The sequence below is a fragment of the Streptopelia decaocto genome (genome assembly GCF_964273445.1).
Source record: "Streptopelia decaocto genome assembly, chromosome: Z".
NCBI classification, from domain to species: Eukaryota; Metazoa; Chordata; class Aves; order Columbiformes; family Columbidae; genus Streptopelia; species Streptopelia decaocto.
Window position 1 is genome coordinate 23626028 of NC_138657.1, and position 121896 is coordinate 23747923.

Genomic DNA, 121896 nt, shown 5'->3' on the forward strand with positions numbered 1-121896 from the left:
GCACTGATAAGTTGGGTCTGCACCCTGGCGACGGTCCTCATTGTGGCAGCATTTGTCTCTGTCATTGGACGGTCTCTTTCTTGGTACACCCATTTCTACGTTTCTGTGTTTCTCTATGGCACTGCGGCTGCAGCTAAGCTCATTCTTGTGCATACTTTGGCCAAGAAGTTACTTTACAAGGTAAGCTTCACTTCATTGTTAATGAGGAAAGCTAATGTACTGTTTAATCTGTGCAAGACTTGATTTTTGCAGTGATTAAAAAGATGCAAAAGGTTTTCTGTGTTGGAGAGAAGTATTTAAAATGTTGCTGTAAAAATTGCGTCGTCTTAGCGTAAGGATTGCTCTACTAAATCAGAGTTGAGAGCTTCGTCAGTTAAGGCTTTCTCCTTGCTAATGACCCGTGTGTCATGAGCTGCTTCAGAAAAGAGACTAAAGCCTAGTGGAAGGCAGTATAAGGTACTATTTCTTTCCCTGTCTGCACCTTCCCTTCCTGGCATTACTTCAGTGATGAGAGCAAGAGCTGAGGAATTCAGGTTTTTTGATACCTTTCAGTGTTCCTGATAATTGCAGAACCTATATGTGTACTCAAATGTTCTTTGAATCTTACCAGATTCCTGCCTCTGAATGTACTTGTATGATGTGTTCACCAAATTTAATAAATTATTTTGATATGCATATTTTAATATTTTTAGTCTTTATCTAATTTATCATTTACATTTTGTTGTGAAGCTTGGAATTCCAGTTATCTCTGGTTTATTCTGTCCTTTTGTTATGTGTATTGTTTTGGTGATGTCATTTGTATTTTAAGCAAATGATATTTTTTTTCTGATGGTTCATATGAGAAATTTTTTTCTTACATCTATCAGAATTTCTAGTTCTGTCATGCCCTCATCTAATACAGCATCTGTGCTGTACAGAGCTTTCTGAAGCTGTTGTAAAAATCTGAGCAGTCACTTTTCCCTGTATGATTATTCTGATTGTTAGTTGCTTTGACCACAGCTGGAGAAGGAACAGAGCTCTTGATAGCCCATGTTCTTTTCTGCAATAGGTGCAGGTCATTTAGGTCCCTGCGAGGCTTGGTGAGGATTTGGTATGTTACCTTTCCATTGCTGTAATTTGTCATGATTACTGTCTATCTACCTTTTTTGTTTAGAGTTCTTTTTTATGGACTAACCAGCATGATTTAACTTGCGTAACCATGTCATAATTTTAGCTGATGAAAATATAAAATGTTTATATGGTAGTTTAGTGGTTTTGTTTTTAAAACAAATATGGCTTTGAGGTGATCCCTTGAGTTATCTGACAGATGACACTCTTCCTGGGCAGAAGTCAACTACTCGAGCCTGTTGGGTTTAGGTATTAGGCACAGTAATATTTAGTTATTCAGCTTGCTGTTACTGATCTTGTGAGCCGTTTGCACAAGCTTTGGGCAAGGGAATTTAGGAAACACAAGTTGTCAGCCAAATCCAGCTTCGTCCAAGTATTTGAACAAGTTCAGGAACTTACTGAAACTTGATTGTATGGAAAGTTCTGGGTGGATCTACCATGCATTATCTGGAAGTGGGATTTTTAATTGTTTGGGGAAGGGGAGTGTTAGCTGGTATATGTGTGTTAAAAATACGTGTGTGTGGTTGTGTCCTTTTGTGGAAAATGTGAGCCACTTATAAAATAGTTGCTATGTTACCATTTTCTAGTCTTTCGGGAGAGCATACTTTCGCTAACTGTTCAGCCATTCCAGGTTCTGGATCCACTTCTTGCCTGCTGATTGTCTGATCAGCAGACCAATCGGTACGTCATGAGTCTCCTGATTTTCTTGCATGCTGCAGCATGCAGTACACCATACAGCTTATGCTGCCTCTGTAACTTAGTTGTATTAAAGAGTTACATCAGTTTTTGGAAGCTCATATCTTACTTGGCTATCATAGGCAGTGCCTACGTGTTTTCTGTTGGTGGCTCAAGATTTTTGTGAATTAATAAACTTTTTGTTTTGAAACAGGTTTGACAACTCATGTTTCTCTCCTGACTCTTTTCTTTTCCTTCTTTCTCCCCCTTTCTTTTCCTTCTTTCTCCCCCTTTCTTTTCCTTCTTTCTCCCCCTTTCTTTTCCTTCTTTCTCCCCCTTTCTTTTCCTTCTTTCTCCCCCTTTCTTTTCCTTCTTTCTCCCCCTTTCTTTTCCTTCTCCCCCAAACTGAACTAGGTGCTTTCACACAAGCAATGCTCCCTGCAAGCAGGATTCACGGTTAAGGATCTTGCACTACAAAGAATGCATCATTGCCCATGTAACTTAAACCAACAAACACCACAAAAACAAAACACATTTTTTATGGTTAAACTTCCTTCTTTTTGAAAATATATCTGGTATTATCTGACTTACGCACGTTTTTTCTTCAAAACAAATAATATACTTCAAAAAGCAGACTTCTGAAGTGACAGTTGTGACACATAAGTAGTACATAGCTTTTTTATATGCTTCACAAATACCAGTGCTTTTTATAAAAAGGCCCTGTTTGACTGTGTACCTGTAACATTAGCCTTCCATCTTCTTAGTGTTGTCATTTGTACATTCCCTTTCTCCCTCCGCCCCAGCCCATGTAATCTCCTTTTGAGGTTATATCAGAGTAGGTTTTAAAAATAATTTAAAAAGTGTACTGTCATGGGTTACTATAAATGGTAAGAGAATGGTAAGATGATGCTCATCAAAATTGTTTTGTCCAAGGAAAACAATTATATACCAGAAGTAAGATTTTTCTAACCTTTCTCGTGAGATGTGATACATGGAATATGCTCAGTAATTAATCAAGTTGTTTTTTTTGTTGCAGAATATGAATGAGCAGTATCCGGGAGATATTTTTTTTGACGCCTCATTGATGATTTGGACTGTAGCATTGGCTGTGATTACTCATCTGGGCCTTTGTTCATCATTCATTTGTACGTTCTGGGTAGCATTTCCTTTGTTCACTAAGCTGATGATCCATAAAGAATTCAGCCAAAAAGGTATGAGTTTTGAAGGGAAGAGGGTTGTATTTTTAAACCTCTGCTCCTGCTATTGTATATTGGGTGTTTTCCTCCACACTCTTATTATTTAAACAAAATAAATTCCAGACATTGTGTTTTGGGTAGCCAGAGTACATATGCGATGTTTCTGTCACAAGAAAAAGTGGTTTTGAACTAAAGACAATTTAAAAGTATGGAGAAGCTTTTAAAAAACACTTCAAAACATCCTGTGTCTCAGGCTAAAACTAATTATACTGTATGAGATTATTAATAAGTGATCAGATACTTTAATGGACAGTAGAGGTTGTTAAAAAATATTGTAATATTTAAACAGTGTTTGGGACAGAACACTTGTCTTTTTTTTTTTTTCCCCGTCCCCCATAGGTGCAACAATGAAGTTTGTCATGATGTACATGCTGGGAATGTTAGTTCCCTATCTGTATACAATGTATCTTAGTTGGACTGTATTTGAAATGTTTACTCCTATCATGGGACGAAGTGGTTCAGAAATTCCACCAGATGCAGTGTTAGCAGGATTAATTGTGGTCACGACTATAATTCTGTCATCCTATTTTGTAAGTAGAATTTCTAAGTGTTTAAAACTTTTAAACCTTTCCTTGAGTTTAAAATCAATGTTTTTCTGAACACTTGAAGTTAATGATACGTTGACAACGCCTTAAATGTTACAGGAAACTTACAGGAAATGTGTCAAAGATTCCATGTTTTAACTTACTCAAAGAAAAGGCATTGAAGCAGGGGCTACAGAAATGTATCTAGTATCTAGTAGTAAAGATTGATGTAAAATGTGCATTTAATGCTGGAATTTGAACAGGCATTCATTTTAGGTGAAGTACAGTATATGGGTAAAAAAATACATAGCCTACACTTAACAAAATTATAGGTTTGTTGTTCACAGATGTTTTAGGAAGGGGAAATTTTTGGAAGCTCCAGGCAGTACTCACTTTATTAGTTCTGGTTTTAAATACTGAAGTTACAAAGAAGTGTCTTGTGTCAGGTACTACTGACAATGCTATCTTCTTAATGTACTTCCAGTTCCATAATTGGATTTTAGAGTTATACAAATAGTGTCTTATTTCTAAATCTTGCCATTTTTTAACTGGGATGTCTTTTTATTCTCTAGATTAACTTCATTTACCTTGTCAAAAGTACAAAAACGACGCTAGTAACTTTAGCTGCTGTGTTTGTAGTCACTCTGATTCTCGTTTGTAGTGGAATCTTCTTTCCTTACAGTTCTGATGAGGCTAATCCAAAGCCTAAGCGAGTCTTTCTCCAGGTAAGAAAAGCCTTGCGTATTGTATTGCCTTTATTTGTTGCAAGAGTGTTTGATTTTTTTCAAAGCTTAATCCCCTCCTCCTCCACCCCCCAAAAAGAGATTAACCTTCCCTTTCTTGCTTGGTCTAATGATTATTCCTGGATTTGAAAGCATTGCGTAGAGTTTCCCATGTTCAAACCCTGTGTTTGGTTCATCCATGTCAGAAGAAGAGATTTTTTTTTTTTAGGGGGTTTTAAGTGGGAGAGTTGAGTAAGCAATGGTAATTTAAAAAGTGAAACTGATGGAAGATGAGCAAATACTTACAGGCACAGTCATCTCCTGAATGTAGGTATTTTGATGGTATGTTTCTTTTACATGCGTAATTCTCTGTGCACTCATACATACTCAGATGCATGTTCTGTGCATACTGAAAATGCAGTAGACTTTAAGGACTGACATGAAGGATATTTCAGAACCACTCCTGATTCTTACAAACTGCACAGGCTCCATTATCTTTCTGTGTACTTTTTTTTTCCTACTTTAGCACACGAGCAGAAGATTTCATGATCTAGATGGAAATGTGGTTAAAAGTGACTCTGGTATATGGATTAATGGATTTGATTACAATGGAATATCTCATATAACTCCCCATGTACCTGAAATCAATGACACCATTAGGACTCCATGCGAGGAGCAGGCTCCTTTCTGTGGCCTTCCTTGGATTCTGCCAGTGCATTTCATGTTCCGGTTGGTGTGAACTCTGCTTCACTTTTGCACTTACTGCCAAAGCACATTGGTTGTTTATGCAATCTTGCTTATGTAAGGGAAGAAAAAGAAAGGCTAATCTTGGTCTAAAAGTAAATAATCCTTCCAGTTTAGAAGACACTTGAACTTCTGTCTAGGTTCAGTGTCTTCAGCCAGAATCTCTGCAAGAGATTGCTGGGTCTGCTGCAGGAGCTGTAGAAGTTGATGTGTGGAAAATCAGTGTCAGCGCTGGTGGAGAAGAAGTGGAGAACTGCCGCCTTCCAAAGGGCAGTTCAGAATGGGAGTATGTATGTCTCTTCCTTTCTTTCCCCCAGCCCCAGCTGACGGCAGAGGAGGTCTAGAATAGCTTGTCTCCACAGAAGAAAACCAGCTGCTGTGACTATTTCTCATACCACAAAAATCTTGTGAGCAAAAGTGTAGCAGTTTTAAGATGCAAATATTCTTTCTTGTGTTATTGTTTTGTAAATTAAGGCAAAGGTAATGAATGAACACACTGACTGTTATTCTGTCAGTATGCCCTTTAAATATTTATCTGGCCAGAAGGTGCTAATTTTACCCACCTTCTGCCAGAAACAGTAGCTTTTGAGTAGTCAGTACAGTGAGAGCACAGGCAGCTGTACTATACAAAAACTTCCTGGCTTCTCATATTTAGTACCTCTGTGTGTTACATTGCAAATTCCTTGTTTCTTTTTGGTCAGGAAAAACTGGTATCTTCCTGCTCCTGAAGTTTTTCCAAGAAGCCCCATTCACTTTAAACTTCTGTCCAAGGAGCTGACGCCCCGGAACTCTCTGAGGCTAAGCTTTGAAGTATCTGGTGAGTGACAGTTACTGAAGCTTCTGGTTTGTGATTTGTGTTTATTTTTATGCCCATAATAAATTAGGTTTTGACTCCAGTGCTGCAAGTTCTACTGCTGTTCCCAAGAGGTTTTTGAGTTTAGCATGAATTAAGTCGGTTTCATAACATGCTAGAAGCTGTGGGTGTTGTGTTGCAGTTGGTATTTGGGGGACTGATAATGCTGTCTATTTCGAGTAAGCCTTGATCTTTTTATAGCCAGTCCTTTCTTAAGGTCCATTTGTAACTCTGTCTCTCTTCTACGTCATCATCTCATTTATCTCACTGCTTACAAATAATTGAAGCTTTTTCTGTAGCGAAGACATTTTGGAAGACACAGATAGTAGCATGTTATCTTTGTATTACTATATAGGAAAGCAGATGGTTATTGTACCTCCACCTGTGGATACATGTTGATAGGTGTCTCTGTCTCTGCAGGTCCCAGTCACATGTCTCTGTATGTTCGACCACATGAAGGGTCGGCTCTGTCCACCTGGTCTCTCGGGGATGGGACACCGGTCGCTAGTGTCGGAGGAGACTACTTTGTGTTTTACTCCCACGGGCTGCAGGCTTCGCCGTGGCACTTTTGGGTGGAACTGACAGTGAGTATCCTGTTGCTGGAAACCCAGCGATCCCTTGGTCTGCTCTGTTGTCACCATTTCTGCATTCTTATGTGAACGATGTTGTAATAACTTTCTTAATCTTTGCCATATTTGATACATCCTAATTTTGCTTCCCTCTTTTAATTTGTCCGCCAACTTTGTATTAATCAGCTCACACATGTTTTTGATGCTTAGTGCACTAGCTCGCCAAACATGAATTTACATGAATTTTGGGTTTGGGAAATTACAGGGAGTCCTTGGCAGGAAACTTATCTGTCTTGAAGCTGAATAGTGTTGTAAAAGCTTTGTTTTCTAAATTTTCTTTTACGTGATTTTCACTTGGAAGCAAGGCTTCCAGTATTGCCTTTCTAGTTGGATTTATAATCCCCCCCCTTGTTAACTTGCCACTGAAGAATCTTTTACTGATTTGTATGTTGTTGTTATTATAGGTTTAACAGTGTATTATTCTTTCAATAAATGTTACAAGAACCTTTGAAAATTCAGAAAGTTGCTTGTTCCTTCCTGGATCAGGCAGTCTAAACACTTTAAATAGAGGGTACTTGATAAAGGCAGACAGGAATCTGGTGTGACAAGCTTTGCAAGGTTGATAGTGGCAAAGCTAGGCAGGGAAGTCTTTTCCTCCTGAGGATTCACAATATAAGGATCAATATAAATACTATGTTGGAGTCCACGTCTTGATTTGTCAGCAAACTGACAGATATAAGCATTGAAGTTAAAGCATGTGCAAGTGAAGGTACCATGTCAGAGGCGCTGTGATCGAAATACCTAGTTGTAAGTTCCGTTCACATCGAGTAATCAGACAGACACATTTGAAGTTGGAAAGTGTTTTAACATAGAGGACCAAGAGCCGCAGGATGAAGTTTGTTGCATAGTTACTAAGAAGTCTGTAGAAAAGTTGATCTGGATTGACCTTACGTTTTAAAGCCATAAACAATCATAAAAGTCTGTGTTTCCCTCTTTTCACTTTCAGGCCCCAGAAAAGCATTCTCATGGAATAGTCTCCCTTGCCATAGCAGCACATTACTTTTTTGGGGAAGATCAAAAGTCACCTCAACTCTATGCCTTACTGGAGAGGCTACCAAACTGGACATTTTCTTCTGGTTGGTCCTGCACTTATGACCTTTTTGTCTTTTAGCACTGACAGTATTTCTCTGATGCAGAATGCTGTTGTAGCAAACATGTTTTAACAAGATGCCAGAGACTTTCACAAGAATTAAAAGTACTTTGGCGACAAATGGTGTCTCTTTGGTAGTCTGGCTGCTTAAAGGCTACTGCTCTCTTGGGGATATTGTGATACTTCGTGTCAATGTGAATACAGTTCACCTTGGTTCTTCCACTGAAATGGCAGAAGTGAAAACTGCATTTGAGGAGGTAACATTAGCATAATATGAGGGCAATTGTAAAGAAGGGCCTCGTGAAATTATTTTGATGTTATTGCAAATGTACTTCGCGCACATGAGGGGGCTATTGCCTAGCAATCCTGTCCGTCCTAAGGTAAGTCCTTCAGCTAAAAGACGCTTGTTTGTATGGTGGGGGAGCAGAGGTGGCGAAGTCCTAAACATTACTTTTGTCACTGGATGAAGCTGCTGAAAGCTATGATGCTTGTGTAGGTTGCATTCCAAGTCACTGGCAAATGCACAATGCTGAAAAATCAATATTTTGATGGAACGTGGTAATTATTTATCTAGATTATTTTTTCAAAATTTGTTTCTCTTAAAAACTTGGTTTCTGCCCTTTTGCCTGTGTTTTCAGTGTTACAACTAGAGTGGGTAAGGTTGACCTGACTAACATCTTGTGTTTTGGTTCCTGTTGGGATCTTTCAGTATCAGCATATAAGCATGTGACTTGCTCTCTTGTATGTAAGAGTGCCAAGTCCCCACTCCTTTACATGAATGTCTTATAATTAATCTACTCTGATTTATTAGAATTGGCTAATTTTTGGTATCTCCTCTGGAGAGACTTTTGGTAATGTGACAGTATAGCACTTTGCTAATACATTTAACTGTTTCTTAAAATACGGTTTGTTTTCCATAAGGGAAAACACCAAGAAGAGTAATTTTTAAAAAGATGTCTAATATCTCTGGATCGCTCTTGTTTTATTTCCACAAAATGGGTTTTATAAATGACTGTGAGTCATGTTGAATACCTTCCAGTTTCAGTTGACAAGCTTTGAGTTCAGAAGCCACTAACCTCTCTGTTTTTCTTATAATCCCATTTCTTTTCATTGCAGTGTAATGGTTAGTTTATAAAATTCAAAGAACTCTGTGTACCTGAAGAAACAACTTCATGCTTTTTTCTAAACTAGTTATAAAACATTCTGTGGCATCAATGCCATGCAGATTTATTGTACAGATTTAGTATTTTGTTCCTCTCATGAGTATTGCCAAATCACATGCAAAGCAGATTTTGTGCATGCATCATCAAGCCAAAACCTGCTAGTACTGGGAAGTTTGCAGGGCATGTGGAAGAAAGTTTTGTGACACTTCCATTTTTGTGAGCTGCGATGGACAGCAGCTCCCTGATCAGGTATTTTTCTTTGAATTGTTCTGTAGTTGTGTACCATAGTGGCAAGAACCAGTTTCATACATTCATGAAGACTGTCAGCTGACTCATAGACTAAGGTAAAAGGTTTAATTACTGTAATCATAAAGAGCTGGCCATCAGTATAATGAATCCAGTGGGTCTTTCTATGTTAACATGTGCATTAATAATAACTCATTTGATTGTATCTGACTTGAAACTACAATCCCTATATTACACATGTATTTTTTTTTTTTAAGTGCTATTAATGAGTTGAAAAACGGAGTTTTAGTTCATAACTCGTGTCTTGAATCTCAACAAATGTTTAGTACTGTACGCTAGCTGATGCACAGCTGGTTAACTAAAGCTGCACTGATATTTACCATCTTCCTCAGTTTTGATTTTTATTTTGTATTTTGCCTCTGATTTAAAACTCTGCGAAAGTGCTCTGTGAAGAACTCATACTGGGAGCCAAAAATACAAAAATGCCTGTTAGCAATTTCTGCAACTTCAGTGAAGCAATAACTTTTGCTAACTCAGGATTTAACCTTTATTACATAATTTGATTATGAGAGATGTCTAGTTTGTTGTACATTTCCATCTTTGTAAATAAAGGCAAAATTTAACCAGTGAAGCTTGATTTCCTTCATGATTAAAGGCCTACTTCATAGAATCATTTCAATTGGAAGAGACCCTCAGGATCATAGAGCTCAAGCATAACCTAACTCTGGCACGAAAGACCATCATCAACACATCTTTTAAACACCTCCAGGGGGTGGTGACTCCACCACTTCCCTGGGCAGCCTGTTCCAATGCCTGACAACCCTTTCCATGAAGAATTTTTTCCTGATATCCAATCCAAACCTCCCCTGGTGCAACTTGAGGCCATTTCTTCTTGTCTTATCACTTGCTACCTGGGAGAAGAGACCAACACCCTCCATGCTACAACCTCCTCTTCTCCAGGCTAAACAGCCCCAGCTCCCTCAGCCACTCCTAAAAAGACTTGTGCTCCAGATAGAATCATTTTGGTTGGAAATGTTTGAATTGTTTTTATTCAATGCACTGATGTTTTATTGAAGCTTGGGTTAGAAATACTTCTAAGCATTGCTGGAGTTGGACAGCTAGAGTTAGAGCTATGTAGAAGATAGGCATGGCTAAGTAATGTAAAAATTACCTGGGAATTGTTAAAATCAGGGCCCTGGCTGGTTGACTGAAGAGTAAGGTTGTTCCTGAAACAAGATATGGTATGAGGAATCACTGGTAGCAAACTAAGTATTGTTTGCAAGACTGTTAGTTGAGAGCAAATTTATTGCTGATCGCATGTAGAAAAACAGGATGGAAACATTTGCTAACTGTTTTAGTGTCCATCTGCTTCCCCATTCAGTACAAGCAGATTAGTCTTCTGCTACTGTGGTTTATTATTTATCATAAAAAGTGTTGTGTGTCTTATTCTGTGAAATATACACAACACAAGCAGCTGGTAATTTTAAGGATAGAAGGGCATGGAAGTAGAAAAAGTCTTTAGTGAGGTCAGAAAGTGCTAGTTGATTGGAATTCCCCAGTGTTCATCTGAAACGATTTACATGCACAACCTTTTCTAAATTGCTTTACACTTCTTTAATGCTAGAGTTCTTCCCTGGTATTCGGTGTTTTTTTGATTCTGTTATATTCTCTGTTAACATACCTAGTACTCTGTTTTGTGTCTTACAGGTAAAAGGGTTTCAGAAGTAAGTATTTTATGAATTTAAGCATGTGATTGTAACGGAGGCCTGTACATGTTTGGTTACACGCCATAATGCAGCTCTAGTACCTTCAGATTGCCTGTCAGGTACAAGCAGGCACTTGCAGAAATAATGTTGGGATAGGTACAATGCACAGGAGAATTTCAGCAGTTATACATGAAGTGACAGATGGTTGAGCTGAGCGGAGCCATTCTGTGTTAGCAAGACCTGTCTTTAACGTCTCTTCCATCTCGGGGGGGTTGCAAGCCTGTTGGAAAAACGCTATCCAAACAGACAAGGTCTAACAAGTTGATGCAGAGCTAACTGTAGCATGTGGGACAGAGCTGCTGAGGAGTTCGCTTGCACGGTAATGGCGTTCATTACTTTTTTCCTGGGAGCTAAGCCAAATCTGGTTCCTGATAATGATCTAAAAGGAGCCTGCAGGATGACCTATCCTAGAACTTGATACACGGTCTTAGTGAAGGATGCTTGAAAAGCCACACAAGAACGGTAACTCTAAGTGCTGTCACAGAACTGTGTGGTTAGACAGTGGGAATTTGCCCAAGCTGTATCTCTTTCAGAATGGTATGGGAAGGCTCCTCCTGTCTCTGAAGCACTGGGACTACTTTTGCCATGCACTATAAACTGGCAATTATCTTGCTGACCACTAGAATATCTCAACAGTCTTCAGCTGTAGGATATGAAATTATGCTCAAACAGTAAGTTGGGTCTCTGACCATTTTTTCTTGGGGTTCCTCCTTCCTTCAGTTGAAGCCAGCTTATCACATTATCACAGAATCACAGAATGTCAGGGATTGGAAGGGACCTTGAAAGATCATCTAGTCCACTCCCCCTGCCAGAGCAGGAACACCTGGATGAGGTTACACAGGAATGTGTCCAGGTGAGTTTTGAATGGGAGACTCCACAATCTCCCTGGGCAGCCTGTTCTGGTGTTCTGTCACCCTCACTGTGAAGAAGTTTCTTCTCATATTTAAGTGGAACCTCCTATGTTCCAGTTTGTACCCATTGGCCCTTGTCCTACAATTGGTTGTCACTGCAAAGAGCCTGGTTTCATCATCCTGACACTCACCCTTTACATATTTATAAGCATTAATGAGGTGACCCCTCAGTCTCCTCCAAGCTAAAGAGCCCCAGCTCCCTCAGCCTTTCCTCATAAGGGAGATGCTCCACTCCCTTCATCAGCGCACCACCTGCGCTGGACTCTCCAAAGCAGTTCCCTGTCCTTCTTGAACTGAGGGGCCCAGAACTGGACACAATATTCCAGATGTGGTCTCACCAGGGCAGAGTAGAGGGGAGGGAGGACCTCTCTCAGTCTACTAACCACCCCCCTTCTAATACACCCCAGGATGCCATTGGCCTTCCTGGCCACAAGGGCACAGTGCTGGCTCATGGTCATCCTGCTGTCCACCAGGGTCCCTTTCCCCTACACTGCTCTCCAACAGCTTGTTCCCCAACTTACACTGTAGACAACTTCTTGCTTCAGCTCATAATTAAAAGAAGGGACCTCTTTTGTACAGTTTCTGGCTAGATTACACGTTCCTGTATTTCTGTTCATGTAGCAATGGACCTCAACCTGTAGTTACAGACACTTCAGCTCAAAAATTGTTTAAATTGGTTGCTTTGGACTAAAACACATTAGTGAAAAATGAGCTTAGGTTGACAAATGTGATGGTGAAAATTATCCTCAGGAATTGGATTTGACTTAAGTACTTTTGCAAGTATACCTCTGTGAGAGGAATTTTTTTTTTTTTTTTTTATGGGTAGCAAATAATCCAGCATTGTTGCTGTTTTTCGGAGGTAATTAAGTTCTATATAAGATGTGAACCAGAACAAGAAAAATTAATGATATGCAAATGCTGGTGGAGGAAATATGTCATCTTTCTGTGCCATTAAGTGCTAAATGATTTGGTAGGCCAGGCTGGCAAGAACCAGGGCAGCCAGTTGTATGTGAGATGGATGAGCAAAGCGAGAGGAGACAGTGAGTTGGAATGCCATAGAAAATGCTGATCCTCGAATGGTTAAATGGCCTGGTTTTCTTGTGTTCATGTTGATGGCCAGTCTCTGCTGCTCCTTCCTTCTCACACTGTTCCCCTGCTCCAGCGTGGGGTCCCTCCTGTGGGATACAGTCTTCCGTGAACTGTTCCAGTCTGGATTCTCCTTTCAATGGGGTGGTCCTTCAGGAACAGGCTGTTCCCACACAGGCTCTCCCACGGCCAGCAGTTCCTGCCAAAAAACCTGCTCCTGCATGGGCTCTCCGTGGGCGCAGCTTCCTTCAGAGCTCTGCTCTGGTGTGGGGTCCTGCACAGGCTACAGCAGGGATACCTGCCCCGATACGCTCCACAACAGGCTGCAGGGGGACAGCCTGCTTCACCACGGTCTGAAAAGATTTAACTGCTTAGCAACCATAGCACAGTGGTAAGATACTAATATTAAGAATGTTAGTACATCAGTTAATGTATGTATTTAATTGCACAGATCCACAGGCTGCGGGGGATCTCTGCTCCAGTACCTGGAGCAGCTCCTCCTGCTCCTCCTTTATGGCCCCAGCTGTCTGCAGGACAGTTCCTCACCTTTTTTTTTCCTCACTCATCTCTCTCACAGCTGCTGCAGAGTCTTTTTTGATCCCTTGTTAAATACATTTTTCTATATTTATATATAAGCCAAGCTTGGCTGATGGGCTCACCTGTGGCCCACGGTGGGTCTGTTGGAGCTGCCTGTCTGACGTGGGCAGCTCCTGGGCTCTGCTCACCAAGGCCACCCCTGCAGCCTCCCCTTGCTACCACACCCTTGCCACCTAAACCCAGCACACCTCTTTTCAAAACACGTGCATGCAACTTCAAAGACGCGCTAATAAGGTAATTTTTAACTTAGAAGCTTGTTACCTTCATCCTGTAAAACAGGACACAGGGGCATGGTGTGGCAAACTAAACCAATCTTCATCAGGTAGTTTCTTTGAGAGCTTCTGTTCTTCTGAGACAACCTACTTGGATTCTGGCAATTTACTGTCTATGGCTTGAAGTCAGAAATAGTTATTCTCCACAGCAGGAACTTCAGTTAAAGTTGAATACATTTGTCTTTTAATTACAGGTATAACAGCAGTGAAATTGAAATACAAAATTAGCACATAAGATTTGCATAGAGATAATTACTACTAGGAAGTACAAACTCCTAAAATTTCACAACTAAAAAGATTTAACTGCTAAACAAGAGTAGCACAGTAGTAAGATACTAATATTGAGAATGTTAGTATATCAGTTAATGTATGTGTTTAATTGCACAGATCCAAAACCTGAACAGCAGAAGCTTATCAGGATGGGCTTGGCTTACATCATTACCACAGAACCACAGAAAAATCGTAACTTGAAGCACAGTTTTTATTTCTTTTAACACGGATTAAGCAGTTTTTTTAATCATAAAAAGCTTAAAGTATCCCCATATAACAATAATGGATTTTGATGTCAAATCACAACGGGCTTGTAGGTATGATAGACATTATCTGCAACCAGTAGCTACAATGCAGACTAAGCTTAATGCTGGGACTCTTGAACCGGATTTCTTTCCTAGAACTCCAGTATTAGTTTCACCTCTTCAAAGGAAATTCAAGTTGCACTCACTAAAATCTCCAGCTTTCCAAGTAATACTTGCACCTATTGCACTTGTACTGGTTGTATTGGCTTAGTAAAGCCGTTCTAAAGCAACAGTTTAATATTTGTACATTTTAAAGCACTTGATCTTATCTACAAAAGAAATAAATGTGATAAAAATCACAATTTATTTCAACTTAATCATGAATATTCTTAATTTTCAAAGTTTAAATGGATGTGCATTTAGTAACTACAACAGAAAAGCAACAGATGCTGTAACTACCCTATGATGACTAGTTTGGTCCATGTCAGTAATCAAGTGATGTTATAAAAAATAAACTACTTTATTCTGTATAAAATGAGTAATGTTGCATTTTTTTTCAGATTGCACAGTACAAACAAGCTAATATCTAAATTAATACTGTTACAGGTAGTTATTACATAGGGACAGCAGCTAGAAAAAATAAGTACCCTCAAAGCAACAGACTTCTGCAGCCAGCTTTCCATAACATTGTATGAAAGTTAAATATGTCTCAGTTACAAGTATGCATATTATAAAATGTTTGAAAAATGTTTAAGTATGAGCTGTTAAACTAATTTCCCATAGCCAGAGTATATGATGAGTATTTACACTTAAAAAAATTCATTTTTTCAGAAAAAGAATTTACAATGAAATAAATAACCTTCAGCAATCCCTTAGACCCAAATACAAGATCTGTAAGTGGCAGTAAAAAACCGCTGAGCCACCTTTTGTCAACGTTAGGTCAGTAAAGTATGCCGCATCCAGAAAGAAGTGCAACTCCGCTTTAACTTTACTAGTAATCTAGAAACATGCACATTACATATTGGTACCTTCAAATATGGTACAACCTTGAGTATTTGTACAAGAGTATTCACAAAAACATACAATATATTTTACAGTCCTTTAATATAAAATATTGGTATCAAACCAATCTGAACTGCATTGATCAGATATTTCTTAGGCAGGCAAGCTGCAAAGGATAAGAGTTTTTAAATTTAATCCCCTCTTCACCTTTAAACTCAAGCAAGACATAAGTAGTTTCTTCAGAACACGTAGGTGTTGTAAAGGTACTGATGAACATTAGCTGAACCTGTCTCCGTATGTATTCACTGTCTCTAAACAATATTAAGTACGAAAACCTAAAGCTGCAGTCTGAAGATTACATAAAAAAAATCTTGCCTCCTTTTGAATTTTTAAGATGAAACTGCTGCTTAGTTATCCCCACTAAAGATTTCAAAGATTGAAATTAAAAAAAAAAAAAGAAAAAAAAAAGTTCAAATCCAAAACAGAGAAGCGTGTCTAAGAGCTGGTTTGTTTCCTTTCACACGTGACGCTTGGCAAGTTTTTCATCTTCTGTTTATGACACAATACAGTCATAACTGCTGTCTTGAAGTGAATCCTCATCCTCTGTCTTAGACTTGTCCTCTTCATGCCTGCTCACACTGCTGCTGCCACCATCGCTCTGAGGATTAGTGCCATGGCCAGATGAAGTCCTGCTTTCCTCAGCTCTGGGGTTCACCTGTTCCGTAACCTTAGAGGGATTCACGGGCTGAAAAGCTTCAGGCTGTACTTGCTCCTCTGCTATCTCACTTAGTTTCTGGATCTGTGGTTTGATGATGTTCAGAAATGGCTTGTACCCAGGGCTAGGAAAATAATGGTATAGAGCACCATGAGCTAATTGAAAAATAGTACTTCTGTCATATGCCTGAAAAGCAGCTTTTCTTAGGAGATCTTTAATATAAATTAGTATCTTCTAGCATGCTTTCAGTACAGAAACTTGTGGTGGTGGTGGTGGTGGTTTTGCGTTGTTGTTGTTTGTTTTAAAATAGAGGGAAAAGGCAACATAATCAAAAAACAGAAGCTGGGGGGTTAGTTGTTTTGGGTTTGGTTTGTTGGTTTTGTTTTGTTTTTTTCCAGTTTGATCACAACTGTATTAAGTGACTGTCCTGAAATTTTCTGCAAGGGGCTTTTAAACAGTTGTGTCAGCTAGGGCTGAGATAACTCTCAGTTATTTTTTAGGTAACTAATCAGCTACAACAGGAATGAAAATAAAGGTGGGAAAGATCACTTACCAATCTGTAGAAGCCCATTTGTCAACAGCATATAGGCCAGTCTTGATATTCTGACAGATTTCTCCATCAATATCAGAGGATTGCATTATACTGAAAACCTGGTTGATTACTGAAGATTCTCTGAGGATAAGGCCTATGATAATACACCAATCCAGACATCCTGCTTCCATGAAGATATGTAGCAAGTACCTATATGGGAAAAAGGTATTCTTATTTCTTTTTTCACTGAAGACAAAATCCCAGTGTGATTCAGTAGACCGTGTCTCTTTCTCCTAACGCTGCCTACTAGTCATTTTAACTTTCCAATCTATCGATGACGTCACTTACCGCAGCTGGACCTGTGACTTGTGTGGCCCTTTACTGGCCAGTTCTAGAGAGATGTGTTCAAGCTCTGACTGAGTTAGACTGGAGAAGTTTTCATCCACCATGGTCCAGTCACCATCCACCATAGAACTCGTTTCAGTCAGGTCCGTTGCTGAACCAATGCTGCATTCATCACCTATCAAAAACATCCAGAAACATAAGGGATAAAGAAACCACTTACTTCAGTAAGACTCAGAATTTCTGAGCTACTTCCTCTAGAAACTGACCAATTACACAACAATGCTTTGCTGTGTATTGCAGTGCTAAGAAATTACTTCAGGCATGCTGTCCGTTCCTCTTCAGCATTATTCTTGTTGCACTATATATGGTAGAATTATTACTGCAGGAATGCAGTAGTTTTCCTATCAAATAAAAATAATTCTGCAGAATAATATCAATAAGGGATCTTGAAGATGGGTTGGCAATCATTGTAAGAGCACAGTGATAGCTGCTTACACTCTATAATCCTAGAATTAAGTGTGTAGGAAGGGTTGCAGTCTGTCTAAAGATGCTGCCTTATATAACCTTTGTTAAAAATGAAGATGCAATAGCAAGTTCTTTTTGTTGTACAAAACCCTGAAGATTCTGAATGCTTGGTAATGTGAATATTTACTTGCACTAATTACAAAAAGAAATAAGTGTTTCTAATAAAAACATTAAAAGTAGGTGTAGCCACAGAATTTTCACAGGACAGTAACAGCAAAACCAAAACCATTATAGTGGTGAGTCAAGAAGGCACCCACCCTCCAGAACAGTTTCCATACTAAAGTAAATGCATCTTTTCTGTGGAAAATGTTTAGAAAGTCAGAAAGTTATTTTATTAGCTTCTTGCCCATAAATACCACTGTTGGATTAGTTATTTGTGAAATTATTATTATTATTCAGCTTGCAACATTTTAAAGACTATTAATTTAGTTTCACTTAGGAAAGACCTGTTTCAAAATGCATACCAAAGTCCATTGAACTCAAAGGTCTTCATCCAGCTCAGAAAAAAAAGGAGATGCTTATTTATAGAAACAGAGGTAGTGGCAGAACGCAGTACAAGATAGTGCAATGAAAAGAGAAATAAATTTTGCCCATTTAAATTACGCCTTTTTAGAGAGTTCTATAACAAACTTACTTAAACCGAATGCATTCTTGCAGTCTCCAGAAGTAATAAACAAGAGAAAGCAGTGTGAAAATAGAATGAGGCCATGGCCAAGCAGAGGGAGAGAACCTCACTCTTTCTTCATTTTTTAAAGCCTGTTAGCTTGTTAAATAGCAGCTCCAAATGCTCTGACTCTCACAGGAGGCCTTAGCATCTTGGGGAGGTGTAGCTGACACTTAGGTACTTAGGTCTTTCCCCTAATAAAGTGGAAATCACATGACACAGACACTGTTGAATATGTTGCTCTATGCTTGAGGACAAGAGGGAGTTAAAAAAAAGAGATGAATGGTCAGACAAACATTTCCTGTCTCTGATTGTGGTCAAAAAGATGCACAGGGAATGAAATTCCCCTTTGTATTTTCATAAGCTGGTCACACATTTGAGCTTTTAGAAAAGTGATTTAAACAAAGCCACAGGAAAGAAGAAAACTATGGGACTATAAATTCCTCAACTTCATCAATAAAGAATGTATTAATATCTTTCTAAAGAAATCAAAAAGCACAAAGTTCATGCATTAGAACAGCCCCAAACTGTGAAAGAGGCTGACCCATGCAAGAGACAAAGATAAAAAACTTAGAACACTCTTCTCAGCCAGACTGTAAGAATGAACTCGAAGTTAACATGACAGATGGAACTTCAACAGATACCAATTTCGTATTCTACTTCAGGTACTTAAAGATGTATGACATGGGTGTTAACTTTCTGTTGTAAAAATTCCAGTTCATTTTTCAAAGTCCTCTTTTATTTTTTTTCCTGAATTATGGTTATCAGCAGTTGAGAAGCAACAATGCAGCAGTGGCATGCCAACATCAAAACATAAGCACGTACTTCCAGGTGCATTTTTCCAATGAGCAGACAGAAGGAAGAGTGACTAACCTTTACTTAGCAAAGGAGAAAGGAACGCATCTTGCATGTGTGGTCCATGGGATGAAACTGTGTCAACCTCTCTCTGAGACGAGCTGATAGTGCCAAGCCAGCTGCGACTCCGAGGTGTGTTTGATACTCCTGTGTCCATTTCCATGTTTACAAAGGTGTCTGCAGACTGAGATTTTAGCAGCTGCTCCCCCACAGCTAAAAAACAGAACAGAGCCCACCAAAGGAAAATCATGTAACGATCAAAAGGGAAATTTGGCAAGTTCTCTCCAGGCATTTCAGAAAGCTAAAACTTGTCTCTAAGTCAATATTCAATTTGTTTACTGAGGGATCACCACAAAAGGGAATGCAGTGCAAGTTTAGGTATTTCAGGATTTTCTGATCAGCTTTTTATGTCAAAGGAATAAAAAAAATATCAGCTGATGAAATGTTGGCATCAATAGAACTAAACAATGGTGCTGCTACTACCGAAACGAGGAAGACTTGGCAGCTGGTATCAACTTCGGCCTAAGAAGATAAACTATTGAAGTGGGAGATTAATAATACAATAGATGTTTACAGCAAGCCTTCAAAATTCTTACACTTTATCATAAAGCAAATTTCTAATATTGTGAACATTACTTTTTTATAAAAAAGTTACTCAAAACCTCAGCTAACGACTTATATAAGAATAGTGTTGACTTTAGCAATTTTCTGTAGCAGAATTCACATCAAGGAGCAATATCCACGTTCAACTCAACATCTGCTACAAGTGATGTCCAGTTCAATGCACCTGAGAAAGCAAGAAACCTCAACAGAAACAGTAGTGTGTTCAGACTACACAAGAGATGTCATTTGCATTAAATGGAATCCCTTCAAAAAACACACCCTGTATGAGAAAGTTCTGCAGGTGCCAAGCTTCAGCCTGTTGTTTGCTAGGCTGAACTGAGGAAGGACAGATTCAGACTGATGGCTGCAGGACTGCAGGAAAAAAACCTGGTCCAAATCAACTCAGATGTTACGGCACCTGTTTTGTACTTTCCATTCTTGAAAGGTGAATTAATGGACGAGGCTGGTATGACTGGAAATGGCCAGTGGAAATCCTCATGTAGCCTTTTCAAAGCAAACACAAAATCCTCCACATGCGCAGCTCTTGCTCGCTCCTTGCACAACCAGCCAATGAGCTCAAAACCCAACTGCGCAGCAAAGCAGCCAAGGTCTTTCAACTTGATTTCTTCTAACAGACGCCGAGCATGCCGCCAGAGCATCATGTCAATGTACATGTTCTCAGCACAGTCACTGTCTTTACTCCACCTATAGACAGACCAGAGAACAGTGAGTGACATTAAGACTGATAAAATGGAGTTGCAAAGGCTGTTGGCCACAACCATAGTACATCAAGGTACCAGTGGGACTTTCTATATATTAACAAAAGCAGTTTCCACCATTCCTTGCTATTTATATTCTCTAAAAGATTCTACTGCCTCAAAAGGTAAGTGAAATAAGGGAAGAAGATACAACAGCAGCAGTGTCCATAGAGTATTAAAATACTAGCAATGCAGAAAAAAAGTGAAGAAGAGGAGATAAAAGGAAGATGCCACTGTAAAGTGACTTCTGAGAAACAGGTTTTGAGAAAAACTCAAGTATTAGTCTAGGACCCTTCCTATCAAAACTCTTAAGATAGTACTCTCTATGGAAAATTACAAAATAAAAGCATTTGAATTAGTACTAAGTTGCTCTGAAGGTCTTATGTGGGAAAAGAAGCCGAAACCAAGATAATAATGAATTTCAGTTCAGAGCCACTTCTGAATATTAACACCTATCACTATGAATTCTGCATCTTTCAGCAAAACAGACCATTCAAAGATAAGGCTTAAGGTCTCCCTAACTATTTAAATCACTATGTATGCATTCAGTGGAATCAGAGGCTTTTGGTTAGTAATATCCACGTAAGCATGTCTGCCCATATATACACACACACATATATATTTACATGTCTGAGAATATATTCTTCCAAGAACATACGAGAGGCACACACATTAGGAGAGTCAGAAAAAGACAAATGCAGAAGGATGTGGAAGGAGACTATCACAAATCTGACTCTATCATACAATGTATTTCCACAACTTTAATTGTAAGACGGTTAGTATGGTACCTAACAAAGTGAGGAAGGAAAAGACATTACTACCAATTACCTTTTTCCAGACGGGCCAGAGGGCATACTCAGTGTTTTTGTCAAGTTAAATTTGCTATGGAGATTCTCTGCTGATTGGGATAAACTAATGCTGCGATGCCTGAAGAACTCAAAGCCACTACTTGAACTAGGTTCCTAAAATCAAGAAAACCCAAACATACAGTCAAAGGAGCAAACGTGCTATACAGCAGCAAGGTTAATCATACAAGGCTCGATGCACAGTATTTACTATTTTCACCACAAACCTGAGTTGTTGGTGTAGCTGGAGGTGTCTCTGTTTCTCCAGAGCCAATGGCTTTAAGAAATCTGATCATATGACGACAAAGATCCCACTTTCCCTGCTCTAAGGCAGTATTAAATAGGAGAGTAGCATGTTGTCTGCTAACTGCTGGAACTTCCATATTCTGCAAGCAACAAAGCAAATTAAGTAATTTGCTTCTGCCATCAAGCAACAAAAGTCCTATTAAGTCAAGTCACATTATGTCACATTCAAGTATACCAGAGGTGAGAAGAAGCAAATTTCATGCCATTATTTATTTTTTATAACAGTAAACTAACTACTTGCATCATATGATATCCCCCCCTTCATAGAGGGACATAATCTCAACAGAAAACTGTTAAATTAAAAATCTGTTTAACATGCGTAACTTTGATATGACAATATTTTGGAATAGTAAACAGTAAATATCACCTCTCTTAGAATTTATGAGGTACCATTACCTGTAGGATAATAAGGTAAGAGGCAGCTGTGTCCAAGTCCTGGGCCATTAAGCACTCTTCAAATAAGTCCTTTGGGTTCCCAACAGCAGCAAAAAGGTAATTCCACAGGGCATATTCTGTCTTCCTAGCACAATGAACAACTGTCTGCAGGAAGAGGGGGAACTCTGTAATGAACTTCGCCACAGTGGGAAGCAGAGGGTCGGGAATGGGTTCCCGCGAGGTAGCTTCTTCTTCCAGCACTTCATGAAGCATCAGTTCTAGTACGTGAGGAAAGTATGGTAATGTGGCACAGGAGTGGGCCAAAAGCAAGGCTTGTTCACCGAGGTTCCTAACCAAAAGCTGGCGTAAAATGTGATGGAGGTAGATCTGAGAGGTTCTCTCAACAATGCAGAAAGGAAAGAGAACCTCCAAGTGTTCTCTAGCACTGGTCTGAGTGTATAAACAGTCATAGAGCACAGTGTCATTAACAGCACCAAGAACCAAGGCATCTTCAAACAAAACAGCCAACGGGTATATGTTGATGTGGAAAGGCAGCATGATTCGTCTTGACAGAAACGAATGCGGTTTTCGATGATCTCTGGGAAACAGGGGAAGCCAGACTTTCATACCTGCCCCACCACAGCTGAGCCACAGAGCCTCCAGTAAGTGGCGTTTCTGTTTGTTGACCCTGCAAGTAGTCCATACATTTTCAACAGACTGGGCTAGGACAACTGGAGCACAAAAAGGCAGCTATTAAAAAAAAAAAAAAAAAAATCAGAATTCATTATTCCTTTTCTTTTTTTTTTTTAACCCTCAGCACAGAAAAATTGAAAAATTCAGTCACTGATTTCTCTTCTTGTTGTTTTTAAGAACTTTGTAATCATACTCTGCAAAAAAATGTAATGTTCCATAAACATACAGAATAGTTTTAGATAGACTAGAGATTTTCTGTCACTAGAGCACACCAAAATTTGCACAGGACCTTTATGCTTAAAATCTGTATCTTTCACTGCAATACAAGTATTAAAGTCAAGTAGTAAATAATTTAGTTAGACATTCACACAATTAAGTACCAACGTTTCACAGGTTCTTAGAGAAAAAAAATAAAAATCACAGGAGTGGTGATTTACTTCCAGCTAACAATTCAGCCTGTACATGTAGAAACTGCCTTGCATTATAGACCTTTTTTCCTCATGCCTGCACCACTCTCTTACATAACTTCTTCAGTCTTTCACAACATCTTTGAACCTATATACAATATTCCACATATATTTACTCACATGCTTCTTTTGATTAGGATTGTTATCCTTATCTCGTATCTGGGGTCCAGATCGATCCCTCTGCAACATGATGAGTTGTCCTGCTAAGTTTAGCATTATACTTTCAGCCTCACAAGCCTAAGGATAAAAGAGTATAATGCAAATTATTCAAGCTTTTTGAATGCATCATTTTGCCTATAACCACAATACAAACCCAGAATAAAAAGAATAAATTAACTGCACTGCAATACAGAGATGACAACAACCAAACTCAATTCAGGACTCAGAAAAATCAAGCAGAACTGAGTACCTACAGATAGATTCATTTATGTAGTTCTTGTGCAAAGGAGTAAATACTGGAAGATTTCTCTTCACTAGACTCATTCCATATGTTTATTTGATTTGGGCTTTTTCCAACTATGCCTCTTGGCATGAGTAAGCTACCAGTATTTTAAGAAGAATAAACCTCTGTATTCTTATCAATACTGCCATGATATGATTGCCAGTATCTGACTGCAAAGACTAACACTGGTACTCAAGCCAAGAGTTTAGCCACACTTGTACAGCATCTTGAACTTTTAAAAGCTGCAGTAAGAGAAAAATCTTCCTAGTTAGGTATATCAAGAAAGCAAAGTATTCTTTCTAAATATTTACTTCAGAACTGAAATTTCATTTTCATTTTAACCCAAGTCACTGCAGCCAATACCATGCTGTGCATGAAGTTCAGTTTTAAGATGCATGGGCAGAGGGCCTGTATAGTAAGTTCACAGCATCTGGAGTTAAGGTCACCAACAGATAGCAGCACTGAAAAGGCTGACACACTCCACTGCATCAGACACATTGTTTTGTCTACAGTGCAGTGTCATACTCGGTGCCAACATTAATACTTTTCCTCTGATCAGAAGGATCAAACAAGTTTGAAGTTATGGGCTCTCAGAAAGAAAAGGGGTAACGTTTGTTCCATCTGAAGCTACATTTAAAATATGATTAGTGCTCTAAAAGTTTCCATAGTTTTTTCTCAGAATTAGGAAACACTGTAGGTCAGGTAGTTCAGTAATAAGGACACTGTCTCACAGCAAGCTGGACTAGAAAACTAAAAGCATGTTGCCTTTTATGCCTTTGTCTAACATCATATCAAAGTCTCAGGACACACATTCAGCACTGCGAGCCACTAAATGAGAACAAACTGAAGGTAGCAAGTGCAAACCTCCAGATTTTACATCTGTGCCATTACTTTCATATTTGCCAGTGGTACGTGGAGAGACATAAGCACTTTCACATGACTATGTGCCTGTGTCACAGACAATGCAACTTCCAAACTATATTAAGGTAACTGCTCTGATGAGAAAATATGCTGCATACTACAGCTACTCAAATAGTTAAGTTTAATTTGTTTACACCACAGACAACGAAAATGTAAGCACAGTGCTTTCAGTGGCCCGAATAATTTCCGGGAGTTAAAACAGGGCTTTGCCTTCACACCATAGTCATTGTTTGGCTGTTGGTCTATCTCCCAATGTAACAAGTGGGAGAGATTATTTTAATTTATTTTAATGTAGTAGGAAATTGGCTAGAAGTAACCTTATACGGTCATATGCCATCTTCTCTTTTTTCCATTTATTCTTTGAGTAATGCACTCGTTGCAGCAAGAAAGGCACTTCTAATGTCATGAATTGCCCTGGTGTCCAACTTTTAATACACAACAGAGAAACAGACACTTGACATAAGGTTAAGTTTAATTCGTCCTCCAAGATTCAGCTCCAAGCTTCAAAAGATGACAAGAGAAGATCAGAAATAGAAGTAAGACTTTAGAATTTATTTTCACTGTCCCCTCAATTCACACATACAGTGTCTACATAACAGGCATCAGAAAAAAAACAAGTTTGCATTTTACCATATAGAAGTACCACTGATTTATGATTCATTTATCAGCCAGACAACCTTTGAGGACTTGGCTAACAAATTCAGGCACTGATTCTTGTAAATTTTGAGCACTATAGACCTGTTACCTGCTGAGGCATCTTCAAGGTGATGCCAGTCTCTGTCCTCACCGATGTCAACGTAACAGACACTACAAGAAAAGGATGAGGAATGTACCGAGACATGGACACTTCTTGAAGAATTTGGATACTGGCAGTAGGGTTAAGACTGAAAGGAAAGATTACTACATTTAGCAATTTTTAAATAGTACTTAACATAAAATTAATATATTGAAGTAAACCTAATGAAAATAAACAACTTAAGTTTAGCTAATAGTTTACTGTACAGACCAAAATGACCTTCCTTTAACCAGGAATCCCACAGGCCCTCTACATAGAGTTACCAAATAAACCTAGGCTGGGCTACTTCATCTTGATAGTTTTGGGGAATACAGCTATGAGTGGATAGAAGATATCACTAGATACCTCAGAATAATACTCTAGTCACTGTTCAATGCGACAAGTCTAGGGTTTGGATTTTGTTGGAATTTTTTTTTGAAAAAACGTTGAAAATATTTCCTCTGAAGTGGATCGACAGCTTGCTTTCTGCTACAGAAAGTTCCCTTCTTGCTGAAACCAAGATACCGTAACAGTAAGAAAAAATCACCTGCTTAGGCACTTCAAAAACTATCCGGGAACTTTTCTCTCCTCCTTAGGTTCACTTATCTTAGCAGTCTGATAGTATTGGGCTCTTATGTTGCTACTTCTTTTGCACCAAAATAGGTCCCCACAACCATACCACAGACCCAACTTTTCTCTCTTGAACTTTGCTACCCTGCTGCCCCTCCCACCAATTCCTACTTCTAATGTTAGAAACATTCAAATATGTGGGTGCCTTTTAGTACCTTTTTCTTCTATTTACATTCATTTTTCAAGTTTCTATCAGCTAGAACATGTTCATACAGACAGCTGGAAACACGCCTATGTCAGTCACCACTTCCATACCTAACGTGCCTACTTGCATGTGCACAAGTGACAACACTCATGAACTACCACTTGTGCACACAGATAACACTCACCCCTCTGTATTTTAAAAATCTGACTCTAAACTTTATATTATTTTAAGTATTTACTCAGCCTGAGAACAGATCTACAAGCATTAATACTGCAAAAGCATTTAAACAGTGACACTCACCCTTCAGGCCTTCTCTCAATACTGTAAAGGCAAATGGAACAATCTGCTCTGAACAATATTACGATGTCCCGGAAGACACTCAGTAGTAACGTGTCTGCTTGCACTTTGGTGATGTGTGCAAATGCATTGTCGAGATTAGACGTTCGCAGGTAGATTCTCAGCTACAAAGAAAAGACGTAGTTTGAATACAGGTTCTGTTTACCAACAAACTCATAGTAATTCCACATTCGATCATTTTATTTTTTGTGGAATGGCTGTCCAATATATCTGGCAAGACACATTACTGGGTTTTTGTTTCATCAAATGTTTTACTCGTTGCATTACATTACTGCATCTGAAGTGGTTAAAGAACAGTACAGCCAAACCTCCAGTACTGAACAACAAACGTAAGGAATGAGTTTTATTCCTTAGTTTTAAACAGCAAACAGTAAGCAATGCTGTTCTGCCCATCCAATTTAAAACCTGACAGAAGTGTGCCAAAATACCACAAAACAGGTTTAATGCCAACATGCAAAAATGTCATGAAGTTTTCAGAGGAACGAGTAGATTCATGGTAGTCAGCAGAAAATCATTTTTAGTAACAATAATAAATTTCTCTGCAAATAATTACTTACATATTAATAAAGAAGTTCTGATACTTATGTAGCAAGCTTTTCAGATTTACAATACTACTATAGATCAGATATTCTAAGTGTGATTTATTTACTTTGAGGAAAAATACCTCACCTCTTCCTGATGATCATTTAAATTATAACATGCAAGAACAATAAAGTCATTCCACCATGCTAAGCCACCTGTTACCACCATATTTTGCTCCTGAAAAGAAAAATACAAGCAAATGACATATATATGTCTGGGTTTTTTTTAATATACATATACACTCACGTACATTCTATGGGTGTCTTCTGAAAACCATACTCGATCTCTATAAGCTTTATTGATAGTGGCAAGACAAACTATGTATATGAAGTTTCTGTTGTTTAAAAAAACCCAAAGTACCAAACTTTGTGAAGGACGAACACCATCCGACAAAACACAGCTACACAGTTCCTTATGCTACTGGCGTCCCTGAACTCTCTCAAATTAGCTTTCCACTTCTGCCCAGAATTTACAAGCTTGGCATCCAAAGCTATGTTTCAGACAAACTCTCAGATAAGACACATGGGACTAAGTGTCTGACTATGCACACTCAGATTTGGAAACCTTTTAATAATCAGACACAAATTATTGTGCCAAAGCCACAAGATAAGCGCTTCAGCCATTTTATGAAAAACACATGCAAAACCAGCACCCTTATTCCCAAGTGTGTCTGCAGGTTGTTTACTTGGAAAACATACTTTTTTATTTCCTCCAAGAATCTCATATCGACAAATATGACCTCAATACAGTACCATAACCTCTCACCTGTGTAATGTTTCCAAATAGCTTCCATTTTTTGGTAAGCAAAGAATAATGTGCAAAACCAAACTTGCCAACAACAGCTACATTCTGTCCAAGCTTGTCAATAGCTGAAAACTGTTCAAAGAGAAAAAAAAAACAGAACCTCAGGAGGGAACTTATTTAAATAATATATCCTATCCAAGTACGTCACTACAAGGCAATATGCCAGAGTCAAAACTTGTAAAGTATCTTCATGTTATCTACTTTACTGCCAAACGCATATTCTTCTTTCTGCAATTTAAAAAGTGATTTAATCTTCCACAGCTCATCTAAACCTAAGGGACAGTTATAAAAACCCAATACTTTTAAAGAGACAAGAACATACTCTTAAAACAACTCACCCTTATAGGCCAGTTGCTCTCTAGATACGTACTATGAATCTAAAAAAAAAACAGAAAACCGACACCACGTAACTATACCAAGCACCCTTAGTGATTAACTATAACGTTCTAAAGAAACATGTACGACATCCTTGTTTTTCCAAAACGCTAGCTTAAAGGTTTTTAATGTTGGGATTTCTTTTTTAAAGACAATTACTTTCCCTGCCTCTCCCCCCCACCCCTGAAAGTTACTGAAGCCTAAACGTTAGCTTGTTTTTAATACAAGAAATACAGAAATGCATTAACAACATAAAACAACTAATACCATGTTAGAGATTAATAGTTAAAATTTGCTCTTTTCCCCCTTACATACTTCTCCTCCATCAGAACCTTTCCTGGGAACATACAAGTTTTGACAAACACAAATTCAGGAAGGACTTTGAGTGGTAGGATGAAATTTCTAATCCCATCGGAAATACAAACCAGCACATCCAAAAGCCATGTTATGAAAGCACTTGACTGGGATATGTCAAATTAAATCTTGATCCTGCATTCTTCATGTCACGTGGAATGATACAAATCCAGGTTGAAATGCTGTTCAAACACCCGTCCTTGGTCTGATACAAGGCAATAAGTGCTCTCATTACCCAGCTACTGGCTGTTCTCATGGGAATGTTGCTCTCCACAGTAATTTCAATTGTGTTATACTCCTACACAGAATTCTCCCTACTGTGCCAGTTCCAGAAGACAGAACAGCTACCTGGCCAGTTAAAGTGGAAATTCAACAGTATCTAGAACCTGACATACATGCCAAGAGTCAAATGCTGTTTACTAATACCAATTCATGTGCTATTTGAAAAACAAAATCTTGGAGGCCTTTTAAAAACCATTATTTAGAAAAATATCTACCGATTCAAGTGTGGAAGAAGACACGTTAGAATTACAGATTGTAAGGGAACAGACCACAGATTAAAATTTACTGAATTTTTCCTCTATATTACAGCTAAAATGGAATCTGCCCCATTACTAGCCCTGGAAATAATTTCTTCTTTGCAAGCTTGATGCTGTGAAGTTTTAATTACATGTTTAAATAGATGCCATCTAAGACTGCTTGAAAATACAGCCAAAGTACAAATGCTGTATTCATCTGTTGAATATTTTTAAAGCAATTTGCATAAAATAACAGAACAATTTTCTAAAGGATTTCTTGCATGTCACACTTATTCTCCCTTTCGAAGCACAGGAAGCTAATTTAACTATTCCTTCCAGAAGTTAAAAAGATATTCAGCTTTTTTTTTTGAGCTAGGATGCAAACTCATAGCCACAAGACTAAGACAGCCAACATTCCTTTATCATTTGGCAATCAGAAAAAGCTGTATCAGGGGAAACCCAAGAGACAATAAATAGGCAATGACCTCATACTAGAGGAAAAGAGTATGGCAGAGAGTGAGAAGAACAGCTACAGATTCCAGTCCTACAAACTCTCACAAGCACAGATCACATATGGGCAACCCACAACAATTACCTGTACAACATGCCAATGCCTGTGTCCTAGTAAAGTGCTTAAACCCTGAGAATCTAAACTGCCATCTGAAAATGGGCCTCTTTCCCTGCTAGGCTTATGTTCAGAGTGCACTGATGTATTTCTGGGACTCTGAGCCTGTGTTGCATCTCCACAGTTCAAATACAAGCGATCTTCTCCTTGAAGGAGGACTTGTTCCTGGTTACTCTATATTAAAAACAAAACAAAAAGCAACTTTGAACTACCTGTACAGAAAACAAAAGAAAACATATAATCAATATCTTAATGAGTTCTACGTAAACAATACGAAAACTAAGCGTTAAAGCAGTTTTCAGTTTTTGTACCACGATGTACTAGTAGGTTTTATGTTACGGTATTGCTAGTAGGTTTTATGTTACAGTATTGCATAACAGTATTTCCAAAGGACCATTTTAAAGGCCCTATGATAAAAATAGGAGACCAATCTAATGGCTGCAAAACAGACTTAAAACCTGTTAAGAGAATAACTCAGAGGTCACCTGAAAACTGGAAATATGCTCTAAAATAAGGATATTTATCAACACAAAACTTACCATACAAGGATTAACAGTGAGTGCACTCTTGATGAAATGAAACTGCAGAATACCAAACTGGTGAGCTTCATTATTTGCATCTCTTTCAGGTTTAATGTTTGAAGAATTCCCATCAATAACCCAGAGATGATACCCTTCTGATCCCCATGTCTGAATGTAAAATAATAATAATAATAAAAACCTAAACCCAACACTATGTAGTCTCAGAAAACAAGAATTACAGAAACTTACTGTAACTGATCTTACGATAGACATGAGCTTAGTGTTTGGTGTTCTAAGATGTATCATTATAGGAATTGTAAGTAACCCATAGCAGTAAAATCCACAAGGAACAGTAAGAATCTAGCTTGAATTCTTTTCTTCATTTAAAAATGTTGATTAAATGAAAACTAACTATGCAAGACATGCACGTAAGATTGTTTAGTTTGCAGCTTAAAGCAACTAACAAAAAAGATGCAAGGAGAATCAAGTATGAAAAAATACTGATCCTCAAAATTACATTAGTTGTTGTTCATTAAGTTCAACACTATAAGAATTTCAATCTGTGTGCTTTTATAAAAGATCCATTGTACTGTCCTCACAAATATGTACATCCACCTGGGATGCACGTTTAAATTTGTCAATCTTCATAGCAACTAGGCTATCAATAAATAAAATCATGGTTTAGAAGTATTGTACACAATTCATCATGGTTTGTAAAAGAGGCCTTGATTGTGTTTGATATTTGTCAACAAGTGATTAGACAGACTAGCAGGATTTAATGTTAATGAGTTTGTATTAAAACAGCAGCAATTAAGTTTCTCTTGAGTTCATATTCATATTAAGTTAAGCTGCCTCAACAGCCAAAGATACGACAGTAATTTTAGGGAAGTATGTAAGTTTACAAATAGTGGTGTTTTGTGTCTCATTGTACTCTGAAATACAGCAGCAGTTTAAAAAAAAAAAAAAAAAGATATGAGGATAAGGAAAACGAAAACTGTTCATTCTTAACATTAAAAGCAATGCCCAGAAAAGGCATGTCATGCACACTTAATGAATAGGACTATACATAAAAAAAAAAAAACAAACCACAACCCATCAGTTCTCCCCTTTTCCCTCAATATAATTTTGGTGTTAGAAAGTTTAATAAAGAGATCTTATTCTTTGAAAGTAATAAAACTAAAGAAAGTCAGTTTGAAATTTTTAAAATCTGTTTTACTAAAAATAATTTTTAAAATTAACAACCTATTACAATATTTTTACATTCATATTACATCATATTTACCATAGAACTGATCTTTAGAGGGTCCTTTTTGGCACCATCAGACTGATACCTTAAAAACAGAACAAAACAAGCTTGAGTTTGGAAATAACTTCATCAAAATAAGAAATTATCTTCATATCTTTGTACTGTCATATAGTACCATATTGAACCTCATCTCAAATTACAAAGCCTGTTTGATCCATGACACTGCCTAAAAGGAAAAGCAATTATCAGTTGTCTGGCATAAACTGATTGAATTGTGATTTCTGGATGTTAGCACATTTTCAGCAAGAATGTACTGGCACTGAGGGAATTTTAATATTTATCTGCTAAAAACTGCCTTTAGAGTAATTTGCTTTTATGGCTAAAAAGACCACTACAAAAGGAGAATAACACATTTTCATTTATATTCAAATGATTCTCTCCTAAATTTTACTCAATTACTCCAACATATAAGGAATTATAACAGAGAAAGGATTTTTAAAAGCTAATTAATTTATTTATTTTCCAATTAAATGTTTTTAATTAGAAAAATAAAAGTTTCTAGTAAAACATTTTACAACTTCATTAAAGATACTCACGCAAAATCACCTCCTAAAGTACAGATAAGCTGAGCACCAAAAACGCTCCATAAGGACAAGCCTCCACATTCCCAGGTCACCATCACAACACAGCTATCAGGTGACCATCTGATTAGTTTAACAGGTCCTGTTTTATTCCAAATATCTGTTTAAAAACAGACAATTAAAAAAACATGTGAAAAACATCAAATATGCTTCAACTCCTTTCACCGTAAGAGAACCAGCAAAAATATATGAAAATAAACAATTGATTTTTCAATTAAACTCGCCACCTCAAAATTAATAAGCAACAAATGAAGAACTCACAATTCCTTTCCAGTACATGTCTGGTTTCATGGTAAATTAAGAATACAAAGAAGCAGGCCAGAAAGATATCATGCTAGGATGCAACCATAAAATTGTAATTCTGGTAAAGTTATTTTAGGATAAAAGATTTTTATAGTCACCCTTGAAATTTCTTTCTTTGGAACTTAGCACAACTGTAAAACTCTGTTATTTACATATTTGATTTTTTTTGTTGAGACGTAATAGGTGCAAACATTTTCAGCTGAAGATGCAATTTATCCACTCTGTATGTTCCTCACTCTAACCCACAAAGCTCATATGAAAAACTCCACTGAGCTTTTGTTCACTGCAGTTCAGGCAGAGTGCTGGATTACTCAATTTTTTTCTATACCCTACCTGTCAGTTGTTTCAAGTTAACTCACACTTCTATGATATTCATGATCAGTTTTCTCACATTTTCTCAGGTGGGTAATGAAAAAGTAACGCCAAGGCTACATGTGGGAACTCCTAAGATCTACAGCACTTAAAAAGGAACAATCGTAAACAGCACTGCCTATAAACTACCTCAGATTCAGATTTAGTAAAAAAAAAAGCCTAAACAACTTCAGACACTCACATGTGAAACATATCCAAAAGTTAGTTACAAGCAAGCAGCTAAAGAATAAATGCATGATAGTGAATTACTACAAACATGCAAGATTAAGTAGGAATCCCATCAGTGATAATGCAAACCACAAATAATTGTTTACTAGTCAAGGATAAAAATATTTTTTAATTCCCTAAAAACAGCTGGAAAATTCTAGTAATAAAAGTAGCTCACCAGGATATTGTTTCGGTGTCAGCTCCAATTTGTGAGAAAACTGCATGGCACCAGTGGTGGTATCTATCGTATAAACCTGCACAGAGCCGCTGGAAGAGATTACACATGCTTTAGGCCACAGACCATTTACATTTCTCATCAGTTTCAAGAGGTTAATACAAAGCTGGTTTTTTCTCACTAATACCAAACTTTTCAAGAACAGAAACATTATGTCAAGTAACACTCAAAGAACTTTATGACACAAATGTGTAAGATACTTTCCAGAAGGCAGCAGGGGACCCAAACCAGAAATACTGTAATAACCAATGCACTAGGACTACTTAGTACTCTGAAAATATGCAATCCACATATTTATGACTTCCAAATGCAATACAATCCATGAGGGAAGTCAGTATTCAATTGGTGCTCAAATTTCTCATCAGGAGTGTACTAATGCATACAAAAACGAATGAATTATAGTAACCATTCCTGTTTCAGGGGCAAACTACCAGCATGCTGCATTATTACTACAACCGAGAACACTATTTCTTAAGAAGATAGTTGAAGACTAAACCACCCAGATCTGTTGAAATGCTCTAAAACGCAAATTAAAAACAATCAAACCAAACACAAAACAAAATGAAAATGCAAACAAACAAACAAAAAAACAAAATAAACAAAAACTGAAACCCCAATTAATTAATTAATTAATTGAAACACCAAACCTGCGCTCTAGACCAGCTAAAGCAACATTATACAGAACGAACTCTCTGGAAGGAGAAGTAAGCATAAAACCACACACAAAAAAGCACTTTTGCAACATTTAATTTTTAAATATTCACAGTTACTCAAACAGGCAACATCTTCCCTGAATAAATCAACACTTCACAGAGCATTTTCTCAGTTGGGTGTGAAGTACTGATTCTTGTCAATATTAATAAAATTAACTGCTTAAAACTGGCTTTGAGATTAACTTTGAGATTAACTGGGAAAACAGCACTTTCCAATCCTTGCAACTGGTCCAGTCACCTTTTTATTTTTTTCCAGAGCTGAAGAGCAAGCATCAATTTCACTTGCAGTTCAAGCAGGCAATAATTTCTCTTCTTCCCTCCTACCTTCTTGACAGACTGATTATTCTCATCTTTACATGTCTTGCAACACAACTTGGTAAGAAGAAACTAGTGCTTACACCCCAAAGTTTTTCAGTGAAATCTAACCCCCCCCCCCCCCCGCCTTGAACTAGCCTTACAAAACTTACTTGCCACATCCAAATGCCATTAGCCTGTATTTGTTATTCACTGCCACACAAGTTCCATCAATCACATCTTGTGCCCAGACACCATGGAGCTGCTGCAAAGAAAGGAATCCACAGAATTTTTGGTTAAACAGGTCTTTTATTCATGATAGTCAGCTTCTACCCATGTGCTACCCATCTAATCCATATTACAGATATGCCAGTTGACCTTCAACACCTCAGGAAATTTCTATTGCAAATGTCAATATTAACTGACAGGACTCAGGTAAACAAAATACAGTATGTAAAACTGGTTTCACTGTTCTTAATGAAAATTACAGGAAGATGCCAGTATGTAAGTAAACTGTTTATCAGAGTTCTGAATAACCAAAGTAAGTCAATACCCTGTAATGCAAGAACATACTTGATACAGCATAAGTAGATAGTACTAAGGATGAAGACAAAATGCAAAGCAAGAAAATAAATTCCCATCTGCAACAGTAGATATTGTTAAGTATGTGAAGGAGTTTGGGACAGGTTAGGCAAATCTTTTTGGGTTTTTTGTAATTAAAATAAAGAGACCTAATGACAAAATGTAGTATAGTTTGTAGGCTGAATTACAGGTAAAGAAAACACCTAAGTTGGAAAGGATTCCTTTAGAACAAATGCTGAAGTACACTGTCACTATGAGAACTGTTAGACTCGATTACAGCTAAAAGACAGAAATAGCACCTATGATACTTTGCCATAGGAGAAACTACCTCCTATAACCCCCTTATAACCAGCAACAGGAAGTCTGTTGCAAAGACAGTAAGAAGACCTCAGAACCATAGTGACATTTTGAAAAAATAAGCAAAAATTAAAGCTACTATCAATTATGCTCAAAGTAGTTCAAATAATGGTATGAAACACAGTCTTGTTCTTATATTATCTCTTAAGCAGTTGCTAAATTTCGATTTCTTTGCTGAACAGAAATTAAAGTAGAAAGCTAACTGAAATGAAGAGACCAAGGAAAACACACGTATTGTAGAGTGCATGTTAGAAATGCTAAAGCAAAAATACCTCAGCAGTGAATCTACTTGACATTGGTGTAATGAAACCAACTCTGCCATCATTAAAAACAACAGCAAAACCATCAAGTGTGGCACAGTATTCCATATCTCTGATGTAAACATCTTCAAAGCCCAAAAACGAACCTGCTGAGAAAATAGCAGTAATTTAAAAATGTGTGAACACAGTGGTATTGCAAGCCAACAGACATTTCGGTTGTCTACTTATTACTTCACAGAAAAAAAATAATTTCAACAGGTTATTTTTTCACATTTATGAAATGCACATTTTCCCCATCTCTGCTTGAGAACAGAGGTAATATTTTATAGTAGATGGTATTTTGCCAATAGTTAACAATCATAAGCAATACAAACCCCCAAAACCTACCTCGAGAAGACTGCAGGTCCACAGAAAATGGAACTGTGCATAGGTTGATGGCCTTCCTTCCGTTGGTCACACCATCCCAGTGAATAAGATGGAGAAATCCATCAGCAGTAGCAACAAGCAGATCCTCTAACATGGACTGCAAACTAATAAAGGTATTTGTCATTCTCTAAAAAACTACATATCAAATCAATGCAATAGAAAAATCAATTAATTCACAAATTTCACTTTGTTACTTTTCCACCCCACGCCAGTGCTATACTGTTCCACCAACTTCTCACACACACACACTTAGCATGTTCAAAGCTTATTTAAAGGGAAGGCAATCACCAGAAAAAAAAAAAAGGAGAGGTAAACAAAAAGTTTTTCCAGGACAAATAGGGACTCTCTGTGGTCAGCTCAAGAAATGTTGAAATGCTATGTATCATTTTGCTCTTATATATCCTATGTCTCCACAAAATCTCTAATCCATACTTTAAGCCCAAGCACAAACACATTTACAGTAACATAATGTAATACTGAACATATATGTGCTATACACTTCTATTTGACAAAAATATCAGTATAGCCAAGCACAGAAAGAATTCTTAAACAGCAATCTACTTTTTCATCTCCTTAGAGTTAGTATTAGTAACTATTAGTCCTTAACAAGCTTTTTTTCCATCCAGTTTCCCCTTCATTTTTTTAACAAGTAATGGCTATATGCAGAAAAATTCTTAAGACATGATTAGTGAACATACCTTGTGATAGAGGCTTGCAAGTCCAGCACTTTCTTCATTTCTAGATTTAATGAAGGAGCACACTGTTCTTCCTTATAATGTGGGGTTCCCTTCAGATGTGGGCTTCCTCTAAAATAAGAGATACACTATAATTGAAACAAATGTCCCTCAAAAGAGAAAAGTTACTGACTTACATTCCTGTGGCTTCCTTTCCCCTTACATATATTAATATATACACCAGACAGGTGCAACCTGCCACAAGCAGCGCTCACGTATCAAGGACATCATTTCAGAGCAAAATGTTTAGTCAGTCATATCATCCCATATGCCTATAAAGAGTATGTAAGCAAAATTAGACAATGAACAGAGAATGAACACTACAATAGCTGTGTAGCCTGTCTTATAGTAATCCTAAAATAAATGATACATATTAAGGCAAATTCTGATTCAATAAAATGGTATTCAACAATTTCAATTAATTGTGTTGAATTTTTAAGTATCTCCAATTCATTCTTTGCCAAGATGCATTAGAGATATTATAGACAGTAAAATGTTAATGTTTCTTCAGTTCCTTTTTTCAGATCAATGTTTATACTATTTATTCAACATGCATAACCCAACAGGTAGCCACTTCTTAGAGTAATTCATATAAATCTATCTCCCTATTGCAAATAAATAAACCTAAGAACTACTAAGAAAAGTGATGAATAAGCACTGATTCTCTTCCTTTAAACAGACCATTACGTAGTATGAACTTCCAGATGTAGAAAGTTTCCAATTTTTATTTTATTCATTTTAAATTTCACATTTCATTCTCTAACAAAATGGAGTGACTTTAAAGCTCAATACAGCATCATTAACATATGTCTTATTTGTCTGGGCTATCAGATGTGTCATGTGCTTCATTAACTTTTTTTTTTTTTTAATGAAAACTGACCTACAATCTTAAGTCTTGCAACATGTCATCCAGCTCATCCATGTCATGAGCATTATAGAATCATAGAACAGTTTGTGTTGGAAGGGAGCTTCAAAGGTGATCTAGTCCAACCCCCTGCAATGAGCAGCGACATCTTCAACCAGATCAGGTTGCTCAGAGCCCCGTCCAGCCTGGCCTGGAATGTCTCCAGCGATGGGGCATCTACCACCCCTCCGGACAACCTGTGCCAGTGTTTCACCACCCTCATTGTAAAAAGTTCCTTCCTCATGTCTGGGCTGAATCTCCCCTCCTTTAGTTTAAAACTATTAACCCTTGTCCTGTTGTAACAGGCCCTGCTAAAAAATCTGTCCTCATCTTTCTTACAGGCCCTTTTTAAGTAGTGAAAGGCCGCAATAAGGTCCCCCCCAGAGGCTCCTGTTCTCCAGGATGAACAACCCCAACTGCTAGCCTGTCCTCACAGCAGAGCTGTTCCAGCCCTCTGATCATTTTTGTGGCCTCCTCTGGCCCCTCTCCAACAGGTCCATGTCTGTCCTGTACTGAGGGCTCCAGAGCTAGAGTTTACTGGCTATTATGGTAGTAAACAAAGCAAGCTATGCATGAAAAAGGCATTGTAGAAAATTTAGAGTTTAGTCTAACTTCCTTAGTCTGAAACGATAGGTACACAAATCTATATGATTTTTCCCTGGATTTTAACTGACAAAACACTTATTTTACACCAGGGTAGCCAATGCAGCTGCCTAAGACATGGCAGAAATCAAAGGAGCTGCAGTTTTAGGTAAGCTTGACACTGCAAGGATACCTCTACCTCTTTCCTGCCTTGGTTATCTCAGTGTATATCTAGTGCTTTAATTCCATTACCATTTCACAGCAAAACACAAAAGTTGTATCTGTTATTCTTTGATGGATACTACACCTTTTCTTATGCAGCAAGGACAAAGATACATGCTAGCTAAGGTAAGACCAAAGGCAACCTTTCACATTCTGGAGGTAGCAGATGAAGCAGCAACACCTTTCCAGAACAAAACCATGGTGACCATGAAGGATTATAGCAAAAAATGAGTAAAATTACTGTAAAGTTAATTAATCTACCACCCACAGATAATAATTTGGATTAACATTAAATTATTAAAATGTTCATTTTGCATTTCAAAAGAAAATTAATTACAAAATACAGCTGTCTTGGGAAAGAACAGCCCTTCTTGTAAGCTAGCTATTATGGACACACAGGAGGCCAGAAATAATAACAATAACAAAAACAACAACAACAACAACAATAATAATAGACTAGTTAATACTAGCATCATGAGGTGGTTGTGAGCACTTTTTAAACAGTACATGAGAGTGCATTTCTCTGCGTTCATGATGTCAAATTCACCTGATGCGGTCTGGTATCTTTCAGAGTGAAGGAATTCACAGATAAAAAAATACATGATATAGGATTAATTCCTCCAAATCTCTATGTCACTATCTGCACTGCAGCACCCTGGGGGCTGAAGAAACACTTACAGAACCCCAGGTGTTTGGAGAGATGCCTTTCAACACATGTGGACATAACAGTCCAGATAGTATACCCCTAAGCAAGAGCAAATAACTCTGGCTTATCAAGAATCTTCCAAGCAAACAACTAAAATTGAGAGAAAAGGGTTGTGTAATGCATAAATGTTACTGTTATGTCCATGTAACGCACCATATAACATGCCTGTTGTAACCGACTGAGGTACATAACCAAGTACAAACACTGTGTTTCTGCACAGCACAAACTGTAGTCAGAATGGGAACAGCATAGTTTAAAACAAAACACATCCTTTGCTGGAAGAGAAATTTCAAGTCTCCATGTGGTCAGGCTTCTCTTCCCTTAAACATATCAGATAAAAATAGTTTGCAAGAATATTTGAATATTTTCAGTTTCATGAGCTAGTTTAAGCAAATCTGTTACCATCTGCAGAGTGTATCTTTTTCCCCTGAGGGAACTATTATCATGACCGAAACTCAAAATGTCAGTATTTTAATTCATTGCCTGCAGTTACATTGAATTCATTGATTAAAACAGAAACCCTTACTATGGGTGCAAAGGGAGCGCAATCAAAAGTGCACTGCGTTCATGCAGTTCACATCTGCATGAGTCAGCCTTACCAGTTTAGTTACTTTGACCTTTAAACAAAGAATGTGTACTGCTGACGGAAGCAGGAAAGAATGTTTAGTCTGGGTTGCCACATCAGCATCTGCAATCATTGTAGCCAAACTTCAAGTAACTCACTTTTGCATAAGAATTGAGAGAAATGGACATGTTCCAGTGACCGACCAACTGCATGTCAAAACAAATACTATAACTTCACTTCTATTTGCACGGTATCTGTTAACATAACTAAACCTGTGAATAAAATCTCTTAACACTCAGAACTGAGAAAAATCTCCCACTACATCTGCAATTCAAGAAAACCCCCAAACACAGGAAGATGCAGGCTGCTTTTTTAAAAGTAGATTAGAAGGTCTGTGGGGAAGTTTCAGATCTTGAAGATCAAGATATTTTTAACATCACCAGGTTCATTATCTGTTCCCTATTTTGCGTGTCATCAGTGATAGGCTTGTTCACAGAAAACAGAGCACTATATGGTGTAACAAAATGTCTTTCTGATGTTGAAAGACTAAGTAACCGTATGTCATGAATCACCTTTTAAGTAAAGAACAATAGTAAATGTAAGTCTACCTTAAGGGCTTGTCCTCTTTCTCCAGTCCTCAATTCTCTAAATTTTCCCATTAACCCTCTCTTGCTGTTCAGTTCTAACCTGACATGCCCAAAATGAAAGAGAAGCCCATAAATAGGTGAATGGCTAAAGTTCTTAGCATGAAGTCATAACACTTTCTATTCATTTGATTTCCTCACAGGGGAAGAACTGGCTCTGGAAGTAACACTGGTCCTGTTAGAACAAAAAACTGTAAGCTCAGACTCTGATGCAAGATGCAACAATGAGCAAATGGAGAAGTTTATTTAAACCCTTGCCATCCCCCCACCATCTCCTGCCTCCCCCCAAAAAAGACAACAAACCTTAGGCATGGCAGCACCATGCAAAAGTACAGTCAGCTAGCCTCCCCCAAACTGGGAAGACCTTCCTTGGGGTTTATACCTGGGGCAGGGGTGAGGTTCAGGGAGGTAACAGAACCCATCCAGCACACAATACTGCTCTTATGTCCTTCACTACATGAACAATGGTTAAATGATACAGCATCATCCATGGATAAAACTCACTCAGAAATATAATTACCAGACTTAGTTGCTGCTAGCAGAAGCAACTAAGACATACTTTGGAAATAATTTACAGTACTATCTGAAAAGATGTACCTATGGACTTCTTTATTATTTGCAATTAAGGTATAACACATTATCTTCTTTAGTCTAAGTCTCCGGGTTTTCACAATAATGGTCGCCATTTTCTGCTTATTACTGGAGAATTCTATTCCAGAGGTAGAAATAGCATTACATTAGGATTTAAGTTTTCACCTTACTATCTAGGCTAATCATAGTAATATAGGCAGCTGTTATGGCTGGATAATAACTCAGAAAAGTTCAGAGAGACTCTCACAATCAACAAATATTAAGCTTCCAGAAAAAGCCCAAATAGTGGGGCTAATGGCAGGTAGCACAGTAATAAAAAATAAAAAACAAATAATCCAGTCTCTCTAATCAAATTGCAGCTGATTCAGAAGTAATGGTGACATTTCACTGAAAAAAATATTGAAGATTCCAGACCTGATCATCAGTAAGTATCTTTAAAACAAGTAATTGATACAAACAAGGTAAAATATTTTCATACTACTTTGGGGATACGGTATTTCTAATTCTTAGTGCTAAAATAGTTTATTCAATAGTACTTTCGGGGGGTAAAAAAAAAAAAAAAAGAAAAAACCCAAACGCCTTGACATTTCAACTACTAATATTAAGAGCATTAGGCCTGCAAGACAAACAGGGCAAACAATGTTTCTAAATGAATTAACACCACCAAGAACTTGATCTTCTTGAAGGCACAAAAGCAAAAAACTGACAACAACTATTATTGTTGCATTAGGACAATTGCATAATGTTTATTAATTTTCAAAATGGCTCATGTGAAGACATCAGTCAGCGAATTGTCTGTACAGCCGAAGACTTGATTTTGTTAATACCTGATTCAAAGAGCCTGCATCATCACCTCTAAACATGTGATTCTTCATTAGTAATTCACTGCCCACCATGCTTTTTAGGAATGGTTCTCAAACAAGTAAAACAAGTTACATCTTGAGCTTTGATACCCATACAACTAGCATCTTCTCACCCCTAAACCTGCATCTCTCCACTGTACACTGCAGGCAGCCACCAGCGAAGACTAAATGTCTGGCTGGATCCAGAACTATACATACACAGATCAGGAAGAGCTGGACAAACAAAAATTTAAAAGACAGTCTATAGAAACAACTATAAAGAATGAATAAGGGTTTAGAAAAGCAGTTCTTAGTACAGCCTTTTCTACACAATCAATAACAGGTTTCTGTGGTTTGAGAAATAACTAGCTAGTATATTAACTATTTGTGTAAAAAAGCTAAATAGTTTACTGAACTATTATTCCAGTTGCAAAGATTTCTTGATGACATTTTAAACCTCTCAAACCACAGCAAAGGCTAGCAAGTGCCATAATGATTAATAAAAATTCTACAACTAATCCAGTTTTAAAAATACATTTTCCAACCAATGCCAAAAACAATTTAGAGGGAAAACCACACTGTTAAAGTTGAGCACAAACTTAATTCCAAACAAAAATTATTTAGTAAGTTAATTAACTGTACACCTCATCAGTTACCTTTGCAGAGTTTGAAGTTCAAAACTTTTGTACACACTAATCTTAAGTCCACTGAATCAGGAAAAACTCCCCACTGATGAGGTAATTTATGGCACCTATAAACCATCTTGCTATAGAAAAGTAAAAAGCTTTGAAAACTGCCAGAAAGAGTAGGACTCAAATACAGTAACCAGACGTATAAGTAACAATACAGCATTATAAGCCAGGATATAAACACTAGCCTGTATTGATTATAAAACAATTTCCATTTTTAAAGCATTTTCAGATATTTAAAAATCTACAGCACTGAGGTCTCAGTCTAAATTTACACATTCATTTCATTTCACCCCACAACCTGCCCCTGAAATACAGGGTTCACATGAGGATATGAAAAACCTGGGGCAAAAGAATCTCCAGTTACCAGGTTTAGTTTATTAGCCACGTGAAGTTTTTTAGGTTTTGCCTTTCTTACAGGCAAAAATATCCTCAGCATTAAGTCACCACATGCTGTCTCTTCAAGAGACCAATCCTCAAGTCACCCTCCTTGCCAAAACTCTAAACTCAAACAACTAACCTCCACTGCTAAACAAAGGAATATCTATACAATTTCCTTTGGGAACTCCTCAAGAAACTATTGCCATACCTTGCCACAGCTTACAAAGCTACAAATTTTCTTGTATGCACTGCCACTTTTCTGAAGTGTATCAGAGGTGGAGATTAATTTTATTTTACTCTTCCATTGTATGGCCATAGATATGTTTTCTTCATGTTTTATCTAGGTGTCCTGTTTTTGCCTGGGAAGAGTTAATGTTTTTCCTAGGAGCTGGCATACTCCTGTGTTTTCCATTTAGAATGAGAATGATGTTGATAATACACTGATATTTCAGTTGTTGCTAAGCAAAGACTTTTCAGCCATGCCAGGCACACAAGAAGTCGGGAGGGGACACAGCCAGGACAGCCAACCCCAGCTGATCAAAGGGATATTCCACACCATATGACATTATGCTCAGCATATATTTGGGGGGATGAAGAAGGAAGGGGGCGGAGGGGACGTTTGGGGTGATGGTGTTTGTCTTCCCAAGCAACCATTACACGTGATGGAGCCCTGCTGTCCTGGGGATGGGTGAACACCTGCCTGCCCATGGGAAGTATTGAAAGAATTCCATGTTTTGCTTCCTTGTGTGCACAGTAGCTTTTGCTTTACCTATTAAATGGACTGTGTCTCAACACATGAGTTTTCTCACTTTTACTCTTCCTGTTTTCTCTCATACCCCACTGGGGAAGAGCGAGCAAGCAGTTGTGTAATGCTTAGTTGCTGTCTGGGGTTAAACGACATCAGTCCTTTTTGGCACTTAACATGGGGCTTGAAGGGTTCAAGACAACTACCGGTTTGATTGGAATGTGCTAGATCAAATTTATAGGTGTTATTGCTGCTTAGCTATTAATCAGCTGGCTTCTGTGCTTGCCACGGGGCTTGCTTACCTTACTATATATTAGAGTCTAGTGCTTATTAGTGGCTACTCGCTCTACTGCTTACGATCTTACTCTGCTGTTCCTGGGAACATTTTGATAACAGCAATGGCGATGCGCCTGGGCTGGCAGATGGCCAGGGCATCGCTGCTGTTTCTGTGCTGCTGTACTGGGCAGGCTGGAACTCCAGTGTGAACCTGAGCTGTAACAGCTCTGCAGGAACCAAGGCCAGTGAAGAAGGAGGGGGAGGAGGCCCTTCAGATGTTGGAGCACAAACTTTCCCACAGCCTTTGGTGCAGACCATGGTGAGGCCAGCTGTCACCCTGCAGCCCACAGAGGTCCACAGTGGAGCAGAGATCCACCATCAGCCTGTGGAGGACCATGCCAGATAAGGTCAATGTGCTTGAAGGACTGTACCCCTGGAAGGGACTCATGCTGGAGCAGTTAATGATGAATTGCAGCCAATGGGAAGGGCTTCTCCATGTTGGAGAAGTTTGTGAAGAACTGTGTCCTGTAGGAGAGACCCCACACTCGAACAGTGGAAGAGCATGAGGAATCCTCCCCTTGAAGAGGAAGGACCAGCAGAAACAATGTGTGATGAACTGACTACAACCCCAATTCCCCTCTGTCACCCAGGGTGGGGGGAAGAAGGTAGAGATATTAGGAATAATGTTAAACCCAGCATTTGAGTTGTATATTAAGGGAGTAACTATAGCGGGACCCCTTGTTACTAGCCAGGCTAGTGGTTCATTGCAATGTTAAACGCAATAAGCCAGACTAAACAGAATGGAAATGCCTTTAAATTGTTGTAATCCATGATCTGATTTGCATATAATAGGAATCACTATAGCAAGAACCACATGAAGCAACAGAGGACAAGCCTTACAAGAAGCAGTAAAAGTGCAGCAGTGACCCAACTTGAGCTGGTTTTGGTGCCCAGTAATCCCACTCAACACACAACCTCTCCTTCCTGAGTGACAACCATAACTGATGGAGCCCAAAGTCATCGACTAAATGAACTCAATGGACACTTTGTGGACATTTTACAGGCATTTCATAAGGGTGGCTCATGCACAAAGGGAATTATATCTGTCTATTATATCAAAGAATGGGAAGGGCAGTGGTGGGTAGTGTGAATGTACTGGATAGTGTCAGAGCTGAGCATGACACATATGGCATACAACAAAGGGTGGATACTATCCTGGCTTCAGCTGAGAACGAGCTATATTCCTTCCTAGGAGCTGGCATACTCCTGTGTTTTCAATTTAGAATAAGAATGACGTTGATAATACACAGATGTTTCAGTTGTTGCTAAGTAGTCCAGGACTTTTTGGTTTCTCACATTGTGCCAGGTGCGCAAAAAGTTGGGAAGGGACACAGCCACGGCAGCTGACCCAGACTGGCCAACCGGATATTCCACACCATATGACATTATGCTCAGCATGTATTTGGGGGGGAAGAAGGAGGAGGGGGACGTTTGGGGTGATGGTGTTTGTATTCCCAAGTAACGCGTGCTGGAGCCTTGCTGTCCTTGGGATGGGTGATCACCTGCCTGGCTGTGGGAAGCTGTGAATAAATTCCATGTTTTGCCTTGCTTGTGTGCGCAGCTTTTGCTTTACTTAATAAACTGTGTTTCTCACTTTTACCCTTCAAATTCTCTCCCCCATCCCATCAGGGCAAAATGAGCCAGCATCTCTGTGGGGCTTAGTTGCTGGCTGGGGTTAAACCACGACACTTAATAATGACTTTTGTAATATGGTGGTAAAATTAGATTGAACTAATATAAGTGGGACTTTGTACTTGCACTCACTGCTGGAAAGTACTGCAGGAAAGTATCCCAGAATGTGGGCTAATGGCCAATACTGATTCTCTCCAAGAGCTGGAAGGAAGCTGTAGACTATTCTGGCTCAATTTAAAACAAAACACAACAAAACAAAACCCCACCACAATTACTGTTTTTTTTTCTGATTTTCATGCTTTTAGTCTAACAAATTAAGCAGGAGACTTTAGGTTTTCATTGAATGTCTGTTAATTCCAAGAAGAGACTAGCAATTCCTAGAAAAATATCAAGAGAGCCAGAAATATTTCTTTCAAGAGAACAACTGCAATTGATAACATTTCTAAAATACTGCAGTTTGACAAAAAACTGTCAACTGACATCAGGAAAAATTTCAAAAGCTTCTTTTTTAACATATATGAATACTCAGAATTCATGACAGACTGCTGTGCTTATGCTACAAGCACTTGTTTCATCACAATATTCTAATAACAGATTTTACATAAAATGTCAGTTTCTTAACCTGTACCATATCTACATAAGTTTATTTTAAACTGATAAACCTCTAAAGGTATGAAATAGCCAGCATTTAAAAAAGATTTTCCACTCAGCCATCTTAAAGTATTTCATATATTCTCAATTTTGTAAGAGCTACGCCCTCAGATATTGATAGATCAAAATTACAAGGTTTCATGGGCTCCAGCCACAAACATTGATAATCTTGAATTCCAGCACTTCCATTAAAACACTTAATTTCAGAATATCAAGACCATTACAATAGGTTGATATGCAAAGGAGGTCATGCTAAATTGGCACTTTTAAACAGGAAACCATACTAGACCCTGTTTCTGTCTGGTTTTAAACAAACAATAGCAAGGCGCAGAGGGATTTCTCTCAACATCACTTCCCAAAATCTAGTTATTTCACATTACTAAAAAATATAGGGAAGTAGAGACTCTTGCATTCAAACATGATGAGAGCTTAGCCTCAAATCACACTTCAGCTTTTCTATTATACTAAACATGTGTTGATTAGATTGGGAGAGAAGGCAGAGACTTTGACCTAAAAAAAAAAACCAAACAAAAAACAAAAACAAAACCACACAAAAAAACAAAACAAGCAAACAAAAAAAATATACTGTGATTAGATATACTGCAATGCATATTGAGTTATAAAAAGCAAAAGTGTTTCTGTCACTTCCCGTATAGTTTTGCTTTGGGCGTTTGTTTGTTTGTTTTACTTCGAGGCAGTTTCGTACCAGCAAAATACTTCTGCAGCTCTTACTACAGTTTATACAATAACTATATGCTAGAATAGTTCTGTTAACAGATCAAACACAGTCAGGGTCTTCTGGATTATCTCACTCAAGAGCCATATATAGCAACAACTCTGTAATACCAACTATAAACTAAGGACTGTACTTTTTCTCCACAAACAACCCTCTCCAATATGGATGAATGAGCAGTGATTTCTATTTTCAGCCACTTTTTTAGTGTTTTACTCCAAATCAAAGCTAAATCACTATCAAGCAAATTTTAAAGCACCTATTTAAGAAATACCAATAACACATAAAGCTATAACTTTACTGCTGCTACCACTGTCCCAATCTGGAACACTGCAAAAGTAACTAAAGTCAAGAAAGTGTCTGTCTATCATGTACCTTATCACGTACCTTGCTGACCCTCTTTTTTTAACTTATGGTAAGACATACAAATTTCATTTAAATGAGAGCTAAGCTGACATGAGAATTTAAAACACCACCTTTCTCAACTTCTTCACTTGTATGGGATCAAACCTAGCCACATATTCAGCTTCAGGATACTGACTGAACTAGAAAACACTGCACCAGGATTTTGGCACAGCTGAGGACATTACTGGTTTGTACTCCCAGTGTACAACCACCTCATTAAGTTGACCTGCACTACTTAAGAATTCTGTTCAAGATGAAGGTGGATTAAGAGAATTTTTGGTTATTTTTTGTAGTCACTACATTGAAATTTTTATGTTTCTGTCAGAACTGGCCATTATTACTTAAAGAAGGGATACTACAGAACAGGCTTCATTCTGCTTACCAGAAGTTTTTACTGACTTGTTTCCATCAGCTGTCCTATCACACCGCTAATGCAAGGACAACACCTCCTCACTCACTTTGCCTAATGTAAGTAAATAACCACATAAAACAGAGCTGGAGAAGACATAATATTTGCATGAGAGTTAAAATGTTGCAAGCAATTGGTTTAACATGAACTATCACATGAGAACTATCATAGGAGTATCACTGACCAGTCACTCTATGTTTTTGAACTTCCCAGTGCTACTACACAGTGCTACTTCAAGGTCACCATTTTCTAATGCCAACCTTTTATTATAAGTCAACTTGCAAGCTAAGCTACTGGAACCTGGAGGAAGGGATGGGGAGGGGTAAAGAAGGGAGACAGGCAGGTTTAGTTTCCCCATCAGGTCAGCAAACCAACATTACTTAAGGCACAGCTGCACAATCACTGCTGTCAACATAGATGAAGGACCCAAGAACACACTGTTACGATGCGAGAAAACAGTAAGATGTCCCTTTCAAGCACAAGGCAAGTCACATACAAGGCCTTTCACTGATTTGTAACAACTTCAGATTTAAGAAAATTAATTTGTTATTGTTCTGTACAGTAGAAATTAAATCCAAGCATTTCGGTGAAGTATCATATTTGGAAAATGAACATATGCCAGAAGAAAGTTACAAGTTTCAATTCTGAGACATTGGTTTAGTTAGTTTGTTCAATTTGTGTTGGGGTCTAATAGAACATTTTTTTTTTGTTAATCACAGCAGGCATTATTCACACACAAATGCTTATGTCTTTGTTTTGATCTAGTATAACCTGAGCAGTAGCAATTTTATGTAGGTTTTCAAAATTGAGGGCTAAATATAGACAGATTAGTCATCCCAATAAATTGAGGGAGATTATTCCCCTTCTTACAGTTAAGCACAAGCATTAGTCTTAGGAGATTCTATGCAACCTGTCATAAACACTCTCGGGATAAACACTTTGTCTTATTCACCCACAGTATCAGCATTATACACGTTTGGGCTATATTTATATACCTTAAAAACCTGACCATTCAAAACACAGCTATCAGGTAGATCTTTTCAACACACGCTTTTATGTAGTCAATAAAAATCAATTACCTATGTTTTATATAAACTTTCAATTGGTTAGTCACTGACAGCTTAATAGGTATTTTCAAACCTCTCTACATGTGGCATGTCTAAAAAAAAAAAAAAAAAAAAAAATCAAAGCTGCTTCTTGAACTCTTACTGCATATTTTATACAGTTTTCCATATATTTTCAGATTTTGCCAATAAAAACCCCCAACTTTCCAAATTGAACAAGAAGAAAGTACCACAAGTTGTTGTTTAGTCTTTTGCACTATGCACAGCTGAAGATACACTTTCCCTTTATGGCAACAGGTTGCAGCAACAGGCTGGCTCCTGGTTTTTTTTTTCTGATAACAGTAAGTCAGATGTAAAAATTCAGTTTAAAAAAATGCTATTCAGGTCTCAGAAAAGGCAAGTGATGTCATATGGTTTGCCTACATTAGTCTCAGGTTTTTGAAAAATAGACAAGTGAGTTGCAACAGTAAATTCCATTTAAATCCAGAGCTTGGAAGGCTGTTTCACAGGCCAGAAGATGCATTATAGTAGCAACAAACATAAAACCTTCCATTCAATGAAGCAGGAATTCATTTGCTACCTGACAGGTCATCTCTTCCTATAAGCACTTGTAAAAGAACAGAGATTTAAAAGGTAGATGCTTGTGAAGACCTGACTCTTCTTTCTAATGTTCATGGTTTAACAGTTATGGTTTAGAAGAACAAAAACATTTTCCTCTTACATGACATCATAGGTTATCCACTACTCCTCACAGATATCCATTTGAAGACACCCACCAATCAAACTTAACTCATTTATGAATATGTAAAAAACTTTAAATTAAGTTCACTAGGATTACCACAATGATGAAAGTATATATATACAGAGATATATCAAAAAAGCAGCTTCTAGCCAATGAGAAATCAAGACTGTTTCATTATTCGTGTGGATAAATTTGATCCCATCAATGACTACAGATTCTGCCTATCTAAACACAACACAGACACACATAAATACATCCCTTGAGGTTTTAATTTCTCCTAAATATTTTCCAATTTTGACAAATCCTATTAGAAGTCAACTGACTCAACTACAAATACATCCAACATACAGTCACACTTTAACACCTAATATATATTCTGTCATTCACAATAAGGAAAATTATAATTACAATATAACGCACTGCAGCTAAAATACTCATATATTCTTACTAGAACTGGTTAATATTCTTTCCAAAATATTGAGAATTTATTCCCCATTTGCTTCAAAAATCTCTAAGTTACTACAAAGTGGGGGAATGGAGAGGAATTTATTAAAAAATTGCACCCTGATAGTTCTTACATGACTTATTCAGCTGAGTTACTCAAAAGGAATTATTAAAACTTGTTAAACATGATGAGTTCAAGAGACTACCTCAAATTATAAAATTAAAGAATCATAACCCTGCTATTTAGGATTTTGAGAGCTTATAAAAAGGAGCTAAAGAATCTCACCAGTGCACAGCACATCAATTAGACCGACTTCTCTGAACTGACTCTAACTCATAGGAATTATGATTCATACGCTTAACAAGTTTTAAAACATATTTTGGAAGTAAATATTTTTTATCATAAAATCTGCCTAGGACTTGTCTAGTCATATGTATTTTTCCAAACTGTGAGGATGCAAAGAAATTTTGAAATACTTACTTAGGATACATTGGCTCATAAAGATACTTGTCTCTTGTTGATGGGATTTCAAAAAATAAGATGTATCCATTTGCAGTCTGAAAGAGAAACACTGATAAGATAGATATCTGGTCTATCTGCATGAGTAAAATCTATAGAGAATCTTACAATTTCTACATGTCTTATATATTGAGCACAAATATACACTCATAACAAGTACCAGATATCTTAAAAAACTGTGTATTGAAATTCATTCTAATTAAAACTCATGATGTATGCATCCAGCAAAAAAATTCCTCTGATTCATAAGAGTACATAAAACTAGACAGCTATATCAGCTATTTAGAATCTGAGAACCTAATTCCCACCAATTAAGAGAATAAATGCAGAAAGCCTGTAGTAGATGGTAGGAAGCTTTCAGAGCAAGAACTCCAGGTGTTTGAACACACACACACACACACACACACACACACACACACACACACACACACACACAAACACACACACACACAAACACACACACACACAAACACACACACACACACACACACACACACACACACACACACACAAACACACACACACACAAACACACACACACACAAACACACACACACACAAACACACACACACACAAACACACACACACACAAACACACACACACACAAACACACACACACACAAACACACACACACACAAACACACACACACACAAACACACACACACACACACACACAAACACCGGAGAGTTCAAAGAAGCTGGGTGGGCACTGGCTCTCAGAGCTAGGCATCCAGTTTTCAAAAAATCCTCATGTCACACAGCATCTACGTAACAGCTTTTCAAAATCTTCAGGTGTCTGAAAAAATTCTATTATAATTCAATCCCAAGTCATATTCTGTCATTCTGGAAGACTAACTTCAAACTATAATGCTATTCAGAGAACAAATACAAATCAATAATTATCACATGTTCCAGTCATGACTAGAAGCTGATCTAGTGTTCGCATAAGCACAGGAGAGGCAGATGACCAACAGGTTAGTTGTTCAAAGAAGTACAATTTGTTTAAAGCACAAATTTACCCTTCAGGCAAACTGGCAAATGCATTTTGGTTAAACACCATTTCCATCTGATCATTTTAATATGGGCGGGGTATATACACAAAGCACTGGAGACAAGAAGCACTGAAATGAATGGTTTCAAGTTGCTTTGCAAGGTTGGTTTCCTTTTCTTTGAATAAAGGAAAAAGCAAAAGTTATCTTAGTTTATGAGTTCACAGATGCCATGTTTTTCCCTAGTCAAACATTTTGCTTTATGCTATGAAAGAAACTTGTGTTTCAGCTTCAAAGTCCAAGAAACACAATTCTCAAAGCAAATACCTTTCTCATGTAAGAATAAAATTTGAACCTCAATGGTGAGCTTGAGACAGGCTGAAAACAAATGGAAGCATTTCTATGTGCAGTAATATGATGTTCAGGTATTATGTGCTAAAGAAACCTGCTCATTTCTAACATCTTTACAGGTTCTTTCCATTACATCATTAAATATTTAACCTGTAAGCTATCTTATCCTGGAAGGAAAAGTAAAACAATACCATGAAGTATCTTTATACTGATATTAAGGTACAAAAGGGCCATACCGAACACTATTCAAAACACAAAGTTGCTACTGTTACAGGGTCATTTCTAAATAGAACATCAAGTTCCATGACAAGCTGGATGACATGCAGAAGCATTCAACCATATGCTCCCTGTCAATTGATCATATTCATTCACATAGGTTTCTACATTGCTCTAGAAAGGTCCATGTTGCAACAAAACTTACTAAAGCAACCACCACCCTCATCCTTTCCCTGATAATTCTCACCTTTGACAGCCAAAAATATATATATACAGTACCTTGCAAGGTATTTCACTACATGTTTTCTGGTATGCTACATGTTTAATAAAGCTCTGCCTTAGCTAAGGGAATGCGTACTGAAGAACAGTCTATATTGGAGGATTGCCTGTAGCAGGGGAAGGACTAAAATACCTATGTATTGAAGCATCTCGACCCAATTGACAAGTTTGTTTAATTAATAGAACTACCTACCTTGAGCGTGTGTACTAATCTAGCCAAGCAACAAAATATTTTCTAGTTAACACTGGAAAAATTACAAATGCAGCAATATGAGAGAAGAAACTACAAAATATCATGGAAAAAAATATCAGATTAGAAAACATGACAACAGTTCAGCAACAGACAATACTAGTAGTAGAAGAAGTTAGAATTGCTAGGGGATGATACCAGTGTGAGAACTGCTTAACTGCTTACCATTAAAGCTGCTTGACATATTTTTATGAGGCCTTATATGCTAGACCAAAGTCTGCCTTCAGTACAAATAATAATTATCTCAAAGCATATACTGCAAAGTGGTTTATTTTCATAGAGATGCTCTGAACACTCTGGCAGACAGAAACAAAAACCACTGTATATCACTACTGTAATGGACATTAAATCCAGATTATCTTCTCAATCATTATGTCATTAAGAAAAAAGTGAATGTACCACTTGGCTAATAAGTACATACTGAGCCTTTTGTTTACCTTATTAAAAATGAAGTAAAACATAATTTTATTACATAGAACTACTACAATCAAGAAACTCAAGCACACAGGTAGTAACAGGCCAGAAACTAAATCACCCAACCCAGCTTTTCAAAATAGTATTTTTAGCTGTTGCACAGGACTTCAGTAATTAACTGAAGCTAACTCAGTTCAACAAAACTAGTAGTACAAACTACTTGGGGTTTTTTTTTAAATTAATAATTAGCTTTCCTATTGCTCCTTTATTTTTACTTGTTAGTTTTCTTCTTAAGAAAAAGTCACAAAGAAGGGAGAAATTCTCTTGGAAAGTTCATAGTTTTACTTGGGGATAGAAGTATGCATGAGCAAGAACACCATCTTCATTAACCCCTCAAACCTGCCTTTCAGCCCTGTCTCTCTATAACAAAAATACTAATATTTGTAAATGTGGTAGGAATCATTTCAGTAGGACTCATTAACACCAAGGAGATACAAGATAATCAGAAGAAATGAAAAATTTTAGAAACCTCATGACACTCATTACTTTATATAAACTGTCTGACTATTTACAAACTGGGACTTTATGGGCATGTAGATTCTGGTAAGATCTGCCAAAAAGAACACTATACATTTAGCTGCAGAAAAACTTGAAAGTACAGTAACTGAACTGGCAGAAAATAAAGCCAGAAATTAAAGTCTGACTGTCAGCTAAACCATAAGGTCTCTCAAGCAAAAGGAACCCAACATCACAGAAAAATCATAATATGCAAAGTAGTTAAATATAACAACCTACATTTCTCCTGAACTGCTGCATAAAGATATAATTAAAATGTGTTTGGACAGTTTACTTGTGATTATATGCTGTATTATAAAACTGAAGAATTATTTTTTATTTATAGTAAAGTTACAGCAGGCTCCCTTCTGCCTTTGCTGGTAACCACTAGCATTTGATAGCTGAAAATATAATCTGATACTAAGAGAAATACTTTACTGCACTGAATCCACAAGATACTTTTAGGCGACTTAAACATTCTAAACCAAGTACTCAGAAAAGTCTGCCCTGCATTACACACATGAAAACAGAAGCACAGGAAGTTTACTTGATTTAGAGTCATGGTGATATTAGTAGAGACAGGAACTATTCCACAAACCATATGGTATTTTCCACTCAGATAACAATATCTGATTGGTTAAAAAAAATACAAAGCATTACTGGCATCATTTTAAGCAAAAAAAATGGTTTATATTACGAGATGAAGTCAGTGTACCAACAAATACAGTAGCTGTTATTCAATTTATAACTCCACATCATCAACTTCTGATGGGCAAGTTTGATGACTTCGTTCTTTTATCCTGCACCTTCTCACAAGAAAATCTGAAATACAACAGCCTTTATTTTAAAAAGCTAAAAAAACAAACTTACACAATTTAAGACCTGGTCCTAACTTAAGATCTGACCAAAAGTCACCAAGAGTGACATCCCATATTCTGACCTCTATAAACTCTACTTACACCTTTGTTGTGTCCACCTTGAATTAATTTTTAAATGCTGGTGCTGAAATACTCCACTTTAGCACTGTGACCATAGTACCAGATAGGAAACAAAAACTTCCAGTGAGACAAGATCTCATCTTTACCTTTAAGACTCTTAACAGAACAATCTATGTATCACCTGTCACTGCCCTTGTTTCTGTGTTCTCAGTGCCTCGGATTTTTTTTTTTTAACACCAAAAGATACTGCACCTTAATAAAGTCACAGTTCTGTCCTTCTAAGATCCACATTTTGGAAACATCTGTAAACCCTGTTTATCGATCTAAATATGCTTATGTCACCTATTTCTTTCATTCACATGTCTTTAGATTCCTTTATTCTTTGTGATCACATTACTAAAGTAATGAGATGCTATATCAGCCCTAGCAAACACATCATACTATTTTAATTTAAAGAACTGCAGTTCGTTCTTCAGTGGAAAAAGATTAATGAAAACTACTGAAGGAAGCTCCTATCATCCAAAAAAAACTGGGTACTATTATATATTTTCACAAGATAAGTACCAGTTAAATGTATATACAGTCTGCAGGTTTGCATAAGCACAGACATTGGTAATACAAAACTCTCTTTGCAATATTTTAACTACAGTAAGAAGAAAAAACCCTACTTACTGAAACAGCTATCATGGTGCTGTCAGGCCGCCATTCTGCTTGTTTATAAGGTCCAAACTGAGAAGCTGCTTTTGGTAGTTCCTTGTAGCTTACGATTAATACACTGGGCTGGAGGAAAAAAAAAAATAATAATTATATCTCATATCCAGAAGGAATGGGATGCTTGTTATATTGTGATGTAACTTCAAGCAACTATGTTTACTTAACAGCAACAACACTGTTGCCTTGAAGAGGGAGTTTAAAAGGATTAGGGCTTATTTGACAATGCATTGCACAACACCGGTTTTAAATTGAGTTTATGCTTAAATCCAGCCACACTGTCATTCCTAATCTCACTCTTTCAAACCCAGAACATTTAAATAAAATACTGTGTTTGCCCAGAAAGGAGTCATTACAGAATACAGAAGTAGTTTCAAGTCAGACAAAGGGTGACTGATGCTCCAGATGAACAAAACTACCTCAAATTGGTACCTATAATGAAAAAGACTGTCAAGTTAACTAGGATGAAATATTCTATGCAATGTATTTAGTACAATTCATTTGCTTAGTTTCTACTAATTGGATGGGCCATTGTGTTAACAAGAATAATAATCAGGAAATCTGGTTTATATCCCTTCAAGAAAAGGTCACCAGAAATTGTGCAGAAAATACACCTCTACATTTGCTGAAAAGATTTTGTATGTGATAAGTTGCACCTATGAGCACGTTTCCTCCTGGGAACAGAGAAGTGCTTCGAGGTCAGGAAGCCCAGACAAAGCTACCACAGGCACTAAGCCTTCATTGCCCTTCACGGAAGCAGCTGAGAGCTGTGACAAAAAAACTAATGGAAAGTTACCCTTCCTTGCTCCAGTGCTTAGAAACATTCTTCCCCCTCAAATATATTTGAGAACTGTCTATACTTTCTTGCTCTTGAACCAATAACAGTTTTCAGCTTAGACAGGTATGTCCCCTTCTGCTACCATCCACTACTCAGATGTATGTCCATATATATTAGTTAGATGACAGCTGTATTTTCTCAGTTTTCAGTTACATTAAACAAATCACACTTTTTGTTAAAGACATTTCTCCTCATCTTCATACCAGATGCTCTCCCTGACTTTATCAATGCCAATGTTTCTTCAGAGTTGTAGCAGCAAACTCTGTACCAAAGAGTACACTTCTCCAGCCTGTGGAAAGGAACCAAAAGGCTAAACAGTAATCACACTTTTTTTTTGGTTGAAAGTAAACATGAAACAGTTTGGCAAAACTTGTCATCCACCACTACCACCACCAGTGATGGCAACTTCCTATTGTTCATAGATAGTTTGCTTGCTCAAACAGCAGAAGCTGGTACAACAAATCTAAAACATTAATTCTACCCAAAAATAATGCATGTGTCTGCTACTCCAGAATTAGGTGGATATCTACTACCATCACATTTGGAATCAGTTGCTTCAGTTTCCCTTAAGAAAAAGTAGAGTCACAAACAAAAATAATTTAAAGGGAAAAAGAGTACAAAACAAAGTAATTAGATTTTTTACTACACATATAAAGAAGAAGCTGAATTAATGTCACACAGGCAGTCTTAGCTTTGGTAAATTCATGGTATAACTCTGCATCCTGTAAATGGCATTATTACTTAAATTGCACACCCACACAGAACTTAATTATCAAAAATAAAGTTAAATATTTATACTGTAAAGTATAACAAGCAAACTAATCTTAACTCTAAGAACTATTTACACCAGCTTTTTCAATTCATGTGGCTTCTTTTGCAGATATTTGCAAATCAAGTTACATAACATCAAATAGGTAACTAATTATTAATAGAATCTTATTGATTGTTTTCATGACCTATAACACACAGCCTTTCACAGCTTGGCTTAGACCCACCTTTACTGCCTTAGATACGCAGAGAAAAAAGTGCCTTCTGATAGTACAAGCTTGGTTAATCTGCATCAGATTAACTGCAGATTTGGAGGCCGATCTTCAAGCACTTCTGTGCCTCAAGCATTTTAGCAGCATTAAGAAAAAACACCAAAAAACTCCAACCAAACAAAAATCCATAAACAAAAAAGTTTTAGAAGCTCATTAATGCACAACAATTTTCTTTCTATATTGCTACTTTTACAGAACACAATGACAGTACTGATACTGTAATGTGACATTTATTCACAAGAAAGCTATTACACCTTAGAACCTGGCAGAATGGTCTGCATACACAGCAGCTTAAACATGGCATATCACTTCACTTGCCTAAGCACCAAAATGTTACCACATTTATGTAAATGAAAATCAAATAGACATTTAAACCCTAACCTAAGATGCGAATGTTGCTCTGAACTGGCGTCTTTAAATAGGACAAGTAGAACAGACTTGAACAGCAGCCCTCACAGGAGCAAGTGTCTGTCCTAATTGAGATCCTCAAAGGGCTTCAAAGAAAACAATACATTAACCAAGTGGAGAGAGGTATAATCATTTTATGTTTGAGAGAATATAAAATAATGAAAAATGAATTTTGCTTAATTTGGATTCTGTGGTTTGTTGCTGGTTAATGATAAACTGTGCATACAGTGGACTTAAGTAGGTCAGCTAATTCGATGGAAAACTACTGGACTAAGTTTGAGAAGTAAACACCTAACAGCATGTATGCATTCAGACAACTGAAACTTCAAAGTGCTTTCTTTTTAGTTGCTCTCTTAGCATTAATTCACCTGAATCCAGAAGGTAAGTGAGCAAGACAGGAACACTGCCATTTATAGTCACCCAAAACATTAATGAAAATATGAAGTAATGCTCTTGCTTAGGCCCGTGGATGTTCCTGTAAGACACCAGCACTCCTATAATTTTTACGCAAAATGAAGAAGTAGTTACTATATCTGTATTAAACATGAATAACAAATTCATATCTTCGCCTAAATTCTAAGAATGCTGCATCAACAATTTGATCTAATCATACTGAAACTTTTATGTATTGCAAAAAGTTAAAATAAAAATAAATAAATAAATAAAGTTTAAAACAGTTATTAAGTTGCACAGTCAAATTATTTCTGCCTACATAATAGTCAAGAACATTGAGAAGTTCTGAATATTTTGCCCAACATGTTCACTCTGTACTATACTTATTTTGCTTTTTATTGTATCTATAAATCCAAAGTAATTTGAATTTTGAAAACAAGTAAATTTCACAACCCTTAATTCTGCCTTCTCTCTTTAAAATTATTCTCATTCTTAATGCCACCAATTCACTATTACTAATTTACCTTCCAAATATTTTTTTTTTTAATTACAGCTTTCAGACACTGAATATCTGGAAGACTAACAATTTTTTCACAACTGACAGGTCTAGAGAGAAGACTCTTGTATTTGCTGAGAGCATGCAACAGTATTAGCAGCTGACAATGTGGTATTTAGATGGGTTTGGGTTTTGTAATGGAACATCAACACAAGAACCTGCATGGCCATAAAAAAATTGTCAAAATCTTAATATTCTCATCCTCTAACAACTTAGCATTCTAGATATCAAAAATTCATCTAATTTAGAATCAAGAGGCAATTTCTTTCAAAAACACACACACTCTGTTTAGTTTTGTAAGACAAATACTTCAATGCTTCCGTAGACACAATATAAAAATCAAAACACCATGCTGTTCTGGTGAGCTTACAATCTAAGTGACAAACACAGAGCTGGGATAAAATGAAACAAAAGCCTGGTGACATTGTGTACTTTATTTTATCATTAGATGGTCTGTGCTCCACTTTAAAGGCTGAAGCTTTGTATGTTTATAAACTAATAAACCAGAAAGGTAAGGTGTAGAAAAGAAAGCATGGCACAAATGCATGCAGAAGGAAGAGGGAAATTCATTAGTAAGGACCAGAAGGAAAAAAAAAAAAAAAAAAAAAGCCATGTTGCCAGTAACAGAGATACAAGGTGGTAAGAAAATAATTTCTAAAAGCTAGTTAATTATAAAAACTTAACTCTTTCAATTCAGTTTTAAAAGCAACCGGAAAGCTTAGAATCAGCAAAGTGTCCATCCAAAGACAGCAGACACAGCTACTAATATTGTACTTCACGCAAGCTACTGTGAAAGAGTTCAATATTGTACTTCATATGAGCTACTGTGATAGAATTTAAAAAACAGAAGTGCATCAGAGCTATCAATCACTACCTCTCCCAAGTGAAAGTTTTCAGTCAACCTACTGCTCAAAAATGCTGCCAATAAGAAAGGCCATTTTCTACAGATCTTTGCAGCTCCTCAGCCCCACGAATTGCCAACTGCTTTACTACAGATTAAATGGAATTCCATGTGATGGAGAACGGACTCACTAATCTCAACTCTGATATCATAGTGGCAGGCAAACGACTTTGTTGTGTGCAACTAATCGGACAGTCAGAATTCATAACTGAGGATGCTTCTCTCTTCATGCAAGTTGTCATGGCTTAACCCCAGCTAGCAATTAAGAGACCACGACAGCTGCTTGCTCACTCCCCCCACCCTCTGAGTGGGATAGGGACAGAACTAAAACAGAAAGAAGAAACTCTGGGCTGAGATAAACACAGTTTAATAGGACAACAAAACAGTATTAATATTCTACTACTAATACATAAAACAAAAATAAAAATAAATAAATAAAAAAGCTCAGTACAACCCTTCAGAAAACTCCAGTCACACCAAACAAACTGTCTCAGAGCACCCTGGTCCTGAACAGCTCAACCCACTGAGTGAGGAAAGAGGTAACCGGCAAAAGTGCCCAAAGGCCAACTGAAAAACAGCTGAGCAGCAAAAGGCCAAACTAACACTGAATTGAACCAGAATGGAACCAAACTAATGAAATGGAAAGCCCAAACTAACAGAACTAACTAGCTGGAAAAGTCAACTCTATATGAAGCATGACACTAATGGTAGGGAATATTTCATTTATCAACCTGGATGTCAGTCCAGGTGCTGTCCTGCCTGTGCCCCACTCCTACCAATTTGTACCTGCAGCTGAACATCCAAAGTCCCTGGCTTTCCAGCCAACACCCAAGGTATCAGTGAGTTCTTACACTCTTCAAAATTCTCAAAAACACAGCTAGACAGTAAAAGAAAAACATTAACTCTCCCCCAGGGAACAAGCAGTGTTATCTCATTATTCTCACAGAAAACCTAAACAAAAGACTGTGCTAGCTATGAAGATTCTAGTGGCATGAAGAAAACTAGCTCAATTTCAGTTACACCAGTACACAAGTAATTCTGAGACATCTTTCAGGAGTAATCTATTTTATATTAATACAGGAGACACTGAAAGCCTGGTAAGACCTCCTGAATATTCACAGGACAATTTTACATTTCACATGACAAATCCATCAGTCTAACAAGTACTTCTCATTTATTTAATTATGTAACCACAAATACTCCTTTATAAAGAAGCAGGAGCACAATTGTTACTGTTACTGACATATAAAAATAAATGGCCTTCTGAGACAAACGTCTGATGAGTATCAGCAAGAGGTTAGCATCTCAAGGGTTAAATTACTAAAGAAAAAACAGCACAAGGGGCAAGACCTCTTAGTTTGCACTGATGTTATCTGTGTCATATTGTTCACAATACACAACCACTTACATCTTTATCAGGACACATGTTGTCCATTTTGCAACCACATTACACAAAAAAATTGTACCGAGATTGTATTTAATCCTATTTAGGAAAAGGCCACATAAAATAATTCAGTAAGTTATTCTGCTTACAGTTCTGAGATGTTAAAGTATAATCCTGAAAGCATGGTGAAAACATATCTTATTTTCTTCTAATGGCCACCTGTAATTAAAAAAGACTACAAACTCAAATGCATATCTTAAAATATGTTTATTCATAAAAAGGATAAACTATGAGCACTGGTGTCACAAGTAATTCCTTCTACAGCATGCCAAAATTCCAGGTTGTGGAGATCACTTCTGTAACAGAAGCACAGTCCCCTGTTTTGTCCTATTTGTTTAAATAATCTGTGTGCTTAGATTTAAAGCACGTAACCAGCTCAATTCTAATATTGCAACAGCTAGAGACTGTAAAGCACACAAGATTTGTAAGAGCTGTCTGAATATAGACTTATTCAGCATTTAAAATGAATAGAGATTATTTAACAATCTAGGATTCCTACATGCATGCTTTACTTAAGCTTGTAGTTCATTTGGGTGACCTGATTCAACATCAGATCATTAAAAAAAAAAAAAAAAACAGGAAGTTTAAAAACAAGAGTAGATGCAAATCATAAGCTAATAAGCTCCTAGGTATTTAAGAAACGCTCCTCAAAATTAGTAGCTGTGGCAAGGTACTCTTGGCTTCAAAGAGCTTACAAAACTGGTTTTGACTGGCAGAGTCATAGCAGACAGTCCAAGAGCCTACAGGAGTTTTCATTAAATATTGAAGACCAGTACTTATTCCTGTCATTGTTACAAGTTTGTTAAGATTAAAGAAAGGAAATGCTGAGCCATATTTATACATACAACTACATCAGACTATTCTTGTTGCACACAATTAACCCTTCAACACTTACTAAGGCAACTCCACTGATTATCACATCTCGTTCCTTGTTTCCATATATCTTCCCTTAATATCTAGAACCCTGTGGGTGAATGCCTAGAATTCCCTGTACTGTCTCAAGCTCTTATTTCACGCCATAACCAAACCAATTTTAAATTAAAAGCTACTACTGTTAAAGGAGTAACACTTTCAATGAGCCAAACATAATGCTCCTTCGATCTCTTCATAAGCTAAAGAACCCCAGGCTTCTATACATTCAGCATGAACAACCCTGCAAAAACCATCACTAGTCCACCTTAAGAGACACTAAAATACGGGTGCAAGCAGGAAAGATCACGACACTTAGAACTGCACAGATGCCTTGTGAGACCTCACATTTAGTTCCCAAGTCAATCTATTAAACATCAATTGCCTTGTTTCAGCATTTCATAAAGCTTCTTTCATGAACTAAAGTTTCTCATTTCAAGCATCCAAGTACTTAACGTTACCAGAATTAAAACACTAACAAGCTTTCCAATACCATCAATGAAAACTGTTTCATTAGCTTCTTCATGCCAAGGAAAGCTTCTGAGGTTCCTAGACCATAAAATTCTTCTGATTTAAAAAAAAAAAAAAAGACTTTGAACCGCAGCTTCCAGAGTGGGATGCATTTAATATATTCCATTGACGTGCAAGGACAATATTTTTTGTACCATTAATAAAGTAAAAATTTTTAAAATGTGTTAACTTCAGTTTTATCTAATTTTTTTCTTCTTTTCAAACACTGGAACAGGCCTCCTAGAGAGGTGGTCATGCTCAAGGCCCCACGCCCATCGGTGTTTAAGATGCAGTTGGACAATGCCCCTAAGAACACGTTTAAATTTTTGGTCAGCCCTAAATTAGTCAGCCAGTTGGACTACATGATTGTTTAATGTCTCTTCCAACTGAAACAGTCTATTCTATTCTAGCTTTTAATGTCTATGTTGTGTATGCTTGATGATGTGCTTACTAGTACAGTAGTACATGCATAGAATTCATAAAAAAATAATAATGTATACATATTGGGGGTGTGTGCTCAAAATCTTTCACCAGTACTGTGCATGATCAAAAACATTCACATTGATCAGTGGTCCTTCTATCTACAATCCAGTCTCTCCCTGCAAAATAACATGTAGAATAGTCAAGAATTTTTTGGCTCAAAAGCACCAACAGAATTCCATCTATTTTTAACTACACCATTTATCCCAGTTTCTAATCTTCACACATTTATTGTTTCCAAACCAGAAAACGATCCATACTTTAAACTTTCCTGAGTTCCATTAGCTGTTAGCACAAGGCAGGTGAAAAGGAACTTTAAACACTACCATTTGAAAAATACACATACTGATGTAAATTCAAACACTTGACAGTATTTCAAAGTGCCCCATTCTGGAAAAATTCAAACCAGAACTCCACCAACCTCATCACCTCATTCTTAGATGAAACCTTTCATACATAGTTGAGATAGTAATGTCTGAACAAGAATATTAGCCTGAAGGCTCTTCTACTTCAAGAAATTGAATTAGTTCAGCCTGACCGGAATTTAGCCTTGTTCCAAAGAAGATACTTCTGTCAAATGAAAATATTTTCTATAATGCAATAATTCAATAATTTTTGTTTTACAGAAGTGCAACATTCAATTTTAAGCTTTTAGTTCAAAACCAAACAAAATCCAAAACATACACACAAACCCCGCCCCTGCTAGTCCCCTGCCCCCCCAAAGCCCCACCATAACACCCAAACCCCAAGCTATATGCATAAAAATGCAAGAGTTTCTCTTAAAAAATGCCCTTAACAGAAAGCTTTGTCTTATAGGATTTTGCTAACAGCTGGGTGTCCACAGAAGTAGTGAGATTGTAACACACTTTTTAGTCTGAGTCAGTGACCAAGCCTGGCAAAGCCAAGCATCTTCCTCAAAAGCACCCATTACATACTAAATTAGAATGTATTCTAAAAAATGTTATGACCTGTAAGTTTGCTCAACTATTCTGCATCAAGTGGTTTCTTTTAGTGCTGTGTCTGTAGCCAGTTACACAACATTCAATATTTCAAAACAAGTCCAAGCACGTAAGTTAATGAACGTTGTCCTCAGGAACAGACCATAAAGTAAACTACCTTCTAGACAACAGGGCACATTTTGAGAAGCTTTCTACAAACCTGTTCTTTCTTTGTTGTTTGTTTTGTTTTGTTTTTTTTCCTGAAAAAGAAGCTTAGTTTTGCTCTGTTGATGGACTACAACTGTAAGTTTAAAAACTGGCAAAAGCTAGAAAAGTGCAAGCTTTATCTATACTATGTGCCACAAACCTAAGAAAACAGAGGCACTGTGATGATGTTCACACAGAATAGTTACTGGGCTAGGATGTCCTAACTGGACAAAAAACCAGCATCAGCACCCCACCCAGGAAATAATTAACAGCCATGCAGAGCACAACATAAGGCAAAGTGATGAAATCTCCACATAACAAGATTTTAAGGGTATGACTGTCATTCGATACCTTACAGTACCATCTTTCTAAAACTGGATTGTTAGTTTTCTCCTGTAATTTGAGATGAACTCTATAAATTATCTGGAGTTGGAGATATTTATAGACAGATTTAGGATCTAATCTAGGCAGCATTTAAAAGAATCCAGCATCAAAATGCAAAGTCAATATCACAACTGTGTCATTGACTGCATAAATCAAACTAACAAACGGCATTTTTGTTACCATGCTAATTCAAAGTGATTTAAAAGCAAGGCATTTAATGTCAATTATTCAAATACCATCAAACTGGATGTTGCTAGAGAAGCAACTTCCACGGAAAAGCCATGACAATTCTTCCATTTAGCACCACAAAGCTTTGAAACTTTTCGCAAAAAGAAAAGTTTGCAAACTTCTGTGTTATATTGTGTTACACAGAATGTCACAGTCTGTCCCGTGTTTAAAAAGTTTCATATCTCTTACGTTCATATGTTCTTTTATATAAAACACACAACACATGAAGGCAGAAAACACAAAGCATATTTGTAAAAAAAAGCATTTCTACAAACATTCTTAAACTTATGTGCTATTTAACGTCAAACCAAAAAATAAAGTTGGTTAAAAGTCTCGTTTTCAGGAATAACAGGTGTTAACTCCAGGAACATTGATCTTATGTATTTTCTTAACACTATATTGCTACCACTAAACATTGTGGCTTAACTCCTCTGATTCAAAAACGATGATGTATTCTGTAAGACTTGGTGCCAAGTTTCACAACCCTTTCTGGAACAGGAACGAAAATAAAATATTTTGCAGATGAGAGGGCTTTTCAGCTGCAAGAGCTGGGTCTGAGGGCTAACAGGTCAGATACTCACTCTGCAGTACCAGATGCTTAGCTGAGATGGGGATAACACCGCGAAGAAAACTCTCTGGGGATCCGTCTGGATGTGAAGAGGTTGCTCCAGGGACTCCAGAGGACACAACAGTCTCTTAGGCCAGCCGCTGAGAAAATACATGGCTGTAGATTTCTCTTCCCGAACAGCGGGCTCTCAGCTCACTCTAGCCTAGGCGGGGGGCGGCGGGGACATCAGCCGAAGGAGAGAAGCAAGAGGGCTCGCTGCCTGCTCGACGGCCTCTGGACGAAGGGCTCTGACCAGCGGCCCGGGGCCGACCACGCATAATCCCCAGCACAGCAGCGGGACCCCTGTGCTCACCGTCACCGCCCGGGAGGGGACCGGCCAAGGCCTCCTCGCCGCCGGGGCAACGGGCCGTCGCCTCCAACCGCCGCTGCCGCCGGTGCTCTCGCGCGGGCGTGGGGGCAGGGAGCGCTGCAGCCGCCGAGGGGAGGAGAGTCCGGGGAGGGGCGAGAGCCGAGTGGGCCGCGGCCTGGGGGAGGCGGCGGGGGAGGCGGACGGTCACTGCTCCGAGCGGGCTCGCGGGAGCTGCGGCGGCTGCAGCGGCGGTTCCTCCCTCCTGCGGGTGCCTCGCCCGCCCACACTCCGTGTCGCTGTCGTCGTCGCCGCCGCCGAGGCCCCGGCCGCCATCTCCCTCCTGCTCCGCTCCGGCGCCCGAATGCCGCGGCACCGAGCGCGACGGCAGCCCCGCAGCGGAGAGAGGGGGAGGGCGGGGCGGGGCCGCGCGCGGAGGCGCTCATTGGCCCTGGCAGTGGGACCGCGCGGAAGTGACGTCAGAGGTGTGTGAGGCTCCCGGCCCAGAGAGACTCCGTGTCAAGGTTCCGGGCGAACAGGCGCGTGCCAGCGCCGAAGGCGGGGCGGGAATGAGGGGGGGGAGTGCGTGCGCGCGGAGGCGGGGGCAGCAGTAACGCGAGCGGTGTTGTGCGCAGGCGCGCAGAGGCACCGCCTGCACCTGGGCGTCTGCGGTGGGGGGGTGCGCGTGAGTGGCGGTTGGTGTCAGGGCGGGCGGCGAGTGCCAGGGATGTGCGCGGTCCCGCCGCCCGCCTCCCGTCACGGGGCGTGTTCGCGGTGGGGTAAAAGGCGCTCTGGCTCCCGGCGGTGGCGGTCGGGCTGCCGACACGTCGCAGCCTGGGGAGGCTCGGCTTGCCGAGCCTTTGCGCGGAGCAGGTCCCTCTCCCGTCCAGCCTGCCACTTAAAAGGTGCAGAAGTGGTTTGGTGACAGAGGGTGCCGGGGAGGGCTGCTGTGGGGGAGGAGCACGAGTGCGGGCGACAAGGCCTGTGAATCGGCAGCGGGGCCGTTGCTGCCGAGGCCGCGTTTTGGGGACACACGGGCACAGGGCTAGGGAGCGGTGGCTCGTGCAGTGCGGGTGCAACACCGTGGTTTTGGCGTCAGGCCTCTGCCAGGCACTGGAACAAACATTTCTCTCAAGTGATGAGTTGGATCGGGGATCTGATTAAAAAAAAAAAAAAAAAAAAAGCAACTTTTTTTTTTCCTAGGTTATTTTTAATCCAAAACCTGTTCCTTAATCTTGTTGCCATTGTTACCGTGGTTTGCCCAAATGGATTTATTCACACTTTAAGAAGAGCGTGGGGCCACGTGGTGTGAAGGATGAAAAGTAAAAACTAAAGCTGTGACTTTAGATGTTGTGGGTGAGGCTTGTTAGTCTCCTCCTGTAATTGGAAAATAAAAGGAGATGGAAGACAACTAAGGGCAGATGCCCACACCATCGCAAGGGCAGTGCCTGTGTTGGAAAGAAAAAGCTTTCTTTTGGAAGTTTACTTGAACCAGTCCCCCAGCATTGCTTGTTAAAAGAGTGCTTCTGGACTGGGCTATCACGAAACAGGTCTCACTGCTTGCAAATTACGCAGTTCCTGTGGAAGAACATTGTCCCAACATGCAAAGCCTGCTCTCTCCTGGCGTCTCTGTGGTATTAAATTGTTGTTGTTACCATATGAATACCACGTTCCAGCTGAAATATTTCCATCTGAACACAAACACAAAAAAAGAAGTGAGTTAAAAGAATGTGTATGTTAGAATCCAGGCAAAACCATAATATACCTCAAAAAAAAAAAAAGGTGGTAAAAAAGCAAAATACCAAGGTAGTGCATACCCTAGATTTTTAAGTGGGCAACTTGGAAATGTGTTACCATCAAATTCCCTGCTGTCAGATGCCAGTCAGTGCTGCTGCTACAAACACCTTCCTTGCTATAGTCTCTTTTCTGAACCCTTTTTAGCCTGCTTTTTTGATAACTAGCCTTCTAAATCAGGAAGTTGAACTAATATTCAGGATTGTAGCAGCATCTCATTCATCTTATATTCCTGTCATTACAAAATAAATACTGCGAAATAGATCCTGAAGAATAGGTATGACTTTTAGAATCATCTTTTTGGATTAATTATGTTCTTCCAACTTCATCTTACTTGGTCTTACTACTTCTTACTACAGAGACATTTCTCAAAGAAAATCCATGAAACAGTGAGGGGCCTGTCTGTCTTTCATACTTATTTGTAGCTTCCTTAGTTAATGCTGCAGCATCCTGACACATGTACATATAAGAGGCAAACACGCTTCTAGCTCATGCTGTTCCTGTGGAACAATGCCAGGCTGTGTGCTGAGAGTAGTATTAATGAAGAAAACAGTTACTGCTGTTAATAGCAACCACATTATATGATTTTGTTCTGACTACACTGCAAAAAGTAAAGAGGATGAAGTCTTTGTAATGTTTGCATTGCTGCGATTGTTGCTTTCTCTGTGGAAAGGCATGAGGCACGTAATTGAAATTAGAAATAATTATGGCACAGGATTTTGTTAAAAGCATGACTATCAAAATCCTCACATCAGTGATACTAATATTATGTAAACTATGTCATTTTGGTACATTTTTGTGGGCTGAATCAAGAACATATTTAGATGCCTGGAATGGTAATTCGATGATAGTAGACTTTTTTAAAATCATAGACTGTTTGTACTTGAGTACAAAAACATAAGCACATTTTTTTAGTGTTGTGGTATGAGAATGCAACTCAGTATACCCTGGGATGCAACAGTTTTGTAGAAATGAAATGCACGCAGAGGACCAAGCTCACGAAAGTTTCTTGAGCAGATCTGGCAGTGGCTACCAAGGCACAATTACAGGATATAGCAGTAGGACTAAGATAACAAAGCTTGACAGAGTTGTGAAAGCCCTTTATGCACAGAGGTCCAGTTGTCAGTTATCATCAAGTTCACCTAACTGAAGATAAGACTTGCTTGCAGCTGCCTACTCAGCGACGGTCGTGTTGTTTTGGGAATGGCACTCATGGGATAGCTGTGTCCTGAAAAGGAAGAGCTGCTTGAGCAGACCTGTGGGAACATCCAGAGACATTGAAATATCATAAGCCCAGATACATAAATCTCAATATTTGCAAGCTAGTGAAAGGAAGGAGGGGAAACTGCTGGTGGCTAAAGTAGATCCGGGATGAGAATGTTGCAGGAGGATAAGTATTTTGCACGGTTGCCACTGTGAGACTCCTGCTGTTGATTTGCAGCTATTGCCGTGAATTGTCATTGAGGCTGTGCAGCGTGCTCTCACCTAATGTTCTATCTGCAGCTGTTGCATGAATAATTATGAAAGGTCAGTCCTTGTGTGAGAAATTTTTAAAAATTTCCCCTTCCCCACTGTTATCACTGTGAGCAACAGCTCAAAGGTTTAAAAAAAAAAAAAAAAAGTACAGAAAAACTTTTAGTGAGACATGGTAGTAGTCAATCGCATGAAGTTTTTGCCAGGCCTTTAAGATGCAGCCATTATGTCATATAAGCCGCAGAAAGTGTGTGACAATGTGTGAGCATCTGTGCTATGTACATCAAAATATCTTTATTAAACCATCTGAAATTCTTAAAACTGTGGAACAAATGACTCCCTTACATTGCAGATTTCTGCTGCTGAAATGTGAACATTGCCATAGATTAGCCTGTTACTTTAATTCCCTGTTTTATTAGTCATCCTTTGAGCCACCAAAAATTGACTTTTTCATTGGGAACAGATCCACGTTGAACTAATTTTCCTATAGACCATCTACAGGGATTATTTCAGAGAGTGACTTATAATGGTTTTTAACATCCTTAAAGATCAAATCTAAAGAAATGTCAATATATTAATATCAGAATTAAAAAAGAAACCATAACAGTAAAAGGGAAGTTATTTGCTACAAGACCACAGCAAAATCTTAGGTATTTTAAAAGGAAAAGAAGAAAAAACGAAAACAGTGGATTAAATGCTGATGTTACTCAGCTGCAAAGCCATGAGTTTTAATAAAGTACAGAGAAAAATCACACTGATTATTTGAGACATTTTCTGAATTCAGCCAAGAGAGATGGAAAGAGTATTCCTGTGAAGAGACTGTTAGGAAGAAGGGGAAGAACAGTTTATTATATTGTTACTGCAAAATCAAAGTCAGCAATAGGTATTTATGTAAAGTAAGGTCATAACCTAAAATACTGGGACAATACTTATTTATTAGGCTCCATCATTATACCACTCAAAACAATCATCCTGGAATAGACCAGTACAGTTCTTTTGGATTAAATGGATACATTTTTACTCACTTTCTGTCAAATTAGTTTTTATTTATATACCTGCCTATGGTTGAATAGAAGAAATAACTAATTGTGAGCAAAGAAAGTGCAGGTAATAAAATTAATTGGATACATTGCACCCATTTTTCCTAGTAGTCATTTATTATTCATAAATGGTCACAAAATCATTTGACAATGTCATTTACCATTTGATAGCATGTAAGTTTCATCCTTTTTATAGTGGTATATCTTTTCATGCAAGTCACACAGTACTGTTTTCAGCTTCTCACTGGACAAATTATTTAACTAACCAGCAGTATTAAACCAGTAATGTTAGAACTCAGTTTCCTGTGTTTTGCAGTAAGGTTTTACAATAATGTTTGTTGGGTTTTTTTTCAGTGGGTGGACTGAACAAAAGACACATTTTTATTTTGAATTTTGGAAATGTGTACATTATTCACATGTGGCTTTCACCAAGCATCCAAGAACCCAAACCTAAAATTTGCAAGTAAATTATTAAACTTGCTAGTGAATTTTGGAGTGGAAATATATGTGGTCATAGTTATGGTTTAGTTAGGTTTGAAATCAAATAAATTTGGTCGCAAAAGATTTTTTAATGTTTATTTCTGAGAAAATAGGGAAATCAAAGCAGAGCTCTTACCCATGCATTAACAGCCATACACAATATATAAAGTCAAATACTAAGGGAGAAAAAATTTGGAAGTCCTGAAAGCAACTTATACCACTTAATGGATTAATCATTGTCAGCATCAATAAATAAATGTACTAAAACCATGGGCTGTCAGATTTAACATAGCTGCCACAATATTTGCAGAAGATTTGGGTTCTTTGGAATAAAATCCATGTAGAAACAACACTGAGGACTTCTAGTTTGGTTTTCATAATTACTATAAATTCAGTAGGGGGTTATTTTTTAAAAAAATTCCTCTTCTACATCAGTGAAAATATCCTTAGAAATACATTATCTTCTTTCAGACTTAATTATCTGAGTTTAAGTGACTGATTAATATGCTCTTAGTTTCATGAGTAGCATGCCACTGAAGTATTTGCTTTGTGAGCACAATTGCTTTGCCAAAAGCCATTGTGGTTTCTGAACATGTCTAGAGAATTGCATTCCTTGAAGGTATTTGGTATTTGATACTAGGAAGATTAAATGTTCAGAATCATGGATCATTTTTAAAGTCTTGGCTTTAGGAAATAAGTTTATTCTTTCAGATTCTGGAACACAAAATGCAGCCTCTTAAGGAGAGCACCAACATTATGAACTGCAGATCATTTAATTGGATTGGATCACCTCTGATCAATAAAAAACTGTATTACTGTAAACAAACTGTCCAAAGAACCGTGAAAGCTACCATGCGAGGGAAGAATTGAATTAATCTTTTTTGGGGTGATGGCTGTGTGTTTTTACCAGGTAACACCCCCTACCTGAAATATAAGGTACACAGTGCAGTTACAGTGTATTAACATGAAAATGGCATTGCAGACAAAATGGATAGAGAGATAGGAGTTCTTGTGTGTGGAAGCATTGGTAGGTAGGATGACCTAGACTTGTCATATGTTATACATTTAAATCATTGGTTTTACGAGGTGTTTCTGGAATTCTGCGAACATTTGCTGTGTTGTATCATCTGAAACTCACGAAAGTGCACTTGAATTGTAGCGCAATATATGCTATATTGAAACGTGTTATCCATGCATGTTATCTGTAATAAAACATGCCCTGGCTATGCTATTGAATTTCAAGAAGAATGTTTTCAGTCTAAAGATGAACAGTAAAGGAGAACACATGTGTTGGAGGTGGGAATCTGACCTGGTAGGCTGTTGGACATCATCTGCAGCATGGGACACCACCTCTATCCAAGAAGCAGGGTCATGACTTACAGGTGTCAAGCTGCAAAACACATTTGCAAGCACCTTCTTAAGCAAGATAAAAAGGACAAGGTGAAAGAAAATAAGAAAGCAGAGGGATTTTCTTGTATATGATTAGTTGATATTAACTTGAATTTTTTCTTGTGTGTCTCTTCATTATAGGCACTTGTATGAGATGCATACATACTAAGCAATCGCTGGCAGGATATTAAGATGCCTATAGCACTAGCAGTGCTCTCTGCAGGCTTTTATTTGGTAAGCAAAGAGAGCTGTAGCAACTCGACTCTGTTTTGATTACTTGCTTATACTGATTCAGCTATTTATTCTTATTTTTTTGCTGGCAGTTCATCATCTGAACTTTGGAATTTATTCCCAAGATGCTTGGAAGCAAATACAGAGTGCTGCAAGTGAATATCCACAAAGTGCTATGCAAAAAATTACACACTTGTTTCAAGAGGCTGGTTTCCTGTCAGTTTGTGTGTTACAACCATTCAGCATCTTGGGCAACTGAAATTCCAGTCCTCATTTCTCTTCCCCTTAGCTTGTTTCTGACTATGCTGACCTGGTTGTGTCTTAAAGAAACAGGTGATCAGTTTTTAGTTTTTTGTGATCAGTGACTACACTGAAAAAAATCATCTTTTTTATAAGTACCTTGTGTCAGATTCAGCCAAACTGATACTGATGTAGACCCGTCCCAGCATCCGTAAAAGACAGGTGCAGGTAAAACTGAAATTGACACTGTCAGAGAAGGTTATCATATTTTTGAGCTGTTTTCTGTTCAAGTGCAATGTAAAATAAATTACGTTCAAACTCTGGTTTTGTTTTGGTTTTGTATTTGTTAATGGTCTATTGCAAACTTAAAATTATCTTCTGGTTGCAGAGCATTTATCTTTTGGTAAATTAAAACTGATCGCTCATCCCAGATCATCACTGACTAAATGGTAACCCATTCAATGCAAGGGTATCATCAGCATAAAGTAGAGCCTTTTCATTACTCTGTTGATGAGTAAATTGCTCTTCATGCCTATCACCTGCACATCAAACAGAATATGTTTTCCAGTCAGGAGGCTCAGAGCAGTGAGGACAATTAATGCCAAGAGTTCTAACTTCTGCTCTGAGACCATGCAGTGGCATCTGTGTGGTCTCTAGGAAGTCACCTAAGTCTTTGTTGTTAAAAATCTTGCTAGTAACATGTGCCTCACTGAACTGTTATGTGAGTAAATTAGTTAAGGAGACAGATTCCAAGTTGTGATGCAGCAGCTTGCACTTAACTGAAGATCGAAAGGGGCAAAAGCTGCAATATCAGGACGAGCTGGTAATATACACACACAAGAATACTGTCAGTTATAGTCTCAGGTGGACCTCACACATATTAAATAATCTATCAGAGAAATAAACCCATTAAAGAAGAGTGCATTAGAAAAATTACCTAGAGTTGTTTGACTTTACCCACATTCAGAAGAATTTCTAGTTAAGTATCCTATGGCCTGTTTAGAGGTTTGACCTTTGTAAATAAACACTGTGTGGAGCTATAGAGCTTGTTCTTCTGGAGCTGTAAATTAGATAGCATCGAAACAGCAAAATAAAAGGGGAAGTGCTATATGAACTTCTGCTCCTAGGCTATGCTCAAGTGGTCACATATTTTCAGTCACTGAACCATGCCAACCTTTCAGCAGTTCCTTGATAGAGTTAATTAGACATTTTTCTAAATGTAATCAAAACACTTGTTTTCAGTGACATGAGCTTAATTAAAAAAAAAAGGAGAAGCATTTTAGCTTTTTAGGCCATACCCACAAAACTATTGAGTGGGAAACAAGCAGGCTGGAATGCTGGCAGAACAAAATACAGTTCCATACACCAATGCTTACTTGTTTTGTTAAGCATGTTATTTATCATTAGATGCCAGTTTTCCAGCTTGGATGCTGCTCTATGACTTTGCTTAATACTTATAGTAAATAAAGGACAATTAATGCAAAATAAAGACATACTGAGGCAGAAATGTTTCTATTACTCATCTTTTTGCAATCAATCATATGATGAAACATAGCACCAATTGTTCTTAAACAACCCTGGGAAGCACGGGTCTCAGAGTGACTGGCATATTTACAGTCTTATTAAGAATAATTACTAGGGGTTTTTTTAAGAATACTATACTTCCATATTGAGAGTTATTTTTCTGTTTACTTATGTTGGTCAATGAAAACTGCTGGCCAACCCCAAATATGTTGAAATTACCTCTGTGACTGAAAATGCTCATGCCTGCTAGAGGACAGAAGCTTAGTCAGAAGGCACCAGTTTAGCAAGCATGTGCTTTTAGTGCCTCTGTGACTCACATTGGCTTCAGTGGTACTTAAATGCATTAAACATCTTAGTACTTCTATTGTGCCCTACTGTAAAGACGAGAGGTTTCATTCACATGTTGAAAATTAGTGAGCATGTTTGCAATGCACTCCTGAACCGGGAATACAATGTTAACCCTTAAACACTTATTTAGTCATTGATGTTTTGCCCTAACAAATGCCAGCTCAATATTGCTTTACTGATAGCAGTGAGAATGTTATTTTACCAGTGTGTAAGTTCAAGGTGTTCTTGTCACTTGAAAATGGTTGGCTGCTCTCATGCTTTCATGTCAAAGAAGAGCAGCAGGGGCAAGAACAATAATCAAAAGCCTCATGATTGCAGGCTGCTGTCTAGGATCTGACCGAGGGCTAAGCGCAGTGAAAAGAGTGTGGAAAATGATTGTATGTGACCTGAAAAGGACTGCAAATGTGAACATACATGCAAGATATGTGAGTGAGGGCATGCATGTATTTTACTATTGACTCACAAGACCAATCAGCCAGAGGAGGTACAGGATCTGGTCACCTGCATGTCCGTGCTTATGTGAGTGCAGTTTGTGTTTATGTGGGAATCACAGAAAGAAGAGGTGAGGGGAAAACATTGCCAAATCTATCAAAATGGACAGTATGAAGAAGTATCTTGTGTTCATTGCCCCTTGCAGTGTAGGACCTAGGGAGTATCCAATTAAGCTGGCCTCTGCATAGGCACCGAGTAAACAGAAGGAGGAAGTCAATGGGTCCACTTCTTGAGTAGGCTGTTAGGTTGCAAACACATTTTCTTCCCATGTTATTATTTTTTCTGAAATCAATGGATCAGCCAGTACCATTTCTTGAAAAATACAAAAAAGACTGCATAAAGGATAAAATCATAATGCCCAGAATCAAAATCATTGCCAATTCTGTGTCACCTCCATTTGATACATACATAATACACAGCTCGTGAGCAGTCCCAAACATTAAATGAGGCAAAACGCTCGTGCTTCATCCGCAGTATCCAATGATACTCCTTCAGCTTTTATTCAGACAACACATTTCAAAACAGCATAATTGTGTTCTTTGACAGAGTATCCATTTTATCCAGGAACCATGTCCAAACAGATAGAACTCTAATCAATCTCAATTGAAATGAAAAAGGGAACCTCAGTGACTCACCAAGTTCAAGAGATGGGTTTGCAAAATTTAATTTTCTGTTTAATTCCTCTGATAGATACCTGAGAGCTTGTGGGAAGGCACACAGGCAAAACTGCTCTTGCAATCTTTGCTTTTCCAGCTGGAAAAAATTACAAGCTTGCAAGGCTTGTAAGCAAGCATAGGACATACATAACTGAAGTCAGCAGGAAAATTAAGTGTATAGATCTAGTTCTTGAAAATGTTCCATTTTTGCAGCTTCTGTTGAACATAAAGGGTCTTGCAAGAGCAAGATTCAGCTCTATGTGTACATGGGAAAACCAGATATGCCATTGCTCAGCAAAATCTGGAGAAAAGCTAGATTTAAAAGAAATGCTTGTTTGTGTGCACAAGTCTTGAATCATGTGACATTCTTGGCCATATGAGACTTCTGTCTTGTGATCCTCTTCCCTAAGTTTTAATACAGTCCTTGAAATATTGACATTTCACCCCTCCTTTCTTCATACTCGCACTAGGAACTGAATTTCAAAATAATAGGCCTCTTGCAGAGACAGCAAAGTGAAATGCCAATGTTACAGGCAGAGTCCTGTGCTATGTTGCAAATGTGGCTGTAAAAGTCTGAAGAGAAGCTTCCAAATGTGGTGTGAAAATCTGAATTAAGGAGCTGAAAACAGAACTTCTACCAGTAGAAGAATACAAGAGTTGCAGAAATACAGTATTTTTAACCAAGAACTGGATGTTATAATTTCATTATTGATGAAGCAGGTACAACCACTTAGTACTCTGGTGTTTCAACGTGTGAAGAGCAGGTGAAATACAAACCTCCCTCGTGTCAATAGCAATGGAAAGTACCACTGTTACGCCTGTTTGACAAGGGCTAGGTGTCATTAAAACTGTGAGAACACTAGAGCTGGATTCCGAGTCTCTCTATTACAAAATGCATATGTGCTGTTATTGCATAGCAAATGATTTTTTAAAAAGAGAAGAATAAAGAGAAACAGATCTCACAGTGGCGATGTAGTTTTCCCTCAATGGTTCCTATGAAAAGCAACTCTGGCTATTTACATGGCATCCAGAAACAGCCCTCACACACACCCAGCACCCCTGGACAGGGCACAGTGCTCAGGCACCAGCTTGTCTGATTATAGAGTCTGACTTGAAATGACACCAGATATTATAGCTTGAAATATTCAGATCTCTATGTTTGTCAAATAAAGCCTTTAGAGACTTACCAGCAAAAAGGGATTATTTGAGACATCAGCCAGACAGTGGTATTGTGAGTCGGTGTTAGTTATGTAGGTAAAAATGTTAACAAATGTGTTGTGGTTTTTTTTCCCTTTTTCTGTGGCTGTTGGCACATATTACTCAAGACAAATTTGAAATATGAAATATGCAGAGGAGGAAGGTGGAGAGGAGAGGAACCAGAAAGCAAACAAATAGAAAAAAACGTTTTTCTAGCATACAGAGAAACCTTCAACAATTTGGTAACAAATTCTGGATTAGAGGTCCCATCAAAATCCTGTTCCTGTTTGAGACACACTGTATGCCAGGGTTATGTGCCCAACAGCCAGGGCAGGGGTTAAAAACCTCAATAGCAATAGAGTTTGCTTAGCTATGAAACTCTTTTCACATCCCCAGGGCTGCTTAGTAAAACATGCTGCAGATTTTTAGAAGCCTATTCCCTGGTTTGTGAGGAGGAAAGTATCATAGTTACCATCTGTCATTTTCTTTTTTTAATAGTACTTGCTTTGTTCTTGCATATTGCCATGTTTGTTTGTTTGTTTTTTCTGTAAATGATGGGATCTCCATTATGGCCCTTCCAACCTAGGATTCTGTGATTAAGCTGTTTGCTATCAGGTCTTTCTGTAGTACTTGAGCTGATGATTTATTCAACTGAAAATCATTTGGCTTCATACTATGATACCTTGTATAATGCTCTCTTTAAATTAAAAAGCGTTTGAGCATCATTGTTCAGTAAAGGCAGAACTAGTGCAAGGAAGGTCTCCACCACTTCCTATGGTGTTATCAGCCCTACCGATCAGGAGATCGGTCTGCTGCATAGTGAGAAGTAGCAAATTCGCAAAGTCATGCCGCGTAGCTGTCAGAAGCTGCCCTGAAATGGCATCTTGTTAGATTTAACCAAATTTGCTTTGAAAAAGAGAGAAGTTCATAGGTTGCTACAGCATGTAACCAATCCTTCTAACTTGAGATAAGACCTGTTAGCAGCATTGTGGTCGGCTCAGCAGAGTTTAACCATAAAGAAGCTTGGACAACTTCTGTTTCATGATTACTTTCATATTTTCAGGGAGAGAAGTTCATTTGAATGCATACAGGGATCAAGTTGGCTGTATTTCTGCTCAGAGTTTTCCAAATCTCTACTTGGAGCTCAGACTGTTTCTGCTTTCCTAAGGGAAGAATTGTGCTGCTGTGCAATGAAGAGCAACAAGAAGTTAATGGACTTTTAATTTTTTTTAACAGTTAGTTAATATTTGAGTATGAATATAATAACTCTATGCATCTATGCTTCCCTATTGCAAAAACCCCCTCCCAATATTTAAAAATAGAAGCATGCAGGGCTATAGTTAAATATGACCGTTAAAGAAGAAGGAGCTTAGATACTGCAGAAGTGGCTGCTCTAAGAATAAGGGTCATGGGAGATGATTGCTATTAAAACTAGTCATAATGAACATGGAATGTTTTACATAAGGCAATAGACTCCTCATTGCCAGAGGACTATGCGCAACAGTTGGTTTTAGCCGCCCTGGCCAGCCTCATTGGTGACCCCACCACTGCACCCTCTGCCCGTGGGCCCAGGAGCTCACTTTAAGCTCGTGCCCAGGCACCCAAGCCTCACCTGAGCTGAGCTTTAGGTAGGTTTGTGCCCAGCACTGTCCCCTGCTATCCTGACTAACTGCTTTTCTTGACTGGACCGTGGGCCTGTGCTGTAGATTGCACTGTCTCCAGGGCTGGCTGGCTGCACCTGAATGGGTCCCCTGGGTGGGACATGGACCTGAGTCGTCACCTTGTCTGGTGAGGGGTTGTTGAGAGGTCGTGTCACCAGTCCTGCTCATACTTAGGCACCGCAGAGTTGTGCCCTGCTGGGGAGGGCATGGTGCTGAGGTTGCCCTCCACTCCTGGTTCACAGCCCCTCATGGGACAGCCCTGCTCTTGCAGCTCTACTGACACTTAGTTTGCCCTACAAGGAGAGTAAAACTAGATATATGTGGATGACAGTGAAACCTCAAGAGATGTGGCTTTTATTCCTGTGATGTCCTTCAGTCTGTTTTTATTAAGGTACATGCTTGCCTTCTCTATCAGCAAAATAGCATGATATTGTTTACACATACTTGGCTAATACTTTGAAATTCTTGGATACAAGATACTGTGTTGGTGCTTCAGTAACTTACAAAACCATGAAGTCAGCTAATTAAATCCCTTTCTCAGGAAAATCTCTGCTTCATACAAAACAGATCAGATGACAACCAGAAAAATTCAGTACAAAAAAGTAGTCCTTACCTTGAGCCTTGAGTTCTGGGTATCCTCATACCCAGGATAGAAAATGCGTCCAAAACAGCCCACTTTGTTCTTTCAGGGAGCATCTGTTTGTGTTTTCAATGCACTTACTCCTGCTTTTTCAGGAGAGTAGTAGGCTGTTTTGCTGCTGCTTTTAGCAGCAACTGTTTCCTAAAGTTAGAAGTTCAAATAAATGCGGTACTGTGACTCCGGTGTGTATGGCCTGATGTTTGGGCAGACACTTTATTAAAGCAGGTCCCTGCATTCAAGTATATTTGCTGCAGTACAGTCTGGTATACTTCAGTGGGCTTCTGTAAATATATCACATCTGCTTATACAAAGCAGTTTGCAGCACTGACATATCCAGTTCCCAGTTTTTAGAAGAAAGCAAGCACAACCTTATCCTGTTGTCCCAGCCTTCCAAAAGGCAGAGGAGAAACTTCTCTTTTCTTGAACAAAAGAGATTTTTAAAAGACACTGTATCCCATCAAAATACTAATAAAAAGAAAAGTTCAACTTAAATATACCAAAGTGAAAAAAATCAAATAATTAAGCTGAAAGTGGAAGCTGGATTCTCTAACTTACTGCAGTTTTGTTTCTCGTAGCTGCCTATGGCTTTTTGGATTTAATTAGCAATTTTAAAGGGACATTCATACTCACAAGGAGGGGATTTAAACCAGGTTGTGCCACTTTTGCCCCTGCTGCTGCTTTGCCACAGACTGTCTGGGATGATTTATTTCAAATGCTCTTCATAGATCATATCTTCACAGCACAAAGCCCAGTTCTGTGAACAGCTATGCCACACCGGGCCTGCAAATGGCACATACATGCACATTAGCTGGCCCATGCCTGCAGAATGGGAGCAGGAGGCAGGGCAGCAGCAATCCTCCACATGAGCCATACAACACACTCTCCTTCATGCAACCTCTCCTCCATACGAGCGCAGCCACCGTCAGACAGCTGAGAAGCGAAAGGCTGGCAAGGAGCAAGCCTGAGCATCTACCTACACGTGGGAGTGACTGGCTCATAGTGGTTGCCACACAGGGCTGAAGAACTGTTTACTTTGTTCCTTATTCCTGTTGTGAGGCTTCTGGTTTCTAAAGCAGCAGCAAGCTGCTTTGCTAGGGCATTTACTTCATGACACTGCAAGATAAGAGCTGTTTCTCATGGCAAGTAAGGTTTCAATATATATCAAAGCCATGCACGTGTTCTTGTTCTCCTGGGAAAATCCAGATTTGAACAAGTGTCTGGCCAGACACCAGAGGCAAGAGTTTTTAATCATAACAGAGCATTTTTTTTGTTTATAGGCCAAAGCAATCCACTCATTAGTGGATAAATGCAGCTTGTTACATGTGTTTATTAAAGGGGGTTATGAAGAAAAATTAATACAGGCAACACTTACTGGGCAGGATACAGTGTCTCAACAGTTATAACTCCAGGAAAGCTGGTGTCCTTACAGATATAGACCTCAGCATGTGGTAGAAAGCGTTTGTGTGGTCTTTAAGGTAAGAGCACAGAATTGGAGAAGGTCTCATGATAACCGTTTCCAGGACTTCAGTGTCACAAGACTCCACTCATACAATCCCTTCCATAAACTTATTGAGTTCTAGCTATAAACAAGTTTGGGTTTTGCTCTGCTGCTTTCACTGAAAAGCTTCTTCTGAGCCTAACTACTCTCAAGAAGCCTAATTTCTACACTTCATTTAGCGCAGAGCCACTTTATACCTTTGTTTCTATGCTGCTGTTGGCTTTTAAACAACTCCTTTGCATCCTGGTGGACTATTCCTCCAATAACCTAAGCAAGATATTTTTATTAACAGCAATCCTGTCTTGCATCTTACACAGGCAGTCAAAATCCAAGGAGTATTCATGTGCTACGAAGGGCAATGGTAAAAAGATCAGCTATGCAGGCTTGGAAACAGGAAGCTTAATATCTCAGTTTGGATCTTGCTTTGAAATAATATACCCAGAAGCAAGTTACACATGTAGCCCAGAACTGGAGCTAAGTTATATATGCAGTTGTGCTGCTGTAACTGACAGGATACATGAGACAGATCAATTAAAGAATGAAGCTGAAAATATGCAAATCAGTAAAGGATGCATGACTTAGATCAAGACCCAGCACGAAGAAGATGCATAGGCTGTTGACCCTTAACTTGAGGAAATCCTTGGCTTTCTCTACATGGGACTGTGAGCCCATCTGCCCAGTTAATTTTGCTAATCACTTCCTATTATTCTTCATAACTTTCCCTATTTGAGTCAATAAGCTTTCAGCTTCTGCCATGAGCAGTTCTTCTGTCAGACAAGACATGCTACTAAATCTCCATGTTTCAGACTGTAGCCAGTCACCTGGAAGCACAAAGAACATTAAGTTGTGCCAGTGCACAGTCTGACTTCCAGCATAACAAATCCTGGGGATACCTCACCCAACCACTTTCCTGCCAATGGAGGTGACTGGGGCTCTGATCTTCTGTTCTCTTACAGCAACTGTCATGCACAATTTCAATTTTAGGAAAGTGGAGAACTTCATAGAGGTTATAAAGAACCTGAACAATCCTTCATAAACTGTAACACAGGCGCAATTAAAATAACTGATCCAGTGGTCTGTTCTGCAACTGTTATATCTCTGTAAACAGCAGAATCTATGGGGAGGCAGAAGTAGTTCCCATTCACAGCATATACTAATCTTCATTCAGCTCTGTGAAATTTAGACTCTCATGTAAATAAGCCTCTCAGATGGGAACTGACCAGATTCTCCATCTCTTAAATTTGGTGAATCGGATTCCGCTCCTGGCTTTGAGCATTTGACTAGTCCAGAAGCAGCCTCCGTCTTTGACATCTTCCCCAATATCTCAGAAAGGTCTACGCTCTGTGGTTTACATTTTACTTCACAGCTCTCTAGGAGCATGAGCTATGTGCATAGCAAACACAGAAAGTCAAAGACTTTGCATGGAGGTCTAAATGTGTTGCTTTTGCTCAATAAATTTACAGCTGTCTTGCTGCCTCAGTTTTCTCATCAATCTGAGACAGCTCCATGGACCAGGGTTGCAATATTTTGGGGATGTACAGAAGCATCCCACAGCAGTTCATGGCTTATATGAACCAGGAAACTCTTTAAGCTCACAGTACTTCTTTTGACTGCACTATTCTCATAAAAATTCTGGGTCCTCTTGAAATAAAAATTGTTGAGCTTCCCCTGTTCCATTTTCTCACCAAAAGCTTCTCCTTTCTCAGTGACATTCTTGGGTTTAAATGTCTCTTCACTGATACCTGGCTTCTTTGTTCTGCTATGTTTTACTTTACTACTCAGTGAATACAAGGTGAAAAGAGTTATTTCACCATTTGCCAGCTTAGTGCTTTGGCATAGCTGTTGCCAAGCTGGAGCATTGTTAAGACTGACAAGTGCCCATTTTAGTTCTAGGAAAAGTAAGTTCATTATCTCACCTGAAAAAAGGTGAATTTTGTACACAAATGCAGTCCTCCAGTAGCAAAGCAATCTCCTTTCTAGAAACAGTTCCATCACAATTAGAACTCTAAATTTCTGATAGATTCCACACCTCACCACAGAAAGCCCTGTCTTCACCAGCTGACACTCATGTAGTCATCTTGCCCCACTGCTTGAAAAACACATCTGTGTAAGGAATGCACTTAAACCCGTTCTTCAAAGTTGTACTGTGTATGGTTTGCTTTATTTCCTTATGTAACGTGGTTTCTCACACAGACTTTGCATTTCACTTCTTACTTGGAAAAGCCCATTAAGGGAAGAGAGTTGTGAGTAAACAAACCTCAGCTGCAGAAAAGGAGTAGTAAATGTAAAAGCCAAAAATAAATGCATCTGAACTCAATTAATGTTTCTTTCAAGTCAACTTTGAGCAATGTTTGCATTGTGCACTTACCTGTGTCAGCTGCTTCTTATCATATGGATATGATATGAATATTGAAGTTGAGTGAAATATTACAGTGCACTGACTATAAAATAGTAATTCAGGGCACATACTGAAGAAAACCAGGATGTCTTGTCAAACGAGATGGCAGTCATTGATCTGGGGCCATACTTTCAGGACATGCTTTCATCAGAATACAATAAAAGTCAGATAATTACAAAGGATACAGAACAACAAAACAACAGCAGCAAACCTTCAAATATTTTTGCAGGCAGTTTGTCTATATGTGGAAATTCTTACTTCAGCTGTTTCAAGATAACAGCATATAAAACAGTAGCTGAAGCAGAAAGAACAGAGACTCATCATATCACACACATATCATATGCTCAGTGGTTTACAGTGAAAAACAACTCATGCATGAATACATAGATGCATATAGACTGGTCAAGCTGCTGACAAGCTAACTTTCACATACTAAGATGTGACTATCATCCTGATTTGTTTTTATTGCAGTTCATAAGTATCCAGTGGTAGCTGGTAAAAATTGTCAAGGTTTGATTTCAGGGTGACAACAAAACCGTAGCAGATGTATTGTTAACCCCTTCTCCTCCCTTTGTCCCCTGCTAGCCCCCCCTCTCCCCTCCTCCCACAAAGGACAGGCAATTGGATGGCAAGAAAAGGACAGAGAGGGAGAGTTGGAAAAAATTTTAAAAGTTTTACTAATGCTACTAATAAAATAGAGAAAATAATCCAAAATAGACAAAACCAATCTTGAAAATCCCAGCAACTGCTCTGGCAGATGAGGGGCTGGCACCTGAAGTCCTGGACTGGACTCTGCAGCCAACTGGAGCTGGATTCAGTCTGTCACTAGGCCTCAGTTTGAAGGGACGACTCGCAAGGTCCTCTCCTGATGTCGGCCATAAGGAAAGGGACGAAATCCTCATGATCTCCCACTTTTATATGAAGTATCATGTGAATGGGATGGAATACTCAGTTGGTCAGTTATCAGCCACCTGTTTCAGTTCACCCCTCTCGCAGGACATTCATCCTTATTAGCGACCTTGTATTCCATTGCTATGTCTACCAAAAGATGTATCTGGCTTTTAGAAAAGTGCAGCTAGTAAGAAGACTTTAGCTGACAGGAAAATTCACTAAAAGAGAAACTTGTTTTTAGCAAAACCAGGACAAAATAGAAACTTTGACTCAAGATGCATTTCTGAGCATTCTTATGGGTATGACAGTAAACAGTACTATTGCTCCTTTCCTGTGAAATGGAGCGGGTAGGCTGCAGGGTTGTTGCGCAAAGGTTGTTGTGCCTCTGCCTAGGGATGCCAAGCAAAACCTTTCAGTGTACAGACCATTAAGAGGGAAAGCAGGGAAATTTTTGCTGTGCCTGTAAAATGGGCAGGAAGTGCTACCCACACCAAGGCAACTTTTACTCAGCAGCCTCAAATAATGTCATGATGACTTTCAGTAAGGAACAGTGATAAGCACCATAATCTAATTTCAAAGTCTGTGATGTACTATTTAGGTTCATCCATATAAATTCTATTTGAATTACTTCCATTTTATGATGATGGAGAAAAAAGGAATAGAAAAATGCAAAATTAAGTCCTTCCAGCACCACAATGGGTTAGATTTTTCACTGTGCCTGAGAGAAGGGGCTGATAGTTCCCAGCAGAGTACAAACTCAACATGGGGAGAAATTGCTTGACCTTATGCACTGACCCTTAAGTATTGCTAGATTGTACAAGCCGAGACGGTCTGCAAGCTGCTGTTGCATCTGAAGCTAAGCGATGCTTCAAGAAGCTGCCTCTGATGTTCTGACAGCTACCTGATTTGCCATGTCAGCAAGGACATAGCAAACCTGCAGCAGATTTGCCTCAGCTGAATCCAATAGCTACAAATGAGTATTTAAAGGCACAATACACAGATATTAAAGTAGAGGTGATGACAGAGAAAGATTCATTTTTATCTTCCACAAGTGAAATCAGCAACAGCCCTGCTATTTAAAATCATCTACCCCGGTGAAACCCAAGAGACCAGGAATGCTGCCTTTCTGGTCTTATCGAAGCACTGTAGGTCGACTTCATGCTGGAGTAAATAGCTGCAACGTGACACTGGAAAAGCAGCTCCCACCTAAAGCCAAAGCAAGTGCTATAGAGAAAACCTTGACATTACTGATACGACATCTTTTTGTGAAACAGGTAGCAATCTTCCAACAGCAAGATAATGACAAAAGTTGTTTCCTTTCTTCAACCTTGTTACATCTGTCGTAGGAAAAAATGCAACTCGCCAGTGCTCTTGGAAAATAATATGATAAATCCTACCCAGTGCCCTTGCTTCATTATCTGATGACTATCTGAGATGCAAAGTTGTTTCCTGTTGGGTGTTTTGTTTTGTTTTGTTTTTTTTCAAAATCGGCACTACAGAACCTATGCCCAACACACAGCATATTAGGAGTTGCATGAGGCATTTTAAGGCATTCTAGTAATGGGAAGTAAAACAGAAGAGTGCTTGGTGTAGAAAAGACTTAACTTTTCAGCTGAGAAAAGTTGAAATTACTGTTTAAATCTGGCTGAGTTAAATTTTCACTTTTGCTTCCAAATTCCTCCTAAAGAAAAATCTGTTGAGCAATCAGTTTGAACGTAACACTTCTTACTGTCATGTAGCATAGTATCACAGCTCATTTTTTTTTCACCTGACTTACTTATGGGGTTTTACATAGACTTTGCATTAAAATTCTGTGACGTTAATCTACTGTTGGTGTTGGGATTTTTTTCTGTCTGTCCTTTGATTTAACTTCAGCCTCTTATTGCTTTTGTGATACGAAGTATCTTCATTTATTGCCATGCTGATGGGTACTTGTGGTAATTTCTACTTTAAGGTGTTGGAAAGTTTGGAAATGAGATACAGGCATGTAATGGTGTCTCCATCTGAAAGACATCTGTTTAGACATAAGATTGCAGGAACAGCTTTTATTCAAATTACCACAAGATATTTGAATCCAAGCACCATTCCTGACACAGGAACAGTTAATAAAGGCATCCTTAAACAAGAATTCCTTGAGTAAGTCCAAAAGTAAAGTGTATCAAAGGCACCCAGATAACCTCTTCACAATGGTAAACCACACTTCATGACAGCATGATTCTCAGTAACTTCAAAATATGGTAGCTGAAGAGGCATAGCTTCCCATTGGTGCAGTGCCTATAAATCCCCATGAGTTCACTGGTCGTTCCGAAGCTAAAGTGCTGTAACTTTCCTTTGAAGTCCCCAAAACCAGATATAAAAAGTGCAAAGTATGGCATGTGAGATGAAGAGTTTTCACAGCCCCCCACTCCCGCTGTCCCTCGACACCGTGGTAGTTGACAAGTATAAAACCTCATCCTGAGAGTTAAAATCATCTCCTTAAAGAAAGAAAAAGGAATAGTATTAATTTTAAAATCTGCAATATTTTAAGCAAATAAATAGCCAGACTTAAACAACTCAATAGTAAGGAGTGAGAGCCCTATCTTCCTTGTACACAAGCTTTTCTGGGCTGTGCTGAAGTTAAAATGGTTTCTTAAAACTGTCATTAATTATAAAGACCTCCTGTTACAATCTTTCAGGAGGAAGAATTCTCTCTCTCTCTTATCTGTGGTCCAAATACTGAATTTTCTGTTACATCAAAGCTATCACTGACGATCAAACATATAAATGAAATAATGAAAGTGAAATTTGGTCAGACAGCATCCACAGTAATGCTTGTCAATAAAATCCGTGCATCTGTATAGAAGTGTGAGGAACTGGGTCTTCAGTGATGAGGTCAAACATCCCACATCTTCAGTGCTGATACAGATTGAGCTGTAAGTTAAAATGATAACATGAACAGTCCTTATTCCTGTAAACAGGGACATGTGGGTCATTTCCAAGGGTGTCTGATAAAGCATCTGTGGCTTTTTATGCTTCAACTACCTACTCATCATGGAAAAAAGGTTCTTTCCAGTGTTTCTTAAAAATACATGATGCTGAGAATTATAAATGTCTGTCATATGACTTACTGCATGTTGCACAAAGATTTTCGGTCATTAAAATGAAGAAGTAAAACAAAACCACAACAAGAAGCTAGCTCTCCTTTAATTTCTTCATTTCAGTAAGTGCGTAAAGGAGTCTAGGGCCTATAAAGTGAAAAAAATCTACAACAGTAATACAAAAACCCATGGGAAGCCACGCTGTGCTTAGACAACATGCACTGGAATTATGTCTGGACACGCACCAACGCTGTCCTCCAGATTGCTGCTTGCCTTGAGCTTCTGTTCATTTGCACATGGCATAGTTCCACTGAAGTTTCATACCGGCACATGAAAAATAAGAAAGGTCCTTTGACTACAGCAAGTGCTTATTTCTTAAAGGCGAAAGTGTTTTTCTGAAAGTGTAATTTTTAAATGTAATGTCTGCCAGTGGCAGTGGTTTGGACAGCTACGGGTCAGACGCAAGCACGCCAGTTTGGGGTGATATGGGAATCAGTGACTTTATGTCCTCTTCATGCAATCACTAGCAGTCATTTCACCTACAGAAGTTATTTTTTAAGCTGGTGACTTCTCGATGTGGTTTTTGGGTTTTTGTTTGTTTGGTTTTAGCTGTGAGAAACGCGGTGGCTTCTCAAGTGAATCCAGTCCTTGGAAAAGCCCAAAGCTGCCTATGTGTCCAGAAACTTCTATGTATTATTTCTTCAGGCCACTCAGTCAGCTGCATCACAGTTTTGCTCCACTTTTGCCCTTTGAAAGAGAATCATTCGTATTCCTGGAGCACATTAAGCAGCCTCAGGGCCTGGCCTCAACAGGCTATGTTAGGATCTGCTTGGACACAAAGGAATTACAGCTGTACCAAATAGCACCGTACCTAACACTGACTACAGCCTCTCTCCTGAGAATACATTAGCCTATCAGACTTTTATTTACAGGTAACAAAACTGATTTACATAAGTAGGTGTTTTAAGCACTTTCTTATCCTACTGTGGCTTCTTTTTTTTTAGCTCTATTTTAGTACAGAACAGTTTTATGCATCCTAGTACTTTTTTAGCCATTACCTTCCCTCTGCAAGGTAAAAATTCCTGGATGTCTAGGAAAGTCACAAACTAGTAAGATGAGAAGTGGCTCTGTGAGTGATCTAATATTCCAGATAAATGAGGTATCATTCTATTTGTTATTAAAACCTGTGGCCTGAACCAAAAGTATAGCAGACTGTTACCACAAATGTCTTGATGCCTTCCAAACCAAACAACTCTCTGCGTGTATCTTACTCAGCTGAGGATACTACAACTCCAGTGAGCATACGGAGGTGTATACTGAGCTGTGTAGGCAAGTTGTTTGTACCTCAGTGAAAGGGAACAAACATTTCTAAATTTTTATATCACCTGTGGGAAAATCGTAACACCAGATACGGCATTTTTAGAAAACTGAAGAAAAGTTGAATTTAAATTAAAAACTAGCCTCAGTTTTGATGTACCATTATTTAAGCTGCCATCTAGAGATTTATAAAGATTTAGCTGTAAGAAAGAAAAAGCTGTAAGTATAGAAAACCACAGGATTTACTGTTCTCATCTTTCAGGCTTGGCTTCAGTTTTCTTTTTCCATCTGTTAACGTGAATATATACAAATGTAGCTTGGACATTTCCATATTTGCAAGAAATAATACAATTCGACAAACTTGTAGCTTAAACTGATCTTTAAGCATATTCATTATTAATTCATACCAAACACATAAACTTTTGTAAGCTTCTTTTCTTTTACAAATTTTGAACCAAATTCTGAAGTCCTTAATAACAAAGCCTTCATTTCATGACAACAAATACACTTGCCTGTGTTTCTTGGAATCTATTCATAGGCAAGAAAATACTAGAATAATAAACTGTTTGGTTTATTACTTTCCCACTACTTGCACTTGCAAACAAGGAAAGAAACACTCTTTCTAATAGTCCAGTACAGCATAAAATTTTAGTTAGACAACCTTAATGGAGATTGAAATTAGAAGCTCTATGTCATATGATGTAGCTACAATGTCCTTGTAGTGATGGAGAAAAACAGCATTGGAACTGTTTTTACAGCCCTCCTTACCCAAGCCAAATACTGTTTGTGTTGTTTACAGAACAGTATCTGGTCAGATAAAAAAGTCCTTCTTCCCATATACCTTGTCACATGTAAGTAACAAGATGAGGAAAAAGAAACCTAACTCAAATGGTGAAAGATCTCATTTAGAATGGAACTCGTCTAGAAATAAAATGTGGCCAAAATCACACAAGCTTGCCTAGAGTTATTAAAATTTCCAAGAGGTTGACAGGAAAAATAAAGAATAAGTGAAAAGAACCACTGTCTGAAGTAAAACGTACCTTGTTTGGGTTGACTACTCTTGAAAGTTTTTCTCTTTTGAAAGATGATTAGTGCAAAAAGAAGGACAGTTACCATCACACACGTGGGGATGATAAATAAGATCAGGGATTTTTGTCCGCTATGCTGTGTGCTAATTAAAGCTGTCAAAAACATGAAAAGAAAGTAAATTTATTACTTACAAAATCGTCATCATTTATGAAGTTGTCAGTTCTGATTCTCAAAAGGCTTGCTCTGACTGAAGAGAAGATTCTTAAAATTTATCAATGTAGTGTTTTACACTCATTTTATTAATACTTCATTCTGCAATATTACTGTAAGAAGCTTTACAAAAAGTGAGTCAAGTCTGTCATATGTATAACATTTGAGTGAGAACTACCGCAATTTATCTCAATCCCATTTGAAGAGCAATTAGTTAGGAGTCTAGATCAGGGAAGACACTTATGCAATTTGAAGAATTTCCACTGTACTGGCAGTCAAATAATGGTAGTTACCCTGAAATTAAAATATACAGAAGAATGACAGACTGGCTTGTTAGATTGTGAGGTAGCTGAGGCTTCAAAGGTGCGAGTAATACTGACTTATTTGTTTTCCAGAGCATTAATATGACACTGTCTTCCGGAACTGAATTCCAGTGATAGATTATAGGACATGAAGTACATACACTCTCTGTGTCATACAAGTTCAAGGTGGTACAAACCTAAAGTGGAAATGTGACCTGAGGTTTCTCCATCCAGTTCTTTATTCCAGAACACGCAACTGTAGTTCTCACTCAGATTTGGTTTGAACATCAGAATGCTGGTGACATTGTAGAGGCCATCTGCGGTCAGCGTATAGGTGGTATTTGCAGAGCCACTGAGATTTAACTTCTTCTCATTTTGCCAGAAAACCTCTGCCAGAGGAAAGCCTTCTGACTGGCACATGAAAACAAATGTGTCTTCACCTGGTTTTCTCATTACTTGAGTGTTTATTCTCCTGTAGGATGCTGCATAAGAAGTAGTAGAGTTAAATTAATTTATGCAATGATAGTAATTTTCTCACTTCACTTTCCCTCCTTCTCTTTGTTGCTGTATTTTGTCTTCGGCTGTACCTGAGGTACACTTATTTGAAATGATGAAGAATGCTTTCTAAAACAATTCAATGTTTGTTATTCAATCTTTCTCACACCTACAGTGACAGAACTTCCTCCACTATTTAATACAAAGCAGCAGTTGGCACTGAATTTATAATGTATCAATACAGAGGAAACAAGTGCAGTCTCATGGGACTCTAGTTTCACTTTTTGAATATGCCACTTCAAGAAAAAGCCTGGTTTTAATGTTTGTTTTCCCATAGCTTACAAATGAGTGTGATATTTTCATCGTATTAGTGCAAAATGAACTCAAAATTTTTGTGAGGACAGTTCAGAGGAACCAGTCTGGGTCTTAAAAATAGCTGTATCCATTCTTGCATTTGACAAAGATCATTATTTAAATGCATGGGTGGGAAATGAATGCTGCCTTGTGTCACACGGGCATACTGCAGTTAGTGGGAAACACCCAAGTCCTTTCAAAGGGACGATCTATCACGCTATCCAGTAATGCCTGCCTTCAGTTATTGATGTCCATTTGGCTTTGATGAACACAAATAACATGTCCTTGCTCTGGGAGCTGCAGTCACTTGGGAAATTCCCAGCCACATGGGTAGTTGCAGCAGGGCTCGTAAGTAAATTACAGTACCTCTGAGAAACTTCTGGGAATGGCCAAAGGTGGCCCAACAGGGCAGAAGGTCAGATGGGAGGCAGGGGATGGGGACACTGGAAAAAAGATGTTGGAAGAAGCAGAAGGGATGAAGGATGGAGGTGGAGCAATCGCCTTCCCTCTCTGGCACAGGCTGCTCATCAAGAAGCTCAGCAGGCCCTTGAACCAAAGACTAAACAGCACTAACAAAACTGCTTTTGTTCACCTGGAGGAGGAGCACAGGGACTTGGTGCAAGAATTAGCAACAAATTCCTCCAAGCTATTCAGTTTGCACAGTCCAGTGGGAACTTAACAGGGACATATCAATGAATGTATACTTACATTTGGTTCAGCCACTAACCTTTTACTTCCAAAGTGATGTACTTATAGTCCACACCCTGGTAGTCAATGAGGCAAAGGTATGATCCTGCATCTGTGATCTTCACGCTGGTGATCTGAAGGATAGCTCGTCCTAATTTCAGTTCACTGAGCAGAAGTGCTGCTCTTCCTATGGAATCATGATGTTGGGATGGAGGGAATGCCTTCCCATTGCGGAGTGTGTACACCTCTTTTGATTCTGACTGGCCCTGCTTTTTTTGTTCCCAAACAACAGTCAGAAGTTCTAGGTTTAATGAGCCATTCACAGGAAATCTGCATTCCATGGTCACATTGCTTCCATACTCCACAACGTATACTTGCTGAGGAACTTCAACTGTAAACAAAGCTACAGCAGGAAAAGAAAACCGTTTCATTTGTCATATTAAACTGTTATGGGTTTCTTTAAACTTGGGCAAGAAGGTGTCATGTAGTCATGCAAATGGTTAATGGTTTGACTAAAAGTTCTAAACCTTTTTTGTCCCTATTCACACTGTAATTTGTACTGTGTCGGTAGTATTTGTACCAAATAATCTATATTCTGCATTGATTCTGTCTGAAAAACAAGGACAAAATGAGCTAGGGTGTTTTTTTTGACATTTTAGACACAACTTAAGACTGAGTCAGTGATTACACAGGGACAACTTCTACGAAACTATGGTTGTATCTTACATGTCCTAGGCTTCTAGTAATGGCAACAGTTAATTGTGGAAATAATAAATCTAATTTCATTGTCCTTTACAAAGAGAAAATCCAATGTAACTCTTCTGAAACAAATAGAGTTGTGCTGGATAAGCGCTTTAACTTGAAAGAATTGCTGTGTAGCAATGACAGTCTTCCACAAGCCTGGGACCATGTGAGTATCATCTGATGCCATGCATCTTCTCAGATATATGCAACAGTATTACATGAAGTATATCAAAAGAATCTTTTTAGCCATTCACCAAATCTGAAATTCTTGTTGTTGTGAGTAGTTTACCTTTTTAAAATGTCTTCATAAGGCAGAGTTATTTATGGTACAAAATTCAATGTATCTTGTTACAATGTTCTATATTTAATGTACCATATATTGTTAGATCTAATTCAGAAGTACTTGGAAATATTGACACTGACATTCAAAAGAGAAGTTCATGCAACTGTTTGTGCATTCCTTTTATTTCATGGATTTGTGAAATACTTACGGGGAAAGCTTTGATTCCTCCTAGCAATGTTGTTTATTCACTTTAATACAACTAAAATGAGGAAAAAAATCATGTGAAAAAGTACCAAGCCCCTTCTGGATTTCAGCCAAGCTGCTCCTGCTACAGGCATGGACAGGGGAATACACCCAGGTTTACTTCACTCTGCGTCACACTGAGGTTGTTCTAATTTACAATTGCCTTAGGTTGCCTTGGTCATCCTCTCCTAGCCATGCCTGATAATGCTTGAAGCCTCCGCTGTCAATACGGCATGCTTTCAAGAAGCCTGTTGTGGAAAGTTGTGGACATCTGTCCTGTGCTGAGTTAGTACATAATGCCTCCTGTAAGATGCTGCAAAGCAGTGGATCCAGGCATCACTGGCTATTCATGCAAGTATCACTGGAGATGCTGAAGCCCACGTGCTAAGGACGTGGTTGTATTTGGTGCATTGGTTCTGCTAGTGGAATTGAAAGTCACTTTATCTCTCACCTGAACCCACACAGATCTGTGTTTCCAGTAACAGCATTGGGAGGATCTGGAACATTTTCTTAGGTGGATCTGAAACAAAAGTAGGGTTGCATCAGAACATGCAACAACTACTGTCTCCTGCTGAGATGGATTAGAGCCATGCTAGGCTTCAAAGACTACTGCAGCTAAACATCAGCAAAAATAAAAACAAACACTGCTAGACTACCATAAGGTACCACAAGGAAAATCCTCATTAAAACAACTCGTGCACACATGGGGAACCACTGACCTGTGGCAATGAAGGGAAAGAAGACATTTCCACAACTTCACTTGTGATGCTTTCTACTCATGAAAAATAAAAATCAATTGCAGTTGGCTTCTCACATCAGCGAGAGCTTCATAAACATGCACAAGCAGACTTTTTAAACTCCTTGCACTAATATCTAGGTTCCAGTATAGGTTGGGAAATTACATATTAGAGAGCAGTGTAGGGGAAAGGGACCTGGGGTTGCTGGTGGACAACAGGATGACCATGAGCCAGCACGTGCCCTTGTGGCCAGGAAGGCCAATGGCATCCTCGGGTGTATTACAAGGGGGGTGGTTAGTAGATCGAGAGAGGTTCTCCTTCCCCTCTACTCCGCCCTGGTGAGACCACATCTGGAATATTGTGTCCAGTTCTGGGCCCCTCAGTTCAAGAAGGACAAGGAACTGCTGGAGAGAGTCTAGCGTAGGGCAACAAAGATGATTAAGGGAGTGGAGCATCTCCCTTATGAAGAAAGGCTGAGGGAGCTGGGGCTCTTTAGTTTGGAGCAGAGGAGACTGAGGGGTGACCTTATTAATATTTAGAAATATATCAAGGATGAGTTCCATGAGGATGGATCCAGGCTCAATGATAGGACACAGGTAATGGGATCAAGCTGTAACACAAGAGGTTCCACTTAAATTTGAGAAAAAACTTCTCAGTGAGGGTGACAGAACACTGGAACAGGCTGCCCAGGAGGGTTGTGGAGTCTCCGTCTCTGGAGACATTCAAAACCCGCCTGGACCTGTTCCTGTGCGACCTCACCTAGGCGTTCCTGCTCCAGCAGGGGGATTGGACTAGATGATCTTTTGAGGTCCCTACCAATCCCAAACATACTGTGATACCGTGATCTATCTAGTTTACAAGATTGCTGACCCTGATTTTGTTTCAACTCTGCTTTGCATATTTTTTTGAGCATACTTATTTTCTGAGTTCTTTAACCTCAAGACCAGCAGATACCTGGAACTCAGTGTGAGGTACTGGAAATCCTGGGGTGGGTAAATTAAAGTTTGCTTCAGAATGGATTAGATTTTAAGACATAGTGTTGTTAATCCTTTCACTTTACACATGGCAGAGCCTGACATGTGCAAAGTACCTTTTATTACTGACAGTAAACCAACAGCCCTGAAATTATACAAAAGGAGGAAGTCCAGTTCTAGAATGAGTTTATTCCTGTTCCAGTAACAAGCAAACTATGGGTCATGCTTTTGTATACAGATCAACATAGCAAAACAAAACAAACAAACCACAAACAAAACGGGGATAACATTTATAACAACACTAATGAGATAATAGATAAAAAGGAAGCATTACTTTGAATAAAGGATGCTAACATATAGTATAACCTGAAAAAAAAATAGTGAAGGAGATCCAGAAATAAGCATAAGGAAGTAAAGAAGAGAAGAAGCAATTTTAGACTTCCCCAGAGCTAGAATTACTGGAGAGGGTTTTTAATTTTACTTCCTCATTCATTTGTGGCTCACTTCAAAACATTCTGCCTCTGATTTTCTCAGGTGCTGAATTTTTCTGATTGCTTCTGCCTTTGAGTTTTCAGCACCTCAGGAAGGCAGCCTCAAGATTTACTAGTCAGCAACCAAAATTAGAGGACTTTTCCTGGAAATTTAGATCATAATCTTTTGATATCACAGCTAAAGGTGACCTTTATATTACTGATTTGCAAACTACAGTGAACAGACTTACTACACAGAAATGAAAGCTAATTACCTTTATCAGAGGACTGTCTGAGATGCCACTACTTAATGTGTGATAAATCATAATTACTTTAGCTGTATGAGAAAGGAGGTAATAAACAATATCAGTAGCAGTACCTCCATTTCTTGTATGCAGAAACAAAGATGCTGTACAGCCTTGACAGCAGGATTAAAATTCACTCATTATGTAGCCACCACAGTTTTTCACAGTTAATACTATAAAGAAATCTATGCTCCTCGGTCTCCTGCTATGCTCAGTTCACCACACAGTCTACCTAGAAGCAGGTACACATAAATGGAAGAACTGAACAAAGAATGGAACAGCATTTTACACCAATGTTTAGATTTCTGGATTAGCTTCACTTGAGGTTCACTTCTCTTTTGAATGTCCCTCACTTGAGGGACATTTGAGGTGATCTGCTCTTTTCATAATTCAGGGTACCTTGTGGCAGATGCACTCAACCCCCTCCCTTCCCAGCCAAATCAGCAGCAGTTTGGTCCAGGCTCCAGGTAAAGGCCTGAGCTGTAGCCCAGCCAAGAACTCCTTTTAGGTAAGCCACAAGGAAGCAGAACAGTGCATTGAACACCAATACATTGTGGGCATAGGGAGTCTTGTGCATACTTTTCCTACTGTATTCAGTTTGACTACGCGTCAACTACTTCATTCTATAAATATGACAGCCTGGGTGAGCCCACTTTGAGCTCTCTCTGCCAAATAAACTGGCTGTATGGCGATGGTTTTGCTACTCACAGGTCATTGGATAAACCAAATTGAAGTTTCATGTCAATCATTTAGCTTAAGTAAATGCCTACTAAATATAATGAATCATCTAGAAGTATAATATACTCTCTGCTTCATGTTTTGTAGTAAGCTGTAAGGTTCTGCTCATATTTACCAAAAGCAGCTATAAACTAGACTGAACACTTGCAAGATAAGGCCTGTTTTGCACTTCGCTGAGAAGAAAAGGATTTATTCAGACAAAACAGCACTGGCAAGGCTATGGACTGTAAACAATATCTACAGCTAAACAAAACAAAGGCACGTATGAAATCAGTGAAAATGATCCAATTGGAAGCAAGAAGACCCCAGAGTGAAATATTGCTATCGGGCTGAATCATGCTCTGGTTGGATATCTGCGCAGGTACCCAGCTTGATCCAGCCCTCCTGCCATTCTACTCCATTAATTTTATTTATTTTTTTTCTGATAATTTTTTTTCCTGAAAGTCTGCTCTGTATATGGTTATCAGGCCTCACCTGAAAGTTTGCCTCTGGAGTTCTAAAATACCAACTCTAGAGCGAATGGTTATCAGGGAGGGAACATCTGAAAGTTTGCTTTTGTGAACGGGTACAGGCCTCCCCTGAAAGTTTGCCTTCAGAGCTCTAAAATCCAGATTGTGGAGAGACTGGTTATCAGGGAGAGAAGAATCCTGAAAGTTTGCATCGCAATGGATACAGGCACCTGGAGAGAAGGTAAGCAGCATTCAGCTTGGCATATTTCTCCCATGCAGTAAATAATAGAACGAATCCACCACCGAACTGTTTTAAGTCGCAGTTCTCTTTGAGAAATCTAAATATTGTTCTGCAGTAAGCAGAACCCTAAATTAATCCCTTGCAACATGGAGAATGCAGAACATGTATCTTCCATAAAATAGGGAATGAGAGAGTTTTTAAAAGATACGTATTACTGAGAATAAAAACACAGAACAAAAATAAGGGGATACATGATCAAAGCCCCAGCAAATAGCAGTCAAAATCAGTAAACATCAAATAAGAGTAAACCTTGCATGACCAGATGGATTAGAGTGAGTAGACCATGACACATATCATAAATAAGTAGAAGAACCAAAACAGGGAAACATTTTTGCTTCTAATACTGAAAGCAGAGTCATGGAATGCTTGTGGGGAGCAGTGGAGACCTGTATTAGAAGGATCAAAGATCTATCAACAGGGATATGTATTAGAAGTATCAAGCAAGGACAAGAACTGTTAGTAAGGACACGTATTAGAAGGATGAGGAGGAAACTTTTTACAATGTGGGGGGTGAAACACTGGCACAGGTTGCCCAGAAAGGTGGTAGATGCCCCATCCTCGCAGACATTCAAGGCCAGGCTGGACGGGGCTCTGGGCAACCTGATCTAGTTGACGATGTTCCTGCTCATTATAAGGTGGTTGGACGAGATGACCTTTCAAGGTCCCTTTTCACTCAAACTGTCCTGTGATTCTATGATCAAGGAACTATCAGCAAGGCTCTGTACCAGAAGCCATCCTTCTTTATTTCCATGTTCTTACGAGTAGATATCAACCTGTTGTGCAACCTCGGTACAATCTACCCATGCAACTTCATCATGTGACTCTGCCAGGCATCCTGACGCGTTTCCATAAAGAAGGTCTGCACTAGCATCTGGAAGGTGATATCTTATGAGCTTGCATTCATGCTGTTACAGAAAAGCCCTCATTCTCTCCCTATCTTTTGTAAAACATATGCCATGCACTGTTATGCAGCAGTCCTTTTAACACAACAATCCCAACAAGTTAATGAACAGAACTGTCTTTTGTTTTTTCCTGTGAGCAAAAGGCCATTTCTGAAGTCTAGTCCTCATCTGTGTGTTACAACTTCACAGGCATATAACTAAGGAACGCTGCGCTATAAAAACCAGCACTTAGTGGTTCTGGCTGCAAAGTTAGGAATTGAAATCCACATCTGAGAACTGGAAGAAGCCACATGACATTTCAATGGCAATTTGCATCCTGTCAGTAAATGAATTTCCCAGCCAACCTGCAGAAGATAAAGCAAGTTTTCACCCAGTGCTCTGTGATTCTGAAAATGAAGCTGAATAAACCTCTAAGTGTTGACATGATGAAAATCATAGCATCAGACATTTAAAAACCATAATGGCTTTTTAGGAGTTATAATAGTGCCAACAAAGATGTAGGGTCCAAAAATCAAAATTTGAATGAGAACAATGAAAACAAAGGCATGACAATATAAATGGGAAAAGGGAGCAATATAATCTTCTTTCTATACAGCTTTTTCATTTTACTCGGAGTTCTAAGTTTAAACCAATACTTGACTCTTTTTGGCCCATAAGGAACATAATTCTAATAAATATTCTTAGTGAATACTGAGTGAAATCCAGAGGGCAATGATAATAAATTGCTAAAATTCCACCAGAGGTGAAAACAAAACTGTTTTCCTCCTTTTTATTCAATGGATCAAGGCTATGACTTTGGTCCTTATCTCAAACAAACAAACAACAACAAAAAAGTCATTTTTGGCCAAAGGAATGCACTAGCTCGCATAAAATCTCAAGTGGTTTCCCAAAATTCTCCTGGTAAGGAGTGAGAAAGCTGTTTCTTGTTCCCTCATTAAATTTAGATTTTGCATTCCCATTTCAAACTACACAAGCTCTATGCTCTAGGCCACAATATTGTTTTCAACATATTATTCAGTTTTCAACATAAAATACAGATTTCATTCTCTTCTACAGACAGAAGTGAATAGGTGCTTGTTCTAACAGAGCTGTATGTGATAAGGATGCTTTTAGGAGGTAAAAGTGATGGCAAAGGGGAACATCAAACTCTTCTATGTGCTTAAACCATGGAGCTCTTGAATAAAACCTAGGATACTTCTTTGAAGTAGCCATGATTTGTACAGATCTCTTTGGCATATGTTTATCATTATTATGCCTACTGGATCCTATTTGCAGGTAACACTCAGGTTGTTAAGCACAGTGAGTTGACAAGGGAAGTTGGCACCAATGTGGTCAGAAGTGTTAAGATTGATTTGACCTCAGTTAGCGATAACTCCCACAACGTTGACAATATTGAAGAGTTTCCAAGAAGCTTTGTAGGCAAAGAAACATGGAAAACACGGAATATTTTGCTATCTTCTCCTCAGTAGTAAAGATTGAAACCCACATCTGAATTATGTGAACTGTGATTTCAATTCTGTTCCTTTCATCTGTTTATCTGAAAGGTTATACTGCTCTCTTTAGATAAAAGGATCATCTTAGTATAAGACCTAAGACCCCCTGGCACCACGTTTGGTTAGTAGCCTTGCTATAATTGTCCCTGCTCATTGCAGAGGGCTTGGACTAGATGACCCTTTGAAGTCCCTTCCAACCCAAACCATTCTATGATTCTGTGATAGGTATTGTAGACCTTGTTTGTACTGTATTTCTCTGCAGACCAAGTTAGAACATTGACAGCACTTGTGATGTGACCATGCTCAGTTTTAGCAGGTATAACACAGGTGTTCTTACGAAGTTCCTGGAAGAAAGTGGGGACATTGGACCCCACAGCTGGGAGGAGGACAGTGACATCAGCAGGCTGGCCAGATGCCCACTGCCCACCTACACGTGAACTGTCAAGCGCATTTCAGCAAACAATGTATTTCAGGTGATCTGAAAGACTGGTGAGGAATCTTGAGCTGATGGACTTTGTTACAGATTTGAAACAGCAATCTTGCTATTGATTGGTTCATTCCTACATTCAACATTTTTGCTCTGCTGCTGACATACTCTGTAAGGTTATAGAGACCAGCTCAAATCACTCTTTTCCTATTCCTTCTCCTTCTACAGCCTTTCTATTTTTGTACTGCAAAGATATTGCATGCACAAAGCACAATGCAATGCCCACAAAGATAAACCACCTGAATATGAGAAGCAATCAAGCTGTGTTAACATAGCATCTTACCATGGCTCCTTTTGGCCAAAAGAAATTGCCAGAACAATATCAGGCTAAAGTGACTGTACTGCTTCTCATGCCTAAGTTAGTTTGTTTTGATGTAAATCAGATCTTCCTGCATTAAACTGAGTTTTACGCTCCTTTTGTTGGAAAACAGACTGTCTTCTCATGCACAGATGTACACTGCAAAAGACTGATGGGTCCCCAGCCACTGTTTGCTTTCCTTGTCTCTCTCTGTTACTGAGATGTCTTCGTTTTCTGTGCATCTTCTGATTTCAAAAGCTTCCTTCCAAAATTCTCACATTTTCAAAAAGACAAAACCTCTTCTACTTCATCATGAAATCACCAGACTGATTTTTCTTTCAGTGAAGGATCCAGTTCAAAAATAAATAAATAAATAAATAAAGAATAGTTTAAAAAACCCTAGGTCAGAAAATAAATAACAAATAAACAACAGAAAATCAGCATTAGATTCTCATACAAATGACATCTATTCCATACCTCACCATCAGAAATAGGGTATTCTGTTTCTATTTCAGGGATTTCATTTAAAAATAGCAATGCATATTAACCTTTGTTCAAAGCTTGTTTCTCATTCCTGTCTCAGTATGTCCCGTGAACACAGTCTTGTGTCCTCATTCTCCTCAACCCACCTCACCCATGCACCCTCTCACCTGCTGTTCCTTCTCTGCTGTTGCACCCTCATTGCAGTCTGTTGTTGTACACCTCACTATGCAGTCGTTCTACTGTTCGCATCACCTGTGACAGCCTATTTGCATCATTTTAGTCTCCATCTCACTTCAGCTTTCAGGTGAACAGATGTCACTTCTCACTTTCTTCTTTGCTCTTCCTTGCTCTGAGTATTTGCTTTCCCTGAATTGTTTGTTACCTGTTGTATCTTTTTCACTGTCACCTTTTTTGTTCAACATCAAATACAATAATTCTAATATAACCTTGATTTTTTTTTTGCCATAGATACTAGGATAAGATTGGGTGGAAATTTTGTAACGGAAAATATCATTTAAAATGCAGCTATTTATTATGGAGAACACATGACTTCCAGCTCTTAGCAACAGCACTGAAAAATACGGGCTACCAATGTGTCATGATACACTGCAGATTTTTTTTCATCTCTCCAGCTGCTGTAGATTTTTCAGAGAAGCACAAGAATCCTAGCCTGTGCCCCTCCTAGGAGTGCAGAAGGTGAAAGTCCCCAGACTTGCTGTACAATCAAAACAACCTACCATATGCGGTAACAACAAAAAGAAAGTAAGTAGGAAGATATAAATACAAATAAATACAGATTTTTTTTTATTGTTACAACTCTTCCCTGAAATTCAGAATTAAAGATTTACAGATAGCAACAGCCAAATGTGTAAACTGAAGAGATTCGCTAGCACCACTCTTCTGCCTTCACCTATGACAAGAAATTGAATTGAAAGACAGGTTCAGCATTTAAAACTCTTTATTCCCCAGGATTTGAAGTTATATGGACCTTTAGGGTCTGACTTATGCAACCTCTGGTTCAGAATCAGAGCCTACTCCCCACAAATAATTTGAAAATAATTTAAGCAAATCTTAAGGATGTAGGAAAAAAATCTGCAATCCATCAGTCAGAAATACAGTAAATATCAATTTGCATTTTAGCAGTGTTATACTCACATCAGATCTTTATGCAGTCATTGGAAAAATCAGGTTCATATAATAGCTAAGATTTTCGAAGTTTTACAAAGTAGCTCTAATCCGTTTGCACGATAGCAGAAGCTATCCAGCTCTCATGATCAGTTTAGAACATGCACTGACAGCACAGCTTATAGGCTGATCTTATTTGGCCTTATGTCACAAACCAAGTGACTGTTAAAAGGAAATCACCAAGTTTCTTAGGAATTTGTGAGTAGTTCCAGTTTCACGCTGAATGTACTCTGAGTTCAGGGTTCTGTATTGCTAAGAATGTGCATCCAAACAAGTTTATTCAAAACACTCTGTAAAACTTATGTGCTCAAATTCTACTTTAAATTACACACATTGTTTTTTTTTGCTGGATTTATACTCATTTAGAGCAGTATACAGCCTTGGCATCTGAAATTGCTTTTACTAGGACTGTTCTGCATTAATGAAAATATCAAGTTACATCTTCTTAACTTTCATCAGATTAATGGTTGTGCAGAGCCTGTAGGCGTTTTGAGGTGAGAAAGGCCGGAGATAACCCTCTGTCAGAGACACTATAGCAGATGAATGTCCCGGCTGCAGTCATGGCGATTCCCAGCAAACACCTTTTCAGAATTCCAGTGTTCTACTAAGGGAGACTCTCTACCTGCAAGAAGTCCTCAGGGAAGCCTTGTTTTGTCAGTCACTGTGTTCCTTCTCTTCTGATGAGCGCCTTCCTTGCCTACCCCTTCCACAACACCCTCACTTGTTTGCTGAGGAATCTCTACCTCCTCTGCTTCTAGGTGTCTAGTTTCCCTGCAAATATCGAGACTTCTGGAAGGAAAACAAGAGTTCCTTGTTCTCTTCCCGCCTGGCAGAAAACGTGCCCCAAAAGCTACTTCACAGTCACCATCACCATCTTCTACACATTCTGAGCCAGGTCTGGCTACTGTAAGTTTTTTTCAGGTGTTCCTGTTTTGGGACAGAGAGACAGAAAGATCAGTGCAATTGCCCAAGAGCCAGTGACCTTCCTTGGGCATCTCATTAACCCAGCATTACCTGGCAGGGACTTGGCTGGGAAAATCACCCGGATTGCAGGATCAGAGAAATAGAGAGAGAGACAAGGAACCAGGGATAAGATGCTGCTAACCCAGAAGTCTTATGGTTAACATCTGCAAAAGCAGAAGTTCCACTGTTACCATCTCTGCTATTTTGCTCATTAGCCTATGCTTGGATGATGCACCATTGGTACATATTACTGAAGGATATGAAAATTTGTTTTTTGGCCAAAAGGGAAAAGGGACACACATTCTTCATGTTGCTCCATGAAAAGCCCTGCAGGTCAATAGTAATGATTCTATTTTTCTTCTTTTTAGTTATTCTTTAATGTAATTGTTATTAGTAATGGTATTCATATTCTGCAGAATTAAATGCCACATCAGAAAACAGGCCACCAGACTGGTTCATAATTACATTTTTCAAATGACTAAGTTCTCAACTCAAATACCAATAAGGCAGTTTAGAATGTGCACATGTATGAGGCTTTTCTGAGCACTTGTGGGTGTCTAACAACACTTGACTACGAGGAAGCAAAATGTAACTTACTGAAGCTGAGTCTGCTCTAGCTTCATGCTGGATTTCTTTTTTCCAGATATCCAAAAACACTGAAGTAGCATTCAAAAATTATTTACTGAAGGAAAAAATGTAATTACAAATATGGTGCTTATCTACATTTCTTATGTTAGGATCAGGTAGGATTTCCTCTCACCTAGTTCTCATGATCTAATGCTCAGGCGTGTATTCTCCCTCTGTCACGACTGGAAAGTAATTGTGACAAAAAAAACTCATGGCATTGGAGGATGGACATGTAGGCCCATCTCTCTCTATTCAGAAAAATTAAGCCAAGAAACTTAGCTTATCCTAAAAGCATAACTTGTAAAAGGACTAAAACTAGATTAGACAAGTTCCGGCTTGGATGTCAGAGAAAGATAGGGTAGAGCTTGTTTAGAGAGGACAGGACTTTTCACATCATGTGTTATCCACCACACATCCTGCTTTTCTAATGAAGAAGCAGCTTCCTATCAACCACTCAGGAATTCAAGCACTGGCATTTTGGATGGTAGAGTTCAGCTGCAGAACTTAAAAATATTTATATCCCCTCATTTCATTCTCTCACTCATCTGATATACAGCACTGTCAACAATAACTTACCTTTTCTTTTGCTAGGAAAAGATAAATGTGACAGCTCCTCCCGTCCAGTGGAGTTTGATAAAGACTTTGACTTTTGTTCCATGACATTAAGCATGTACTAATAGCATTGCCTTGCAAAGGTTGATAAGAGCTAAAAGGAGTAGACTTTTCACTTTAATATGCAAGCAGCTATTGCAGTCTCAAAGAGGAAGCAGAAAATGAAAGGGAATTACTAATATGGCGATATGGAACTATATTTGTGTGTTGAAGGGAGTCAGTGCTTTTTCTACAGGTGGCACTTAATATTTCCAAAGCCATTCTTGCACTCTGGGAACAATTTAAAATGGGCCATCGCCATCAGTGGCACCCAGACTGTGGCCTCAAAAAGCATACTGGGAAGCAGGAGGGAATGTTCAGGTTCACACAGCATCCTTGAGGAATCAAACAGCAAGCTTTGCAATGGATTAGGGAAATCTTTTTAGAGTAACTACTTTACTTAACTCATGCCTGCCAACATCATTATGGCTATGACATGCATTTCTCTATCCTACTATATAAGGCAGCTTGCTGAGATGTATTAAACACAACATCGCATTAGCTAGATTGAATGCTGCCAGTAGTGAAGCCGCGGGCTGAGGGCTGCATTCACATCCTTAAGACTCCACAACAGACTCATTTATTTTAAACTGAAAAGTAAAACCTGAGTCCAATGAGATTCCAGTTCTCCACTGTCTCTTCTTTGTGGGAGCCATCAGAGGGATGACATTGGTGTAAACACTATTCTATACCCAAATCTTAGTTACCTGATTTTCCCAGAAAAAGCACAAGTAGTATTGACACTACTTATTAACAAGTCAAAGAGAATAGGAAAAAACACAAGAAAACCAAAACATATTTTATTACAAAAATATAATTGTGAATAGCATTGTAATAAATAATTTTCATCAGAGTATGACCAAAAAAAAGCAGCTATGCACTTAGCAAAATGTAAAAAAAAAGCAATAGCTTAAGTAATGGGATCCAGGAGCATGTTCCCTCAGGATTTCTTAAGTAATCACATGAGCATATATTTCATGATGAACAAAAAGACAGTCCAAATCAAAAGCTGTTCTTCCTGGATATCCGATGAGTTGCATTATCCCCAAATGGTGAATCAGAATAGTAATGACCAATAAGCCAGTAGTCCCAGCTGCATCACGAGGAAATAAAATCCCTGAAACACTTTTCAGAGAAAGTAATCAAGAAGTTCCATAATAATTTCCAAACTGTAGTTGCCAAAAGGGTTACAGCATCTATTTCAGGTTTAGCTGTGAGTATCTTGTATTTGAAGATCCACAGGAGGGACAGAAAATGCCCTGTCTGTGCAGTAGCTTGTCTTGCTGCACTGTTTTCTCTTACAAGGATCAAAACATTGAAAAATTTCTTCATAAGCTGGAAAGCAAAATCTCTGCAGGTAACTGAGAGCTCAGGCAGGGAAAGAAAAAAGCAAGTCCAGAAGATGGCCTGTTCAAGAACTAACTGTGAAACTCAGGGTGGTCACAGACCTAAAGTGCTTTACCTTAAAGACGTTTTTAATGAAGTGTGTCTTCGAAAGTGCATAAACTTGAGACCGCAGAAACCTGGATATTTAAATAAATACCTTCATACTTAGTCACATCTACAGAAGCCTGAATCCAAGGACTTTTTATGCTGTAATAATTCTATTAACTTCATTGCAGTTTTTCCTGAGTTACAACACTATGAAAGAAGATTGCCATCACAGAGTAAAAACAAATAATTAATATCCCCATTAATATACAGAATACAGAACACCTGAGCTGTCAGACTTTCACCACAGAGGAAAAAATGCTTCCCCTCTTTTCTTTAGGTTTTCTCAATTTTCTTACCTGTAAAAGAAAGAATTATGTTTTAAAAAAAATCAAATTACAAAGTTATGAAGACACAGAAGATTTCACGGCTTTGGGACTCTTTCCCAGAGTTTGGAGGTACCAAAAAAAAAATTCCTCCATTGTAAAAGTTAAAGATGTAAAATGAAATTAATAAAAATCTCAAATAGAAAAAGAAGATGATCATGGAAGGAAATAAAATGATAGTTCAAATACACTGGTGGGAAGTGCTCTTCAGCAAATACCCTGAAATTGTTGTGGCTGAGGTGCCCCATTCTTTTAAAATCTTCTTTTAAAGACTTTTGGATACATTCAGTGGTCTATCTGTTCATGTTCTGGCTTTGTTTAAAATAAGATCAATCCTTTTTTAGTGAAATTTACTTTCAGCTAAGTTCTTCTAAGTAACTGCTGCATGTTTTTTGGACAGTATTTCCTCCAGAGCTGAAAACAGCAGGAATAGAATGCAGAAAAGGCCCAGGTTCATCCTTATTGCTATGGCAGCCAAAGTCGCTGATAAATTTTGCACATCCTGTAAGTGAGGGGGTCATACTTGCAGGGAGATGCAGACAGAACAGGTGACCCAAACTGACCAGCTAGGTATTCCATCCCATACACGTCATACACCATATGAAAGTGGGAGATCACAAGCTACTCGTGTTCTTTGCCCATGTCTGGTAACTGAAGAGGACCCTGCTTACTATGCTTTCAATCCTCGGCCCCGTTCCAGTCTGTGCATCCCTAAATCCAGTTCAGGTTTGCTGTGGAATCCAGCCCAGGACTTCCAGGTGCCTGCCCTGCAGCCGCCGGAGCGACACCAGCTCCACTGCGGGGCTGCTGTGCGACCCCAGGAAATTCAGTGTTGGTTCTGTGTATTTTGCATTATTTTCTGCGTTTACTAGTAGTATTAGTAAAGCATTTTTAACTTTCCAACTTGTAAGTCTCTCTCCCTTTTCCTCCCATGCACTTTCCTTAGTGGGGAGGGCGGGGGGCTAATAGAGAGAATTTGCTACAGTTTATTGTCACCCTGCAGTAGAGAATGACAGGCGGTGTCCCTGGCAGCGTAACCCCAGGTGGGAGATCTCTTTGACTTGGAGATCTGTACCTGCAGGACCAGCGGGCTTACCTTTGTTTATGTTTGCTACAGTACAGTGTAGCAGGGAGGGATTTGGGATGTAATTCACTTAAGTGCTTTAGAAGTCAGCAAGAGCGTGAAAGAAAAACCTCAATAACTGCACCCTTCTGTTCCACACCACAGTATGTTTTCAGAGATTTCAAATATCTGATCATTTATTTTCTTGCTTTGCCGAGACACAATCTCACAGCTTAAGACTTGCTTGAGCATCTGTGAGGGGTTAAGGTCACCCTCCCTATTGCCATCACCACTCCTTCAGTTGTGCTGTAACAACTGTTTCTGTAGCAAAAGTGTAAGCTGAGGAAAAGACTAATTTGGGTTATTATATATCTTCACATCACTTCTTCCTTCACATGGCTTTTCATTTTTAAAACCAGATTAATTATTTGATACAACTTCCAGTACATAATGACTCATGACAGTGAGTTTCTAAGACAGAAAATGGGAGGCTGTACTTCTCTTGAAGGCTCTGTCTGTTGAAACAAGTGACTAAATAAACCAGCTATGAATCAAGGCTCTGATGATCATGAATGATCTATGCTGTGTGCAATTTGCGACTATTTTTCCCTTTATCATTTATACTTACATTTCAGCTCTTCTTCTTCAAAAGAAGTGTCTCTGCAGTCATGTGTATCCTTATCTTTTGACAGCTCTTTAAACAAATGACATACATACAGATAAGAGTCAGCATAGCTTAAACTTTTCACACAGTGATAAATTTTGGTTAAAAGCTGCTATCTTGGGCTGCCCAGAAACTAGGTGACTTAAATGCCGATCAGGAGAAGAGATTAATACTGAATATTGTGTCCGTTTTGCACAAATATTCTCAAGAGAGATTTTCTTAGGGAAAAAAAAAAAGAAAACTGTCATTATGAGTTAACACTCACACTGCGCTTTCATTTGAAGTTGTCACCAAATAAAACCATACAGCTTAGGAAAAAGAAAAAAAAAAAGAAAGGAAAAACCTCCTCCATTTCTCACTGTCGTGGTGGTTCTGGATATTCACTGAGCTTTGCTTATAGCAAATAGCATCAGTATTTCAATGGGACGAAAAAGAAACCGTTATGGAAGCTGAAGCTTTTGCTGTGTTTCTCTCATCAGAGCCAAATCCTGTGTCCTTAATGTTGTGCTGAAGACCCTCACTATAATACTGGAGAAAACTACAGCACCATGCCAACATGGCTCAAATTTGAACACAGTGTCTGCACACCAGGATGTGCTGCCATCCTCAGGTATATGCTCCAGGGAGCATGTCCCATCCTGTCACGGACTTTCCAAAACACAGCACACCACACTGTCCTTTTCTTGTGCATACCAGGACTGCATCTGCTCCTGGAACAAGTATGCTTTCTTTCGTAATTTCCTTTCAAGAAGCTGACATAATAATGAAAAGTCACTCTTCAGATGTAATTTATAGTTGTTACAGAAATGAGAAGTAGATAGGAAAATGAAAGTTGAATGTAAATCTGTATTTGTTTGTCAGCTTACAAAGTGAATTCTCAAGCAATTATTCCCACAAGAATCACACTGAGCTATGTTTATGCTGTATGTACATACTTGCTATTGATGAACAAGCTGCACGTGTCCTGTTGTCCATATGTGCTCCAGCTGAAAGAAAAGAAGAGAGAAAAATAAAAAAGAAAACAAAATACTTACTTTAGATCTAATTTGGGCTTAAGCACACTAATGGGAAGGGCACACATACTTCAGTATAACCAGGGGTTCTCAAAACAATTTCTTCAAAGACTTTAAAGTATATTCTTCAGTGCTCAGAGTCTGTCAGTTTTCCTTTCCAGTTTCCTTTTGTCATTCCTAAGACAGAATTCATTGATACTATACACTATCATCACTGGAAAATACTTGTTCAAGTGATTTTCCTTGTAATTTTTCACCCAGAATTTGAACATAATAGGTAACAGGGAACAAGAAAGGGACCACCTTCTCAGTGCTTTTTGAAGGGATAAAAGCCCATATTCCAGAGAGCTTCCATTCTGAAATCATAATCTAGGACAGCCTGCTTAAAAAAAAAACCAAACAAACCACAACAAACAAAACAAAACAAACACTGCCACCCCCCAAAACAAATAAACAAACACCACCACAACCTGCCAGTATTACTTTAGCTTCTGAATCAGCTTGTGGTTTATCACACACACAAACACATATATAACATAATCAGGATAATCACATACATTATTACACATATATACATTTTCATGTATATAGAAAAACAATAAATATTACTCAACAACCTAGGAAAATTCTGATCTTCACTGAAATCCCCAGATGGGAATCTTCTGAGAAGTCAAGGATTTTGCTGTCACTTCTTCCACTTTCATATTCTGCTCCTATTCCTATAGTGTTCTTAGGACAAGTATATACATGCAGGGTTATCTACAGGTCTTCTGCAGCCTGTTAGCATCACATGCAAGCCTCTTAGGCTTATGAACACTTCTCCTGGGCCATGTTTCTATAGCACCAATGCGCAAGATGAGTTTGTGATGAAACCACTGAATATCCACATTCAGTTCTATGTTGTATTTATTTTATGGAAGTTGAACATGAACACACAGTGTAGAGATGGTTTTGTATAATACTCAGACAGAAATTAGGGCTGTTTCTGGTTTTCACTGTGGAAAAGAGAGCTGGTAGACAGGAAAACCAACAGTTCTGCTATTCTGCCTCAGGAAGTACACCTCTCTTAGTGTCGAAGCTTTTGAGATATCACTTGAAAAGATGGCGCAACAAGCCTTTGCATAAGTTCCAGCTGAATTTTGTACTAGCTACATACATTTATATCTCCTATAAAATTAAAGAATTTCAAGAGGAGCATTTAGTCAGCTATCTTGTTCAGGTTTTTTGGAGAATTTGTGGTAATAATTTACAGGATCATGCCAGAATGATACTATAATTCTAAGAGTACTACAGCAGCTTCAATGACTCTTGTACTTTCTGTCTGCAGACAACTTGACCAAAAACAAACAAACAAAACAAAATAATAAACAACAACAACAAACAAATGCACAAAAAAACTTATTTGGAAAAAAAGAAGTAGCTACACATCAGCTAAAAAAATCCACAAATTTGTCATTCAGAAGGAAGAGTTCTCGGCAAAATCAGAATTGTCAGCAAAAAACACTTTCCTTTTGACACTTTGAAATTAATCCTACGGATGTTCTGAGACCTGCATGACCTTATTGCATCTGTTAAAATGAAGAGTAAAAAATACCCCTGACTATAAAATCCTTAAACACACTTAACTTCTTCCCAGGGAATTAAAAAAAAAATAAAGTAACAGTACTGATTTCAGGTTAAGAAACACATTTCAAACACTTTTTCTTTAATTTGGGCACAAACTATATTCTTTGCACACCCAGATACCCTAAAAATTATTTCTACAAGATTTTTCTTTGGTTACCTAGCAAGTTTGGTTACCTCGCAAGTACCACCCATGCTTTAGCTCTTCAGCATACTGTGATACTGAAAATGCCCAATTCAAGTCAGTGAAGTGAACTGAAAAAGCTCCAAAATTAACAAGGAAGTGAATCAAGTAGTATGAAGCCACAGTGGGAATATTCCGTCTTGTGAAAAGAAGAGTCTCTCAGACTCAAAACCTTGGATATATAATTTCATCTGTAGCTCACAATCTTTATGGTGCTTTAACCAGAATAATCATATATGTAGAATTCTTAACAATTAGAATACTTAAAAATACATGTGCTCATAGTTCAGTTGAATTTTTCAGAGAATGCAGGAAAAAAAACCCACAAACATAAAACACTTCCAGTGCCCTGTCTGTTTAAAGCATTCTGGTCCCCAGTCAAAGGGAACCCCAGAACAGGAAATTGCTATTTCCAGTAGGTACATAAGCTGTACTTTGATGTTTGAACAGGTTAGACACTAATCTTACCATCTATATCATTACCTGTAAGAAAACAGAGATGCCTGGGTAAGTGGTTTGTGTGGGGCTGACAACCTGTTCCACCCTGCTCACTTGCTAGTATTTAAACAAGACAGATAAAGAAAAATAAATAAACAACATGGTAAAAAGTTAGTGGTTTCAGGATAAAAGATCTAAGGCAGACTCTTATTACCTCATTCCACCTCTGCAAGATTGAATTAACAGAATAGATTAATAACTGAGATACACTAAAATAAATAATTTGAATACCTTTTCTTATGCAGAGCATAAATAGAAGCGCTGATCCAAAGAAAGCAATCACAATGAGAATTGCTCCAGTGAAGCGTCTGCTCTCAGTCCACATAACACCATCACCTGGATCTTTGAGAAAAACAAATGTGGGAAAGACATTACATAATTGCATAAGCTTCTCCCTTTTTCTTTCAATTTCACCATACTATGTTTGCTGTGAGCAGTTCAGACATCATTACAGCACTTTACATTGTGTCTAAGGTCAGGTGCTGATGAGGCACTCTACCTTATCTCATCCCAATAAAGGAAAAAAAAGCACATATTCATATTTATCTTCTCCTCCTGCATTCCACATGATAGCGCCTTTGATTCCTGTCACACATCCTGCTTATCACCAAGGTACAAAGTGTTATATCTAGCCTAGCTTCCCATCAGGACTTACAGGAAACAGCTGCTTGAGAAAGAGAACAGAGAGTCCCTTTCATCTGGTAAAGCTCTGAATGCAAAGGGTAAGTGACCTCCATGAATCCCAGAGGCATCTCTTGTTAAAAACAAAATTGCCTGCTCACCAGTCACTGAAAGGATGACTTGGCTTTCTTACCCTCAGCTGCCTGTTTCTGCCCCTTGTCAGTCCCAAAAAGTGTGCCAGCCATAGGCATTTTTAAAACTCCATGGTGAACAGGAGCAGGGAAATGACCTGGCCAAATAACAGTCTAATAAACAAAATTATTATTTTTGAGTTGGATTAGGTCTCCAGCGTGTTTTAAACCTTGTGCAAACATAACAGGGTAAAATGCAGAAGTTAAAAGAGTAACCAAAAGCAAAAGCAGTATGGGTGGCACCCAATTAAAAGGTCTCTGTTTATGCATCTTCCTTCAACAGAGATTTCATAAGAAAGAAAAAAAAAATTGTGTACAATTTGTTAAATTAAAATATGCTCAAAGCAAAGGCTGTAGTGGCAGGAAAAGACCATATTGTTCAACTGAACATTCTTGGAGGATTTTATTCTAGGCTCTGAGCTACATGCTTTTCAAATAATGGAAATTTTTAACACTCAGACTCAATTTTCATGAGACTATAGGTCATGCAAAATTTCCATCCTTGAATGCCATCCACACGTGCATGATGAACATGTTCATATGGTTGAAGTGTACGCTAACAGCAAAACTTAACAACACAGGTATTTCTTTTTAGCCTTTTCAAAATTAAATAGGAAAGAGAAACAAATCACAGCCGATTCAATGGGGACAAAATGACATAGAACTTTGAAGTGTATTACCATAAATGAAATTTAGAAAAGTTACCTTCTATATGTAAAATGGCAGATGTATTTTCTTGAAGCTCTTTATTCCAGAATATACAGTAAAAAATCTCATCTATCCTACTTTTGATTGTGAGGGTACTTGTCACACGATACAGCTGGTCACTTCCAGTTTCATAACTTGTGTTTGCCTTATCAGTCAAATCTTCATATTCTCCGTTTTGCCATATCACTTCAGCTTGTGGGTATCCTTCTGACTGACACGTCAACTTCCATTTGTTCTCTCCTGTGCTCACCACTCCTTGGGTTATAGTTCTGTAAGGAGCTAAACAAATGGAAAAAAATTATTACTGGTAGGAAGCTAGAAGAACAGCATATTTAGCAAGACACCTTTTAGTTACCCACAGCCTCTGGGCTAGGTTTCTGTATGTCAGCTTGGATTTTGTAAATAATTATCCTCACAGAAAAAGTAAATATCACTATTTAGTCTCCCTGTGGTAACTGGAGGCACAGGATTTATTATAATTTTGACACTGTTAAAGAAAATTGCTTTAGCTTTCTGGTCTTTGTCCTGTCTAAATGGTTTTTGCAACACTATTCCTCATACGTCATTATGCAAAATAGAGGACAGAACATGGGTCTAACCAAGACAGAAACACAAAGGCGTACAGCTGTGCAACAGCCATGAGGCAGCTCCTGTCTCTGGAGAGGTTTCTTTAAATGTCAGACCAGATATGTCTTACTTCAGGAACTTCTTTGAAATCCTTTATCAGTATCAGATAGCACTGAACCTCCTGCAGTAGCACTCTCACCCGTAACTTTCAGATTGATTGTCTTGTAGTCGGCTCCCCCATAGCCAATAACACAGCGATAAACCCCTGCATCTCTGAGCTTCACGCCAGTGATCTGAAGGAGAGACTGTCCCAAGTGCAGATTCTCTTTCAACAATTTTATTCTTCCCTTAAAGTCACTGTGCTGGCTTTCGAAGTCTTCCACTCCTTTGAGAAGTGCATAAACCTGCTTCTTTTTCTCATCGTTCTTTTCCCAGCTGACACTTAAATCTCTAAACTTTAATTTCCCATTCACTGGGAATGTGCACTCCATGGTCACATTGGTCCCATGTTCCACAGTGTAGAGTGACTGTGGAGCTTCAACCGTGAACAGAGCTGAAAAACAAAATTTGGAAGAAAACATTATGTTCCAGTCATAAGCCTAATCTTCGAAGTCACGTCTGACCATATGCATAGGACACTTTAGGGATGAAAAGTATCTGCCCTGTTCAGAAAAGTAAAATGGTTTTGCATGCACTTGCCCAAGTTTGGGACAAACTGGGCCATTTGTACCTGCAAACACAGTGTGCACATAGTGTGACGCTGTACTAAAAACAGACACGTGTGTGTGCAGAGCTCACCAGATGTTGCTTTCAGAAGACAGCCAGGGTAACAGGCAATTGTTAGTGTTTCAGATGGGAATGTCCTGTTTATATAAATGTCAATTGTTTTTACACACAACATTAACCGATAAATGACAATTCCCAGGTTGACAGTACAAATAAAGCTTTGCTTAATACAAATGGTACCTTGTCTGAAATGGTGTCTATGCTGAAACACTGACAGGGGTTTGAACCTGGCCCCCTGTCAAAGCACACATACTAAGCATACATATACAGTTTAATGTAAAAGCGTGCTAAGATAATTTTATTTAAAACATTAAGAAACCCAAACACTTGGAACTGAAGGAAAACAGAGAAATTAACATTTTTGTGCTTGTACATGGAAAGAAAACATACTTAAACATTCTACTACTTCTTACAAGTCAGCTTCTTACCATTTAGGAAATGCCAGTAGAATAAAAATATGTACAAAACCAAAGGCTTTTCCATGATCTAGATAGAACCTAAAATGATAAAATAATAGACAAATATAAATATCTGTTCATTTTCTAATTTGCACCGTAAAACATACATGGTAGTCACTCCATACAAAGAACTGGACAGAAGGCATTTAACTCCACTTTAGGTGAAAACATGACAAAATTGCACCTTTAATTACAGTAGATGATCAGGCAGAAAGCTTTCTGCATGTGTCCAGGAAGAACATCTAATTTCACTTGCTTTAAACATTTGCCCTTGGTTATGGCAAAATATATGCTTTATCACTATCTGTCAGTTAGTCGATAAATACTTAGCCAATTGTTCCCCAAAACTGCAGAAGGGAGTGTTGCTCCTTCAAGGAGGAGAATGGAGGAGTCTTCTACATGAGTTCTGTGGAAGAAATAGCCCTTAGTCTTTCACCACCCCTTTACCTTACTTTAACATACTGCAAATATACCCTGTGTTATAACACATGGGTCTCACAGTACTTACAACGGGGTTCATGAAGTGACATATATTGTGAACAGTATTAATGTGGTAATTAATCACTTAATGAGTATTTACACATTAATACCTTTGTAAAACAGTGACAAAAACAGTCAGCCTATGAACAAGATCTGTTGTCTTGATTTTCTGCTGCTTTACCTCTAAACATGTAAATTATTTCAATTTTCTGAAAGTTTTCCCCCTCTTCATTGACATAGCTTTTATACTCCCACACAACACCTTAAGATTGTGAAACACTTATTAATGTTGATTCATACACTTCAACCTTCACACACTCACTGCACTTGCTAAGTGTCTATTTTAAGTCAGAGCAGTACTAGTGTCAAACACTGCCATCATTTTTCAACTTACTCTCAAGAAAAATCCAATCCCAATAGCGGGTTTGCAGAAGGCAACACAGATGGAACTGAGAAACTGAGTAAATCTAATACATTGTTAGGCAGACATGAGCAATTACGAAAGGATGTTCTGCTAACAGGGACAGGAAAATACAAATAAGATCCTCAGGGTGAAAGATCTGTTTCCTTGATAAATAAATTGCAAGCTTCTTAATGCGGTTAGGTACTCAATTCATTCCTCAGCCACAAGTGATGCTCTTAAAAGCACAAGCAAACTGCTGCCTAATCCTACGGGTTCCACTGATGCATGATGTGCATACTGGAGTGCCTCCATCACAATGCCACCACCTGAGTGACAAGCAGTCCTGAGCACCAGCTAAGCTCCAGAGTAAAGCTCCTCAAATGAGACAGAGGCACACCAATCTAGCAAATGCGCTCTGATCACACTTACTCTAGAGGCAAGCCTGCAGAAGAGCAAGCCACTGAGGCTGATGTGTACAGGTGTGCACCTCTCTGAGCTCACCCTGCCAGAATGGCCAGACTTACAGCACACTCAGCCCCAAAACAGTTTCCACTATTTTTAAAAGTAGAAGATGTGGCTGAGAGACTGCTCGGAACAAATAACATATACATTACAGTCATGGAAAGATACCCATACCCATATATGCAACCCATACTCACGTATGCAACCCATACCTACTTTTTTGTCAGGAAATCTGAATGTCGGTATGAACTCCAGGAGAAGTGTCCTGATTAATTCCTGGAAGATGGATGACAGCAAGTAAGCTTTACAGTTCTAAGACCCTTGATTGTATCCTGCAATTGCTGAACCTTGATTTGCATGCTTTCTCCCACTGTAAAGGAAAACAAGCCTTACTACATGCAAAGAAAGTATAACGATTACTTACAAAATTCCTTAAGAGTGATAAAGAATGCTGCTGTACTCAATTTTTCACACTCAGGAAAAAAAAAAAAAAAAAAAAAAAAAGGAAAAATCAAAAGAGAGAGGAAAAAAAAAATAGGTCCAGGTCAAATCCAGATGTACATGAAGAAACTTGCTGCAATAACCACTACAGACTCTTCTCCTGTTTCACCTTCAGCAAAACGATCTTCTGGCTGGACCAGCTGAAGCAGCCCAAGACCTAGATGCCAATCAAAGATCTTTACCCAAGCTGCAGTCTTCTCACTATTTTTCTTACGTAAGCTACCACAACGCCTCTTCTCTCCTCCTGCTGGCTTCTGACATCTATTGCAAACATAGATTTATAAAAGCAAAAAGATACTCATTCTACAAAATGCTTTTCAGTATTGCTGCTCTATGTTTCCCTCACAATCAAATGAAGAAGACAGGAAAACCAGAACTATTTGCCCAAAGACTTCTTGTAAGAGAACTTAAATGTTGATGTAACTCTACCTACTTCTTCCCCAGCATCGGAGAATTCCCCACTAGGGAAAATTCTGTATTGCTAACAGTAGTTCACTGTAAACAGTGACAGAAATGTTGGGAAAATTAGTGCATAAAATGCCACAGGCATTTGAAGAAACATATCATCTGATCAAAGCTATATGTGAGCAACAGTCCTTGGAACATCAGTAGAAAGAAGTCATCCATCTACAGAAGCTCAGGGTCCCTATAGTATTAATCTCAAACAATGCCAAACAACTGCTAACAATAACCAGAGATTTCTACACAACTTACTCATGTCTGCAGAGATCATAATTAAGAATAATGGCAAAAGCATTGCTGACTTTGTCAGTGATGAGAACAGATATGCTTTCCCCAAGATTTGAGCACAATGAAGGCCCGTTGCCTTGCCATGGTGTAGTGCAAGAAAAGTTGTTATGACTATGCAATAACTTATCAAAAACCAAAAAGCGCTGTGTTTTTCTTGATTATAGAAGTCATTCAAGAATACAGAAAAAAAAAAAAAAATTAAAAGCCAAAGGATGTACTCCTATTGTACTTATACTACCTTGTGGACCATAGTGGGATAACCTGGTCAACAGCACAAAATACAACTTTAAACATACCTTTCAGTGTAAGTTCACCACTTACGTTGTCTTTGCATATCTCAAAAAAAAAAAAAAAGAAAAGAAAAAAAAGGCTGAGATTCCCAGAAGATTTAAAATACTGTGAAATGATCACTTTAAAAGTTTTCAGGAAAAATTTTCTTCTGTATACTTGACAGCCCACTCACAGTATCTGTCATGGAAGAAAACACAGATAATACAAAAAACCGGTAAGAGTTAACCTTTTTACTTGATGTGTGGGAGGAACACAGAAACAGTGGTATATGGAATAGCTGAATGTAACATTTAGGTTCTAATAAGCTGAAACTACCTTACAAGATTGAGGGGGTAGATTTCCACAATAGGTGAGACCAATGAAGGTTAATTTCCACTGATTTCTTCTTTGCTGAAAAACAGGTTTAACCATGTTTTCCCACGGGGGAAAGAAATAAAAGGCAAGCAACAGAAAGAAACTGAAACAAACTTGTTAAATACTGACTGTGAAACCACAGAAGCCATTGATGCAGCTAGCTTTTAATGTCATGAATTTTTCATTGCTTGCCTTGAGGTCACAGGGTTGCTTTTCCATTTAAGCACTTAGTAGCAAAGAAAAGACCAGGACAGGTTTTTCCTTTTTTTTTTTTTTTTTTTTCTTCATTTGTTTTATATAGAGAGATATATACACACACCCCCCCACGTTTTACAGCATAGTTATACACTGCGGAGTGGGGTTTTGTTTAACTCTGCTCTGCAACAGATTTTCCAGACAAATAGCTCAGTCTTGCTTGTCATCGGGTACCCTTAAGCAAAACGTATCATCGGAGCAACCTTCAGGGAGAAAAGCTCCCGGGCAGGCTCCAGCAGCGGCATTTGCCGCTGCTGGAGCCTGCCCGGGAGCTTTTCTCCCTGAAGGATGCTGTCCCTGCGCCCCTCGCCGCCTGCCCCTCCAGGTGCCTGGGGGAGAAGAAACACCCGCTCCCGCCCTCGCAGGCAGCGGACCCGGGGCCTGGTGGGGCAGAGACCCTCCCGGCTGACCCCTGCCCGCCTAGCCCATACCTGGCGGACCCTCAGGGCACTGCCGGCCACCTCGCCCGGCACCTGCTCCCGTCGGCGGCCGCAGCGGCTCTGCGGGGCGACGGCCGCCCAGCCTCAGCCCGGCCCGGCTCGCCCCGCTCCGCCCTCACAGCTGGACTCCGGGGCGTCGGACCCCGCCGGGGCTTTCCCCGCCCGCCCATGCTGCGGGTGTGACGGTGGAGGCCGTCCCCAGTTCGGCACTCCGCGGAAAGCCGGCACGAAAAGCCCCGGCGCTGTGCTCACAGCCCGCATTTCCCAGCGCTGCAGCCGGCGTGAGTCGGGGTGCCCTCCCGGTAGACCTTTTCCTTTCCTAAAAGCCACGGGTTCTCGGTAAACAAAACCGAAAGCGAGCAGCGCCGCCACTCTTTGCTCATTCCTTAGTGTTTGTAAAACACAAATAAAAAAACTAGGATTTTTATTATCATCTGTGTCCAAGAATTGATAGTCGCTGGTTTGTTCCAGATGTCTGACAAGGGAATCAAAATTATCTGCGTCCTGAACTTTATCTCAGCAACCCTGAAAGCCTACTAATTTCAGCAGAGCACAGATTACCCTTCTTCATTAGGACTGAACTGCAACAGAATCACAGAATCACAGAATCGACTGGGTTGGAAAAGACCTCAGAGATCATCGAGTCCAACCCATGGTCCAACTCTAGTCCATTTATTAGATCATGGCACTAAGTGCCATGTCCAATCTCAGTTTAAAAACCTCCAGGGACGGCGAGTCCACCACCTCCCTGGGCAGGCCATTCCAATGCCTGACCACTCTCTCTGTAAAGAATTTCTTTCTAATATCCAGCCTACATTTCCCCTGGCAGAGTTTAAGCCCATGCCCCCTTGTCCTATTGCTGACTGCCTGGGAGAAGAGCCCAATCCCCACCTGGCTATAACTTCCCTTCAGGTAGTTATAGAGAGTGATGAGATCACCTCTAAGCCTCCTCTTCTCCAGACTAAACAACCCCAGCTCCCTCAGCCTCTCCCCATAGGTCTTATGTTCAAGTCCCTTCACCAGTCGTGTTGCTCTTCTCTGGACTCGCTCCAGCACTTCAATGTCTTTCCTGAACTGAGGGGCCCAGAACTGAACACAATACTCCAGGTGTGGCCTCACCAATGCAGAGTACAGGGGAAGGATCACTTCCCTTGTCCTGCTGACCACGCTATTTTTGATACAGGACAGGATACCATTGGCCTTCTTGGCCACCTGGGCACACTGATGGCTCATGTTGAGCTTCCTGTCAATTAGTACCCCCAGGTCCCTTTCTGTCTGACTGCTCTCCAGCCACTCTGCGCCCAGCCTGTAGCGCTGCAGGGGGTTGTTGTGACCAAAGTGCAGCACCCGGCACTTGGCCTTATTGAACTTCATCCCATTGGAATCAGCCCATTTTTCCAGTCTATCCAGATCCCTCTGCAGAGCCCTCCTGCCTTCCAGCAGGTCGACACTCCCTCCCACTCACTCCCTCCCAACTCCCACTCCCTCCCAACATTCTTGACGCTCCAAAGAGTTGCTCCTGATAAGCCAGTAGTAATAGTTGTTAGGTTGAAACGGTGAGAATGACAGTAAAATAATAATTGCTTGCACATAAAGCCTTCTTCTCCAACTACCTTTCTTAACTTGGAAGCTAAAATATAACACAAACCAAAATACAATAAAATAACAGTAGAGAGGAAGTACACCTCAGGAAAAGGGGTATGTGGCAGGAATGGCACGGCACATCGCTCACGCATCATGGCTGCTTGTCTTTTTTTTTTCTTTTCCAAACAGGAAACAGTTTCATGGTGAAATAATATCCTTTGATCCCCAAATAGATGGCTTTCGTGGTGAAATCTACTTAGGTGAAGGAAGACTGGTGTCAAAGGACTGGAAATCTGGGTGATTCACAGAATCACAGAATCGACGGGGTTGGAAAAGACCTCAGAGGTCATCAAGTCCAACCCTTGGTCCAACTCCAGTCCATTTACTAGATAATGGCACTAAGTGCCATGTCCAATCTCAGTTTAAAAACCTCCAGGGACGGTGAGTCCACCACCTCCCTGGGCAGGCCATTCCAATGCCTGACCACTCTCTCTGTAAAGAATTTCTTTCTAATATCCAGCCTAAATTTCCCCTGGCAGAGTTTAAGCCCATGCCCCCTTGTCCTATTGCTGACTGCCTGGGAGAAGAGCCCAATCCCCACCTGGCTATAACTTCCCTTCAGGTAGTTATAGAGAGTGATGAGATCACCTCTAAGCCCCCTCTTCTCCAGACTAAACAACCCCAGCTCCCTCAGCCTCTCCCCATAGGTCTTATGTTCAAGTCCCTTCACCAGTCGTGTTGCTCTTCTCTGGACCCGCTCCAGCACTTCAATGTCTTTCCTGAACTGAGGGGCCCAGAACTGAACACAATACTCCAGGTGTGGCCTCACCAATGCAGAGTACAGGGGAAGGAAACATCTGTAGGAAGCAGCTTGCAAATGTAATAGGCCCAGGCAGGATCTCTCAGCAAAGCATATTTTAACAATGATTTTGCAAGATTGGGTGTTCTACCTAAAGGTAGGCACACATAATAGGGCAAAAAAACCCTGCTTATATCCCCCCCCAAATCCCAGCCACAAATTCCCTCCCCTGTTCCCCATTGGCTGGGTACTGCAGGGTTGACAAGACTACCCAATGTGTGCCTCAGTTTACATACTTCATTCATCTAATCCGAAAAATAGCTTTCCCTGTATCAATCTATTTAAAATATGGGTTTCTAGCTCTTCGGCTACTCTTTCCCCTAGATTAACTTGTATATACGAGTATCAGTTTGCGTTCTGGGATTCGTTGGAAGAGACTTTGTTTTACATTAAGGATTAGTAGTCTGATGTCTTTTGGTCCTTCTTCCCCACTGGGGTCAGGCACCAGGTTCTCAGTTTTGTAAAAACAACATTCCTTCATTAAACGTTCCTTACAGTTTTCTCCTCTCCTTATTTTTTATTTTTGTTGTTTTGCATTTTCTTATGGTATTGTTCTATAGGTGGCTTCAATTCTAGACAACATGATTTCACATCTTTCTTCAGGAGTTATGCGTTTGCTGTTGCTTCTTTCTTCATGTTCTTTTAGCAGCATCGTTTTATCTGAGTACGGCAGTGGCCCTAAAGGCATTTGCTTTGATAGAGCTTTCTCAATAAGGTGTTAACCAAGTCCTTGGACACACAGAATGATGCAGTTAGTGCTCCTGCTACTACGATTAAAGAAGTAAAAATAGATATAATTTCTTCCCATTTTCAAAACCAAGATTCTAATCATCCCAAGAGTGGACTATCTATTCCTGAATTCTCAGCCAATTCTTCTGCTAAAGTTGTAAGTCCTTGCAAAGCTCTAGTTACACATATATCACCTTTCTCTGCCATCTAGGACCATCCTATTTTTCCACATCATTCTACTAGTAGCATCTGATTGTTCAGCAATTCCTTTAACTGCTTGTCTAGGAACATTCATAAATCATTGTTGGTTATAATAACTAACTTATCCAGTCTACATTCTTGTTTATAGTTACCCACCAGAGTAAAAAGGACTCGAAACCCACCATTACTTGATTTCTTGCTTTGTGTTCATTGGGGACCCGACTGGGAACCCTAATTGAACTGAGATAAACTCTGTCATCAAAGGAAGACCCTAAACTCCTTTTCCTGTTGGACTGATGAATCAGTGTTCAAATGCCAGGGTAAAAGGAATTGCCAATTGAACAGTATCTATCACAGGTACCTTCCCAGTGCAGGGTGGGAAATGGAATGAAGTGTCATCTTCCCACAGTACCACCAAAGATCCACTTGATAAACATTTGATAAACATTTAAGGAAGCATGAGGACCAACTTCCTGTGTCTCTCCACACCTACTCATGTTCCTAGGAACCTGGTATCATTCCTGCCCCGTCATGAGAGACAGGCAGGATGATTTCCAATTATTCCTGAAAATCCTAGGATAACTTTGATATTTTTCTCCTGTAAGGCTGGAAATAGTAGGGAGAGAGTATGACACGACTTACTTCCCCACGCCACAGAGTCTTGTTATAAGTCTAAGATGCACTCCATCGCCTGTCAATCTTCGCCCCATCCCAGAGGGAAGGGTATTACTTGTACCACAGGCCTTCCTGATGCACACACACAGCAATTGCTGCTCTTTAGGCTTTGCACCATATATTTGATCCATTCTACCCAGGCATTTGTAACTCCATATCCTGTTTCTACCCCAAATGTTTCTCTTAAATCTGATATTGCTACACTTCAGGGTCATTTGGTAGGACCTAAGGCCCATTTAGAAATTTTTCAGTAGGTGATTTTGTTAATTCTTCATTACTATTGTTCTTTAACACTTATATTTTGAACCTTCGCAGGGCATCTTTTCCACTAATGTCTGTTTGTGATCCATAAACCCCACTTACTGAATCATCTACTCCCTGTATTGTAATTAGAAAAGAGTTGCACTGCAGAGACTCACATCCTGAGAGAGATTGTCCTTTAGATAGGGTAATTTTTCTCTTCAACTATATAACTGTTCATTGCTCACTGTCCATCTCCTAAACTCTGTCATCCAGATAACACTCTACCAGGAGGGACAACAAGAGAGAGCAATGAAAACTATGCACTTATTTAAATCATCCTTAGAGCAGCTCAGTTTCCCTGGACACATGTATTTGTCTTCATAACACAATTCTCCTTGGCTCTGTACGTTGTCCCAATTAAGGATCTGGCAAGCATCTACTCGAATTGTTAGGGAACCTTCAGTTTCAGTGATGTTAATGATTCTACATAATACAGGGTTAATAATCCTTAAACGTTCCATTTCATTTTCATTTCTGTATCTTTAGTTGAAGGGAGTAGTCAGTTGTCTGTACTTTGCACTCATGATTGTACTTTGGAGGTTTGATTGGCCCTTTAATCCATGCGTATTGAGTCCACCCTTTCTCAGCTGGTCATACCGCTGTCTCAGTGATCAGCAAAACTTGAAATGGTCCTTCTCAACTTGACTGAAGCTTAGTTTCCTTCCAGGATTTGACCAGGACACAGTTTCCAGGCTGAAACCTGTGAGCTGCAAACTCTAATGGTGGAGTTTGTGCT

The 121896-nt window shown here is 38.8% G+C and overlaps 4 protein-coding genes and 2 long non-coding RNA genes across 23 annotated transcripts in view; 2 read left to right on the plus strand and 4 right to left on the minus strand.

Annotated features, from left to right (window-relative positions):
- The window catches only part of ERMP1 (endoplasmic reticulum metallopeptidase 1), a 19026-nt gene extending 9386 nt beyond the window's left edge, over positions 1 to 9640 (plus strand). The window contains exons 8-16 of the mRNA XM_082074982.1: positions 1 to 180; positions 2819 to 2993; positions 3378 to 3568; positions 4135 to 4287; positions 4811 to 5013; positions 5730 to 5845; positions 6302 to 6465; positions 7457 to 7586; positions 9039 to 9640. The exon at positions 1 to 180 is cut by the window's left edge and continues 41 nt beyond it. Coding sequence (XP_081931108.1) covers positions 1 to 180; positions 2819 to 2993; positions 3378 to 3568; positions 4135 to 4287; positions 4811 to 5013; positions 5730 to 5845; positions 6302 to 6465; positions 7457 to 7586; positions 9039 to 9094 — 1368 coding nt within the window. The 3' untranslated portion in view covers positions 9095 to 9640. The remainder of the gene's footprint in view (positions 181 to 2818; positions 2994 to 3377; positions 3569 to 4134; positions 4288 to 4810; positions 5014 to 5729; positions 5846 to 6301; positions 6466 to 7456; positions 7587 to 9038) is intronic.
- Positions 9641 to 14104: 4464 nt separating this feature from the next.
- RIC1 (RIC1 homolog, RAB6A GEF complex partner 1) lies at positions 14105 to 65055 on the minus strand. Of its 5 annotated transcripts, XM_082074942.1 has the most exons (27): positions 64931 to 65055; positions 64592 to 64718; positions 54736 to 54843; positions 50029 to 50105; positions 36225 to 36332; positions 35488 to 35630; positions 35113 to 35249; positions 34075 to 34166; positions 32838 to 32926; positions 31733 to 31877; positions 31173 to 31221; positions 29909 to 30058; positions 29340 to 29543; positions 27836 to 27874; positions 27459 to 27569; positions 26781 to 26870; positions 26055 to 26215; positions 24950 to 25088; positions 22962 to 23078; positions 21703 to 22431; positions 21228 to 21386; positions 20984 to 21117; positions 19816 to 20102; positions 18813 to 19007; positions 16754 to 16925; positions 16427 to 16615; positions 14105 to 15997 (listed from the first exon to the last, which is right to left on the minus strand). In XM_082074942.1, exons 3-27 carry the CDS (start codon positions 54748 to 54750, stop codon positions 15712 to 15714), a joined length of 4017 nt encoding a protein of 1338 aa, XP_081931068.1. In that variant the 5' UTR covers positions 54751 to 54843; positions 64592 to 64718; positions 64931 to 65055; the 3' UTR covers positions 14105 to 15711. The 5 variants fall into 5 exon arrangements, with proteins under 5 accessions (XP_081931068.1, XP_081931065.1, XP_081931064.1 ...); XM_082074939.1 differs by lacking the exon at positions 64931 to 65055 and having other exon boundaries at positions 35113 to 35246; positions 64592 to 64751; XM_082074938.1 differs by lacking the exon at positions 64931 to 65055 and having other exon boundaries at positions 64592 to 64751.
- Positions 65056 to 65723: 668 nt separating this feature from the next.
- LOC309451320 lies at positions 65724 to 71810 on the plus strand. The gene is made up of 3 exons (XR_014186229.1): positions 65724 to 65829; positions 71242 to 71334; positions 71424 to 71810. It is a non-coding gene; the product is annotated as an uncharacterized lncRNA (long non-coding RNA).
- Positions 67753 to 75837, minus strand: LOC309451319. The gene is made up of 3 exons (XR_014186228.1): positions 75779 to 75837; positions 71021 to 71101; positions 67753 to 67946 (listed from the first exon to the last, which is right to left on the minus strand). It is a non-coding gene; the product is annotated as an uncharacterized lncRNA (long non-coding RNA).
- Positions 75838 to 84906: 9069 nt separating this feature from the next.
- LOC309451509 (programmed cell death 1 ligand 2-like) lies at positions 84907 to 100537 on the minus strand. 2 transcript variants are annotated; one of them, XM_082075205.1, is made up of 6 exons: positions 100410 to 100537; positions 92069 to 92137; positions 90388 to 90750; positions 89009 to 89293; positions 88311 to 88451; positions 84907 to 85350 (listed from the first exon to the last, which is right to left on the minus strand). In XM_082075205.1, exons 2-6 carry the CDS (start codon positions 92121 to 92123, stop codon positions 85268 to 85270), a joined length of 927 nt encoding a protein of 308 aa, XP_081931331.1. In that variant the 5' UTR covers positions 92124 to 92137; positions 100410 to 100537; the 3' UTR covers positions 84907 to 85267. The 2 variants fall into 2 exon arrangements, with proteins under 2 accessions (XP_081931331.1, XP_081931332.1); XM_082075206.1 differs by lacking the exon at positions 92069 to 92137 and having other exon boundaries at positions 100410 to 100449.
- A 2928-nt stretch (positions 100538 to 103465) lies between these two features.
- On the minus strand, positions 103466 to 117062 carry LOC309451556 (programmed cell death 1 ligand 1-like). 13 transcript variants are annotated; one of them, XM_082075308.1, is made up of 14 exons: positions 116801 to 117062; positions 116076 to 116150; positions 115766 to 115937; positions 114643 to 114980; positions 114435 to 114494; positions 113058 to 113279; positions 112844 to 112912; positions 111829 to 112182; positions 111060 to 111341; positions 109774 to 109884; positions 109528 to 109599; positions 107160 to 107210; positions 106189 to 106254; positions 103466 to 104470 (listed from the first exon to the last, which is right to left on the minus strand). In XM_082075308.1, the coding sequence occupies exons 7-14, from the start codon at positions 112896 to 112898 to the stop codon at positions 104448 to 104450; spliced, it is 1014 nt and encodes a 337-aa protein (XP_081931434.1). In that variant the 5' UTR covers positions 112899 to 112912; positions 113058 to 113279; positions 114435 to 114494; positions 114643 to 114980; positions 115766 to 115937; positions 116076 to 116150; positions 116801 to 117062; the 3' UTR covers positions 103466 to 104447. The 13 variants fall into 13 exon arrangements, 11 of the variants coding, with proteins under 11 accessions (XP_081931434.1, XP_081931430.1, XP_081931425.1 ...); XM_082075304.1 differs by lacking the exon at positions 113058 to 113279; XM_082075299.1 differs by lacking the exons at positions 114643 to 114980; positions 115766 to 115937 and having other exon boundaries at positions 116081 to 116150.
- Between the last annotated feature and the right edge of the window lie 4834 nt (positions 117063 to 121896).

Coding starts and splice junctions, on each gene's coding strand:
- RIC1 (XM_082074938.1), bottom strand. CDS start 64,732: ATGTATTTTCTCAGCGGCTGGCCTAAGAGACTGTTGTGTCCTCTGGAG. Junction 27,570..27,835: donor AGAGCAACTGGCCTATAAGG/GTGAGTTGTTTT, acceptor CTCTTTGAACAG/TTTTCAGCTATTGACAAGCT. Junction 20,103..20,983: donor TCTGGCCCGTCTGGAAAAAG/GTAATTGGTAGT, acceptor GTCTGTCTATAG/GTGGAGTAAAGACAGTGACT.
- LOC309451509 (XM_082075205.1), bottom strand. CDS start 92,123: ATGTTCCAGATCCTCCCAATGCTGTTACTGGAAACACAGATCTGTGTG. Junction 89,294..90,387: donor CATCACTTTGGAAGTAAAAG/GTTAGTGGCTGA, acceptor CTTCTTATGCAG/CATCCTACAGGAGAATAAAC. Junction 88,452..89,008: donor AGGTCACATTTCCACTTTAG/GTTTGTACCACC, acceptor TGTTTTTGACAG/CTTTAATTAGCACACAGCAT.
- LOC309451556 (XM_082075301.1), bottom strand. CDS start 112,898: ATGGAAAAGCCTTTGGTTTTGTACATATTTTTATTCTACTGGCATTTC. Junction 109,885..111,059: donor TGCCATTTTACATATAGAAG/GTAACTTTTCTA, acceptor TTTTTCTCAAAG/ATCCAGGTGATGGTGTTATG. Junction 109,600..109,773: donor TATGCTCTGCATAAGAAAAG/GTATTCAAATTA, acceptor TTTAAATACTAG/CAAGTGAGCAGGGTGGAACA.